The 123,654-nt window shown below is 47.2% G+C and overlaps 1 protein-coding gene across 1 annotated transcript; it reads right to left on the bottom strand.

Annotated features, from left to right (window-relative positions):
* Positions 1-4,104: 4,104 nt before the first annotated feature.
* On the bottom strand, positions 4,105-122,047 carry LOC142576593 (ATP-binding cassette sub-family C member 3-like). Its single transcript, XM_075686788.1, has 10 exons — positions 121,976-122,047; positions 95,035-95,245; positions 76,345-76,655; positions 70,471-70,797; positions 64,319-64,420; positions 63,873-64,046; positions 35,068-35,226; positions 27,622-27,788; positions 24,788-24,982; positions 4,105-4,255 (listed from the first exon to the last, which is right to left on the bottom strand). Exons 2-10 carry the CDS (start codon positions 95,093-95,095, stop codon positions 4,105-4,107), a joined length of 1,647 nt encoding a protein of 548 aa, XP_075542903.1. The 5' UTR covers positions 95,096-95,245; positions 121,976-122,047.
* Positions 122,048-123,654: the final 1,607 nt, after the last annotated feature.

The following is a 123,654-nucleotide window of genomic DNA, read 5'->3' as shown; positions in this document are numbered from 1 at the left end:
TGTGGCATATAATGTATTCATGCCGGTGTATTAAACAAAAGATAATGCAGACTGCTATCAGCGGAAATAATTTCAACTCTTTAACGTGAATGTTGAAAACTGCAGTCAATATTCCGAGCATGGTCGTTCGGCATGGGCATATTACAGTACCAGCCGAAAAATAGCAACAGTCCAGCCGGGCATCTTTATTTCCGGAATTAATAATATATGAATCGCTTGGGGTTCTCGCGTTTGTTCCTCATATTGGTAAGTACACTGTGCGTCATATGAAAGTGTCCTGAAACGAAACGTACGGTCGCTGGCACCAGCGAGCATTACGGTTCTCCGACTGCTCATCATACTGTAACACGATGAAGCGTTATAATGGTACTGATTCATATTCGCATGTAGTCTTTTGTCAGAGGAAAGCCATATTTACTAGAGACAAAGGGCGATGAGAGCAAATTATATATAAAACTACTATTGAACCGTCAAAATAACTCATTGAATAGTTTTCCCTCACATTGTTGCATTTGCTTTACGTGTGGTCCTCTGGGTCCTCTTTTATTCCTGCTTTATAATAATGATATCCCCGTACACATCGCAGTCAAAATACGTCTTTCTGCAGAAGATTGCGTTTTATAACATACAATTAAATCTCCTTCTGATCATGTTGTCCTTAACAATTATTTTGCTGACTGCTCCAACTGATAGAAAACATGGAGAGTGAATATCAACTTTTCCAAAACTATTTTCATGTTGTTCACATGACGCACATGCCCTTTCTTCTTTGTCTTTGCCTTGAACATTATTACTTCAAATAGGGCTTTCAAATTGAAATATTAGTTAACCTACTAACACACGATTTGTCATGCTCGAAAGAGATTGATGCCACTTGTAGCAAGGCCCTTAAAACACTAGGTTGCTTGCATGCTACTCAAGAAACTAAACTTCTTACATATAAAACCCTCATTCGCCCCATCCTCGAATATGGCTGCCTTGTATTGAAGCCATACAAACACTCTCACGTCAAAAAAACTAGAATCAGTGCAAAAAAGAAGGCACTGCGTTTTCTTTGTAGGAGATATGACAAAGAATTTTCACCATGTAACTCTCTTACCCTACTTGGCTCACTCCTCTTGCAGAGCGTCGCAAACTTGAATGCCTAATATTCCTTCACACGTTGATCAATTCTTTGCGCCTCTCCTTCCTAGATAACTATTTGACTTCTTCCAAATCCTCATGTACGAGGAGTCACCATGCTCTAAATATCTCAACCTTTTTTGCCCGCACTGATTCCTTTAAATATTTTTCCCATCAACAATTGAAGTCTGGAATTCATTACCGGGCAACATCCGCTCACTACCACTGAAACAATTCACGCAAGCTTGTTTAGAAATGTTTGTTTGTTCATACCACACCCAACATAGCATCATTGAGGCTGCAGTATAAATAAATAAATAAATATGTATGGCATGTTCGCCGCATAGCACTCTTAAAACACAAGTTGTGTTTCCTGAAATGGGTTGATTCACGCCATCTGCGTCTTGTGGTCAATATTCGAGTGCAACAGATAGGACATGGTGTCGCACAGAGGCTTCAACAGAAGCTGAAGCTTCTTATTGAGTGACATGGTGCCTAATATCACAAACGCCTCTAGAAAAATCTGGCAAGTAATGAAGACGTCTGGTTTGCCTGCCATGACGTCTCGTCGCTCTTTACCTGGGGCAACCCACAGCTGCTGGAAATGAAGCGTCGCCTACGGAAAAACCAGAAAATTGGGGCCGTATAACGCAGAACTATTCCAATATGTTTCTATTCCAATCTCCTGACGTCAAATTTGCGTAACCGGCGAGGCAAGCATCGGGCGGTCACCCGCAGGGTTGTGTGAACAAATTAATCAAATGCTCCCCTTGTTCATAGGAGGTAACTTTTGTTTGAAAGCATATTTAGCGCCAGCAAACAGGGACGGAAGGGAGACGACAACACCAATGCGCTAACTTCAACAACATGATTTTCAGGAAATACACCTACATAACCCATGCACAGCAATCTGGCGGAATAGAGACACGTGTGTTAGTGCCCCTTCAATCGACCTGTTAGATAAGGAGACGGCTTTTTTGGATGGGTAAGATTTGGATAAGGTGACACCACTGTGCATGGGTTATATAGATGTATTTCCTGAAAATCAAGTTGTTGAAGTTAGCGCATTGTGTTGTCGTCTCCCTTCCGTCCTTGTTTGCTGGCGCTAAATATGCTTTCAATTTACCAACACGCCCAACAAATGACAATGCTACAGTTTTGTTTGCTTGAAAAACGAATAACATTGCCTGCAGTGAGCGGCTTCTCTTATCTGATTGGCTCACAAGAGGCGGGGAGCATGCTCAAGGGGAGAGGAATTAGATGGGGCCGAGCCACTGCACTGAATATCAATAACCGGATGAAGAGGGTGGTGCCGGCGTCAGCGATTGGTCCGCTTTCTCATAGCTTGGGGTGACTCGTCAACAATCGCGGCGGCATGCAACGGAAGCTAAAGGATGATGCTAAAACGGATGCTCGGCAAAGAAGTGTTGGCCTAACGAGGTAGAAAACGTGCCGAATGTTCTCGAAAGCGTTACACGGCCACGCAAAAAAATTTTATTACACGCAAATAAACCCATACTCTCCGGCAGGGGCGAGTAGCCAGTGCCTGAGCGATCGGCGGCAGCCATCTTTTATTCCTTACGGAACGGGGCAGCCTGCGGCTATTCAGAAGAAAATTCAGTTCTGTTCGGCATGTTACTGTATGTTTAACGCGTACGCGTCACTTTGACGCGGTAAGTTTTTGTGGTTTTGTGAGGTCGCGTGAGAGGCAGGTGAATTGGGTGCAGCCCAAAAATGTTGGACCAATAGCCGAGGGTTAATGGCAAAAAGGCGCCGCAACAGAAATAACTAGTTTTGTTTTGTTCGGTCAAATTATGCATAATCAGTGTGTACCCGTTATATGAGATGCGGAGCTGTCGCAGTTTCAGTGACGTCGCGTGACAGACAGGTGAAGTGGGGGTGGTCTAAAAAAGCTTTTTGACCAATCGCGGTGGGCTGATTGCGGAATTGGCATAGAAATGTTTGGAATAGCTTTACTTTGTAGCGCCCAGTACCATAAGTCTAGAAGCTGAATGAACTTTTGTGGGCTTCAAATGAAGGATTAGGGTTTCAACATGCTCCTACAACATGTTGGACAGCTTTGCTGTAGCCAGGCTTCAAGGGGCAACGCTTTACGCTTCGTACTATACAGCATTCATTTTTGTGGCACCAGATTTGAGGGCGAAATTGTCTTTCTTTCTGCTATCTCATGTTTCATGTTTAAGGTGTTCATATTTTCTTTCACGTACGACGCTCACCAAGGAATCTGTGCCATTGCTCTGGGCCACGTAATACGGCCGATGGTCCTTGGTAGCGACTGTCACGCGATGTCTGAAGACGCAAGAGCTTCGCCAATGCCTTTCGACCCCTTATTCTACTCTGTTACACTTACTCACTCAGGTGTGATAAACAGCCATTAATCAATTATACTAGCCATTACTCAATAGCCATTAGTCAAAAACCGCCCAGTGCTGAAAGAACAAAATAATCTGACAGCAGATAAGTGGATAATAATTTGATGATCTAATACACCTGCGCCTCACTGATATTGTCAGCGCCAAATATATAATACATTATCTCCCGTTTTTGATCAAAGGCTGCTTGAAAACATACAACGCAGAGCTTTTTTTGCAGCTAGTATATGTGTCATAACATATAAAACAACCACATCGTACCATTTTTGACGTGTGTACTATAATCGGTCTTTGATTTTATTCGTGCCTCCTACGTTAAGTTCATAAAACTCTCTTGATTCTTATATCGTGCACATGAAAAACTATCGGTTATGCTGTTTAATATTGTCGCATTAACGGCAAAACATTATTTTAAGGTAAGCGTGACAAATAACAGAGAGAGAAACTGAACCAGCAAGCTTCTAATCGAGGCAGAAAATAAAAAAAGAAGTAACCGAGAGACTGTATCAGGCATAGTTGGTCCTACAAATCTGCTTTGACTTCACTCCACACATTTTCTAATAAAACTTCATATATTTTACGCCATCGATTACAGCTGTGTAGAAGCACTCGGCAGGAACGGTAGGGCGGCGGTGATTCCTGCATCCGCGGCCATCTTGTAAAAACCAGAGTTGTAATCGGACAACAATGTGGCTGGAGTTCCGTACTCCTTCACCCTTCCATCTTCTAAAACGAGTATTCTGAAAAGAAAGGTTGGTCCCTTTGTAAAATTGCAGGCCGCCAAAATGGGTATACATCAAGGCACTGCTTCGAGAGGAGTGAAACTTCTTTCGTATTCCTGTTTTATTTCGAAATAACTTTCTAGTTATCTTCCCCGCAATATAAAGGTAAAAAAAAGATTATACCAAATAATGCAATTCCGTAGGCCCCCTTGCAGGTAAGCAGGGTGTTTATTGTTCTTATAACCAAGCATACGTTTTTATAAAAAATGTACTGAATACAGTGCAAGTGGCGGTTATGCAGACGAATACCTAGGCGAGGCGGACATACTTTACGGACATACATACGAGGCGGACATACATAATAGCGTGAGTTTTAGAAGGCTAATTAACAAAAATTATTAATTTTCTTTTTAATTAGTGCTTTCGGGGCAGTCGCCTAAGTGGCAAATTAGGAGGCAGTGGAATTTTCATGCAGACTCATGTTCTTTAATATCCCGGAATTCGCATCTAATTCGATATATTCATCATCAAATTCTTAAGCCCAATCGAGACAATATCGAGACTGAGCGCGCCCTGCTGCGCGTCAGACGCCAACGGCCGCTAGAGAAGTGCGGAGTGAAGTTTTAATGGTAGCATGCCGCGGCAAATCTGAACCCAACACACAGCCACACATGCTTGCCAGGCAAAGCGTCACGCTTCAATAGCTGCCGCTGCTAGTGCGAGACGTTCGGTTCCCGACTTCATCGAGTTCGTCGTCACGGGTCGCCTTTGCGTGATAAGAGAGCGGCGCCACCTTTGCTGCGCCCTTGAGGCGCTCGGTTTCCATGTTGTCTGGACTCAGCGCTGACACTCGACGAAAATATCTTGAATTAGCTGCTGCCTTAGATACATTTAGTACATTAGCGTGCTTTAAAATGTGACTGCATTGAAATTCGCCTTTTATACAACCGCCTCCAAAACACTATCAAACGTGTCAATTACGAAACACTTTTACCATTCTTTAGAAGCTCATGACATTCGCGAACAGTATGCCCGCCTCACCTAGCAACTCGTGGGCATAAATGTCACGTTTCTTGCGCCTATAGCGTTTTTTTTATAAAAAATCTGTATTGTAAAGAAAACACCTTCTGTAGTGCGTTATGCGCAGAAATCGTAAGAATCGCCAGGTATTGTAAGGCGAAACCACTTAGTGTCATTCACCAAAGTATGGAAAGCTTAGCATTGGCTGTACACATTTTTATGCTGATAGTGGGTCCTAAAATCAAAATCCTAAGCTTCATCCCGTTCCTAACGCGAGCACTTGTTTTTTGGGTAACTTCATATTTCATAGCCTTATATTGCACAAATTAGCGATGATAATGTCACTTTGATACCCCAGAACGTTGTTGTCGGAGGCGCGCAATTTTTTCTAGCACATATACGCTGCTGCTAGAGCGAGAAGACGGGTGTTCTCGTCTGCATAGTGCACTACGACAAAAACCTATGCTAACTCAACTCCAGTTGACGTCTACACAATGTGAGAAATGGTTCGTTTGGTACACCAAATTTGTTATTAATCATATCCATGAGTACTATGGAGCGAGCGCTTGAAGAGCACATATATATATTGACACGTGTACTTGCCTATCTTTATCAGGCGACCACGTTTCACCGCCTAACAAATGTTATCGCACAGCGCACGACGCGCCTGCATGTATCGGAAGTTTCTGGAATGTCATCGATGCTTCCACCCGCTGTCTGTGACCGAACCTTGTGTAATCTGATCGCATGTGTGCTCGACGCGAATAATGTAGAACTTTGTGGAAGGCACGCGGGTCCCAGCGATTACTCTAGAACATTCGACGACTTATGTATAAAAGCCGACGCACTTGACCCGCTGATCAGATTTTCGACGAGCGCCGACTGTGTTCGCCGCTGTCGCCGTTCTGTCAGTGTAGCCTCTTTTTGAGGGCACAAGTTCGCCCCATAAAACGCTAGTTTCGTCTTCCTCAGTTTGGTAGCTTTCTTCACAGTCACTACCACGTGACAATATGTAGGGTGTCCCAGCTAACTTTAGGCGGAGTTTAAAAATATTCGAATGCTCTAAAGCTGAACAAAATCAAGGTAATGCTGTTTCCCGTCACTTAGAGCTGCTCAAGCTATGTGTTCACTCCGCCTAATAAATTAATTAGTATCATTTATTCGTTAAACTTCTAAAATATTATAGTGACATGTAAAGTGTCCGCGAAAAAATTGTAGAGCGACATGAAGAGCTACCGATACAGCTTTCTGTTGCGCAGTACTTGCTTCGTAAAAGTGTTTTTGTAAGCCTGAAAGAAGGATACACGCAAAGTGCCTTGAGCGGAAATTTTGCGTGCGTTAGCGGGCTTCTTTTACGCTCGTAAAAAAAAATATGTACCACATATTGGGCACCAGAAAGCTGTATCGGGAGATTTTCATGTTGCTCTAAAATTTTCTCATTGACGCTTTTTCTTCTGTACATACTTGAGAAGTTGATTAAATAATTAATACTGATTATCTAATTACGCGGAATGAAAAAAATATATATTGTAACAGATATGAAAGACACGGACAAGAAGAAAAGAAAGAGAAGACGAAGAGAACGAGGAGATTGAGAGGGCGGGTTGCGCTGCGATCGCGCTATGATCATCGTCCATCTGCTGTGAATAAAAGCATTTCTTCGCAACTATTCGTAACAGTTGTGGTGGAGGTGCTGGCTAATCGACACCCGAAGACGGATGCTGAACCACAAGTTCTTCGACGGAGCCGTCGCCTGGCTGGACTCCCACCGAATCCATCGGAGTTGAATATGTCTCATGACGGAGACGAACAACGGCCCATTCCACCTGCTGCGCCAACCAGTTCCATTCTACAACTGAGAGATGCGCGTCCCTTCGCCGGAAGATCGGAAGAAGACGTTGAGGAATGGCTCATCCATTATAACCGGGTGAGTGCCGCCAACAAGTAGAACAGCGCTTCTCACCTTTCGAACGTCGTGTTCTTTCTAACAGATACTGCGTTTTTGTGGTTCGACAATCACGAGGAAACGTTCAGATCATTGGGAATATTTGTTTCGGAAATCAAAGAGCGATTCGTCGACTCCGCGACGAAAAATAAAGGCGCAGAACAGAGGCCAGTGCAACGTGCGCAAGTGCCAGGCGAAACCTGCACGACCTACATTGAGGCAGTAATAAAACTGTGTAGGATGGTGCACTCTGGAATGTCCGAGGAAAACAATGTCGGGCACATTCTGAAAGGAATTGCCGAAGATGCTTATAATTTTCTCATCGCAAAAGACAACCTGGCTTCCGTCGCTGACATCATTCGGCATTGTTGTACTTTCGAACAACTGAAGGCACGGCGCATCACGGCGAAGTTTGGCAGGCTAGCCAATGTGACGACATTTGCAAGCGTGGGCAGCAACCAGCCCCTCGATCTGGCTTCAACGATCCGACAAATAGTTCTGGAAGACCTCAGCCTGCACGCGCAAGTGACACATCCAGGCACTCATAGCTTCCGCCTATCACCAGATTTCGAGCCGAACGTGGCATCCTTCTCCCCGCATCCTGCGGCGAGAGGCACTGAGGAATATGAACTCGCGCCCCGACAGCAGCCACGTCTCTACGACAGAGGGCCTACTTATGACGCTCGGCTACAACGAGAGCAGCCGCGTTTTTACCCCCGAGGCCCTGTGACTTCTGTCAGACCGCGACAAGAACAGCACCGACCCTACTACCACGACGCGACTTATCAACGATATAACGGATTTCAGCAAGCAGCAGAGACACGTTATCCACATGACAACGAACTTTCTCGCCGACCGCAGCCGCGTATTCGTTTTGAGGAAGACGTTGTGAGCCGCGACCCTCCCGTGTGCTACAACTGCGGTCCCACAGCCCATATAGCTCGGTATTGTCGCCAAGGCCGTCAATCACGTAGGACACCACCGATGTTCTCGCCACCCGGAACTCGTACTTCATATGACTTGCGGATGACCGATTTGCTCCCAATGGATCACTTCTCACACGAGACCAGACGCAGCGATTCGCCAGCATCTGAGCGGAATTTGACGCCACCAAATAACCGTCCCCGTCGCTCTCCGTCCCCTCGGCGCCGTTCTTCTTCACCGCCGCCAGGAAACTAGCTTCCGCGGCCACTGGAGGTGTGGTCGCCGGACGGTCTTTGCAAGAAATACCTCTGCCTGTTGTGATGTTCAAGAACAAAGTGAGTCTCGATTAACGGAAAACCGACCATGGCGTTAGTTGATACTGGGGCGACTGTGTCTGTGATGAGCCTTGCTTTCAAAAACCGGCTAGGCCACAAAGTTATGTTTTCTTGGAACGGCGGTATTACCTCTTGTGGAGTAGGCGGCGAGTGGCTTCACCCCCTTGGTGTTTGTGCTGTGAGTGCTTTGTTGGCTGGGAAAGTGTTTGCGTCGGAATTCCTTGTTCTTTCTCGTTGTTCGCACGACGTTATTCTTAGTATCGATTTTCTTGAACAGTGCGGCGCTTCCGTGTACTGTGGTTGTGGTGAAATATCATTGAACAAGTTATTTATATCAGCACATTCCGAACAAAGCTAGGGTGGTGAAAACAGGGACACAGACACACTCAGTGTCCTTGATGAAGTGATTGCACCATCGTGGTGCCTGACGCCCGTTCGTGTTTCTGCAACTACTGTAGATGCTGATTGTGTGGACCTTGTAGTTAGGCCTCTCCGCATAGACTGTGCTAAAAAAGATTTACTTGTGCCCTTCTCTGTTGTGTGCATGACGAAAGGAGTCGCCACATTGTGGGCGCTGAACTGTTGCGCCACGCCGGTTGTCCTTCCCCGGGGTATGAAAATCGCTCTCTTCGATGAAGCCGCATGTACCTCAGTAGCGGCACTAACTACGGACGTCTCTACAGCTTTGTCTCCTTGCGATAATCGCCATTATGAAGAGCTAATGCTTGGCATGATCAGCAAGGCTCTCGGTACATCGGAACAGCAAGCACTGGTACATTTCCTTGCCAGACATGAGGCTGCATTCGACTTCACGCATGAAGATGGACCCCTTCATTTACCGTCGTCTCGCGCTCGTCACAGAATAGATACCGGCTCAGCACATCCCATCCGCCAGACGCCTTACCGAGTGTCATCGTCCGAGTGCAAAGTTATTGCAGAGCAAGTCAAGGAGATGATGAACAAAGGTGTCGTTCAAGAGTCATCTAGTCCATGGGCAGCGCCAGTAATCCTGCTCCGAAAAAAAGATGGCTCCTGGAGATTCTGCGTGTATTACAGACATCTAAACGCAGTGACAAAGAAGGATGTCTATCCACTACCGCGAATCGATGACGTCATTGATTACTTACACGCTGCTTCTTACTTCTCAAGACTTGATTTGCAATCGGGGTATTGGCAAATACCTATGGGCTCTACCAACAAGGAAAAGACCACTTTCGTGACTCCAGATGGCCTATTCGAATTTAATGTTATGCCTTTTGGCCTTTGCAATGCTCCTTCCACCTTTGAAAGATTTATGGACACTGTACTACGTGGTCTAAAGTGGGAGATATGCATGTGTTACCTCGATGAGGTTGTAATCTTTGGCCGCACGTTTGAAGAACATAACGAACGCCTCATCCTCGTTCTCGACTGCATTGAGAAAGCTGGACTGGTCCTAAACTCAAAAAAGTGTCGGTTTGACGAACGTCAAACGCTGGTCCTGGGACACTTAGTCGACAAGGATGGCGTCAGACCCGATCCTCGTTAGACTGAAGCGGTGAGCTCCGTTAAGGCACCGCAGTAAGCACGAGAACTCCGCTCATTCATTGGCCTATGTTCGTATTTTCGTAGTTTTGTTCCCCGGTTTGCCGACATCGTTTACCCGTTGACAAGTATTTTGCGACAAAATGCATCCTTCAATTGGACACCAGAGTGTGACGCATCATTCTCTCAACTGAAGTTTATACTAACGTCAGCACCCCTCTTACGTCACTTCGATTCATCTTGCCCGACTGAAGTTCACACTGATGCTAGTGGAATCGGGATAGGAGCGGTGCTTCTACAACGTCACAGTAGCGCAGACCATGTCGCATATGCGAGCGGTTGCCTGAGCAAACCTGAACGCAATTATGCGGTTACGGAACATGAATGCCTGGCAGCCGTTTTCGCCATACAAAAGCTTTGATGTTTTCTTTACGGTAGACCATTCAGGATTATCACCGACCATCATTCTTTCTGCTGGATGGTCGGTTTGCATGATCCCTCTGGTCGCCTCGCACGTTGAGCGCTGCTTCTTCAGCAATACGATTTTACGGTATCGTGCAAGAGTGGCCGTCGTCACGCTGACGCAGACTGCCTCTCTCGAATTCCTCTTGCGACTACCGACTGCAATGCTGAGAATTTTGACGACTGTCTCGCTGCTGTTACTTCTACGTTCCCTGACGCGGCAGACTTTCAGCGAGAACAACGGGATGATGTTACCCTCGATCCGCTTTTTGTCGCCGCCCGCACTTCTAAAGGCAGCGGTCGCTTTACTGTCCGTCATAAATTGCTTTCACCCGCCGTGGTTGCTCAGTGGCTATGGTGTTGGGCTGCTGACCACGAGGTGGCGGGATCGAATCCCGGCCATGGCGGCCGCATTTCGATGGAGGCGAAATGCGAAAACACCCGTGTACCTAGATTTAGGTGCACGTTAAAGATCCCCAGGTGGTCGAAATTTCCGGAGTCCTCCACTACGGCGTGCCTTATAATCAGAAAGTAGCTTGGGCACGTAAAACCCCACAATTGTTTTTTAAATTGCTTTACAAAACTAATTACTCCGGGCATGAAGCGCGTTTTCTGCTTGTCGTCCCCACGAGTCTCCGCTCCGACGTTCTACGCGCAATGCGTGACGATGTGACATCGGCCATTTCGGCTTCGTACGAACGCTGCACCGCACACACGAGCGCTTTTACTGGCCCAAGATGTACGAAACAACCAAGCGCTATGTCGCTAGTTGTGAAACGTGCCAACGTCACAAGCGACTGACCACCGCAGCCCCGGGTCCCCTTCGGCCATTGACACCGCCCAGTACGCCGTTCGAGCAAGTAGGCATTAACCTTTTGGGTCCATTCCCGTTATCTAACAACAAAAAACCGCTGGATAATTGCCTGCGTAGGCCATCTTACACGGTATGCAGAAACTGCAGCCATACCGCCTTCCACCGCTGCTTGCGTGGCGGTCTTCCTGGTGCGTTCCGTGGTCCTTCGCCATGGCCCACAACGTGTCATCATCAGCGACCGTGGCCGCCAGTTCACGGCTGATACCATTGAAGAGTTGCTTCGTTTGGGCACTTCACAATTCCGTCATTCCACACCATATGATCCAGACCAATGGCCTCGTTGAAAGGACAAACAGAACGCTGACCAACATGCTTGCCATTTACGTCTCATCTAATCATAAGAACTGGCCTTCATCACGTGCTGCCCTTCATCACTTACGCTTAGAACACGGCGAAGCATGAAACCACAAACTGTAGCCCATTTTATCTCCTGTATGCAAGGTTACCGCGAAGCCCTCTGGACACTTTCTTACCCTTCGTTCTGCACAGTGATGATTCTGTATCGAAGACTTAGTGTGTCGCCGAAAAAGCGCGTCGAATAGCTCGTCTTCGTACTCTGGCCTCGCAAAGTCGTTCGAAAGAGCGATACGACTGCCGTCACGTGCAAGTATCGCTGGAAAAAGGTGACTTGGTCCTTCTTTGGACACCGCAACGCAAGCGTGGATTGTGGTAAAAGTTCTTGTCAGAATATTCAGGCCCATTTGTAGTTGTGCACCGCCTGAGCGAACTCACTCACGTCATAGCTCGCCTACTGTGCAATGGTCGGCGATCAAGGAGAACTCAGCTGACTCATATTGCTCGCCTGAAACCTTTCTACCCTGCTTCTCCATTCTGACTCGCCCCACGGGCTTCGTCTGCTTGCGGGGAAATGTAACAGATACGAAAGGCACGGACAAGAAGAAAAGAAAGAGAAGACGACGAGAACGAGGAGTTTGAGAGGCCGGGCTGCGCTGCGATCACGCTACGATCATCGTCCATCTCATGTTAATAAAGCCATTTCTTCGCAACTCTCCGTAACAATATGAATATCTACATAAGACGGCAAACAACATTGCCTTTGTTTATCCCAGCTATGTGGAATTCCCATATTTTTAAGCTCTGGCAAAGGCTGGCTGGGACACTGTGTAAACTGTGGCAGGAATAAAGCACACCCACGATTGTAGAATAATTTATATATATACAGGTGATATATATGGCGCTCAGGCAACGACCAAAGTCTTTGTCCTTCCTCTGGTTCCTGTCACCTTCTTCGTTCTCTTCACACTAGCAATAGGTAATTTATGGCAAGCTTTAAAAAGTTCACACGCGCGTTACGAGCCTGCAACTTAGAGTATGTTTACTGTGAGCTTAGGTAATTATTTAGCAGTGATTTAATACCCATTCTTAAGTGTCGCTGTTGTCCTTACTGTTGTCCTTACTGAGCAGACTCCAAACGTTATTGGGTCTCTGTGGTATACGTGCGCTTTGATAGCGGTACGTTATTTGGCGAGATTAACCTTTGTAGTTTTAGTATGGCGTAAAAGAATAGCGTTAGCGTTAGTGTGCGACGCAGCGCTAACGCTATAAGATAGGCTACACAGCGCGGAACAAACCAGTCTTTGAGAATAGCGAGACGGAGGAAAACGCTGACGCTAACGGAAACATATAAGGCGCCATTTAGATGTAAGAACACAAAGTCCTGGTAAGCCTAATCCATACGATAATGGCGTGCTAATCCAATGCATAATCAGCAAGTGCCACACTATGTCTAGCGAATGAGCGAAAGACAGGCTTTCGCGCCATCTCAACACGGCTGCAGAAAACACGAGCAATCATGAGCAAACTCTTTCGTCAGCCTAGCGCACCGCTGATTCAAAACGCATCTCGAAAGCACCCATTTGTCGCCAGAACGCCGCTGTCGAAGCATCACCCCACAAATACAATGCAAATACGAGCATTAGTGGGTAATAAATGAGCCGAACAGGGCAGGCCGACGACTCGATAGATCCGAAGCAGGCGACTCGAAGCGACGCCCGGCTGCCGTACGTAAGGCTCCTCTTGCGTGCGTTAGCGTTGAACGCTCAATCATAAAAATAGCGTACGTTATAGCTCCAGCACCGTTTACGCGCAACGCATGCGCAGTGTGGAGCACGCAACGCTAAATCTAACCTTTTGCGTTGGCATCTCTATGCTGTACAAAATCTGTGTTAAACACGCCAAATAACATGCAGTCAACCACAAAATGAACAAGAAATCTGTGAAAAATCTGAATATCTGTGCAGCCTCATAACGCAGTCAAACATTCGCATTTAAAGCCTCTACCAGCATATGTGAACAACATTGTGATGCCCTGTTTTACTTACTGTTACAGGTTGCCTGAAAATTGAACATTTTTTGAAATCCTGGGGTCCGCAAACTTTTATGGTTGACTGTACGTTATCATGGCTCACGTAAACAGGGTTTTACTATGATAAAGCGAGTAAAGGTGTGATAAAAGTGCTCTTAGTCTGCGTTTTTGAAGGGAGGGCAATGAAAGCGATTCCTTAATGTCTGTAACGCTGTAATTGCGCCAGTGATTTTTGTGCTGAATCTTGCTGCTTGATTCAGTTTTTCTTCGAGTTTATCGATCAAATACGATTGATGCAGGTTCCAAACAATGTGTGCTTATTCTACTTTTGAACGAACAAGTGTATCGTATGCAAATAGCACAGTTCGCCAAGTAACAGTTCCGTTTAATGAAGCCAAACTGTTTGAGATGACTTACTGGGTATGGAATTAATGTGGTCGTTTCAAGATACGTCAGAGGATAAACGAACTCCGAGATATTTAAACGTGGATACTTTTTGAACATGCATTCCCTGAATTGTGCTGTAGTTCAGTTCCAAGTTATGTGCTCTCGTGAACATCACGGCCTTTGTTTTAGAAATGTCACTTTCTATTTGCCACTGGCGGCACCAAAATGCGAGCGTATCGAGGTCTAACTGTAATGAGTTCTTGTCTTCGATGTTAGTCATTGGTATGTAGATGATAAGGTCGTCTGCGAATTACCTGATAGTAGAAGATAAAGTGTTACCTATGTCGTTTACATGCATGAAAAGCAGAATTGGATCCAGACTGAACCCTGAGATACGGTGTATATTACATGCGAAAGTGAAGATTAGTGCCCGTTCAAATAACTGATTGGTTTCGGTTGGTTAAAGAATTAGCTATCTATTTTACATTCCTACTGTTTGCGTTAAGATTCGCTAGCCTCATTATCAGGTGGATGGGCGGAGCCTTGTGAAATACTTTTGCAGAATTAATGAATATAGCGAACTTTTAGTGCATCATGAACGGCTTCGTGGAGACCAGCAACCAATTCAAACATCTGAATTTGACAGGAACTACCACGAAGGCAACCATGTTGATTGCTGAAGAAGAAGCCATGTTCGGTTAGAAATTTCATGAGAAAGGGTCATGTTATGTGGTTTAATAATTTACATCATATACCTGTTCGTGAAATGGGCCTGCAGTTTGACACTAATGAGGATTCACCAGATTTGGAAATAGTAATCAGGCTTTCAAAAGATGTAACGCAACCAGTGACAACACAGTAAGGAAGAACAAAGACAGGACAAGGCGCTTCCTGTCTTTTTTCACGTGCGCAGTCCTCCAGGCGTCAGGCATGCATCCTGCATCAACGGACGGTTGGAAAAAAGCAACCAGGACACTTCTCATATCTGGTTCTGTTAGCTTTAGAAATTTTGCGGAGATGGGGGTCATCTAGTCAGAGAGCCTATTTAGCTATAACGCGATCTGCAGCAGATTCTACACGCTCGCGCTTGATTATGAGTTCATTCATTGAACTGTTTAAACTGGGAAAAGTTCCGGTCTGGTGGTATTGCTTCCTCTGATGTGAAAACTGAACAAAGATATTCGCAATTCTATCCGAAAGGCGAGGTACCGATTGCGATAGCAGATTAGTAGATACCTGTACGAAATAAGGATAGTAGATTTATTAGCCGTATGAAGTTGTGAGCATTCGCTTAATAACTAAATTAACAGTGATAGAATGTGTGGGCATGACTGAACGAGGACGTAGAAAGAAACAGAGATAGAAAGACAGCGCTGTCTTTGCGTGTATGTTTTTGTCTACGTCCCTGTTCAGTCGCGCTAACCGATTTTATCATAGAGTCTAACCAACGAGCCCGTCAATGTGTTCTAACTAAATTAACCAGCAAGGTGTCACACGCGCACAGGTAAACATGAACACATCTCGCTCAATGAGAGTTGAAACTGTCTGCGAAAAGGCTGGAGTTAGAGTCGCGGCTACCCCAGTTGCCTCGCGCACCACAGGAGAGGGCACGCACACTGGCTGCGTTCCTCGCTTGCGCAGGCGAGATTGAACCGCGTTCGCCGGCTCACCCTCATACGCTTTCACTTATACGGAAACGGCAGAAATGCCCATGGAGTGTCAATATTGGGGGCAAGATCCACCACTCGAAAAGGTGGTGCCACCGTCGGCATGACGTGGCATGAGGGAGCACGTGGACACTGCGGCCGCGTCGGCTGTTTCGGAAGCGCCGAAGCGAGCGGAAAACGAAAATTTTAAGTTCCACCTGTGCTGCGGTTCGGATTGGGGGCTCAGGCTTTCCCTGCTTGGGTGTCTGCTTTACAACATTTCACCGCACTATAATAGGTAGTGGCTGCCTTTGGAGACGTGCAACCCGGTAGGCTACTGCTCGGTGCCGCAGTGCCGGACGTGCACAACGGAGCCCGGCATCAGCCTTATTCACACGTACCTGCAGGACAAGAAGCTGCGTGAAGCTTCGCTCGCGAAACTTAGAACCGGCAGACTGCAATCGGCTACAACTCGGGTATGCAGCAAGAACAGACGCGAGGAAGATTTCTGCTATGGAGCCGGGACTGCGATGTTCGGTGAGTAGCAGAAAACGCGCACTGAGACGCTCGCCCGCGCCCGCTGCCCGGCTAATGTCCTGACGGTTTGGTATATGTGCAGGCGCCGACAAAAGTGGTATACTCCACGTAGCGGGAGCCGGAGCAGCGGCGTCGCTCGCCATTTTGGCGAACTGAAGCACGAAACATTGACACGAGTCAAGCGGCATGCCTGCAAATAAAGGGCGCCCATTGGCTGTCTCAATCCCAGATGCTGCCTGTAGATAGCATTGTGATGCAGTTTGCCGCTGCTCCGGCTCCCGCTGCGGGGAGTATACCACTTTTGTCGGCGCCTGCGCCTGTTGATGCTAGGTACTGGCAAGTTCACTGGAATAGAGAGGGAGCGGTAAGAAGCACATTAAAAAAAGGCATGGCATATGGTCGTGTCTATGTCATGAATTAATGCACTGGATTAGGAAAAAGAAGCAGCGGAATATCGTACACTTAGAAGACCAATAAACATACAGTGCGACGCAACTTGGGAAATAATATTAAAACGTGCTATAATTTAGCAGAAAAAGAAAGATCAAACCGTCGTGACGCTAATCATAGTCAGCGTAGGCATAAAAGTCTCTATAAAAAATTATTTTCGAACAGTTCTGATAGCACTCACACAGCAATTATTGTTTGTGGACTGTCAAATGGTCATATTCTGCGGCCTAAAGACGGCACGGTGCGAAAACGCGCACGCAGCGAAAGCCAAACATTGTGCGCGAACACGCATGCAGGCGCGCAGTCGGTCGCTGCGAACCCGTGCAATCGCTGCATTGAGGATTCATTCCGTTGTGGTCCATTTGGTTATGCAGACAGCTAACTATAAGAACATATTTCACATATTTTTCATTCAGCGATTGCGGGCCATTCACGCAAGAAGCCTGTTCGGGAGACTCCATCGCGGTGACCGCGCGAAATGGCGGTCAATGTACGTATTCGGAAAAGAGATAGCGTCTGTAAACCATTCTGTGCTTTCCGTTTGCCAAAGACTATTATTTCGACAGTAAGAAACTTCCCTCGTTTTGAGAGTACGTACAGAAATGTCCAGGAGGGCTGCCGCGTGGTGTTTTTATTCACCGCCGTAGGCGAAACGTGTGAGCAGCGCGCTGCGCGATCCCTCATACTACTGAAGGGAGGCGCTTCCGACAGATGGCGACTCCGTAAATCCTCGGCCCCAATAATTGCTATCGCGATAAAAGAAGTGTTTATTTCGTCCGCAAGATCGGAGTGCAGAAGAAGCTTAACGTCTTTTGTTATCGACACAAGGGAGGATGATGATGGTTTCGGATTTAATACTTCCCAATAATTTTTACATTTGTTTTTAACATTTGTGAGAAGTCGTGCTTGTAAAAGTTTTCCTTGGCTGCTTCAATTTCTGCTTTGCACCATCTCGACTGTTTGCGATAGCACTCCCAGTCGTCGGTAGAGGTAGAATGCTTTTTCTTTCAGTACATTCCTTTTTCTTATTAATGCACCGGCAAACATGTGTTTTACACCACGTGTTTCACATGAAGGTGTGATAGTAATTTTTCAAAAATATCTTTCCTTTGCTTCAGTGCTCGTCCTTTGAAAGATCTGCCAATTTTCGTTTGTATCACGATTGAAACCAGTTATTTAGATCTGCGTAGAAAATGTTAAAAATTAAATTGTGGGCTTTTACGTGCCAAAACGACTTTCTGATTATGAGGCACGCCGTAGTGTAGGACTCCGGAAATTTCGGCCACCTGGGGTTCCTTAACATGCACCTAAATCTAAGTACACGGGTGTTTTCGCATTTCGCCCCCATCGAAATGCGGCCGCCGTGGCCGGGATTCGATCCCGCGACCTCGTGCTCAGTAGCCCAACAGCATAGCCACTTAGCAAGCACGGCGGATGTAGAAAATGTTAGTAAGTCATTATTTAGTGCACGTACATCCCGTCTCTTGTAATCGTGTATTGTTTTCATTGCGTTACACGGTTTTTCACATTTTGTGCTACACTCGCTGTGGATAACATTGGGGTCAGTCATGCAGTCAAGGACGCGTACGAACATACTTTCTGGGTCTGTAGTCAGTACAAAATCTAGAAGTGAAACAGCACGCGTGGGACATGATACCGTTTGGCTCAAACCAAAGAGAGAACATCACAAAACTGCCCACATTTATGCCTTCTTGCGCCATTGATGGGTTTGCATGTCGGCCAGCTGATTCCAGGATAGTTCAAATCGCCTACGATATTTCCGATGACGGATACATGCTTTGAATAATGCCTAGAGATTCGTGAAAACATACAACAAAATTTACGCAAAAACTGGGTGGTTGATAGCAAACCCTATAATGCAAGTCACGGACGGCGATAAATGGAGTGCCTACCGCAATATTTATGTGCAAAGTGTCAACAAGATGTGCACTGAATTTCTTATTAACAGCAATTATCGCGCTACAAAAACACTACAACTTTTTTTCTCTCCTCATACAATACTTACTCATATTTAAATTTCTAGATTACATGCTAAGCAATTTCCATGCGCAATGAGCTATCTCACTTATTTTTATTGAAGGGCCGTTTATTTTAGTTCCCAGCATTGTCACGAAGTGACTTTTGGCAAATTCGGAAGTAATTTTCTGGAAATGTTGATTTCATAGCCGAACATAATTTTAGTATAAATTGTACCACCTGTAAAAAAAATTAAAATTATTGGGGCTAGAGCATCAGCGATATCTGTAATGAAACATTCTGAAAATGCATACTTTTTGCTGTTATTACTGAGTAAATTAGGCGCTTAAAATTTATAAATATGTTCACCTATGACGTCACATGAAAGAATTACGCCGATGGTATATCAAATAAATAATATTTGTTATTGTAGTTAGTTTCACAGTTCATTATAAATTATTTAGCTCCAACCAATTTTTGCATCATCGCGAAAACTTAAAAGTGCGCCTACGTCACCATTTTATTTTTCCAAAGAAACGCTTTGGTGAAAGCTCCTGGACACAACTACCAAATAGCTGAATTTTTTTCAAGTGAATCGGCGGCTCTCATTTTCGGGGGTCTGGGACGTTTTGCGTGGAATGGCCCTATACGGTTTGCTTCTCTTCTCTTACGCCGTTCGATAGTTATGGTATCTACAGTAAGTTGACAGCGTCGCATGTATAGTGTTTTGGTCTTCTTGGCCATTTAACACATTAAATATCAGTTTGATTTCGATAAATTTTACAGCAGACCTTGTCGACATCTGGTGCACTGTGCTGAGCTTTACATTGCACAACCGCAAGCTTGTCACTTAATCATTTGAATGATCAGAAGAGATGGAGGTGTAACTGTGGTCACTGCTATTGCACACGCATTTGCTCTCTTGTTGTCCTTATAATTATTTGGCTGAAACATGCGCTGCCTCGTATTCAATTGATCGGGTAACTGAGCGACGAAGAAAGCGTTATTTGGCAATTGAGCGTACGCTTTTGTTTAATAGATGGGGGGGGGGGGGCATAGTATATGGTGTTGTATTTCGGCGGTAGCCGCAGTTGAACCACGAATACAGTCACGGCCGCAACGGAACTAGCACTCTTTATTCAGAGGCATGTATATATACAGGTGGCAACACTGGCGCCACTGGCGGCGTGTAAGGGCAAACAGAAACTGAAACTGAGATACTACATATTCCCCTCCTTACAAGAACAAGGTAAGTGATAATAGATTAGTGTTGTTATACATATATACAGTATTTGCAATTAATTACAATTGTCTTCACAATACATGTCATGTGCTCATCATTAATAACACTATGGGATAACTATACAGCATGGCCTAGGACAAGCAACGCCAAAAAGACAAGCAAAAACGACCAATTGCTCGCAGAGACACAGGCATGTGCACATAGTTCGTGCAAGCACTCAAGTTCTGACACTGCACCCTTCTGCACCTAGCACACAAGCTACATGTGGTCCCGGTATCGATCTGGAGGCCTTCTGTTCCTCGGTCGTTGGACCCGACGTTGAAGCACACGGTCATCCGGCACAGCTGACGTTGGAGCTCGTAGCGTGGGCGTAGTTGGTGAGGCCTCGGGACGAGCTGTTGAGGCGTAATCGTTCGATTGCCGAGATGCCGACGACGGAGTCACGGGTTCGGAAACAGCATTATGCTGCTGATTCTATGTGGCTGAAGCAGCAGGTACCCTGGATAGCTTCGACGCGTTCCAGGTTCGTCCATCATCAAGCCGAAACGTTGATGGACCTTGTTGACTGATTACCTTTCTCGGGTGGCTAAACGCGAGGTCTCCCTTAACCGATATTCCAGGTTTTCTTATTCTAACGTAATCACCAACAGACACTGTTGTCTTCTTCGCGGCCCTGCGATGGTCGGTGTACTCTTTGCAGTAGTCTTGCTTGCTCTTAACTCGTTGGCGCAGACGATGAAGTTCGGAAACATGATCGCTGAAGAAAGCTGGTGACGGGTGACCCACAACGTCAAGGCGTGTTCTCGGTCGCCGTCCGTGTAGGAGAACAGACGGTGGAACTCCCGTAGTGGCATGTGGCGTGCAGCGATATATGCCCAAATACTCTGTTACCGCTTGGCGAAGCGGACGCTGTTCCAGCATAGAGACCTGCACAAAATTCTTGAAGACCCGGTTAAACCGCTCGACAAGTCCGTTTGCTTGGGGGTAGTAAACGGAAGAGTGCACAAGGCGGATGGCGCGATCTTTGAGGAACTCAATGAACTCCCTAGATGAGAACTGGGGCCCGTTGTCGCAGACCACCACGTCCGGATAGCCTTCACGGGCGAACACGTGAAGCAAAAAGTTGATGACTGTGCGGGAGGATACTTCACTGCAGAATTGAACATCTGGCCACTTGGAAAAATAGTCGATGAGCGTAATGGCGTATCTGCAGTCATGTGGGGCTCTCTCTATAGGGCCGACGATGTCAACAGCAAGTTTCTGCCATGGACGCTCTGGCAGGGGTACTGGCTGCAAAGGGGTGGTAGCAGTCTTCGTACTTTTGTCAGCCATCTGACATATGCTGCAGTTCTGGATGGAAAGCTCCACTTGTCTGTCCATGCCTGGCCACCAGTACCGTTCTCGTAGCCGAGCTTTTGTTCGAACTATACCAGGGTGAGCTTCATGGGCAGCAGCGATTACCTGCGGTGTGAGAGACAAGGGAACGACGATTCGTTCGCCGCGCAGGAGCAGGTTGTCAACGACGGACAATTCTTCACGTACCAAGAAGAAAGGCTGAAGTTCGCCCGAGAGCGTCTTATGTGCAGGCCAAGATGTGGCGACATAGATCTTGACTTGTTCTAACATGCAGTCATCACGAAGGGCCTGTTGAAACTGCTCTTTAGTGAGGCACGGTAACTCAACAAAGGACACAACCTCATCAAATGAGACATTTTCCTGCGGAGACGGAACTGGAAGGCGGGAAAGGGCATCCGCCACCTGATTTTGAGACCCCTTCCGATACTCTACTGTATACTTGTAGCGAAGCAGCCGTTCGGACCAGCGTGCAATGCGAAGGGGGCGGCGCCCAGTGCCTTGAGAAGAGAGCAGCGAGACCAAAGCTTGGTGGTCCGTGCGCAACGTGAAATGCCGTCCCCACAAGTACGTATGCCAATGCTCACAGGCCCAAACACACGCCAGCGCTTCACGCTCTCCAACTCCGTATTTCTTCTCTGCAGGTGAAAGTGTGCGTGAAGCAAAGGCAACAGTTCGCAGCATGTGGCCATCAACCTGCTGGAGAACAGCACCCAGTCCGCAGTCGGACGCGTCAGTGGACACTACAACCGGAAGGGACGCATCAAACATGTGCAGGACTTTGCTGGAAGAGAGCAGAAACTTCACCTGGGCGAAACTGGCGTCTACAGCATCATTCCATATGAATGGCTGGTTCTTCCGGAGAAGAGCTCGCATTGGTTCTACCACATCAGCAAGCCTGGGAACGAACTTGGCATAATACTCGATCAGTCCGAGGAAAGAGCGCAGACTTGTGCTATCAGTGGGCGCCGGAGTATTCATCATGGAAACAATTTTCTCTGGCAAAGGAGAGATGCCTTGCGCTGTGATCCTGTGTCCCAAGAAGGAAAGTTCCTGTACGCCAAATACGCACTTGTCATTCAACTTGAGCCCTGCTTCCTTAATGCCCCGCAGTACAGCGGTCAGGTTGGCCAAGTGTTCCTGTTCGCTCTTCCCGAAAACAATGATGTCATCGATATAGAACAAAACACCAGAACATCCTTGAAGGATTTTCGACATCATTTGTTGAAATGCAGCGGGGGCGGATGCCAACCCGAAGCAAACGCGCTTGAAGTGGAAGAGGCCATCGTGAGTTATGAAAGCGGTCAAGTCACGGCTTTCAGGATCGAGCAAAACCTGGTAATAGGCCGACGCGAGATCTAGCTTCGAAAAATGCGTTGCCCCATAAAGACTGTGGAGGAGTTCTTCGGTGTGTGGAAGAGAGAAGCTATCCGTAACGACAGCTTTATTAGGCTCCCGTAGGTCCACACAAACACGAATGCCTCCATCCTTCTTTTGAACAACAACAATCGGAGACACCCATTCTGAAGCGTTAATGCGCTCTATCACGCCCAACTGCTCTAGCCGACGAAGTTCCTCAGATACCCGAGCTCGGAGTGAAAGAGGAAGGCGGCGAAGTTTTGCTACAACGGGCGGAATCGAGAGCCTTACTTCGACACGATGTACAAACGCATTTGCTAGGCCGAGGGCGGAGTCGAAAAGACATGCAAATTCATTGCGCAACTGTGCTGGAAGACTTGCAGATGAAACTGGTTCCTGAACTGGAACTTGTACGTTGGTAGCACTGCTAGTTGACGTAGTAGTCTCAAGGCAGCGGAGGGACGAGCCATCAATCTGGAAGTCAAGAGCCATAATGGCGTCGATACCCAGAAGCGATGTACCTTGCGAGACAACGTAGAACAGAATGGACGCCTCGCGTTCCTTGTATGCGACTTTCGAAAGAAAGCATCCTCGCACTGGAATAGGCTTTTTTGAATAATCTAACAGGTGCACACGGGGCGCGGACAGCAGCACCTGTTCGGCAAAATGTTTATCAAAAAGATCCCCCGCTAGAATGGAGACTGACGATCCCGAGTCGATAAGGAATGTTAAAGTCGTGTGACCAACTGCTACCTCGACTAGAATTCCGGCGTGGCCGGACGCGGTCACGCATAGAATGCTCACAGCTTCATTGTCAGTTTCACTGTCGGGCAAGGTTTCATTGTCGGGCAATGTCTGTTCGCTAAGCTCACGAACCGCAACGGCCCGTCGCTTCTTGTTGCACACCGCGCTGAAGTGACCAATGAGACCACAATGATAGCAACGTTGACCTTGGGCTGGGCAGCGGGGTGATGCGGCACGGTGCTGGCGCGAACCACAACGATAGCAGTGAGAGGACGAGTTGTATGGGCGCAGATACGAGGCAGGTTGGCGGCTGTCGTGCTGCACGCTCGCCTCGGTACGAGGTTCACGCAGGCGCGCGTCGTTACGCGGAGGGTGGCGCGTTCCAATGCTTCTATGGTCGTATAGCGCCAAGCGAGAGTGCCCTCATATGCGCTGCACATTGCCGGAAGCAAATTCTCGAATATCCTCATTGGCCTGTTCGACTTGTGAAGCTAATGCCACTGCTCGGGGGAACGAGAGGGTCCAGCCCTCAAGAAGAAGGCGTTCGCGAAGATGCTGGGACGCGACCCCTTCCACGAACTGGTCACGAAGCGAGTCTTCCAGAGACACATAAGAACATGCTACCACGAGAGCACGTAGTGCAGCAACGTACTCCTGTACAGACTCCCCCGGTTGTTGCATACGACGGCGAAACCGGTGCCTTTCCGCGACGACATTGCTTGTGCTTGTGAAATGTTGCTTTAAGGTTTCGATAGCTTCGTCATAAACGGAAGGCTGAGTGGCGTCCCCGCTCTCCTTACTACGTTTACCGCCGGCAGCTGACTCACTGCTCTGGGCGGCATCCGACGTAAGCAGTAGGCTGGAGAAGATACGTTGACCCTCAACGCCGAGGCTGTGTATCAGCAGGGCCTTGCGACGTTCGGGCTTGAAGTCGGATGCTCCTGATGCCAGCAGAAAGTTCTCGAACATCCGGTACCATTGCGGCCAGGGAACAGGAGGGCGGCCGGGTACAGGCAAGAACGGGGGTGGCGGAGCGAGCCCGATACAGCTCATGGCGTAGTAAAGCTGCGGGCGCGGTTACGCCCCTCGAAAAGGTCCCACCCTCGTCGCCATTGTTGTATTTCGGCCGTAGCCGCAGTTCAACCACGAATACAGTCACGGCCGCAACGGAACTAGCACTTTTTATTCAGAGGCATGTATATATACAGGTGGCAACACTGGCGCCACTGGCGGCGTGTAAGGGCAAACAGAAACTGAAACTGAGATACTACATATGGTGGTGTTGATATATTTCTTCCGATGAGCTTCATTCAACGTCTATCCAATACATAAGCAGGTTAAGGTAATTTTATAAATTATAGCAATGGTGGTGCTACGTCAATGAGTGCTCGAGCAGCAAACATAAGAACCGTCTAACGTAAAGCTTGGTTGGGCACCAGCTTACCTGTCATAGTCTAGCACGGTGTGTATGCGATGAGCGATAGCCAGCACGGTGCACTTTCTGAAGGCCTCCCTCAGCGTCCTCTGTATGAGCTTGTCCGTGTCGCCGTCCATCTGTGACGTGGCCTCGTCGAGCAGAATGATCCTGGATCCCCGCAGAAGGGCGCGAGCCAAGCACACGAGCTGCCGCTCGCCCACGCTGCGGCCGTGCAGCGAAAAAGTGAGCCACATTTTTGCACGACTCTTGACGTCAACGTGCCCGAAGCTTGGACCCGCGTGTGCGCCCTACTGCCTACGGCCTATACAGACAAAGGCAGAAGAGCTTGTGCTGCAATTGCTTTCAGCAGAGTCGTCCCCATTGAAACTCTCATTGAGAATGTCAAGCGGTAACTTTTTCGAGCAATCCGGCATGAATAGAAGCCCGACATCTCGCACAACACACTAACTTCTGAACCAGGTTTCGTTGCTTCCGTGCTAATTTGATTAAAGAATTAGTGACATAACTTGTTGATCTCTATTTGTTCTTTATCCCAATATCCCTATCAACAACAGTTAAAGGTGAGTATATAATACATGTGTGTAAAATGCATACATAAAATCAGTAAGTATTAGCAGATCTATATAATTTCATACTGAGTATGAATGAAGAACATCGTCAACTGACAGCGAACCATTTAAACGCAGCAAACATTACCAAGTGCAACATTTATTAGAGGCTGCAGCTATTACAGCGGTCATTCAAGTGTGCAGAAATCTACTTATGGACTGTTTGAAATCTTAAGAAACATCGTCGCCAGCCGCCGCACCAACCTCTCGCCTGCGTAGGACCACTCAAAACATGGCACCTGACAAGGACACCTAGAATATTTACGACATACCATAATAGGCCACTAACTAGCACATACGAAATATCTACTTTATTGGAAGATCTGAAAGTATGTTTAAGTACAAAGTATATTTGTGTTAGCTAATTCATTTGTTCTTAAAAAGGTTTATGGTGAAGGAAATGAACCAGAATATAGAAGGGGCGAGTGCGAATCCACAAGTACTGTGTGTGTTGTCGTATGTGATGATTTGCTTCTAGCTAAACCTATTGTAAGCTACCAAGAAGCTTTCTTCTCGATGACTTCTGATTCTCTCGCGATGATTGCAAGAATATCACAAGACTTTTTGCTTTATCAGGATGCACGTGCTTGCAGTTTTCCACTGGTTCGCGTGTCGGATGCACAGGTCGCACGTTTACATGGTATAGGGGGTAATAATGCGGTGAGTAAGAACATGCGAGGGCAATTTCTGGTTTTCTCTAAACGTCCTCTCGACACGAGACGATATAACATGTGCAAACTGTGAAATACATACGAACTACACTGCTTGTTGCCGCCATGCTTACTACGAGCTGTTTAGGGAGTTCCTGTGGTAGGTCATCAGTTCCAATACTGTGGAGGTTCAACACAACTCGCGCTCATAAATCAATAGTTTGCAGTATGAGGATTGTCAACGCACAGCCGAACGACATACATGGTGAAGGTGCTACCAGCTAAGACCATAACTGACACTGTTTCTTTGATGAAAATGATAGTTTGTTTGCTGCAAAATAAGCGACCGGGCTGGTTGGTATTGTGCCATGTTTGACAGCGGGAATTTAGACAAAGGACGGCGAAAGAGGCGACAAATAAAAGACAAACGCTAACTTCCAAGTAATTTTAGTTTTCGCAGATTGAGTGCTGATTGATTGATCGATGAAAATTAGCATTAGAAATGGGCGAATATCAATTCTTTCAAATACGAATCAAATTTCGAATGGACAAACATGAACGCGCATACAGCAGAACTATTTCATTCGGTATATTTAGGCATGCAGCCCGTACTGACAAGTGAAGAAAAAATTCTACCTATCAGGAAGAAATTCTTAGAATAATGACTATATTACAATTTGTAATGGTAATATTAGCATGGATAGCGTTTCAACAAAATTAGTGGCTTATTGCAAAGAAGATCTTAAAGAAACAATGGTACTGCATGACTATGGTATTAAATGGGTGCGGAACAAAGATAAGGAACTGTGCAAATTAAAAGCTTATGAATGACTCGTGTGTCCTAAGCACAAAATAGCTTTCAAAATGGAGTGTCACTGGTTTCATCTCAAGAGATAAAACTGCTACAGAGCTACGTTGCCAAAAACACGAAATGACAGACTACAAACAAAATCACACGTTGTCTTGGAGGTTTCCACCTCGAAAGCAAAACCAGGACTTATATTACCCATTTCACTTCAGCATTGCTTCAAAACGTTTGTCATTATCACGCTTCCGATAATTGGCGATACTTCGTTTAGTAAACGAAGGAAACGAAGGAAACGTTTAGTAAACAGTAACCATGCCTACACAGTCTGTTGTTGCGAAGTATTTGGTTATGTTTAAAGCATTTGAAAATACCGAATAGAAAGTTTTCCGACCGGAATCAAATATTTCACAATATTTGCATTCGTATGACAAAAAAACCCAATTTATTATACTAAACCAATAGTGAACTGCTCTCCGAACTAATTTTCACGACATGGCACTTTTTACCGGGCACCGAAATCTAAGCGCACAAGCGCTTTTTTTTTTTTTTGCCCTCACACATCAACGGCCGCAACGGCCGGCAATAAAACTGGCAACCCCGTGCTGAGTAGCATAACTACATCGCTATTGATCCAGCGCGGCCTAATGCGTAAGGAGAGAAACTTCCGGCTTGAACTCCAGTTATCTGAGCTCTCGAAGTCTTGGTACACTGAATGCGAGCTTTCGAGTAAGCTTCGCGCTCGGCTCTACGAACGTAATTTAAAGTGTCGCCTACCTTAAATTAGTGCCTCCATCTGCAGTCTCCATCTGCAAGCCAGCTGGGTGACGGACAACCATGGATGTCAGGTGGGCCTGGTGCAGCGCCTCCCACAGTTGCTCGTCTGAGTGCGACCCCGTCGGGTCTAGGTTGACTCTCAGAGTGCCCCGCACCAAGCTCGGATCCTACAAAAGTTTCGCAGGCCAGTGGTTCTCCGATGCTCAGTATATGTTGAACGATAGTTAGTGCAGTGACACAAATACGCTCCGATGCTCAAAGCAGAGGCGGAGCCATCGCGCCATTGGACCAAAAGACATTCAAATGAATGTAAGGGGGATGTTTTACACTGATTTTACATAACAGTGAATATTAACGTCCCGATGGACAGGGGAATACTAGCACGTTGAAGTTGTAAACCGAAGACTGCAGTTATGCGTTCATCTCCCTATTGTGGCGATGAAGGCGCTCATCGTTAATATTGCAGTTGCTTCAGAAAAACGAAAGACGGCCCTTAGTGCGTGGAGGTGCAAGTCGCCGTTCTGCGGAGATATGAACTCATGCCATAAAGCACAGAGTACTTAAATTATCATGTCGTCACGCGTGACACATAAAGGTGAAAACATTTGTTAAATGGCTCCAAACCCATTCTTTCGATCATTCAGGGCTGGTATAATCTGAGTATTCGAGACAATGTTCTTGCGGGGACTAGGTTTGTTTGTTTGTTTGTTTTCTATGTATGTATGTATGTATGTATGTATGTATGTATGTATGTATGTATGTATGTATGTATGTATGTATGTATGTATGTATGTATGTATGTATGTATGTATGTATGTATGTATGTATGTATGTATGTATGTATGTATGTATGTATGTATGTATGTATGTATGTATGTATGTATGTGAAGAGGTGGTGGAGGACAACCAGACGGAAAGACAGGGAGGTCAGACAGTTCTCAGACCGGCTGGCTACCCTGCGCTGAGGGAAAGGGGTTAAGGGGAATAAAGCATAATGGAAAAGAGTTGTTAGAAAAAGGAAATAAGGAAGGAAGAGCAAAATAAAAGTGAAAAAGGAAAGATGAATGCGGCACTGCTTGAAGATTGTCTCTAAGACCAGTCGTCCACAAGAAGCTCAAGAACGCTTTTAAAACCTGTGCTGAAGACGCTTTCGGCCAGTGTCGCAGGACCTTTTCCTCCGACAAAGGGCGATTGTCAACATGCACTATCAAGCACCCTTGAAAGCTCTTTCCTGCGCCCACTGAAGCGGGGACACTCACAGAGAAGGTGGACGATTGTTTTCTCGCATCTACAACTATCGCATGCAGGGTTGTTGGCCATTCCGATACAAAATGAGTATGCATTCTTGAAGGCCACGCCAAAGCACAAGCGGCGAAGAAGCGTCTCCTCAACTCAAGGAAGTCCTGACGGAAGGCGTAGCCGTGGATTCGGATCCATGTTATGGAGAAGACAATATACACAGGTGTTCCAGTTACTTTTCCGTTTCAATGCGTAAATCCGGAATGTCAGTGCATTTCGTCAGACACTTACAAAATTAATACTCCCAAACTGGTGCAGTCATGACAATTCTTTACACGTGAGTAAGCCAGAGGCTGTCAATCGTAGAATAATATATTTGGGGTAAAACAATTAAAATTTTGCTTAGCGCAGGTGTGTTCATCCTTTAATTGGAGATTTTGATTTCTGGTAAACGTCATCGAGTTATATCAGGGGTTAGAATTGCACTGTCTGCCAAATGCAACTCTGAAAATTTTGGTGCAGCAAAAGAAATAAACCTATATAATTAACGCTAAACGAATTGGTGTCTGTTGACGGTAAAAACACAAGCATGCTGCCGGCGAGCCGAGCTAGCGCACCATGCGCGCTGGTCCTTGGTGTGAGATAGGGCGCATGGCACTGCCGCACCAGTGTGTAACGCTGACTGCGCCGGAGGCTAGACTGCATAGACGCCGCAGCGTAAATACGCCGCGCGTGGCGCGCCTCCACGTCACGCTGGCTGTATCCACGCTTTGTTTTTATTCATTTATTTACAGATACTGCAGGCCCTTCTCGGGCCCAGGCAGGAGTGGATATATAGCATACAACTAGGAGAAATAAATTTAAGCCAATTACATGGCATAGTTGCAAAGCAATAATACGTACAAAAGTGAAAAACATGGCAGTACGCTGGACATAAATGAATGCTTGTACAAAAGAACATAATTCAACTCGCAGTATGCTCCACCATTAGACTCAATTTTCAACAACAACTGATATTAATAATGCATTGAACAAATGATTCCAACGAGAAGGAGTTCACTGCCTCCTCAGATAACGTATTCCAATAATAAATTATGAAGTAGAGAGAACTTCTGAACATTATTTTGGTTGACTGGTTGCCGACTAGTTTTACTGCGATGCGCTCTAAATGATCGTTTGAAAAGGATCCTGAAGATATCGTTCCGGTCACAGTTGAACGTTCCAGTGATAAAATTGGTAAATAAATGGTGATCTAAACAAGATTCAGCGCTGCTTACATTTTGGTAGGTTGACCCTATTATGTAAGTGACTGACACTGGAGTGATGTGAGTAAACAGAATAATGAAAAGCCAAACCGAAACTCTGTAATCTCTCGATTTTATTTATGGTGTATTCTTGCCACAGGGCTAAAGTAACAGATGCGTGCTCAATATTGGTGGTACTAGTGTTTTGTATACAATAAGTTTTACGGCAAGAAGAATATTGCGCAGTTTTCTTTTCAAAAACAATGTCTGTAGTGCGGGCCAACACATATTTTGTACATGCGGTTCTCAATTAAGGTTACTCGTAAGAGCGACTCTTAAATATCTAACTTTATCATTTCTCGTTGTGGTATCGTTGCCTATAGAGTAATTTAAGCCAAGGGAAATTCTTTTGTTGCTAGACGTAATGCAAGCTGTTTTAGAAGTGTTTCTTCTGAAGCCCCACACTGTACACAGGGCATCAATACAATGTAAAGCAATGTTCAATGTAATTCCGTCATCTCATTTATTTACGGCGATGTATACAACACAGTCGTCTGAAAATAGTTTAATCCGGGATGGTGGTTCAACGCTAACATGAATATCATTAAACATATAGCAAAAAAGGAGAGGCCCGGGGTCCAAGCCTTGTGGAACACCCCGAGTGCACATGCGAATTGTCGAAGACACTGCAATTTATGGCAACAAAGTCTTTTCTATATCTTAAGTATTATTCAAAACATGCCACTTCTTTCCGCTCAATGCCAATTGCTAGTAGTTTTTTTAGTAAGTCCTGATGATAAGCAACATCAAATCCTTTCGTAAACTCTAAAAAATACAGTCTGTTTGGCCTTTCATATTGAGCGTACTAATTACTTCATCATTTCTTTCAACTAGTTTGGTTGCGGTATACAAACCTGCCTCAATAACGGCCTCAAAGATATTGTGTTCGAATAAATTACAGCCGGAACTAGCTAAAGAAACAGGCCTGTGGTTGTTGAGTTCAAGAGTAGAGACAGATTTATGCATCGGAATGATTTTTGCCAATCGCTAATCATTAGGAATTACTGCAGTGCATAAAGCCATGACAAAAATATGATGTAAATGTTTGGCCACCCATACGGCGTATCTACTCCAAAAGGTATTCACCGTCCTCAGTTATCTCCACTTCAGGCACAGAGCTATCATTGACACATGATCGTGAGAGTGCATGCGAAACCGTCCGAGTGAACTCGGTTGGGAAAAAGGTGTTAAATTTGTTAAAAATGACAGTCGAGTCAACGATACTTTCCCCCGAAACATATATCTCTTGTATACGCTGATATTTGTTCAACTCGAAATGCTCACTGCCGATGCAGGAGGGTATATAACGATGGCGTTTGATTCGACGGTCGGAATTGAGCGATGGCTGTCGAGATAAATGCGAATGGAAGTGTGCTACCTATGCCTCTTGGTGCGAGAAAACGTATCCGCGCGTAGCTGTCTCGTGCACTGTAACACCGCGAAGCTACGGAAAGGGATATATATGAGACATCTGTAGAGACACTGTGAACTAAACCGTAAAATCAACTAGAATACCAATATTCTAAGTTCACTATAGTTCAGTGATCGCCTCCGAGTTTGTTGCAAGGCACCAAAATCAAAAGTAGAGGCGACCACGTAACATTCATATTTGAACGGCGCGCCACGGTGACGTAGAGTAGGCGGAGCGTTATGGGCACCGGCCCGATCCGCCGTAGCCTTCGCACTGCACGCCGTCTAAGAAGGAACGTCCGCACCGCGAATACGGTGGAAGGCGTTCCTTGAATGTCAATAACTACGCTTCTATTGAACGCACTGAAACACTTTTTGCTACGAAGTACGTCTGAAGCAGACTATTTTGACTTGAAGCGAATTGACTTTGATGAAAAGTGGTTCAGGGCCTCTTTAATACCTGGATTGTAATCTGCGATTAAAAATATAGCTGTTGGCGAGCTTGCAAGTTTCTGTTGGTATGATATCTCCTAGCTCAAATAGTTCTCAAATCGCATGTTCTTTCCCTTTTTTTTGTTATGCATCATTCATCCTACATTACTAACAATAAATGACGTATACGGCGCTGTGTTTGGTTGGTATTGGTATTTAGAGTGGTTTGCTCTTTAGAATTTACCAACAAACTCATACATTCGCATCATTAAATATGGCCGGTGTGATGCTGCCTACCTGAAGCCACGGGTATTTCAAATAAATGGATAGATTGAGCGCTATTGGTCTGGCTACGGCGAGTAGTTCCAGCAATCTTATTCATTCGCATGAAAACCGCGACATCGCAAAATGGTATTACAAATAGAAACACTAGAGTAATCTATGGACAGCTTCATAAAAGGCAGAAAATTGGTTGTCGAGAGATACTGACCGAGAACAATTGTAAGTAATCGGCATCACAAACAGTTTCAGCAGAGTTCGCGGCCTGACCTATTGCCATTAATCACGGTAAGTCAACTTGATCCACGAGTGCCCCTGGTGGCACTGAAGTGGCACCCAAATGATTATATAGCAATCAACCCTGTCTCCATTTCCTTACTGGCTTGTTTGTTTACGGTCTATTAGAACGATTGTTGTCAGTTTGTATCAACTTCTTTGAATTGCATGCGATCGGTGGCCCAGCAGCTTACTTAATTACCACGGTTACAAATGATGATGTTTCCTCCGAGGAGACAGCAATACCTTACACTAGTACATGCAAAATATGTCAATTTGTTCTCAAGGACACCAAGAGAACATGACCGTCAACACCGAACGCATCTGTAGTGCGATTTCATGCATACTAATTTGTTGCAACGGCTCTTACCACCGTTGCATTTGTCCGACGGCTCTTACTAACTGAAAGCGGCAATGTTATCGGTACATACTGTCGTCACCGACGCGCTTCCCTTTAAAAAAATTAACAAGGACTACAGGCTCTACAACAGGGATTCCTTTCAGCAGCTTCAACTAGGGAAATTATGTGAGCGCAGCGTCTGTCTTCAGTCTTTTTATATTTTTACACATTTATTCTAGAGCTAAAGTCAATTTGAGATCGGTCACTTCAGGAGACTTCTTGTAAGAAACTAGTACTGCTGCTGTGTCTACCAAAATTTTTGAAAAGCTTTAATCTGCCAATCTACCCAAGATAGAATTCCTTACTTTCAACTTAGAGGCACTAAGACCTCAAAATGTGGCGAGCGAACCATTATATTCTGCCGCAGAGGCAAGGCTATGGTACTTGTAACAAACGTCAAATTGCGGCAGAACCCATCTCACGATGACTATCGACGGTAAAGCGTTATTACTGAATCAACACATCGACATAACCTATTACTGCCGTCCAAACTAGTTATGCACGACGCGTGTATTGCAGCGGGACTTCTCTTTCGCGCTTCGCTAAGAAGATCTGGTGTCATCTAGGGCCGCCACCTTGAAGCCTGCGCTCGCCGTTGCAAATGCACAGGACACCGGTGCGCGCGAACGCTGTTAAAGACGTCATGCGGCAACCAGGCTCCTCTCTCGCGCTTCTTGCTGGACACCAGGCGCCGTGGGATGGCACTAAGAAGAAGTGTGCGCGTGGCATCCGAGAAGAAAAGCGGGACGCGGTGGTGCCTGCGAAAGTTGGGAACCGTTCCCTCGCTTGCCGCACGCTCACTGACACATACTGCGCGACTCAAGTTGGGGAGAAGTTCATTGAAGAGCGGCAAATACCCAGTGCATTCATGGCGCAGCTCTCTAAAGCGCTCCTTGAAAGACGTCTCATTCAAAAGCTGCACAAATCTAGGGCATTTGTGGCGCAGCCAGCTAAGGCGTCGGGTTGCTGTCCTTGAGGAACCCTTGTAGCATGGGTTCGATTCTGTTCAGCACCAGATATATTTGAGGGCATCAACTTTGTCATTACAGAGGGGCAGATTCCCAGTAGCACATGTCTAGTTACTAAGGTAGTCGTCAGAGGCGTTAACTGAAAAGTGTCACAGACTTACTTCCACATGCCCAGTGACCTCCAAGCTTGCATCAAGCTGGTTCACTGAACACCAGCACAGACTGAGTGACCAAAACTATGGGCTCTAAATGGGCGTAAAGAGTTTCTTCAAACAGGGGTACCTAACCAGTCCGGCACTTTACAATTACCTATGTCGGTGTGAAAGTGGTTTGTTCAAAAGCGGCACGTATGTAACATTGACGTACTCAGCGATGCTTGTTGATGTTTTGTCTGGTTTGGACCCTGTTGCCTCAGAACAGCAGCCCGATGCGCTACTCATTTCACCAATGACCACCCAGTGACCAGGGTAGGTGAGAAAGCGGCTAGAAGCAATAATAGAAACACGAACACGATAACATTTTTTTTTGGCCTGGCTCCGCGCAACCTCCGTGATCGGCGCACGCAAGAAGCCGCGTTTCTACCAGGCAACTCGCCTTCGCGCACAGCGTTCGCCTCCAGCACCTCCCGCTCACATTTAGGTTGCGGAAGCTGCAGTTGTGGAGAAGCGTGAGGAGCAGTCAGGGATCGGTCAGTGCTATGAGGTTCTACTCTTAAACGCGAAGCTTAATCGTCCTCCAAGTATTTTCAAAGAACCAAATGTTTTGAAACTGCACAAATCAGAATACGCCATGACAGAAAAGTTAGAATAGCAACCGTATCCTGGTCTGATTGTAAATAGTAGTGCGCGGTGGAAGCCAACAAAGGCCCAAGCGAATATACAACAGACATTCCTTCTAATGCACGTACCATGTAACAAATATGCACGTATCATTCTACTGGCCTTTCAACCTGTAAGCCGGAAGTGTTGTCAAATACGCAAAAAGGTGGCTTTATTTTATTACTATATATTCAGTAAAGACGCTTCCTCAGTTCTTAGAACTTCGATGTCTGACGATCTAAGATGAATGAAAATGAAGAGCGACAGACATCAAGAACATAACATTACCGCCTTATGTTATTACAGTCATATGGCAATACCTGCGGTATTACTGTTATTGCGCTGCGGAGCCTCTTCAGTGGCACATCGGAGATATCGACGTCATCGATGAGAATTCGCCCTTGAGAAGGTGTGAGCATCCGCAGTAGAGCGAGCACGAGGGAAGACTTGCCCGCTCCTGTTCGACCGACAATACCCACCTGCAACAAAAAAAAAAACAGTACCTGTAGCAAATTAAGGCTCAGTGAGCCGATATTTGGGCCCGTTCGCTATTCGAATTATATTGGATGATATTCGCCCTGTAAGCACGGCGCCTCGAATGTGGCTCTGTATCAACTGAGTGAACGTAATTTCAAGCTCCCTGCCCATAGTGAGACGACACATCACCTTGTTCAACAATGTTCACGGACAACACGGTCGAGTTGCTTTCGACGATTGCGCCCTTGCGAGCACTGTCGAGCCTGACTGCGCTTTGCCTCTGTAGACGCAGCTGGCAGGCTTTCTCCGTACGGAAGATGGTTGCGGCCACCTTCGGAAGCCTAAAGACAGTGGGAAAAGTGGCGCCAGCAACGGGCGCTAAAACAGCGCGGGCCACCGAATCTGCGAAAGAGACTCTGCCAGTGACCGTAATAGCGCCGAAGTTAATTACATGCGTTCGCTTTTATTTCGTAGTGCAGTGTGATTGATAAAGCCCAAAATAAACGTCCGAAAATTGCAGAATCTTAGCTTCCTTGATCCGAAAAAAATTAAGACACGTATTCTTGAGCCCCAGAAATTTATATCTCAACTACATCCCTAAGCTGCGACCAGTCCTACTCAGGGTGAGGCGCACAAGGACAACAATTGCTAATAATAATAATAATAATAATAATAATAATAATAATAATAATAATAATAATAATAATAATAATAATAATAATAATAATAATAATAATAATAATAATAATAATAATACTTTATTGCACAAAGTTACAAAGAACAAAAACAAAAGCTCGTGATTCTTAATCTTTCTTCACGACTACTCTGCAATTTAACGTTGAAGTATCCAAATTTTCCCTATTTTAAAACTCAAGCTACGGCCAGGCTTCTCGCCTGAGAGACTCGGCTTGATTATGGAGGTGGGAAAATTTGCTGATTTTTTAGGCAACAGACATTCGCATACGAATATTTAGTGTTCAAAACGGCGGTCACGATCATCATCATCTTCTTCTTCTTCTTCTTCTTCTTCAAGTCCACTGCCAGGACGAAAGGCTCTCCAAGCGATCTCCACTATAACTTTTTCGAGCAATCCCACAGTGCCCTGCGGGCGTGCGGTGCATTATTGGGAAAAAGTGTACTTGGAGTGAGCAGGCTCAACCGGGCGTCCGCCGCCCGTTTGCCACGTTGGCGCTTTGAGAGTTAGCAAAAAAAAATATAGAAAATGGAGAGAGAAGCAGGTACCGCGTATTTCTTGGCGTTGTTCACGACATAAGTACACATGCCAGCAACAACTGCATTTACATATCTATGCAAGAAATAAGGAGTGACGAGCTCTACGCAGTTGTTACCGAGCTGCCGGCATTTTGCGGGGAGATAAGCCTCGCCGTAAACATATCGCGTCCATCGTTTGAAGCTTCGTCCAGAATACAATGTTGTCGAACGTCGCGTAAACAGAGACTGTGGCTTCCTAAAAGAAAAGGTGCCTCCTCTGCTGCCATAGTGGTCTGACCAGACAAGCGCATATACGTGTGAGTTTCTACAAGTAGCTAGGGTACTCGCCGGTTGGTTGCTCCTAGGTATGGCGCTCACGCATTCTTAGTGGTAAAAAATATATATAAATAAATAAAAAGTCTGAGGGGAGAAAAAAGAAATTTCGCGCATACTCCCAGTCGTTTTCACGAGAAAGCATTGTACTATAATTGAATTTATCGCCCAGGCTACACCCAATATTGTGTTCCTGTGTCGCGATCCACCAAAACTGGGTTGTAGCTCGCTATATTGTTTTAATTTGAGCATGCTGGCGACAAGTGAATTAGGTGGCCGTTTCATGTTGGCAATCTCTTCGTAAGTCAATCTATTTGCCGGCACGACAAATAAAAAAGTTATTAGCCAGTTCTGCTTGCGTTTCGGCACACTTGCTATTCGTAGCATGGTTCAGACATTAAGCCACCGATCGTAGCTAAGCGATATGCTTCATCAGAACACTTCCGCAACATCGCGGAGCAAATAAAGAAAGTTACATTTTCGCTTTCATACGTGACGCTAGACATTTATGAAATGGTGTGCTTGACATTACCGCACAAGAAACACGAATCTAAATGAATCCTGTTTATTATTCTTTAAAAAAGTTGTGCGAGAAACTATGCAGAGAATTCCGCTTCTATCATGTCCCATCAAAAAGCCAAATAACAATAACTTGTGAAAGCGAAACAATCAAGAATTTCGACCTTAAACGAAGTCTACCCCACACTTACCATTACAACTGTGGAACATGCTGCTGAGTATATACTATTAAATCTGCAAACTCTTCCTTATGGCTAATTTTCAATACTGGCCATCACCAGGCTTTTGAGAGGGGAAGGGTGTGTGCACTAAATAAATGAATGGTAATGTAACGTAATTCCCAGCTCAGCTGTCAAATAAAAAATAAAGGCAGTGTGCGGGAACGCTAGACGGCTAGCATCGCGAAGAGCGAGATACAGTCGCAGCTAAACAACAAACAAGACGTTCTTGTTTGAATTAAGCAGTAACGTGGCCATCTTGCGAAATTATCTTCAAATATTGCTGCTTAAGTGTGCTCGTACCGTGCAGGCGGATAGCGAAAGTGCGAAGTCCTTCTCTGCGGCCGCGTACGGACATTTCCCACAAGTAATTGCGCTGTCGCTTCTGGCGTTCGCGTGCCAAGAAACACGGACTATTGCCGCTACCTCGCGCTAGCCGATTCCAAATTGTGCCTGCAAGTTCATTTCATCCCACCACCTAACCGGCCACCGTCATCGGCTGCGCTTCCCTGCCCTCGGCACGGATTCCACAGCCCCAACAGAGCACTGGTTATCTCCCTAAGCACGACATAGCCTGCCCAGCTTTCTTTTTACTTGCTATAGTCAAATAGGTTACCGGGTACCCCCGCTTGCTCTCCAATCCCAGCCGCTGTCTTTTTTAACAATATACGTAACATTTGTCGTTACATGGCTCGTTCCACGATCCTGAACATCTTCTCAAGCTTTCTTAATATGCTCCAAGTTTCCGCCCCGTATGTTAGTGCCGGTAGAATGCGTGATTGTACACTTCCTTTCCAACGATAACCTTAAGCTCCCGGACCTGCCCTATGCCTTAACGATCCGTTCAATCAGCTAATCAACGGAATTCCAACCCAACCAAGCTCGTATGTATAATCTAATCTTTTTCACTGGTACTAGTGATTGTATTGTTACGGGGATGTTGCGAGAATGTAAAAACTATATTTACAATATATATACATGATGAGTCAGAATAGCTAAGATGGCTGACCACCAACAATACGCAGCAGCCAGTGTCTCCGAACTCCTTCTTCCTCTCTCTTCTCTCATTCTTCTGTAACAATATCTTTAGTTTTACAGCGAAGATGTATATGGCTAGCTAATTCGTGCGTCCGTCCGTTTGTCGCCTGAAAGCCAAAAACTCCTCCGGCGCTACCCTATGCGCATGCGCGAAATAAGAAGAGAAAAAGTGAGGCGCGCAATTGGCGGTGTCAGTGGTGACGTCGTTTCTCTCCGTCGCAGCTGAGCGAGCGCGCAGCAGTTTCTCTCCGGCTCTGAAATGGGTACGCCACGCGTCATACGTACTCCTGAGGAGCGGGCAGCTTTCGATCAGCAACGCCGCGAGCAGAACCGGGAATGAGCTGGTCTACACCGTGCCGATGCTGAAGCCCGGCAAAAAAAGCAGGCTGGTGCAGCCGAGCGCAAGAATCAACTGCGTACCGAGATACGGCAGCCTACCATCATCATCATCATCATCAGCCTAGTTACGCCCACTGCAGGGCAAAGGCCTCTCCCATACTTCTCCAACTACCCCGGTCATGTACTAATTGTGGCCATGTTGTCCCTGCAAACGTCTTAATGTCATCCGCCCACCTAACCTTCTGCCGCCCCCTGCTACGCATCCCTTCCCTTGGAATCCAGTCCGTAACCCTTAGTGACCATCGGTTATCTTCCCTCCTCACTACATGTCCGGCCCATGCCCATTTCTTTTTCTTGATTTCAACTAAGATGTCGTTTACCCGCGTTTGTTGCCTCACCCAAGCTGCTCTTTTCTTATCCCTTAACGTCACACCCATCATTCTTCTTTCCATAGCTCGTTGCGTCGTCTTCAATTTCAGCAGAACCCTTTTCGTAAGCCTCCAGGTTTCTGCCCCATATGTGAGTACTGGTAACACACAGCTGTTATACACTTTCCTTTTGAGGGATAGTGGCAACCTGCTGTTCATGATTTGAGAATGCCTGCCAAACGCACCCCAGCCCATTCTTATTCTTCTGGTTATTTCAGTCTCATGATCCGGATCCGTGGTCACTACCTGCCCTAAGTAGATGTATTCCCTTACCACTTCCAGTGCTTCGCTACCTATCGTAAACTGCTGTTCTCTTCCGAGACTGTTAAACAATACTTTAGTTTTCTGCAGATTAATTTTCAGACCCACCCTTCTGCTTTGCCTCTCCAGGTCAGTGAGCATGCATTGCAATTGGTCTCCTGAGTTACTAAGCAAGGCAATATCATCAGCGAATCGCAAGTTGCTAAGGTATTCTCCATCAACTTTTATCCCCAATTCTTCCCACTCCCGGCTTCTGAATACCTCCTCTAAGCATGCTGTGAATAGCATTGGAGATATCGTATCTCTCTGTCTGACGCCTTTCTTTATAGGGATTTTGTTGCTTTCTTTGTGGAGGACTACGGTGACTGAATCAAACGCTTTCTCGTAATCAATGAAAGCTATATATAAGGGTTGGTTATATTCTGCACATTTCTCTATCACTTGATTGATAGTGTGAATATGGTCTATTGTTGAGTAGCCTTTACGGAATCCTGCCTGGTCCTTTGCTTGACAGAAGTCTAAGGTGTTCCTGATTCTATTTGCGATCACCTTAGTAAATACTTTGTAGGCAACGGACAGTAAGCTGATCGGTCTATAATTTTTCAAGTCTTTGGCGTCCCCTTTCTTATGGATTAGGATTATGTTAGCGTTCTTCCAAGATTCCGGTACGCTCGAGGTTATGAGGCATTCCGTATACAGGGTGGCCAGTTTCTCTAGAACAATCTGACCACCATCCTTCAACAAATCTGCTGTTACCTGATCCTCCCCAGCTGCCTTCCCCCTTTGCATAGCTCCTAAGGCTTTCTTTACTTCTTCTGGCGTTACCTGTGGGATTTCGAATTCCTCTAGGCTGTTCTCTCTTCCACTATCGTCGTGGGTGCCACTGGTACTGTATAAATCTCTATAGAACTCCTCAGCTACTTGAACTATCTCATCCATATTAGTAACGATATTGGCGGCTTTGTCTCTTAACGCACACATCTGATTCTTGCCTACTCCTAGTTTCTTCTTCACTGTTTTTAGGCTTCCTCCGTTCCTGAGAGCCTGTTCAATTCTATCCATATTATAGTTCCTGATGTCCGCTGTCTTACGCTTGTTGATTAACTTAGAAAGTTCTGCCAGTTCTATTCTAGCTGTAGGGTTCGAGGCTTTCATACATTGGCGTTTCTTGATCAGATCTTTCGTCTCCTGCGATAGCTTACTGGTTTCCTCTCTAACGGCGTTACCACCGACTTCTATTGCGCACTCCTTAATGATGCCCATGAGATAGTCGTTCATTGCTTCAACACTAAGGTCCTCTTCCTGAGTTAAAGCCGAATACCTGTTCTGTAGCTTGATCCGGAATTCCTCTAGTTTCCCTCTTACCGCTAACTCATTGATTGGCTTCTTGTGTACCAGTTTCTTCCGTTCCCTCCTCAAGTCTAGGCTAATTCGAGTTCCTACCATCCTATGGTCACTGCAGCGTACCTTGCCGAGCACGTCTACATCTTGTATGATGCCAGGGTTCGCGCAGAGCCTACCAAGCCGTCGTCTAATCAACCGTTGGGATTAGTCCTGTGATGAACACCGGAACCATACATTTCAGCTTCCTTCGTTACATCTGTATGGAGTGCTTGGGCGGTAATTTTTCGCTTATTCTTATCCTTGTACCCTACGTTACTTGATTACGATTACGTGGAAACTTCGCGATAAAAATCACACAAGAAAGACGGACAGGACCAGTGCAGACTACTAGCAACCTGCGTTTATTTTCGCGAGCATAAGTATATTTGCATACCAGGAAAAACAGCGAGGGAGCGAAACACCTGCATGCGTCCTAACCTATTTAAGACAGCGAATTACCTGTTTTCATAAATATAGTTAATCACTTTGCCGATTGATAGAGATGATGGTGAACTAACACATGCAGGCCATATGGAATACACTACAAATGCCTCAAAGATTGTCACAGATTGCAATAGCTGCGGGCGATACGCGTCTCGTGGAAGTGAGGCCTGCACACGCACTGGACGCAATTAATGCATCGCCAAACCGCTACCGCTATTTGCTACACGGTTGTTGGCATGTTCACGCAGGCGGTTGTATAACAACGGCTCGTCTGCCCGTTGTACAGGTCACTACAAGATGTAGGAACCTCATACACCACTTCTTCCTTGCAGGGGACGAAACGAGTTGAATGATTTTTTTTCAGCAGGGAAGTTTCTCTAAGCGAGAGGCACTCACTCGCCTGCAGATACAACCCAGTTTAACGGGCGCCGAATATACCACTTCCACTCCATCGCGTGCAGCAGCCCTTTCTTGCTGAGGGAGACGCCGTGAAGGTAGAGAGAGAGGATCCCGGCCAATTCTGCCCTGTCGACCCCTGGTTCAGCTTTCTTTTTGGGCAAATGGGATTCTCGTAAAATTACTTCTGCCAGCCCGACAGGAATTGCTCTCGAAAACTTCCCTCCCTTAGTCTATCAACTTGATGAGGGAAAGTGAGAGCGAGTTGATGAGGACAGGAATGACCTAAGGCATTCCTCACGACGGGTAGTGCGACAGCGCGGTTCACAACCTTCAACTGGTGAGGGGAGAAAGGTGCGTTTCTTTTGCGGGGGCGGGGCATAGGTCCAGCTGGTATGTCTGTAGCCGAAGTGAAGCGTGAGGCCGAGAAAGCGAAATTGGTTACCTTGAGGCAGTTCCTTGGTGAAGGAAAGTCGGAACAAGCTTGTGTGGAAACTGCAGAAAATCTGGTCGAACTTATTTGCTGACTACGGCAAGGTAGTCATCGACACAACGAAATACCTTTACCCACCCGGTCACGCTTAAATAATCTTGCAAGCGCCTGTCGTAGCACGCTAAATGAAGGTCGCTTGATATCGGCGTGATGCATCACCCACTGCATGCGCCCATTTTTTCTACGTAGAACGGCTCGTTTTGTCTGAGGACCGTGGAGCTGGGATAGAAGAACAAAATGTCCAAAAACCTGGTAACACTGGTGAAGACGGCGTTGAGGAAACGTACGGCTCTGTACCCTTCAATCCTTTCTTGCACGGCATCAATGGGGGTGGCCTGAGCCCGAGAAAAATAAAAGGGTTTGATGTCCGCCGAAAATGTGTGCACTCCCGGTGTGCAAGGCTCGTCTAAAGACTGCGGCGCCGCTGATGGTGTTCGTACAAAGAATGGGCCACTGACGTTGAGAAAAGACAGGCCTTTCTGCAACAAGCTCCCAAACAACCAAGTGCCAACTCCGAGAAAAATAACCTGGAAAGAACAAACCTCTGTGCGTTTTGAGAGGGAAGAACACGCGCAGGCAAAGCTCGTTGGAGCTATAGAGCATAACTCCCTGCTTCGAGAGGCTAGCCTGTTCGCACATCTTTAAGGCCTTCTTCGTCTGGGCTGACTGGAAGCCCTCTGCCTGGCGCAATTGCTAAGTAGAACACTGCCGCTATTTCTGCGGTAAACATTGCATACAAAGACAAAAAACCCTCCTGCAGTTTCCATCTCAAGTAGCTTCCTCGCGAAACCACATGACACATTTGGACATGCACTGGCGCCAAATGCCTGCTAATCTAGCCATGATTGCACCAACGCATCTATGAACGACACGAACGCTTTCAGTTGGCGCTGCATTACTGGCCGTGGCATTGACAAGAGAAGAAAGCTCTGTTTTGTTTAGTTTGGGGGCAACAGAAAACTTAGGTCGTAATCCCAAAACCTGTTCGAAGTTTGCTGAAATAACAGTGCCATTAATCTTTTGAACGGTTGGTCTTAGGCCGGGCGCTGGTGTATTGTGTAGTGTGGTGAGAAGGTGCTCCATAGAAACTCTGTGGCTTTTGACTCAACCTGCAGCTCTTGATGAAAGCAATGTTGTAAACGCCCAGGAGAAGCACAGAGCAATTCATTCACGGCTAGTAGAAGTAATTTTACGGGAGTCCTGATGGTCAAAAGAACGCCCTGCCAGAGATCAACCGGGCAAAAGTGGCTGTTATGCTCTAGCTGCCCGCGCCTCCCACAGGATGCAGAAACCTGTTTCGGGGGAGCGAGTGAGAGTTGCATACTCGGCCCCCATTAAACTCGGTTCCATCTGCAGGCGACTGAATGCCTCTAGCTTAAAGAAACCCACCTGCGGAAAAAGAATATGCCACTCGCTTTGTACCCTGCAAGGCAGAAATGGTGTAAAAGGTGCCTACGTCGAATGGTGGCGTCTACATCCTGCAGACCAGCCGCTGCATAAACGACCGCTTGCGTGAACATGCCAGTAAACATGGAGCCAAGACCGGCAGCAATTTGACGCTCCATGGGGCCCACTGTAGATACATACCTGACTTCCACCAGACTCGTATCACGCGCAACTACCGCGATACCCATGCTCGGGAAATATATGAGGCGTTCGTCATGCATTCCATAGCGCCTGCATGCGTTTCTTCATCATCAGTTGCACTCACCGACATGGACAATAATTATCGCCGCAAATGAGAAATTGCCTGTCCTGTATGGCGTAGGACGCATGCGCATATTTTATCCCCCTCCCTCTCCTGGTATGCGCAATATTTGTGATAGCAAAAATAAAAGCTATTGTTGGTAATAGCGCGCCTCCTGTCCCTATTTCTTGTGTCGTTTCTTTTGCGCGGTTTCCATGTAATGCAGCAATAACAACAACCTCAAGTCCATACGTTTTTAAAGTTACTTAATTACTTTGTGATTAGTTATTTAGCTAATATTTTTGTAATCAATTCGGCCTAACCTTATCGTGTACAAATATATCATGCCGTATTGTTGCCCGACGTTCAACTAATTTCTCGTATTTTGTAAAAGGAGTTCCCTTACAGGCTTGTGCTAATGGACTGCCTCCTGTTTAGTCAAGTATCCATCCATGAATACGCTGCAACCCATTTTTATTCTTGTGTAAATTTTCCTCCGAGGACCAGATCCGTCTGTGAAAAATTTACGTACTCAAGCTTCCACAGATTCTAGAGGTTCACTGCAGATTATAAATTGTTGTTTTCTTTCCAGGGTATAGAACATCGCATTTGTCTTCTGAATAATAATCTTGAACAATAAATTTACACTTTCACAGCTAAGCTCCATAATTTTTCTAAATTCGTCCCCCTGCGTTGCTGAACTTCACAATTTCATCAGGCACACCTAGGTTGCTTAGCTAATCGCTGTTGACTCTCACTCCGAGTTCTTCTCAATAGAATAGCCTTGAATACTTCTAAGCATTCACTGAGTAGCATAGTTGGACATGCTTGCGTGACCCTTTTGGGTGGTTTTCCGCATTTGCTGTAGCGATGTAGTGTAGCTGTGGAATCCTTATGGATATTTTTTAAATCGATGTGTGAGGTTTTTTCCAGCATGGCTGTACTTTTCGATTACATAACCCCACGACTGCTGCTATCTTATTAGATCAAATGTTTCTTCGTAATCTAGGAAAGCCATATAAAAGGTTGATTTCCCACGGCAGATATATCAATTATCTGATTTACGACATGGAGAGAAAGAGAATGCAAAAGAAGGGAAGGAAAGATAGGAGCTTAGCCAGTGTAAGTATACCGGCTAGCTACCATGACATGGAAGTGAGCCCTGTAGGATACCCGTTTCTGAAGCCAGCCTTTGTTGATTGAAGTCAATCGTCCCCCTGACTCATTGAAAATTACCTTGGCGATTATTTTGCACAATATTGGAAACACGCTAAAGGGCTTATAATTCTTTTATTCTCGTAGATAGAGCTTTTAATAAGCTAGAGAAATGTTGGAATTCTTCAACACAACAGTGGGAAACCTCGCTGTCTAGCATCAACTCCCGGGACCAGCTCGATCTGGTCGTGAGAGCGCTCTGGGCAGCCGCTCCTCATAGGTTACTGAACTGAGGACTCCACCCACGCCCAGGGCTTGTTGAAGGCGCGTCCTCTTCATCCTAATAAGTGGTCTCTCTCTCTCTATCTAACTCTTTCATCATCATCATCATCATCAGCCTGGTTACGCCAACTGCAGGGCAAAGGCCTCTCCCATACTTCTCCAACAACCCCGGTCATGTACTAATTGTGGCCATGCGGTCCCTGCAAACTTCTTAATCTCCTCCACCCACCTAACTTTCTGCCGCCCCCTGCTACGCTTCCCTTCCCTTGGAATCCAGTCCGTAACCCTTAATGACCATCGGTTATCTGCCCTCCTCATTACGTGTCCTGCCCATGCCCATTTCTTTTTCTTGATTTCAACTAAGATGTCATTAACTCGCGCTTGTTCCCTCACCCAATCTGCCCTTTTCTTATCCCTTAACGTTACGCCTATCATTCTTCTTTCCATAGCTCATTGCGTCGTCCTCAATTTGAGTAGAACCTTTTCGTAAGCCTCCAGGTTTCTGCCCCGTAGGTGAGTAATGGTAAGACACAGGTATTATACACTTTTCTCTTGAGGGATAATGACAACCTGCTGTTCATTATCTGAGAATACCTGCCAAACGAACCCCAGCCCATTCTTATCCTTGTGATTATTTCCGTCTCATGATCCGGATCCGCCGTCAGTACCTGCCCTAAGTAGATGTTTTCCCTTACCACTTCCAGTGCCTCGCTACCTATTGTAAATTGCTGTTCTCTTCCGAGACTGTTAAACATTACTTTAGTTTTCTGCAGATTAATTTTTAGACCCACTCTTCTGCTTTGTCTCTCCAGGTCAGTGAGCATGCATTGCAATTTGTCTCCTGAGTTACTAAGCAAGGCAATATCAGCGAATCGCAAGTTACTAAGGTATTCTCCATTAACTTTTATCCCCAATTCTTCCCAATCCAAGTCTCTAAATACCTCCTGTAAACAGGCTGTGAAAAGCATTGGAGAGATCGTATCTCCCTGCCTGACGCTTTTCTTTATTGGGTTTTCGTTGCTTTCTTTATGGAGGACTATGGTGGCTGTGGAGCCGCTATAGATATCTTTCAGTATTTTTACATACGGCTCGTCTACACCCTGATTCCGCAATGCCTCCATGACTGCTGAGGTTTCGACAGAATCAAACGCTTTCTCGTAATCAATGAAAGCTATATATAAAGGTTGGTTATATTCTGCACATTTCTCTATCACCTGATTGATAGTGTGAATATGGTCTATGGTTGAGTAGCCTTTACGGAATCCTGCCTGGTCCTTTGTTAGACAGAAGTCTAAGGTGTTCCTGATTCTATTTGCGTTTACCTTAGTAAATAGTTTGTAGGCAACGGACAGTATGCTGATCGGTCTATAATTTTTCAAGTCTTTGGCGCCCCCTTTCTTATGGATTAGGATTAGGTTAGCGTTCTTCCAAGATTCCGGTACGCTCGAGGTCATGAGGCATTGCGTATACAGGGTGGCCAGTTTCTCTAGAACAATCTGCCCACAATCCATCAGCAAATCTGCTGTTATCTGATCCTTCCCAGCGGCCTTCCCCCTTTGCATATCTCCCAGGGCTTTTTTTACTTCTTCCGGCGTTACCTGTGGGATTTCGAATACCTCTAGACTATTTTCCCTTCCATTATCGTCGTGGGTGCCACTGGTACTGTATAAATCTCTATAGAACTCCTCAGCCACTAACTATCTAACTCTTTGGTTCACCGCAAGTCGTAGGCAGTGCGCATTATGTTGTAAGCTTTTCAAGTTTAATACTCCCTTTGTTTTTGAAATAATCTGTTGTATCACCTTCTATTGCCACTTTTGCCTGCAAAATAAGTTGCAATGCCATTCTAACCTTCTCACTTGCTACATATGGAACTTCTGTATCCTTTTTATCATAACCGCATCTAATGGAGGTTGCATGGCTGCTCGAGATGCTCTATATGTACGTATAGAAGTCCTATACTGCCTTTACTATATCATTAAAATTTGAGAGGAAATTACCCTGCCTATGTAACACTCGATACATCTTGCTCTTTCTCTTGCAGTGTTTCCTTCAGACTGATTTTATGTTGTCGCTATTTTGTTAGCCTCGCCTCAATCTTACTCACGTTAAAATAGTCATGACAATTGAATTCGCGATACGTGACATTAAATCACAGTGCAAGAGATGGCCATTCTTGTGGAACGAATGATTCTGCAGCGCAGTACACGGAACTGGCCTCACACACACAGGTGCGCCGTTGGAGAAAAACATTGTTTACGCGCAGCTGTGGGAATTATTGTGCTATACCTGTTTTCGGTGCAATCAGGAGGAGCATCGCCCTGACGGCGGCAGTTTCCTTTAGTTCCTTTATATGCAGAGGAATGTCCAGGGGGTTCAATTCCTGTTTTAAAGCAAAGCTTTTTTGCCCCCCTTTCATAGACCTTCCCGCAGTACTTCTGCTGGTTCCTGTCTTGCCGAATACGTAACTGATAAGAAAAGTAATGTGGACACGACATCGTTGTTGTTCCATGGTCATCGCTGCTGGCCACTGTCCAAAGTCGTTCGCAATAGACTGGTACCGTATATAGCGCAAATGAATACCCATTATAATGCCAATTAGGGCGGCCCACAATATCACATGCAATGCAACCAAACACAGAGTATAGAGTAGAGTAAATTAGCTCGACCCAGGCTCCAGACCTATGTAAAGGGGCCCGATTAAAGTTGCGTCAGGTGAACCGATTGGCCGGTAACGGACATAGCGCAAAGCAACACCGTATATAGCAGGAAGTAACGAGGCCCACGGAACCGGACATATCGCGAACCGACGCCGGACATTGTGTCATTTCAGGCGCACCAATTATCTCGTACCAGACGTAGCGCCAACACCAGATATAGTGTGAAATAAGGCGGCCCGTGGCAGCACGTTGTGCACGTGAGCACACCTGTGAGCTACAACAACAAAGCGTCGTCGCTGTCATGTCTTCGTCATTCAGTCGTCATTTCATCGTCTTCATGCCTTTGTGATCATTTTTCGTTGCCATGTCATCGTCATCTTTTCGCCGATTTCCCTCTGTTGCTGTCGTGTCGCATCGTCGTCATCAAGCCGCTATGTTCGAGCTGTCGTACTCATGTTGTTGCTATCGGTCCACTGTCATCACTCCATTCTGAACGTGTCATTGTTGTCACGCAGTCATCACAAGGTATCCATCATAACTTTCGGGGTCACTATATCGCCGACATTTCTTGAAGTGATTTCATATTCGTCATCCCATTCTCATCACGCATTTATCGTCGCGGCGCCATTGTCATCCCTTATTAATCGTTGCATTTGTCACATCATTGTCGTCGTAACACCATCGTTTTACTAATTTCCAGTGACGGAATCACGTTGTCCTCACGCTAACGTTGTCGCTCCACTGTCATCATACCATAATTATCAGGCTTATGTCGGAATCCCACTGTCGTCACGCCGTCTTCTTCATACCATCGTAAGCCGCGTTTATATGAATGCGACAGTGTCGCATCACATCGCATTTCTAGCGCATCGCATTCATCTAAAGAGTGGTAATGCGCTAGGAAGGCGCATCGCATTAATGCGCCAGTCGAGGGTAAATATACGGGCGCGAGTCGAGTCTCGCGGAGCATGTGAACGCAGGCTCGTCACATTAGGAATTATGGGAAGGAATTAGCTGCGGAACTGCCGCGCTGGTGAAGCTGCGAGACAGCAACGCCCGCAGCAGAATCAAAATGGCGTCCCTCACGGCAACTTCGCTCGCCGCAGCGTGCTCTACGCAAAACTATTTCTCGGCCCTAAGCCACCAATGTGCGTTAGGCCCACTACCACACACCAGTTACACCGGAAGTCGGCTGCACTTTCCTTATACGTCACCATTCTACACTACGTCATCCGGCACTACGTTCTCGCGAGAGTTAATGTGCTACATGTAAACGGCGTCGCATCGCCTTTCTCAAATGCGCTTCGAAATGCAATGCGCCATTGTCGAATTCTTGTAAACGGGGCTGTAGTCACTCTAGGATTGTCAACCCATGGTCGTCATCCAGTCTTTACACCATCGTCGTCTTACTTCTGTCGCTGAAGCAGCATCGTCATACCATTGTCGGCGGTAGCGAACATTCTATATCATGCGATCTGAGGTGGCCCACAGTGCTGGGCGTAGTGAAAACAACCAACGGATATTATGGGAAGTAAGGCATCACAACTGAGCTGCATCGTACACAGCGCAAACACTGAATATAGATCGAATCAATGCAGTCCGCAGCCGCAAGTGATGCACAGGAGCGCAGACGTGGGTGCCAACACTAAAGCGGGTTGGTTGTCATGCCATCGTTAATTTATCCTTTTCATGCCATTGTGATCATTCATTCGTTGTCATATCATCGTCATCTCTACGCCGTTTTCGCTCAGTCAGATCGTCGTCATCACGCCACCGTCTTCGTCCCGTTGTCATGCTTTCGTCAGAATCAGGTGGTCGTCCTCATTATAAGACTGTCGCGTCAATGTCATCACCGCGTCGTCGACTCTGGGTCGTCGTCATATTTTAAAAAAATTATGAGGTTTTACGTGCCAAAATAACTTTCTGATTATGAGGCACGCCGTAGTGGAGGACTCCGGAAATTTAGACCACCTGCGGATCTTTAACGTGCACCTAAATCTAAGTACACGGGTGTTTTCGCATTTCGCCCCCATCGAAATGCGGCCGCCATGGCCGGGATTCAATCCCGCGACCTCGTGCTCAGCAGCCCAACACCATAGCCACTGAGCAACCGCGGCGGGTGTCGTCATGTTTTCGTACTCATTCCATAGTCGTCATTTCCTAGCTATAGTTCCACGGTCATAATCCCGTCCTCATGAAATCTTTATCGTTCGGCCATCGTCGTCATGCCGTCATTGTCATTCTAGATCGGTTTTCATTCCGCAATCGTCGTCTTGATGGCATCGTCTTAGCATGGGCATTACGTTGACTTCATGCCATCGCCATTACACAGCCATCGTCATACCGTTGTCCTCCCGGAAGCGTCGTCAACCCATTGTCGCGATACCAGTGTCGCCAAGTTAGCGCCGTCATCGCGTTGTCGGCACTCTGTCATTATCGTAGGCTCGTTGTCATACCAACGTCTTTAATAATGTGTCGTCATTTGAGGACCTTCCCGCGGTCGTCATCACAACGTCGTCACTACTCCACCGTTGTCACTCCATGTTTGTCTAGCCTTCGTCAGCTTACCGACACCGACCCTGCAGCGTCGTTAGTCTATGACTGTCAGGCAGTCGTCATCATGCCGTGATAGTGGTTCCATGGCAGTCATTTTGCCGTAGTGATTCCAGTGTCGTCATTCCATTAGCGTCATGCCCTGATAATTTCATTGTATCTTTGCATAATCATATTGCTACCTTCATGACGTCATGGTCGTTCCATTGTCGTGATTCCTTCGTCGTCATGCACATCATGTGTATAATCGAGCGCAACAAGTTTGTGCTAATGAAATGCTTTGCGGCGGAAATGCGCATCTGGGTGCTGTGGTCCCTACTTGCAAAGTATCGCTAAGCAGCAATATGAATCTTCATAGACAAATGACAGGTTCGCCTAGACCGATTTGTACTGCAGCTGGGATGAATATGTACAACAAACCAGCGAACATTGTGCTCTGTGCTACTGTTTGCTTTCTGACGGGCGAAGTTCGCTGTGGAGGTTCCGTCCTTCTATACTCCAGGCTATATACATGCGCTCGAAGGTCACACACAGTTTTTTTGCCATACACAAACGTGTTGGTTTATGCGGTAACCTTTTGGAACAGAAAAATAAACATTAACAAACTAGAGCACATAAAGAGACTTGCCGTCCGCTTAATATTTAATTGCTGGACACGTTATGATTCCCATTTATTTATGGAACCAAGGAATCACGAATAAAGGTAGCACGCCCAAAATTGGTTTTCCGTCTCTGGAAGCTTGAGTTACAAGTTGATGATTCATCTGATCTCCAAACTCTGTCAGCCAGACCTACCAGGAATCATCACTCCGGCAATCGAACCCCTATATTCAAGCGCGTTAGCTGCGCTCTTTTGCTTTTTTCCAAGAGCTATGAATGAATGGAACTATCTGCCAGCCGATGTATTTCTGTACAATAATGTACAATGTGACATAGCAAAACTATATTTGTAGTAAAAGTACGTGCACGCGTGCTTTAACGCATGCTAGCCAGCGCGTCAAAAAGGATGTTCCTATCGTCGCTGCGTTCAGCTTGATATGGTTGGATCCTTTTTGCAAATCTTTCTTACTATTACTTTTTCCACAAAAATTCTGACTTCATTTTACAGAATTCCTTGTACTGTACATCGATCGTTTTCTTATCACATTTATTTGTTTATTATTTCTTCTCTCCTTAGAATGTTTTTATTTCATAGCAATACTTTCTAAAGAAATCCACTCCTGTCAGGGCCACCCATGTCGGCCTGAAGTATTCTGTAAACAAAAAAAAAATAAACGACGCTTTGTAACCAGCTACCTAACAAAGATGCATTGCATGGCATCAAGACCAGCATTGCGTCGGTGTCTACCTGTAAATTTACGACCTGTTCTCCATTGCCATCTTCCGTACGATTTGTACTTACTTGTTTTCTTTGACTCTAAAGCAGACGTTGATTGTGATTGTCACTTGTTGTTGAAAGTACTTTCGCCAACAATAGTATTATTCTTCCTGTGTCAATTTTTTTGTCTCCTCTGCATATCCGAAGGGATAATGGCGTTTACCCGAAGAAATCCGGCGCAGCGCTAGCATTAACAGATAAGGATTGTGGGTTTCGGTTTCGCAGTGAATTTAGAGTTACTTCTAAGATACCCTTCTCCATGAATCGTATTACGCGCACTGGTAGCTCACACCAAATGCGGTCTTCATCCTTTCCTGTTCAGTGAATGCAGGCAATTCCATAACGTCTCATGAGCATAAACTAGCTGAGTCCCAAACAAGCCAGCCACCCTGTCGTAGCCACACATACACAACGCTGAGCATAACATGAAAACCCAGCTTGCGCATTAGGGAAAAAGTCGCAGTTTCGACCTAAAAGCGAACCACCGATTGAGACAACAAATTCGTAGATAGCTACAAATTGTGCGAGGGTGCTGCGAGCGAAGTGGATTGGGACAGAGATGGCATATTCACCGTAATTTCGTAGTGGTTGCTGAGGCTGATTGCGCGCGTACGCTCCTATAATAGTACTTTATTCCAACTGCAAATTTCTGTTGTCACCTTTTTGCTACGTATAAATATTTGAGGCATGGCTTATACAACATTACGTCTACAATTTTGCTGTCGTTGCCAAGTGCATCGTCTGCTGGCGAGCGCGCGTTCGTAGCGCGGACGCTGGCGGACGCCGGCAGACGCCCAGTTTTTCTTGCAGATAGTCTGTGCAGCAATTTCTTTATAATTTTACTTGCTTTGGCGCACCCGCGACTCTAGTCGTCTGGTTCCACATGTAGTTTTAGCAAAGAAACTGCTATTTTTAGCAATGCTTTTTAAATGTAACACGTATCTTTTGCCGCAGAAGCCGCCTATCTGCAAATGAAGCTACCTAAGAAATTTTCATTCATATCTTTTCATTTTACGCATGCTTCTTGTTGCTAGAATATTGATCAGTGTCAATAATGATAGTAAACATTATTATGGTGAAATAAATCAGGCTTATTAACTGCGTGGCGCGAAGAAATGCAGATGATCAATGCACTTGTAAGTAAATCTAAGGGTACATAGACATGTATACCCATTGCATGTATGTAAGCAAAAAATATCAACTATTCTACAGTGCACTGATCTGAAAAGTGAAATTTTCGGCCAGAATAAGCGTGTTTTCTTTAAAAGCTGCACCAGCCCCAGGTGAACCAATCCACTTTCAGAGAACGGAGTTAATGCCCTTATTGGACGCTAATATGAATAGCAGTGTTCGGGAAAATATATTGTCTATGTGCTGAGAATTAATGAGGGGTCCGGCAAATCTTTACCAATGTCATCTGCGTGGCTTGTCTGGCAATCTCCTTCAACGTGCCAGTAGGCCAAATAATGTAAATCATATAGTCTAATCGAATGGTATTTGCTATTAAGATCGTATTCAACTGCAGAATTCACTAATACATACTGAGAGCCATTCCACCGTCTGAAAGTGGGCGACCATGGGAACTGCATATAACTATAAAGAAAACAAAATAGAGCAACAAAACAATATAACAGAGATATGCACGTTGGTATGTGTATTTGTATTTTAGTTTATCCCGTGACCACAGTAATTATGACTTTATCGTCGCTGTGATACAAGGCCATGGAGTTAGTAACGACACTGGAGATATTCTTAGCGAATGGTATGTAGGTTGACGCACGACCGATGGCGCGTTGGGGAGACATTGGTCTTTGTGTAGCATTGAAGCCCGAACATTTCCAAGAGAAACGCCCCGAACCATTTTTCGTCGGGACGAGACACGTCGACGTTGAAGTCACCCACAATGACGATGGGAATGGGGCCCACCGAGAGGATTCACCAAAATGTGTCGACCATAAAACCTTCGGGGTCCTTCTTCGACGTTCCGGGATGAACTTATGTGGTGGGCAGAACGTCCCCTGTCTGTGCGGCGCACTCGTCGGCGCATTCCACGGCAAGGCTGTCGCTCGTCGTCGGTAAGATGCCGCGACTGCGCTGTCGTTGTTTGCGTAGATCGCAATGCACCAAGCCATCATCCATCACCGGTTTTGACCCATCTGGCCTCAAACGCGGCCGGGACACATACGGTGATGCGATTGTGCCTTTTGCTTAAGCTATTTAATCTATACAGACGCCGCCATTCTTTTTGCTTACGCATATCACGGAATGCTGGCAACTAGCCTAAGACATTTACGCTGTAAAATGATCGAATGGCCGTTTCCGTTGGAATGCAGCTTTTGAAGAGCCCTTTTGAAGTCTCGAAGGTGAGGGGCCGATGCAAGTGAGTACTTCTATTCCAAATGGTTGTGCTGCTGGAGAGTCGTGGCTGTTGCACAGAGACGCAACAGTTTATGAGAGAATTAACACATGCGTGGTTATATTTTTTGCTGAACAAGTTCGCACGACCGATGGCGCGAGAATATTAACACATGCGTGGTAATATTTTTTGCTGAACAAGTTCGCAGCTGTCATTTAATATAAGTCTCCCGTTTCTGGGCAGCCTGTAAATCTGCTAACTTGATTGAGGCAAGGAAAACATGTTTTGACAGTCTCACCATGTCTGCAACCCAATTAAAGCTGGGTGCGCAATAAGGTACCACACTTATCTTCTTCAACGAAGACAGCAGATCTACAAATACTTCTGCATGTATGTGAGGCATACCGTTCCTTTAACTGCTTCATAATTGTCCTTATGATGGTGCACAGGATAACTCAAAGCAGCCGTTTATAATACAGAAGGTCCTTAGTTGAGCGGACGTACAGTTGCGAAAGGAATTACATTAAGGTATGAAATATAAGGTGAGCGTAACATGTTTTTCTCAAAAATCCGACTCGAGAATCTTAATTTCTTTCGTTTACACCCCTAGAAGAAAGCCGAAGGACGCAGCTACTTTCCATTTTTATATTTAAACAAATTCTGGCGTTTTACGTCTGATGATGTAATTATGAGGCACCCTGTTCAGTTCCTCCCAACTGCGATTATTTAACGTACACCTAAAGAGAAGTACACGGTTGTTTTCCTTTTCCTCCCCATCGAATTAAGCGACATGGTTTGTACCCGTGAGGTCGAGTTTAGCAGCGCCACGCCATATCCACTATGTAGCCAGTAATTAGGCTGCCGTCCCGCCTTGTTTTTCCGTTGTTAAGCATGGACTGGACAAAAAATTTCGCACGGCTTACTGGCCAAGGATTAGCATATATAATGGCTACCTAAAACTCTTTTCGGCATCCGAGGTCCGACCGCAATAAAAGAACCCGTACCAATTACCACGCATTCTGTTACGCGTGGAAGACGAAACATTGTATGGAATGTTGCACTGCAGCTTTTTTTTCTATAAGAATACTTTCCCTAAATCCGAGTACATGGCGCCGGATGGGATAAATATGGTTTATTTCTTTGAAGTGGCAAGCAGGAAGTGTGCACTTGTTTTTCCGTCTGCGTTTCGCAAGACCTACCGATGAAAAACTATGCGCGCAAAATACACACGAAAGATACGAGCTGCTTGAAGATCAAGTAAACTATGGTTCTCCGAAGGGAACCGTACACTAACGTTGCATAGTGAAAGGCGACACTGCGGCCGCAATGCACGCGCAATCACCGCGCGGCGGCATTAAAAAAAAACAAAATAAAGAAGAGAAAGAAAGGCATTCACTCCCAAAGCATAAATACATCTCATATCCAATTATAAACACCGCTTCAGCAGCGTGAACACTTATACCAGCGTTCGAAGTAGTACGAATGACCTTTACGAGAAGTATCGCCAGCAGTTTCCAAAGGCACAGCCTTGATGCGGGCCAATCACCTTCGATCGAAGCGTCGCCACAGTCTTTTTGGTCGCCGCGCATCTCACTGCAAAGCTTGCACCGCCCTAGCCGCTTGTGCACTCAACCGTATTCTAGTAGGCTCTACTTTCAAGATACTGCCCACGCAAAGCCTTGCGTTACGTTTCGCCTACGACGCGCGGTATAGCCGGCGCGGATGCAACGGACGCCGGGGCTTCATTCAAAGCGGCGGACATTTTGGCCCGTTCAGCGCTGCCGTAACGCTTCCTGCCAAGCGCGTCCAGGCATGTTTCAATGCCACGTGTCTTCGTGTGTGTGTGTGAGTGTGTGTGCATGTTGATGCCCACGCTTGTCAAAGCGCGGCAGCCGAGGAGAGGAGCTCCCCAACTGTGAAGCGAGGAGGTCTGATCGGCGCCGGCCCGGCGGATGCGTCACTTCTTGTCTCAACGTGTCTCTCAGCGTGTGCGTGCCCCGCCGTCACGTGCGCCCCATCCCGAGCCGTTCCTTCTTGCCCTCCACTCCGAGAGTATAAAAGCAGCTGCCCCCGGACGCCAAGAGAGAGGCTCCGATTTCTTCCGTCGAGTAACGTGCTCTCCCGTCTCTCCACTTAGGTCGACCTGACCGGCCGCTCTTTTGCGATGCTAGAATAAACAAGTTGTTCTGTTAGCAGTCGACTCATGCTTTGCCAGGACCTTCGGATGCTTCCAGTTTTGCCCCAGGCCGCCAGGCCAACGCTACCCTTGGGGCTTGCACAGTGGCGTAGCTAGGTCGTCTGGCACCCGGGGCCCACAGGTCTTCTGTCAACCCCCCCCCCCCCGGGTGTAGTCAAGGAAGGCGAGGATATCGACAATTTCCGGGTTTCAGCACCAGTACAGCCGCCTTGGACACCGCGCACGTCCCCCGGGTCCCCCTCTCCTTCGCTTTCTTTCCCAGAGGTCGCGAATGCAGCAGGTATTGGCGGCGAGGAGTTACGGAGTCGCCATCTATAGGAAGCGCCTCGCTAGCGTAGTATGAGGGATCACGCGGCGCGCTCCTCATAGGTTTTGCTGCCAGCGCTCACTGAAAACACCACGCGGGAGGTCTCCCGGAAATTTCTGTAAGTACTTTCGAAACGAGAGAAGTTTTTTACTGTCTAAATAATAATCTTGGGCAAACTGAAAGCACAGAATCGTTTATAGGCGCTATCTCTTTACCGAATACGTACATTAAACGCCACTGTGCGTGGTCGCCGCGATTTAGACTCCCGAACCGGCTTCTTGCGTGAAAGGTAGGCAAACGCCGAGACCAAACTACGTGAAATATGGTCTTATAGTGTTCGTATATCTAAATGGAGCGTAATAGAATGAAGCCACAATGCAGCGACCGACTGCGTGTCTGCATGCTTGTCTGCGCACCATTTCGCTTTCGCCGCGTGCGCGTTTTCTCACCGTGTCATGAGCTTTAGGCTGTAGAACATGAGCATTTGACAGTACACAAGCAACCAATGTTGCGTGGGCGCTATCAGAGCTGTTCAAAAATAATGTCATTGTAGAGACTTCGGAGCCTACGGGGACTGATGTGCCGGACGTCGCGACGATTCAATATTTTTTTTTCTAAATTCTTTGACGTTTCAATATTATTTCTCGAGTTGCGTCGCACTATATGTTTATCCGTGTTCTCAGCGTGCGATTTCCCGCTGCTTCTTTTTTTTTGTAATCCAGTGCATTAATTCATAACACAAACATGACCATATGCCATGCGTTCTTTTTTTGTGTGCTTCTTACCGCTCCCTATCCACTCCAGTGAACTTGCCAGTATATATAGCATCGACAAGTTCATAGACCAAACCGTCATGACATTGGTCGGGCAGCGGACTCGGGCGAGCGTCTTAGTGCGCGTTTTTCGAACATTGCAGACCCGGGGCCGAAGCAGAGATCTTCCTCGCGTCTGTGCTTGCTGCATACCCGAGTTGTAGCCGATGACTGCCGGTTTTGTTTCTCGAGCCAAGCTTCACGCAGGTTCTTGTCCTGCGGCTACGTATGAATAAGGCTGACACCGGGCTCCGTTGCGTACGTTCGGCACTACTGCACCGAGCAGTAGCCTACCATGTTGCGCACCTTCAAAGGCAGCCACTACCTATTCTAGTGCTTTCAATCGTTGTAAAGGAGACACTCGAAGCGGGAAAATCCCGCTAATAAATGAGGACCGCAGCGTACGAGGGAACTTAAACTTTCCTTTTCAGCTCGCTTCGGCGCTCCCGAAGCTGCTGGCGCGCCCGCTATGTCCACGTGATCCCTAATAGCACGTCACGCCAATGGTGGCGCCAGCTTTTCCAGTGGTGGAGCTATACCATAGTGGAGCTCGAGGCTAATACACGCTGTTTTTTTCTGCGCGAAATAACACAGTTTGCTGCACTGATAACTTGTGATAAGCGCATGTGCACATCTTCTGTCAGACTGTAAGGCTTGGCAACCAATACAAATGCGCCATCGTGGCAAATACGGCTCACGTCACAAGTAAAAAAAATATAAAGTTTTAATTACCAATTTTAGCGGCAACATTGCATTTGCAAAATTGAAGGCCGACATTCATATCTTGCCCAATAACAACTTCACGAAAATCGTCGTAGGTTCTACGGCCCGCAGTATTTTGCCTATGGGCAGCCCTGAACGAAAACGAAAATTAAATTGTGTCTCAGTGACGCTGATCTCCGCACCGTATTAGAAAAACGGAAAACGCCACCTGCCTCCTTGCTGCGCGGGCGCCAATGTTATGACAATTACGACTTCTCTTTATTGTGATCAATAAAGCCTTGTTTTTATTTACTGCTATACGGACAAACGTGATTATCCTAGCTGCGGTACCACCAAAAGTTTGAAACAGAATTGAGCACGCTTCGCGTCGATTCTTGGCGTCACGATAAAAAAAAAAGGACCTCGATGAAGCCCGCGCCTGCGAAACCTGTTGGTCTGCACTCGCAATGGAGAGGATTGAGGGTTCAACCTCACTGGTCCACTATTTCATATTTCTTTCGCTACTGCCATACTAGGCGCCGCCCGCAGTGCCAAAGTACTGTAGGTTGTAGCACCCAAAACGATTTTGTTTGAGAAATTTTTGTTGAGTTAATAATATGAGTTTGAATCCTCAATTCTGGAATTGAAGTATAAGTACTAATTAGGGGAATATTAAGGATATGGTTATTACTTACCTGCCATATTTTTCACGCTACCGAGTTCCTAGTAATCACAGACACATAACTTCATGGAATATCCGGAAATATCCTTACAATATTCACGTTTTTTTTTTAAATTCTGAGCAGCTGGCACAGACACTGTACTTGACATGAAGTCACACAATAACAACAGTTCTCTGAAACTTTCGAGGGTAAGAAGGAAAGCGTGAAACATAACAGCAGGTTTCGCAGCGGCTTCGCGGAGCGAGCGGGAAAGGGGAAGTAAAAGCGAGCTGAACGTCGCGGCGCCCGCGACTATATACAGCCTGTGGAGTCATACGCCGCCAAACTCTTCGGCGGCACCGAGTCTGAAGACGATCCAGAGAATCCCATTCGCGACTTTTGACGGCCGCACTTATGCAACGTCGCTCTCAACGAACGCTTCGCCGTAAACGAGAGCGTCGGGCGCGCTCGTTGAACGCCCTCTTACTGCTGTCTTTGTTCGTCTTCGCTGCGCGTTGTGGACGGAAGAGGGACCCAAGAGCCTCAACGCCTTACTGTATGTTTAGCGACTTCTGGTCCCAGCATGAACGCACGGCAAACCCCACATGAAACATTCCGCTAAGGCGAATAGTTTCGCGACCCTTTTAGGAATTAAATTTCTTAGCCCACACATTCGTGCAATTATTTCATGGGGTGTTGGTAGAGCTGCAGCCGACAATTCTGCGGCGCAACGCATCGGGTACAAGAGCTCGGGCCACTGGATACCGGAGCATTCTTTGCCATTTGCGCCCAGTCACGTCGGTGGAAAAAGAGGTCTCTTCAGGCATATGACACCCCCCCTCCCACTGGCCCCTTGCACCCGGGGCCCACGGCCCCCCGGCCCCCCCTGTTCCTACGCCACTGGGCTTGCAACCCAGATGCAACAACTGTTTGCCAGCGGTGAGATCGCGACAACGGAGGCCAGCAGCGAAGATATGCGGTCGACTGTATGCTGAGCAGCACAACGACCATACGGGAGCAGTGCAACGAGCCCTGTGTGATGACTGGTTGCCTGCAGCTGAATGACTGCGCTGAATTCTTGTCTGCGAGGTTTGGTGAGTGCGGGACTTTCTTCTTCTCAGTTTTGCCAGACTTTTGTTAGTGTCAGAAACAGAGCTGGTAATTGTGGTTGTCGTTGCTGCCGGGTTAGTTTGCGGCAAGACAATAGTAGGCAGTAGAGAAAGCCGCATTCAGAGCAGCCATGGATTGGAAGTCGTTGCGCAAACCCAAATTACTGGAGCTTGCGAGAGAGTTGGGTCTAGATGTCTCAGACAAACTCAGAAAACCAGAACTGCTAAGGGCTATTCTTGAGTTAGAAGCTGAGGATGACGAGCTGTCGGAATGCCTTGAGACCATTGAGGAGAGGGAAACGGCAAAAAGACAGGAGCGCGAACGTAAAGAGCAAAATGAGAGACAGGAGCGCGAACGTAAAGAGCAAATAGAGAAAGATGAGCGCGCACGTAAAGAGCAAAAAGGGAAAGAGAGAGAGCAAAAAGAGAAAGAAGAGCGCGAACGTGAACACGCTTTGGAAATGAAGCGTCTCGAGGTAGAGATGGGACGCGCTCGTAATGGAAGTCAGGCACACAGTGCAGGAGAACGAGTATTGTTCAAAATGACTGACCTGATGCGGCCGTTTAAGCTTGGAGAGGACATTGGTTTGTTCCTCGTCAACTTTGAGCGAACGTGCGAGAAGCAGGGGTTCTCTCGGGAAACGTGGCCACAGCGCTCGCTAACTTTGTTACCCGGCGAGGCGGCCGACGTAGTCGCTCGCTTGAAGAGAGAGGAGGCAGAGGATTTCGACAAAGTGAAATCGAGTCTGCTAAAAAAGTACAGGCTGTGAGCGGAGGCGTTCCGTCGGAAGTTTCGGGTAAATGAGAAAGGCAGAAGTGAGTCATATACAGAGTTTGCCTACAGGCTTATGTCAAACATGCAGGAGTGGCTCAAAGAAGAGAAAGCGTTTGGTGACCACGAGAAAGTTCTGCAGTGTTTCGGGCTGGAACAGTTTTATAGTCGGTTACCTGAGAACGTCCGGTACTGGGTCTTGGATAGGCCAGACGTTTGTACGGTGGCTAAAGCCGCTGAGCTAGCCGAGGAGTTTGTGACGCGTCGGGTTCGCGGAGCTAAGGACGGTCAAAAGGGTGAATTTGGCTCCAAGTTTGAGAGGCCGAAGTTCACACCCATGAGAGCAAGGGGGGACACACGTAGTGCGGATGCGAGTGAAAGCAGTCCGACCCAACGTAAGGAGACGGCGGCAGCCGAAGCCGAACGCAGAAAGCGGTTCGAGACGAGGCAAGTGCGCGTTTGTTATACGTGCCAGAAGCCGGGTCACATTTCGGCGCAGTGTCCAGAAACAAAACCAAAGTCGTGTTTTTGTCATTATGCAGCACTGACGAGAACATGAAGCTTCTCGAGCCTTACATGCGAGACCTCTTCGTGAACGGGAAAGAGTGCCGAGTGCTTCGTGATTCCGCAGCTACAATGGATGTAGTTCACCCCTCTTACGTAGAACCCGATATGTTCACGGGCGAGTGCGCATGGATCAAGCAAGCCGTGGAAGCTCATAGCGTGTGTCTGCCCGTAGCAAAAGTGCTTATTGAAGGACCTTTCGGAGCGCTTGAGACAGAGGCCGCAGTGTCATCTATGCTGCCCCCCCCCCAGTACCTGTACCTATTTTCGAACAGGTCCGATCACCTCCTGCGCGAGAAGGGGCTTTTGTTTGGTGAGGCTAGCGTTCAGGCCTTAACCAGATCGAGAGTTCGGCAGCTAGCTGCAAAGGCGGTAGTTGCGGGGCCGACGTCGAACAATGAGAAAAGGTCGGAGGCGTAGCAAGCTGATATTCAGAGCACGTCCGAACTGAATAAAATTGAGCCTGTAGCATTGAAGGCACCAGATACTGGAGAGGAAATGCCCGACACGGGAAAGTTAGAAGAGCTATCTGCAGATTTGTTCATCGCGCCTACGTCAGACGGACTTAATAGGTTGCTTAAAGTCAGCCGGTAGGCTTTTATAGCCGAGCGAAAGAAAGGATGGCAGCCTAGAAAACACGCGCTACAATGTCAAGGAAGGTATCGCCAAGAAAAATGCTCGTTTTGTGGAAAGAGGTGGGGTCCTGTACCGGAAGTATCTAGACCGCAGGGGAGTGGAGTTCGATCAGCTGATCGTGCCTCAGTGCTACCGTCAGGATCTGTTACGCTTGTCGCATGGAGGTTCGTGGTCCAGACACCTAGGAGTTAAGAAGACTAAGGACCGTCTCTTGCAAGAGTACTATTGGCCAGGGTGTAGGTATACACCCTGGCCTAACTTGTAGGTATACACTCTTTTGAAAGTCTAAAGCCAGGTCTTCAGGTCGTCCATTGTTGCTCCGCGGAATTTGGCGGCTGCCTTGGTAGTTATAGGACAATGGGTGAAAGGTAGAGCTGCTATTGTGGTTTTTGACTAGGCACGAAATTCGAGGCGCTCTTCTGTAAGTATTCACCAAGTAGATATGTTAATTTCGCCTGCTGCTGAACTGCTGATTGGCTCGAGTGCCGGTCTCCTTCTGGCGCGTGCCCCTGCTCAGTCAATAAGAACTTCAGCAGAAGACGAAATGGACATGCCCATTAGGTGGACACACACGGAACCCCCCCCCCCCCCCGCCTGGTGCACCCGGGGTAGGTTTTGCAGCCCACGGCTTCCTCTATTGTCCGGGACAACGCTGGCGCTGTCTTTGGGGTTCGTCCTTGGATCATTGCTTTGCGGGGGCGTTCGGTATTGAACGCAAAAGCACGTCCACCTGATTTTACGTTGTAGCGACGATGAAGAATACGGTAGAAAAACTGTGTATCACGAAACCGACTCTTTATTGGGCAAACTCTGCTCAGAAAAACATGTAACCTTCAAGCACAACGATAGTGGCGAGCACAGTCGACGATAGTCGAAATCTGATCAGCGGGGTCAAGCGCGTCGGCTTGTATGCATGAGCCGTCGAAGGTTCCAGATTAATCACTAGTGCACGCGTACCTTCCAGAAAATAGTACACAATTCGGGTCATGCATACAATCAGATTACGCAAGGTTCTGTGACAATAAACAATGGATAGAACCATCAATACTATTCAAGAAACGTCCAATACACGCCGGTGCGTTCTGCGCTGAGTCATAAGGCTCAACATTTGTTAAACGGTGAAAAGCGGTTACCCGAGAAAGATAAACAAGTACACATGTCACTATATTTCTTCAAAGGATGAGTAAACTAAAACATCATACCTTAAATAAGATTATTACAAGAATAGGCCTCCCTCCCAAGTACTGACCGAACCCAATAGTGCTTAGCAACATGCCTCACTGTGAACTGAAAACTGATAAAAGAGATACGCGACGTGTACGTCGTGACTGCCCGACACTGATTACTCCACGAGCTTACAATTGAGAATAAAATCGGTCAATTAGTCAGTGACTTCTAAAAATTTGTTAGTCTCCCACTGGCACTAGCTGACCACGTATGAATAAGTATCGGTGAGCAACGATTAAACGTTAGCAAGTTCACAAGGCTTCTCGACTTTTTGTTCACATAGGTTGAACAAATATGCGAGAGTACCATGAACGCCGCGAGTTGAAATCGACCAAGTTTGTTCTGTGTTTGCAGCGCAAAAAAATAAATAAGAATGCCTTGCTTCAATTTATTCGTTAGCAAAATATTCGGCCTGAAGCATGAAGAAGCATGAAGAATGAAAGGGAAGCTGTATGCTAGTTTAACCCTAGTTAGAAATTAAATTGACTGGTTCTTTCCACGCAGTGGCATTTGGACATAGCTTACCTTTTCCATAGGATTCACGGCAAATGTGATGTTGTTTAGCACGTTAGGAGATACACCGACTCTGTAGAATCCTGAGTAGCCCTGGAACTCAAGCTTTCCACGTGACGGCCACGCATAAGAAATATCTGAGCCAACCATAGCATCAGAGTTTTCCGGCGTTGTAGTGTTTTCGGCCTGGAAGTAAGAATAGAAATGAATAAGTGAAGAAATGCTGCTCGTTTTAACGAAACCTAGGGGGCTACGAGTACAAAGAGGAGTATCAAATAAAAAGTCCCAGCTTCCATCTCGCGTTTCCATAGCGAATGCAGAGGTTTTTACAAAAAAGCGTCAGCGACCAGAACCACACTATAATGACGAAGGTTGCAAGCCGTATATATATATATATATATATATATATATATATATATATATATATATATATATATATATATAAGAAAACATGTTACCTCGGGATCTAGTTCTGTATACTCCAAGCAGCGTTCGAATGACACCATCATTTGGAGCGTCGTGAACGTCATCACGCACAATGACATCAGCGCCAGTGGCACCTGCGACATATTCTACTGTTAGGTGACATTTCTGTCGTGACAAATTGCATTGATAGAAAGTCCAAAGACTGGTAGAAACGAAACGATTACAAAAATATTTTCAGGGAAGGCTTGGGTAAAGATGCAGATTTTAATGTGAACATGACTGCAAATAAGCATACGTGTTAGAAAGTTTGCAATATTCATCCCTAAATAGTCCAAACGTTATCTAGATGTAGAAAAAACGTGCAGTCGCTGTGAGAATAGGTTTAAGCGAAACTTTCATTGGTGTTTTTGAAGAAGGATTAGCCTCCTTAATGATAACTCACCAATAGAGGCCACACGACGCAATTTTCACTGCGAACCACCTTGATCAACATGGACATTTTGCGTTCTATCATGCACACAACACGCATGATGAAGAATATATGATGTCCATGCAACAACTGCTACGTCATGAAGATGACGGCATGATGACTAAACGACGATAACAATGAAATGATAAAGCAGGACGACAATATCATGACGGCACTGGAATCATTAAGAGAATATTACTACGATGTAACCACCACAACGACAAATCACGACTGCATGACACCCATAGGGTAACAACGCTGGAGTAACATTATCGGCGAGATGACGATGGTGTGACAACCACTGCATGACGGCGCTGGAATGGTGACGATGAAATGACGACGATGGTCTGATGATGACAGCGTTATCAGCATAGAATGACGACTCAGGTGCAAAGACGCTATGTTGAAATGCTGTGACGACGACAGGGTGCCGAAAATTGGTAACCAATGCTGGTGTTATGATTGTAGAATGACGACTACGGTGTGATAACTCCGTGACGGCGATGGCATGAAGATGGCATGAGGACTATGGGACAACGACAACGGAGTGACTACAATGGTAAGATGCTGGAGTAACGACAATGTGAGGCCGATGCTGGCAAGATGGCAATGGTATGACGACAACATCATGAAGGCAACGGTGTGAGGAAGATAATGACGCACCATTAATGACGAAGACGGCACAATGATGACGATGGCGTTACGGCAACTACATGACGCCAATAGCATGATCAGACCGCATGACGGCGACCTTGTGATAATAATGCGATGACGCCAATGGCAAGACGACGATGCAATGTCGACGAAGGACTGTAACAATGGCTTGAATGCGCCATTATGAAATGAAAGTTCATTTTCCATTTTGCAAAATACAGACCTTGTAAGGTACAGATGGGGGGGGGGGGTGGCGAAAAAAAGGCTGTCCATTGGACAGCTTGACAAGTCCACCATCCCTCATTTGGTCAGAGGCAGAATCACATTCTTTCATTCATGCACATGTATAATGTACATACATAATATTGCACATCATATAGTTTACTCAAAAAATGATGAAGAGCATCAATGGAAAAATACACGTAGAATGGTCATACAAATATTACAAAGCAATCACATACATGCACCGGAGCTCATTGAGTGACGAAGAGAAAAGATTAAAGTGAACCGAATTGTAATAGTTTATGAGTGTGGGTAATGTATACCTCAGACACTGTTTCCCGTAGTTTGACCGTGGTGTCGGAGCTGCCCAGTCTTCGAAGTGTCTTGTGATATAATTTGGTGCTCTAGTTTGCAATTGGGCGAGTTTATGCAGACTGAAAATATTCTTATAGACTTCTGTCTTACAGACACGGCTTAATCGTCATTTGTACATACTATACCCTGGAATTACACCGGTGTTCATGAAGAACGTTATTATCCTCGTTCCATAATTTTTTTCCTGGCCTCATCGTTATGCCATCGCCATCTTTCCATCATCAGTGACATGCTTTCGTCAAGTCATCGTCATCACTATAGCTTCTTCATGCCATCGTTGTCACTCCAGCGTCGTCAACTCGCAATCGTCACTCCATCGTTGTCATACTACTGCGTCACTCCAGCATCCCCATTCCACGGTCATCACGCAGTCGTCTTCACACCATCGTCATCAGACTACCATCACCGCACCAGCCTCGTATCTCGTGGTTGCCGCCCTGTCATCGTCACAGCATTTTCGTCATGCCACCCTTGTTCCTGCTTCGTCGTCATCAAACCATTGTAGCGATATCACCGTCGCCACTCCAACGTCGTCTTCTCGCCGTCGTCATCTCATCAATAATGTACTGCGTCGTCGTTATCCTGTGGTTGTCATGCAGCTATGCTGTAATACTTCTTTATAAGAGACTAGTGCGTCCCAAGCTGTGGTATGGAATCACGCGTCTGACTTTGAAGATGGGAGGTGGTGGATTCAGACACTTTGTGGCGTATGTCGTGAACCGACTACAGGTGAAACCGTGATTACATGCAGCTGTACTTCGTGTTTCTGCATGGAGCGCATAATTAGCCGCCCGGCGAACTAGCCCTGGAAGCGATTTCAGAATAATTCAATTTTGTTCATATTGTGTAACTGCTATAGAAACACGAGTATATCTCCCATGAAAACTAACCTGGCCCTCAGACCACTGTCACGTTGGCACAAGATCTCGCGTTTAATTCCTTTTCAAACGCTAAACCATCATTTCACTCTACGCTGCGAACTACTTTATCAACGGTAGTACACGTCTTCTCGCTTACATCGTCGTTACAAGGTTAGCCTTAGATCACGTCACGCTAACTGTTTCTCAGTCCTTTTTCCTCGCTTAACCGCTTGACTGGATTCCTGTCTCGAAGACTTTGTATCTATAAATGATAACCAACAATGTCTAGCTGCTTTAGCTAGCTTTGTGTATTCTGAAGTCTCAGTACACTACATTTAGAGAACTTGTATATGTCTTGTTTTGTTTTTATAACCCCTTATTTGGTACACTGTGAAGTACTAGCCAAAATTGTATAGTCAGAAGTCTTTGTAATTTATTTTCTATCACACTTATTTGGGTAGCTTTCCGTTTTGTTGTCAACACTCCGATCTGCATTGCCTTAAGCTGTTAAGGAATAATAATCTATGAATAAAGCCATAAAAAAAAATAATAAAGGAATAAATAAGTAACCCCTTCAGTCACAGTGTGCACAATATTGTACGCGACCTATATTTGCCATTTCTTTGCAATTGTAGCAAGGAATACACCGCAAAAATTATGCTTAGGACAAATTCAGCCCCAACCCCCCCCTATACCCGTCTTGGTTACTTCAAGTACCCTCATTTCACTTATGAGGGAAGTCTGTCCCTACCGATGATAGCTTTGGAGAAGGTACTACAGTGCTTGACGGTAGGTGTGACGTGGGCGTTTCTGTAGCAATTGCGTAATATTTTTTATTTCTAGTAATATATGCAGCCAATAATTGCCTTGTGCAAGTAATTCACACTAGTTATTCAGTCATTTCTTGTGAAAGAACGTATCATTACTGGGTGCGCAATAAATATAGACGTATTCACCCTGTAATTATGATGACTCTTCATAAAATTCACAGTCATTTTACCACTATTACTTGCTCTAATGAAGTGCTTGCATAATATTATGTAAATTTCTCGCATTTATCGACAGTGGATCACAAGTCGTTACTGATGGGGACAAATAACTGGTGGTGACAGAAGCAGTTTGCGACCAGGGTATGTCATCTGAAAGTTTTTTATATGAAATTCGAACTTTACAGAGACTTAAGTACACGAGATTTCGGGAAGTCTCAAAGTACAATTCTTCACACGAAGATCATGAAAAGTAAATATGCATTTTCTAGTCATGTGTAAACTAGGAATGCTTACGAAAGCACATTTTTGTACTATGGGTAGCTCAGGCGCACTGCCGCGTCTTATTGTCACACCGTATCTGCGTGAGAATGCGTACAATCTTCCGTCACTACCACGGAAATGTCCTGGCATTGCAGCTAAAACGAAGGACTCTCCGATAGACAGTGATAAAGGCGAATACTCTCGATGTTAAGCAGTTTTGTTTAAATAAGAAGCTCTTTTTAGGTTCATGTCCGATGGAAAACACATTTGAGCGGGTAACTGCGAGTGACTTGCCTGATGTCTATCCGAAACGATATATTTTGCGTGGTGTAGCGCTGCTGATTAAAAATGGCTAGGCGATGAGGCTTAGGAAGCATGGGTATGATTACACACTTTTATTGAAAAGTTCTCGCCTTCAATACTTATCGAGGGCCTTGACACTGGTATCCTTATTTTCATAACGTAGCATTATGCATATTTATCACTTGCTTGCTTTGTAGCTCAAATTACGAGTGTGCCAATGTTCGAAACTTTCGATTCACCAATCCGGCAGTGTGCTATTCGATTCGGTCTTCTAATCAAATAGACACAATTCGTAAATGCGAGTAACATAAAACATGATTGTTTGCGTAGTGGAGCAGGCTACGTCTCTTAGTTAGCCACACTTGACACGCTCTACAGCGACCATTCGCACTTTCTGTAGAGCTCTGTGTATGCGAATAATCTACTTGTTTGCTGCGAATGCTCCATTTGTGTCTATAAAAAATATTTCATAATGTGATACGTAATGACAGAAGCTTGCTAGGTATAAGAATTCTGGAATGTGAGCATTGTTTTATATTAGTTGTGATAACGAATATAGAATCATCGCAAAATATTCGAACAGTATTCAATATTCGCTTCGATGCGATTCTCCTCGGGTACTTGTCGATTAGAATTCCATTCGAGCTCAAAAAGTCACTGTTCGCACACCTCTACAGTTCTCGTACTTCTGACGCCTTTTGTTAGCGTGCCACATCCGCCATCGTGGCCGCGAGTGGCGCTGGCTAACAATCCCAAGAATGGATCTAGTAAGCGTACAAAAATCATAAAATGCCAAGAAAAGTGGCACGGGGGATTATCGTCTCCGAAGTTTATTTTTAGAACATCGCACGCGGGATGCTGAAGATGAGCTCTCTGCTCCCACCCACGCCATTTTTTTTCGTTGCGTCAACACACGTTTATTTTAGAGCGGAGCTCTTAGGCTCTACTTCCTTCCTTTACTGTCAGCGTCCTTCGGCGTAACCGAGCGAACGAGCACAGCGAAAAATGAAACAGCGAACGCGGAGCGTAGCGTAGGATGAAAGATGGCGATAGCAAAGACAGTGCGAGAAAGTGCAGGAGGAGGGAATGGCGAAACCGGGAAAACAAACGCTTAATGCCCCGCAAGACGGGCTCTGTCGCGACGACCAATACAAGGGGGCGTCAGAGTAGCGTGCCGTTGTCCACTGATGACATGCGGCGAGCGCATCCACCGATACCGTATATGGAAACAATGCGCTGCATTAACGAAGCTCCGTGTGTGGTGACTGCTGTGAATCGCAACCACCCCTAATCACGTGCTACATCTCGCCATCTCCAAATTATCGAGACAGCCGCGCCACACTTCGCTCCGTTTGCAATGTGCCGCACGAGAGAGATTGTCCGCGCCATCCAATACATCGGGAAATGAAAACACGTATAGGTTCATTTTATGTTTACACACACGAATACAAAACGACTTCCGGTTACCCCCGGAATAGCTACAAGTTAGAATAGCCTACAAATATACAGAACACACCAGCTGGCCCCTGTTTTGATGTGCAGTTAGGATGTTCCAAAAATCAATTTTACTGCTAAAGATAGTGAGAAATCCGCATACATGAACTCACCGCATTGGGCACGTGCATTATATTTGAACACATCAAGGACAGATTCCTATAGTAAACTATGGGACAAAATACTTATTTTTCGTCGGCTAATTTGGCTGTAAAAAATGACCGCATGCTTTCTGATGTAATGAAAACACTGCTGCTACAAAGCCTATAAAAGGGTCTATAGAGCTGCGCTCAAATTTCGAATTAGGGAGTATCGTAATCGTCGCTGGGATTTTTCATTATTATTTCCTAAGTTCAACTATAAAGAACTGGCCACATGTCGTACCCTTTTTCTGGCTTCATTGCCTGCTGGCGGTGTGCGTTGTAAGTAACGAAAAAAACTTCCCCACAGATTGAACAAAAGTTGCGTGACGCTCATTGCCACCTGTTATCCAAAGTAACAAATGGTAATCACTGTACCACGTAGCTCAACGATTCACTGCAACCCGAGCAACTCACCGAAGATGCGGCGCTCAGTGTGAGACCAAGGCTGCTCGGATCTGGCGGAGCCGAGCCTGTGATGCTGAGTAGCAACGCGGCCAGGAGAACCACGAACGCTCCGGTAGCCGAAAGCGTGCGTGTAAAGCGGTAGCAGCCGCAGTAGGCCGAGTAACCGCGGACGACGGTGTCCGTCAGCCGGTAGAAGTGACACCGGAAGCGCTCTACAACTCCGTAAGCACGCACGCTGCTCAAGGCGTCCAGCGTCTCGGTCATGTGCTGGAATTGCCTGGATGTGGCCACGCTTTCGAAAAAGCGACAAGTATGGGATGCTCGGACGGCCAGGTTCTGTCAGAAAAAGATAATTATTTCGCTGAAGGAAATTCGGCAGACAAGACTGCTAACATGTAGAAACGCGAAATAATTATAGGCCATTTGACGAAATTTTTTTTTTGTTGCGCTTTCCTTGTCCACGCAAGCTATCGCCTGCGTCTAACTGTGGCTCGGCACGGCCAAATTAAAACGCACCAAGCGCTTTGACGCGCTCGCTTGCCCGCGAGGAGTTCATAATTCAAAGTACCGATCCAAGCCGTTCAACTAAACGATAACGCCATTTTTATAGGCTCATTTTATAGACTAATGTCGCGGCGCCACCTTCATCACATTGGCTGCGTCGTCACGTGTCCAACGACGCGTCTACTAGGCCACACGCTTAGTCAGACTGCGGCGTGACTTGTGCATTCACGCACGCACTAGGCACACCTTTAGCCAATTAGAGCCGCGGCATTGCCATGGCGTCGGGGAAGCGTATTCGTCTCGTAGCCCGGAGACCCGGGTGCGATTCCCACCATGATCGAATTTTCTGTTTTGGTGCAATTAGATTGCATTGTTCACAGGAGCCTCGCTGAGAAATTTGACGTCAGTAGACGCATTCCATGGCTTGTTTTTACTCGTCGGCTATTTTTGGCACCATCTTTCCTTCACGCCGAATAGGCAAACGGATTTTCGCTTAATGGGACATGTGATGCTTTTGGATTAACAACTTCCTTTGGTAATGAGGAAAGTGCACACAACGAGCGAAGGACGCGGAAGCCAATGACGCAACGTCAAGAGGGAGTTGTAGAAGCATTGCCTAGCTGATGCCGCGCTTCACTTGAGACATTTGTCACTTAGAATTAAAAAAATAAAGTATGTTGTTTTATGTGCCAAAACGACGATGTGATTATGAGGCAGGCCGTAATGGGGGGGGGGGGGGGACTGCGGTATAATTTTGACCACCTGGAATCATTTAACGTCTACTTAATTTCAAGTGCACTGGTATTTTTGTTTTCGTTTGGCTCCCATCGAAATGCAGCCTCCATGGCCGGGATTTGATTCCGCGACCTCGTGCTAGCAGCGGAATACCAAAGGGACTAAGCAACCCCGGCGGGTTATTTGTCATTTATAGTGTGCGAGAATAAAGACAACGAAATAACTTTGAATATGGTGGCCTCAGCGTTCCACAAACACTGGTTCTTCATTACAAGGAGGCGCTAAACAAGTTGAAGGGCACCAGCGCTGATCCCAGTAAAAATTTGTAGAACGCTTAACCTACGCCTTTAACAGTGAAACAGGATAGCATTAAAACATCCATGACTGCTTTTCACGCTTCTCTGCAACTGCAGCTCATGTAACCGTAATTTTTACCAGAAAACGGTGGCGGCGAACGAAAGCGAGCACGAAATCGAGCTTTCTGGTAGAAACGCAACCTCTTGAGTGTGCCGCAAATTGTTGGGTGGATTCTATAAGCGTACCCTTTCGAACAGCGTGGTGGATTGCGCCACCAAACTCTTGTTATTGTATTGCTTAATGTCCTACCTATGCTAAAGAAGAAAAGAAGGGAAGGAAAAGAACCCCGATGAATTCCCATAACAACAATTTCTGAACCCCTATTGATAACTTTGTTTTGTACGCATCCGTTCTTTGTCGTTTCCCGAATTTTCTAATCACCGCTTACTAATCTCTAGGGCGCACATGTTTACTATTCCCTTGCTCTTGATAAACCCAATGGCTTCAACGAGGCCAGAGATGCCTGAATCGACAGCTAGGCAGATATCTTCACCTTCTAATAAAACATGCTCCATCGTTTCGCTAGGTTTACCGTAACAAGCACAAGCTTCTTCTTCCTTCTTATATCTCGCTTTATAGGTGCGTGTTCCAAGGCATCCTGATCTCGCTTCCAAAACTAATGAGCTTATCTTTGAGTTATAATAAATTGTTTCTTTGCTTATTTGGTTTTTTTCCTCGGAAGTATATATAGTTACTCATAACGGGTTTCTTTCCCATTGTCGCCACCCATGAGAACATCTCAGCATCTCTGACTTTGCGCTTTATGTTCTTTGTTGCCGTGTTGGTCGCCATACAGGTCGCATTTTCCTGGTATGGCATACTTTGTGGTCCTCCACAGTGAATCAACCTTTTCCTGTACAAATACCTGAAAATTTTCTTTGTCCATTTACTTTCTTCCGTATTCCTCTTTCGCTCTTCACAATCAATTTTACTGTCTCACTTCAAAGCTAGTCCAGCCCACATCACTCTGCACAGCTCCAATTGTAGTATTCCCGTGAGGTCCCAATGCGAGGCGTCCCACTGACCTTTGGTTGCCATCGAGTCCTAATTGTACCCCTGATTACAAGGAAACAACCGCACTTCCAAAGGTACGTCGTGGAACCATTGCACATTTCCGCGTACCCTGGAGCACCTCGTACCTATTGCATCCCCATAGCGCTATGTGCTTCATTATGGCTGCTTTTACTTCCCCTTTACTGTTATTGCTTTTCTCGGTGTTTCTAGATATATATCGCCTTTGTTTATCCATATACCGACGTATTTATATTCTTTTACCTGTGGTACTTTCTGGCCCTGGATGGACACTGTCTGATCGCTTTTTACATTGAATGCCATAACACCTGATTTTTAAAGCTAAATTTCAGACCTAAATTGTCGCCTTCGTGTCACCAAATATTAACGAGACGTTGCATATCAATTTGCATGTTAGCTAGCGACCCAATGTCAATGCGGCGGAAGTGAGCGGCATCTGGAGGTGTTGCAAGGAACCGGGCGCGCCACTTTGTAGCCTCAGAAATTTGCGCATGCCGGGCGTGCTCCAATCTCGGACGCCGTGGCTGGTCTAGGCATGATAGAAATGCTGGAAAAGGGGTTTGTGTTTGAGTTTTCGCATAACAGAATTACGTTTTTTTTCTTGCATTCAAATTACAATCTGACGCTCTCAGGTATGTTGGTTGTTTGCAAGTCGTAGTTTCCGATTTCTCTGACGCATTTCTCATTGAGAAATTCATATATTTCTGTTGCAGTTGGGTCCCGGTTTAAACAGGTTCCCATTGCAGTCTCGTACTTTGGGACCCTCTTCTGTATATCTTATATGCTGTAATTAAGACATGATGTGTAGTAATTATAAACTCATTTGATTTGCAAAAAAAAACTGAATTGCAGGGAGGGTCTACGTGGTCGGGTATGTGTGGTTGGGTTTGCATGGTTCGGAATGATTTTTGCCGAAACAACGGTCAACGCGCGACGCTGACGCCGGGTTTTCTCTGGCATGGTGCCCTTAATGCTATCGTGCTAACAACTGCGGACACTGCTACGGCAAGTGGGAACGGACATGGGGTCTGGTTGAGTGATTTGTGCGTGTGCAAAAATTATAGAACCATCTGCAGCATTTGCAGCTATCTACCTCCCTTGAGATTCCCTAAATTTGAGCTTATCCAAAACTATTTAACATCTCGCACGTACACTACAGCACTGCTGAATGTACGAGGCGTAGAAAGGCAATATACTTGCACATCGTTACATATATCCGGGCGTAACTGGCTGATAATTAGTTGCACTAGACAGTTTTACTTTGACTCACTACATGATACGGTATAGCGATAAGTGACGTGTTATGGCCTTTCTGCATGCCTGTCGTATACTGAGTGTTACTGTGGCTATCGCCAAAAACCGTATAGCCACCCTAACCGTGATCAACTATAGCAACATGACAGTGGCTCTCATAGCGCCGACTGCCCACTTCGATCTCAATTCGCCGTTGTTACTGGCTCTCCTCCCTGTCAGAAAGTAACAAGTGGCAAATTTCGTCATCGCTATGTCTCATCTGAAGCTGGGGTAAAAGCATTAGTTATGTTTTTCCGTATTTATCGAGATCAGCTGTTTGTGTTCCCGCTTCGAGGACTAAAGAAAACGCGCTGAGGCGTAAGACTGGTTTCATTGCTAATGAGCGAATCGCGCCATATCGTTAACACTGGTGATGCGTTGACGATGCGGAACGCTAGAATGGCTTAATTGTTCACTGCGTCATTCATTTATTACCGCGTTCTAGCATGTCGCGTCATGACCGTAGCGAGTGAACGCTGTTCCTCAGGTGAACAGCCGTAACAGGTTAAGCCGTAAGGGTGAGGACGGTCACCCTTACGGCTTAATAAGGGGGCTGGAAGGTAACTGCAGCGAAAGCGTACCGCTCAAAACGAAGCGCCACTGGCGCATGCTTGCAAACGAAGCTTATGGTTCTAACATCAAAACATTTTTCGTCATCAACTACGAAATATCGAGCATGTACCAACAGGATCGCAAGCCGACGACACTCAACCGACGACGCTGCGCTGATGAATACTTCTCGAAGGGCATTCGGCCTTCCTATTAGTTAAGAATTCACGTAGCTTCCACAGTGCTGCAAGGAATTGCTGAGATAGAGCATAGAGATCTAGTAAGACGCAGATGCAGCAAACATTGCCTTAACCATCATCATTTTTGGGAAACATGAAGGAAGGAGTGTCCTTAGTATGCACTCCTTGGACACTCGCATGCCTCTAACTAGTGTCAAATAGAGCGACATTGTCTCTGCTGCAGAGAACATGTGCCCCAGATGCATTTTGCTGCATGTAACGTTTGGTAGAAATGCTTTCTGTTTGTGATAGCTTAGTCCGTGTTTACCGTGGAGGTGCCGCGGTGGAATGCCATCTCGAAACATTTATTTGCTCAGCTAGGTATTTCACAATGCGATCGGAGTGAAGGCGTGGAGCGCCACGGGGAGCGCGTTCTCTTGCAGTGTACTTCGCAATCCGAGCTATGCGAGGTCAGCGGTGGTCATTACGACTCGCGATGATGATATGTGGCAGTCATAACGGATCTACAGTGTCATATAGAAAACGCGACGCTCAGTAAACCCATTGATCAGGACGTGACATGTAAGGGAATGTTCCGGAAAAAGCAAGCGCGGCGCGTTGTGTCCCCCTCGACTATTCGAGAAACACGAAGCAAGAGCACACTATGTGCAGCTATCACTTGGCGGCATGCACGATGTAATAAACGTTTCAAGTATAATTGCATCCACAACCATAGTGTATTGGGGCTTCAAAGAATCTGCGGAAAGCTTACTGGGTCCGGTCCTTAATCCAGCAAGCTGCGCGCCTAATTATAGTTCTGCAAGAGGTGCTTCGTAAGGTGGCATATCGCTCTGCGGATTGCCCGGCTCTGCGGCTTGCCCGACTCGCAGCTCCTCTCAGCCGACAACCACTGAGCCCATAAAACCTGACATGCTTATTCGTATCACTAAATCTCCCAAATCAAGAAAACGTGCCACCCTTGGAGTAATTGCAGTCATGTGAGAATTATTTAGCGCCATCTTTTTCGAATGGTGCCACTCCATCCAAACTTGAGGCCGCCTCGCACTATACGAAATAGTGTTCACGTGCTCTTAGTATGCTATATTTGTTTAGAATAGAGAAAAACACTTGACATTTCTTGTCGGTGAAGGCGGCAGCTGTTTGACGAAGCCGTGAGCAGTAGTTGCCTACACAGGTACAGAGAGTCACAGTGAGATAACAAGGCATAACTCACAATTCCATAAGCTGCTAGCACGCCCACGACCACTGTGACGGCCACCACGAGTGGCGCCTGTGTGGCCACAATAGCCACCTTGGCGGTAGTGAGGAGCGCTCCCTGCACGGACTGCTTGCCGCAAACGAAGCATTCGGCATCCACGTAGTCCAGGTCACTCGTGAAACGGTTAAGCAGGCGTCCCCGGGGGCAAACATCGAAGAAAGATACGGGGCTCCGCAGTACGCCAGCTAGCATGGCGCGGTGAAGCGAGTGGGACAGTTTGCGTGCAGTGGCCGCCAGGAGCGCACCACCAGCCAAGCGGAAGCTCACTGCGAAAAGTTGGTGTCGAGAAATCAAGGAAGTTTGGTGTTCAGTGCAGGCTGCGGTCCACGGTGCGCTCTAAAAACTAGCTGCAAATTTAAAGAAAGTACACAAATGTCCGTCACAAGAAAAGATATTTTCTGTGACTGCTTCAAGACAGAAGCTTGATAAAGAAAAAAATGGTGAGATTTTCTGTGCTTCTTGATTTCCAGCATATAAATCGAGTGATATTTAAAATGTAGGCGTTCTGAATTACTGTAAATGCTTAAGACATTGCAAAAAAGCATTTCATAGTTTTTTTATCCTGTAATACATAACATTTTTTGCATGCCTCATGCACGACGTGGGGTCTGCGGTACGGCTTTGATTCTCCGCTGCATATTCAAGATTGCTGCCCTTCGAGACAACGCATGGGTGCACTGCTTCGCATTGTCTTTGTAAAATCTTCAGGAACAAGTGTTTTTCTTTTTATGTAGAGTACACAGAGTGAACAATTTATTGTTTTACAACACACCAGAGTGCAGAAGATGCTAGTACCGAGGCCGCGATGATATGCTGCCTTGACGCTCGTGGATTCAAGTAATTGATCATCTGTCGTCTGTTAGCCTCGCTTCCTGACTCTGACAAAGTATAAGTAAATATATGGAGTGAGGGCGTGGACCACCATGGGGAGCACCTTATGTTGCATTGTAGCTTCCAACCCGAGCTATGCGATATCAGTGGTGTCCATTATGACCGATGACGATGTTATGTGGTAGTAATAATGACTCTACGGTGTCACATTGAAAACATGACGCTCAGTAAACCGAGTGGTTTGCTGGAGGTCCACATTTGTGATGAGGCACCTTTACATTTCCTTAGAGGCACCTTGACGAACACGTTTGCTCCCGTTGTCCGTGCAGTTTTCTTTGTTGAACTTCTCTGCCGAGGGGATGATTGTCGACACTGTCGGTTGCGGTAGCCCGTACTTTTTCACCAAGGCACACACTATTATACCGTCTTTGTGGTCCTTCGTGGCATAGTTTCACACAATATTTACTAGAGGGAACTCTAGCGGTAGTGTGGACGGGAGCTGCAATCGGGGCGGTTCCGTCAGCATGGGAGTTATGGAAATAGAAGGATTTGCTTAAACTTCATTCTTTTGGCTTCAAGCGGTTTGGGACTTTGTAAACTAGTCATTTTCAACAAATTATTCCTGCATATTTTATGAAATAAGATCGTCAAAATTGTTCGACCAAAGGATTCGAACACAGCACCTCTAGCACTGAAGCCCGACATTGAGGTCATTACGCCATGGAGGCATGCATTGACCGGCGACATAAAATGCCCTTGCGAATTTATCGCGGGCCAATCAGTGCCTTGAGACGCTTGGAGTGTTTCGATTTGGCCACCTCGACAGGGTGAAGCATTCTAGTTAGTAGCGATTGTGCGTGTTCGTAGCGCCTTCGGCGTTACCAAAAGTACAGATTGCGCGGAAATTTAGGATAATGACGACATATAAGCGTTATAAACAGAGCCACAAGAACGTCTGAATACACAAGCAGTAAGGTTCGAAAAATCCATGTACTTCCCATCATTCCACGGAGGAAGGAAATCGTAGGAGACGCCCTGGCCACCACGGTCGTGTTGGAGAGAGTGTGGCAGAAGTCACGTGCTCTTTTTTGCAAAGGAACACTGGGAAAGTTACCCCAAGCGTCGACGTTGCCATAGAAACCACGCATCTGAAGGGTTCGCTGCTGCTCTCGGCCTCTCAAAAGTTAGATAAGGTTTTTCGGCTCCTTGGCGAAAATTGGCGCCTTTTTCGCCGCACAATATTCGCGAGACAAACTGACTTTGGAGTGCGGTGTGTAAGCTTGAAGGTTGTGTTTCGGGTGTGTGACTTCGAGGACCAGCTCAAGCAAACATGGCGCAAGTTTTTTTCAACGTGCTACAGAAAAACACAAGAGCGGGTCTGCTTCACTAAAACTGTTACAGAAGGGTCGTAGGCTTTGTTTTGACTCGCGTCAGCAGCACACACTTCCCGTGGTTTGATAGCTATGCAAGTTCAAAGCTCGCGCCTATTTGCTCCGTCGAGCTCATTGGAGGCGCAAAGAGAGGTAGCACACGGACATAGGTGCACTTCTGGCTTGAAAAAGGTCCCGTTCAGGCGTCCCCTATTTAGTTTTTTGCTACATGCATCATTCAAATGATGGCTGAAGGATTGCAGCGGGAGACTTCAATCTGGTAAATGTTGTATGAAAGTGCATACTTCACGATAGTGCAGTTCATTTCCAAATGTATAGCAGCGCGCTTTCTTATTACCGGCAGCATCGCGTATTGCCGATGATCAGCGGGCGGATCAGCCATCTTCCCTTACGGTGGCCAGTCAAACGAGGCGGATAAACACGGGGCCAGGAACGACTTTGCCGCATTTACAAAGACGAGAACGACGGAATTAATCTGTTGGCAGAACCGCACAGAATATCAGGCCAGTGAGCCCCCTTGGAGCTGCGCTGTAAGCGTAGTTGGCGCGGTCCATTCGTTTTTCAGAGGCTGACGCGTCACAGAGCTACGGGCGCGGCATATTCGTGTTCGGAGGGGTGGAGGGGTGACGGGAGAGAGGTGCGCAGGCGGAGAATGCAGAAAAGGGTAACAAACAGGTCTATTGTATCAGAGCGCAGCTGGCGTTGGGGTCGTGGGGAGGGTGCAAAGCCTTGCATTCCTTTTATTGCAATAACAATTATATGGACACTCGAGGTGCATTTCTGCCGCCGCATTCGACGTCGCCATGAGGCTCTGCATGAATGAAAGCGTGTGAGGGTAAACCGGTGAACGAGATTCAATATTGCGGGCGCGAGCTAGGACCGCGGCCCGGACGCGTGCACAATTCTGTGGCACGCGAGGCAGTGGGGTGTCACGCATTCACAGGTAACCATGAATCCATCTCGCTCGATGAGCGTGGAAACTCGCGGTGGAAACTCTGGAGTGAGGAATTGCGGCACCAGCAAACGAATTGACCTTCTTGAATGTCTCGCTTCAGTGTGAACGAAACGCCGAAAGCACAGTGCATACGAAGCTATCAGCACTACGCGCACTCTGCAAACATTGCAGATCGCTTTGAACATGAAGGCCGCGCGGGCGCGCACTTTAGCCACATCGCAGACCGTTTTCAAGAAACACGAGCGCCAGCAACGCGTCTCTACGGTGTCCGCCAAAAGGCTGTTTCACACGGCGCGATTTTCAGCCAGCGACACAGCGAATTCCGTCGCGACCGCCGCGCCGTCGTGGGCACTCTGCGACTGCATTCCAACAAGTTGGCCGCGCCGTCGCTCAGTTGCGGCAAATCGGCGCGATGTGGGAGGGGCAATGTGTGTTTTATCGCGCATTGGTAGCTCTGTGGAGCAATGTCGCGCGTCAGTTCTAGCTTTGTTTAGGGCGTACCCACCAGTGTTTGTGGCTTAGGAGCTTCGTAAACATTTTTCTTTTCTTCCGCTTACACAATTTGTTTGAAAGGAGAAGATGCACGCTATCCAGGTCGGGCGAAGGGCGCCGCTTTAACATAAGGCAAGTACCCGCTTGATCGCGGCGGTCGTCAACCTCTACATGCTACAAATTGCTCCAGCTGCTTATATACATGCACACTGAACAGTACTTTGCTCTTCTGCAAAAGCAAATACTCATCCAGGAAAAAGAGGTTGCGGCTTCTGTAGTAACAACGAAACTAGCATGTACTAAACGGAACCATCCCACCGACGCCACACAAGCCGCACGCTCATACTTGCGGTGTTGTGCAGCGTCTCACTCACTGTATCTGCAAGCTGTTGTGAAGTCAATGCTTCTAAACATTAAAAATGGTGTACCTATTCTATTATCGAATAAACATAGTAAAATTCGAATATTTGGCTAGTTTCCTTGTTGTTTTTATTTAACGATGCAAGCAAGGATACATCGTGAGCAGGACGGAACCTTGAGCATCGCTGCGACGGGTATCCCGCAGCCGCAAACTCATGTGAAAGCTGTCAGCGAAAATCACTTTGCGACGTGCGCGGCAAAATGATTTTTTTCGCCCCAATCGCGCCGTGTGAAACAGCCTAAAGGCGTCTACTACGGTGTCCGTGATTAGCGCAGCCAACGCGGTAGCAGACGCCGCGGTTGTCGCCATCAGTGTGACGGGCGAGGAGGACAACGAGGCTCGGTAGCAGCCGCCGGAGATGAGCGCCTCTCCACCCTCGCCTCACTCCGCTGCCGCGCGCGCCACACGAGAGGACACGCATCCAGGCCGCGTTGCCCGCTCGCGCACGCGCCATTTAACCGCGTTCGCCGGCTTATCCTAACACGCTTTCACCCATAGGGAACCTCACGGCGACGGCGACGACAGAAATGATCCCAGAGTGTCCACATAATTGCTATCGCAATAATTAGCGAAAGAAATGCTTCACCGCGGCACGTAAATTCACCCTGAATAATTTCATGCAAGCATTCAGGAAGATGTAAGCTGGAACGCCCATGAATTTCATCGCAGATTTTAAGGCCAGATATCTCAAAAGTTACCAGAGGCGTAAGGTGGCGTCACCTTGCGCGAGACAGGGATAATGTGAGATCACAATAGGTGTTCGTCCCGCTGTAGACATAGATAATTTGGTAATGATGATGATAATAATAATCTATAATAATTTTGAAATGGATGCTAGATTTACTATTTCCGTTGAACTAGCATCAATTCTCCCCTGATCTGTTTCGATTCCTCGGTTTCAACCTGTGCCCTCTTGTGTAAAGTTAGATAGACCAGAAGAGTTATAAGAAAGGAAGTCATGAGAGAATATGGATATTCCTTCATAATATGACATCATAATTGGTTGCATGGTTTTAAAAATGTTTCAACCACGGTTGAATACACGGCTTTTAATATTGTCCTGAATAGGTAACGTGCATAAAAAAAAGCAACAAAGCGGCCACGACAATGGGAGGGCGGTCATTACATCAGCAGCTGAATCGGTGGAGTGCAAAATGGAATACTTTGTTTTCTTTGTCTTTACTTAGAGTTGGCTCCTTTAAAATGAAGCAGTGGTAATTCTGAATGACTATTTTTTATGTTTAATAGTGTTTTAATAAAGAGATAACCACAGAGACCTCGATTAACCTCACTTTACTTACAGCAACAAAATGACGCTTGTGCGAGAGAGAAAGAGAGAGAGAATCTTTATTAGAAAAACGGAGAATGTTGTGGCGCGGATGCAACCGTTGGCATGTGTGGGGATGCGTGACTCTCACGCCTCCCCTGAGATCTAGTTTTCCCGCATGGCTCGTCTCCTGCAGGGCGGCTTCGCCCGCCACGTGGCCTGGCGCCCGCGGCGGTCGGGTGGTACAAGCGCGGTGCGAGAGATGGCGCGAGCGTCGCGCCGCTGCGTGGTTACTCGGGCGCCGGGAGACAAGGCGCTCTGTCGTTGTTGGGGTTCGAGACAGGAAGCGGGACGGCCGTGCCGCACGTGCAGCGACCCTCTTCCCCGGCGGGTCGGCGCGCGGCGGGGACGTACCGCGCGCCGACCCATGCTTCTGCGAGACCGCCTCGCGTGGCCGCCTTCGAACGCGCCACGATTCGCGTGACAGTACGCGCGAACGACCAGGCGTTGGGATCCAGCATGGGGCGAACATATTCGCTCGCTTCCGGTCGCGGTGAGTCGGACTTCTAGATTTGTCGCGTGCCCATCGGCATGTTTTGTGGATAGCAACTCGGCTAGCAGGCATTGATTTATGAAAGGTGCAATAAATGCCCTTGTGATTGTTTGCACTAATGTGTACTGTCGTTCCTTTGTCCCAAGAGTACGGGTGTGAGAGACCCCGCCATCTGGCGCCCAACGTGGGGCCTCTTGGGGCATCGGACGATAGTTTTAACAGTTTTGCTTCGTTCAAGACCTTTGTTTGAACCGAAGCGTAGGCCTAGCGTGAATTTTAAACGCTAGCGTCGGCGGCGTGCTTTCTTGAGCGAGGTGATGGTGGCTGTAGTGTGTTTGAACATGTCAACATGCTAAGCCTTTCCGCAAGTGTTTTTTTTAATGAAATTCGTCAGTACGAGAGCCACGTGGTCTGCATCCTGGGAGAGCGAGGCTGAGCGCCCGCAGAGCAGTGGCAAGCCTGAAGCGAGTGAGTACGGAAGCCTCGTGGGTGGTCCGAATTTCTCATGTAAATAGCTTCTCCTATCTCTTTGACTCTGATGAAGTCGCGGCTCTGGGAGCCGGGTGGCCGCGGGCCACGGGTGCCACTACGGGCTGACTGGTATTGCGGCCTGGCACCGGGCGCTCCGACACCGTCTGGGACGGTGGGCGCCGTCAACTCGGATGCTGCGTGCACCGAGCGGAGTAGGACCACCTCACAGAGCTAACGTCTCCTCGCGGCTGCCTGTTTTGCGCTCATTTTGGGTGTTGTTTTTGGATGCCGGTTGTTGTCAGGGTAGCGACGATTTAGGCCTAAGGCTTTACGAAGCTGCCTGTCGCACGTGGAGGGACACAACCTGATGGACCGTGGCGTTGAGGTGTTGCAATTCGCTTCCCTCATTCTAGTTAGCCTCGCACGCATTGAAATTACTCGTTCGACTCAAGAAAGCGAGCTTCGTTCACGTGAACTTAGCATCTGAGTAGCTGCCCGATCTTTGCTAGCCGAGTTGAACATCGTACCACGTGGGCGATGCGCATGCATAATTCCTCTCCCTTGCACTACTTTAGTGTTTGCCGAGTGTGTTGAGTTTACGCAGCGTGATTGGAGTCACCCCTGGTTTGCTGTCACCTGCACATCGTCTGCGCTGCTGCCCCGGACTACGACCGAGTCACCCCGGGCGATGGTGATGCTGTGGCCAGTTCGGCGCAGCGACTTCGGCGGCCTCCTGCATCCAGCTCACAACCCTCGGCGGCGGACAAAAGGGCCGGCGGTCACCGACAGCTACGGCGGCTCTTCCCAGCAGGGCGCGTCGGCGCGAGCGACGCTTGTTCGTACCGACTATTGCGTCGTCGTCTCCGGAGTCCTGGCCTGGCATCGTGCCGTCGAGTCTGCAAAGCTGCCGCTGTGACCGGCGGACGCCAGCAGTGCACCCAAGGACAATGTCGGCTCGCATGTTATGGACAGCGTGCAGACATTTCTTCGGCGCGACCACTGTTTATTGTTCTACCTTGTTTGCGAAGCACAGTTTGATGTTAGACCGTGTCACATGTCTCGCCGGAATATGTAGTGATTTAAGGTTGGGGGGATGTGGGGATGCGTGACTCTCACGCCTCCCCTGAGATCTAGTTTTCCCGCATGGCTCGTCTCCTGCAGGGCGGCTTCGCCCGCCACGTGGCCTGGCGCCCGCGGCGGTCGGGTGGTACAAGCGCGGTGCGAGAGATGGCGCGAGCGTCGCGCCGCTGCGTGGTTACTCGGGCGCCGGGAGACAAGGCGCTCTGTCGTTGTTGGGGTTCGAGACAGGAAGCGGGACGGCCGTGCCGCTAGTGCAGCGACCCTCTTCCCCGGCGGGTCGGCGCGCGGCGGGGACGTACCGCGCGCCGACCCATGCTTCTGCGAGACCGCCTCGCGTGGCCGCCTTCGAACGCGCCACGATTCGCGTGACAGTACGCGCGAACGACCAGGCGTTGGGATCCAGCATGGGGCGAACATATTCGCTCGCTTCCGGTCGCGGTGAGTCGGACTTCTAGATTTGTCGCGCGCCCATCGGCATGTTTTGTGGATAGCAACTCGGCTAGCAGGCATTGATTTATGAAAGGTGCAATAAATGCCCTTGTGATTGTTTGCACTAATGTGTACTGTCGTTCCTTTGTCCCAAGAGTACGGGTGTGAGAGACCCCACACATGCTACTCTGTATAGGGATGGGGAATGGGATTAACAGATTGCAGAGGAGAGTGGAAGAAAAAGAGAATAAAACTAAATGCGAAATGTGAAAGCGGACCTGATACTAGTACTTACAGGTAACATGGCGGGTAAATTTAGGCTTTTGCATATGAAATGTTCAATGTTTAAAGCTTTCCTATTAGACCAATTTCTGACATGTATTTAACAATAAATCCACAACCCGTCGCTGTTTTGAAGCGCCGGGCATTGGACTTAAGATGCTCGGTAACGTTAACGGTTCGTGGCATATCATGTCCGTTTGTTGCTCAAAAAATTGTCTTTCTGGTTCGCGGGGCGTTCTAGTAATATGTGCTTCATTGTCTCTAAGTTGCCACAGTTATCAGAGTAGGGGTTAATGGCAAGCTCTACGCGGTACAGATAATTGTTCGGGTATGCTACGTTCATTCGAAGACGGCGGTACAATGTCTCTAAGGGTTCAGGAAGTGGTCGTGGTATTTTCGGTCTCATTTCTGGGTCAGTGTAACGCAGGAAGTTATCTTGATGAAGCGCCAGATTCCAAATGCGATCTTTTTCTTGATAAGCAGATTTTATGACCATGTTTTAAGCGTTCGCTTTGTAAACATGTTCTCTTGAAACTGCGGTATTGGAGTCCATTTCGGGCAGCTTGATCCACTTCTTCATTTCCCGAAATACCAGCATGGCCAGGTATCCACTGGAACTTGATGCAGTGCCCATCAATCTTAGCCTTGTGGTGAAGATAAGCAATGTCAAATGCTGCAGGTTGATTATCACAACGCTTGTGCCTGTTCCATATATTTGTAGGGTTGCGTTTGAAGCCATGAAAATCACCCATGTCATGGGTGGCTGCTGTCGAAGCACATACACAAGCCCCTCCTTAATGCCATATAGCTCTGCTGAAGTAGATGATGTCTCTCGCTCAAGACGAAACGAGAATCGTTGCCCTGTAGAAAGAACACAATGTCAGAACGATGAGCGATTTGGAGTTGCAGAGCCATCTGCGAAAATGTGCGTTGCGGCTGCGTATTCTTTCTGCATATATATTCCAAAGCTATCTGATAGGTCGCTGCTTGAGGCATTTTCTTTTTCGCACTCATTCCAGGGATATATGGCACGATTTCCACTTGGGCAGTGTCCATGGTGAAATGCTTAGTGGCATAATTTCAGACGCCTGAGCAGGAATCGAAATCGGTATGCTCCCGACGGCCTGTCCAAAGCTAGATGTAGCACAGGCTCTGGAAATATCCTTTAATAAGTGGGTCTTCGTAGGAATTAGGTGTCGGAGGTGAATTCGAAGTGTCTCATGCGAAGATAGCACTTCAAGAGTCAGGCATCCAGCTTCTGTTACAGTTCCTGAGCGGGGCGACCCCTTCGGGAAGGCGAAGAAATACGTGAAGGCAGTTGCTCCGTGCTACCTTAAGTTTTCTCTTGCTTGTAGGACACATTTTGTGCAGTATCTGGAGGTAATACCGTAGTGTTCCATCGAAGTAGGCCTTATAGAGGAGCACCATTAATCGACAGTTGCTGCCCGACTGTGATCCGGCTAAATATCGAAATACAGGCGACGTCGAAGAAATCTTCTCACTCAGTTTTTCATCTGAGTCGACCATGTGAGGTTCCTATCGATCGTTCCTCCAAGGAACCTTTGTGTCTTGACGTGTGGAAGTGTACGACCACCCAACACTAATGAGTATTTTCCCATACACCTCCGCGTGAAAGCCATAGCAACACTTCTGGAGACGTTGTTAGGTGGTACTGCGGGAACGTGCCACGCTCCAGATGCAGATGTCGTCCGCATACAGTGTGATTTTAACGCCACGAGGCAGATTTCTTTTCAGATGGATGAGGACTGAATTAAATTATACTGGACTGAACACAGCTCCTTGTGGCACTTCCTTCTCGACGGCATAAAGCGCAGTGGGGCAATTTAGGGTAAACATGAAAAGTTGGCGTTCTTGAAGGTAGCCTGCAATCCATGCGTAAAGCGGTGCTCCAAGACCAAGGGTTTCCAAAGCATCAAGTATTGCTTTATGATAGACGCAATCAGATGCTCCCTTAATGTCCAAAAATAATGCAGTAGGTGTGTTTTCATAGCCCACTTCATCTTCAATTGATGAGACCAAGGCAATGTATTTTCAATTGCGGACCTATTCTGCCAGGAGCCATTCATTTCTTCCGGGTAAACTTTTGTAGTTTCCAGGAACCAATTTAGTCATTTCTGAGTCATTTTTCGAATAGCTTCCCTACGCAGCTAAGCAGAGATATGGGTCTGAAGGAGGCGTAATTTGTCGGCTGCTTCCCTGGCTTGAATATAGAATTAACTTTCGCAAGCTTCCATTCCGTTGAAATCTCCCCATAGGCATTGTAGTGCTCCAGAAGGCTAGGCGAGATGCGTGGAATAGATCTGCGAGCGCTTCATAACTCACACCGTCATGGCCAGGAGATGATCGCTTGTTCGAGTCGCCGATTGCTGCCGGGAGCTCTTCAATTGTAAATGATAATTCTAAGTCAGGAAGGGTCGCTCGAGGTGGACTAGGCTGATGACTTGCAATTTGCCTAGAAGGTTGTGCCCGCAGCCTGCAGTACTGCTCTGCCACCTCTTCCAGGGATGCGCGGTCATGTAATGAGAGGGCGATCAAAGGATAAACTTATTGCGGCTCTATGGAAATGCCTCTGACGACTCGCCAGATTTTGCCCAGCGGGTGTCGTATGTCCTGTGTGCTACAAAAGTCCGTCCATCTTTTTCCGTTCAGTTTGGTGAGGCAACCAAATGTCATGTCTCTTTGCTTCCTTGGGAGTGCGTTGGCCGCGTCAAGTGTGAAAACCCCATCGGCATCATTGAAATGCCAACTGGTTCCATCACCACTCATGAAGTCACCGGTGTGGCCTGTAACACCGCGCTAGAGTTGACTTCGCCCAGCGTTCTAGATAGCTCCATCGCCGACACGTTGACTATTTCCCAACGAGCCCGGTTTCTACGCCTTCTCGACAAGTTCCGTTCTTCTTTCGGCTGGCAGCCGAAAGAAGAACGGAACTTGTCGCCAGCACTTGGGCCGCACGTCAACTGTTTGTCACCGCACAGATGCGGGGACCAGTGCACCACTACGACAAAGACTATATCGTGTATCCACGATAGAGCGCCATGTTATCGGCGACTAAGTAGCTGATATGCTCCAGCGCGGCGTAGCACCTTGGCATCTCCAGCTGTTCCTTTTAAGAAGAAGGATGGATCGCTTCGATTTTTTGTCGATTACCGTCGTCTTAACAAACTAAGTCGTAGAGATGTTTAGCTTCTACAGAGAATTGACAACGCCCTTGACTGCCTCCAAGACGCGGAATGTTGTATAAAGGTGATGAGCAGGGATAATGTGCCCCAGAAAGGCTGGCCAACGTTGGTATAAACGTTGATATAAACAGTTGATATAAACGTAAGAACAGGAAAGGGTATATTAAATTGAATTGAGTACTAGGCAGGAAAAAAATGTTTTCGGAATGGTTGAATAGGTAAGGTTTAGGAATTAAGATTAGCAGGTAGCATAACGTGTTTTGTGCCTTGGTTAATGGTATGAGAATTTCAGATTTAGGTTACCGCTTTTTGAGATGCAAACTTTTCACGTGCCAAATCAATTCCCGTCGGGTGTAGGCAATTAAACTTGTGTATGAGATATGATTTCGTATATTTACTTTCGCGAGGTGAACGGGAATTTGTTTGTAGTATATAGAACCTTGCTTTGTGGAATATATGACCAGGTTCATTGAAGTGGCTGGCTACTGCTTTAGGTAAGTTGGGTTTTGTATGTGCGCTGGGACTGTTGAGTCTTGTATGAATTTGTTGTCCAGTCTCACCTATGTATTGTTTGCTAGTACGTTGCTTGATGAGATGGTGAAACCCAAAGTTACCTTGTGTGAGTAATTCGACGCTGTGCTCTTTACTGTAGTAGTAGATTGTATATGATTGTATGTAGAGCACCTGGGGCGGCTACAGGGACCGGTTCCCAACTTCGCTTTTGTCCTTCGTTTGGTATGTAAAAGAATGTTTAAAATTAGTGTTGCGCCTGTAAGCTACTCTAGACGGGTGGGAAAATTTTTTTAAGTTTCTGGTTGCTGGTGAGGATTGCGTAGTATTTACTGAGGATGTTGTTCAAGTTTGGGAGTGCGTTTGCGAATTTACTAGTAAGAAGAGGCATTGTTGTTCTTGTGATGCTAGGGCGGGGCTTGAGGACCTCGGCTCGATCAATTGTGGTTGGAGCGGCGTAGGCTTTTTGAAGGTCACTGTTTGGGTGGCTCCTGTTTGATAGGGTTTCTTTAAGGTGATCGAGTCTCTCTATGTAGTCTTGGTTTTCAACGCAAATGCGACGAAGTCGTGTGGCTTGGCCTTTAGCGATGCCTTGTTTGCAATGTCTGGGATGGTGGCTCGTATATTCTAGGTACTGTATGTTGTCGAAAGGTTTCGTATACAGCGTTGTCTTTAGTGCCCCATTTTCAATGTATATGGTTGTGCCTAGGACGCTTATGCAGTCAGTTGAAGATTCTGACGTGAATTTTATTGTTGGATGGCAGAAGTTCTAAATGCTACACGCGTAGTGCTTCTCTTCTACCGACTTACGCAGTGGCTGTTGGCAAGCCCATGCCACCAGAAGACCAACCGAAAATGGCTTTTGTAACAGCAGATGGCCTATATGAATTTCATGTCATGCCTTTCGTGCTTTGCGACGCCCCCGCAACATTTGAGCGTATGATGGAGAACCTTTTGCACGGTCTCAAGTGGAAAGGTGCCTTTGTTACTTAGAATATATGGTTATTTTTTGCCGGATTTTCCCACCCGTATCTGTAGGCTAGAGGAAAGGTTACATCGCAAACTGACGCCGGCCTTCAGCTCCACCCTAAGAAATGCCACTTTGGCGCAAATCAGATCACCATCTTTGGTCACGCAGTATCGAAAGAGAGTAATCTCACTCACTTCACCAAGCACCAGGCACTTGCTGATTTTCCCATAGCTTCCTCCGTAAAAGAACTTCACAGATTCCTTGGCCGCTGTTCTTAACTTCGCCGTGTCATTCGGAATTTTGCGTCGACACCACTTCCTTGAATAAGCTTCTGCGGAGCGGCTCGAAAAAAAAAATGCGCCTGTTTTGCCGCTTGTGACGATGCCTTTCAAGAGTTGCGTCGTCTGCTAACCTCGCCGCCGATACTGCTTTACTTCGACCTTACAGCTCTAAATGAAGTACACACCGACGCCAGCGGCGTTGGACTCAGCGCTGTGCTCGCACAGCGCAGATCTCTTTTTGACGAGTGTGCCGTTCGATACGCATGCCGCAGCCTCACCAAAGCAGAGACGAATTATTCCATAACGGAGAAGGAATGTTTGGCCATTATTTGGGCACTAATCTTAGTTGAAATCAAGAAAAAGAAATGGGCATGGGCAGGACATGTAATGCGGAGGGAAGATAACCGATGGTCATTAAGGGTTACGGACTGAATCCCAAGGGAAGGGAAGCGTAGCAGGGGGCGGCAGAAAGTTAGGTGGGCGGATGAGATTAAGAAGTTTGCAGGCATGGCATGGCCACAAGAACAACAGTTTACGATATGTAGCGAGGCACTGGAAGCAAACTTAGGGCAGGTAGAGACCGCGGATCTGGATCATGAGACTGAAATAATCAGAAGAATAAGAATGGGCTGGGGTGCGCTTGGGAGGCATTCTCAGATCATGAAGAGCAGGTTGCCATTATACCGCAAGAGAAGAGTGTATAAGAGGTGTGTCTTACCAGTACTCACGTACGGGGCAGACACCTGGAAGCTTACGAAAAGGGATCCACCAAAATTGAGGAGGGCGCAACGAGCTACGGAAAGAATAATGATGGGTGTTATGATAAGGGATAAGAAAAGAGCAGATTCGGTGAGGGAACAAACGGGAGTAAATGATATCTTAGTTGAAATCAAGAAAAAGAAGTGGGGACATGGGCAGGACATGTAATGTGGAAGGAAGATAACTGATGGTCACTAAGGGCTGCGGACTGCATTCCAGGGAAGGGAAGCGTAGCAGGGGGCGGCAGAAAGTTAGTTGGGCGGATGAGATTAAGTATGCAGGGACAGCATGGCCACAATTAGTACATGACCGGGGTAGTTGGAGAAGTATGAGAAGGCATTTGCCCTGCAGTGGCCGTAGTTAGGATGATGATGATGATGATGATGATGATGATGATGATGATGATACATGATCACTAGTTCAGAAGCATTTTGAGCCCGCCGTGGTTGCTCAGTGGCTATGGTGTTAGGCTGCTGAGCACGAGGTCGCGGGATCCTATACCGGCCGCGGCGGCCGCATTTCGATGGGGGCGAATGCAAAAACACCCATGAACTTAGCTTTACGTGCATGTTAAAGAACCCCAGGTGGTCGAAATTTCCGGAGTATTCCACTACTGCGTGCCTCATAATCAGAAACAGGCTTCGGCTCGTGAAAACCCATCATGTTTTAAAAGCAATTTGCTTACAGGGTCACGAGAGTTCAGTAAATTGCCAATCTCTATTAAATGTACACCCAGCGCTCGTTACTCGAACATTGTTGCATTTTGTCCCCATCAAAGTGCGGCCGTCGGAACCAGAAAACGATATCGCAAGCTCTTGATAAGCAATGTGCCACGATAGGCGCTTAGCTTCCAGGGGGGGTCACTAATATCACGTAGTGAACTCCATAGATGGCGGCCGCAGCCACGTAACGGTAGTTTCATATTTGCCACGTACGTTTATTTCATGGTTTGACAGCGTCTGACAATACCACTTCATCATCGCTTTTCTGTTATGGCGCAAGTACACGGTAGCGTCTTTTATACTCCCACCCTTTCTGAATAGCGGGACACATTATGTCAGCTTTTAAGCATGCTGGGAGTCGGTTGTAGAAGTTCCTCGAATGTACTCGCTCACCATCGCTGCATCGAGAACGTACGCTGACGAATGTATACACAACAAATTGCTCAGTATGGTGTCATTCAACGGACGGACGCCAACTGCGCTTGCTCTCATCGCCGCAGCCTAATAATTATTTGCTTCTTTTTTGGGGTACAAGTTTGCACAAGAATTTGCTCCAGTTTATCTTTCGACTCTGCTTCTGTGTTCTTAACATTCGATGGCTTCAAGTGAAATGTGTTGCTCCCTTGTTTTTTTTTCTTTTATTGCTGTTAGCAGTATCAGGATCCCGCTGTTTCTCGGAGGCAGGGGCGTCGCCACGTACTTAAGGCATATTTTGATTATGCGCTCGGGCAGAACCGCTTCGCTGTCGCTTTTCTGTTTTGGCCAAACCAATCGCTAATACGCACACGCACACACACACACACACACACACACACACACACACACACACACACACACACACATATATATATATATACATACATATATATATATATATATATATATATATATATATATATATATATATATATATATATATATATATATATATATATATATATATATGCTTGTGTGTGAGTGCGGTCACCGATCGACGAATGCCGATTGCGCATGCCGTCATCACTGCCGCGGAATTATTCTGCGCAAGTTCGGGTGCAATTAGCTGTTGTACATAGTTTATTGTTCTTCGCATCCCTGTGTTTGTGCCTTGACACCGCCAGCCCTACGTGACAATATGTTATGGGTGTTATCGTCGCTGCTATTTTGAGGTGGAAGGATTGGATAGCGCTGCAATATATAATGTATGACACATAATTGTGTGAATGCCGAATTTCACTAGAATGACTTATCCGCGAATAAAGTTTTTCTTGTAATGCGTGGCGTGAATACCTCGAAGAATGTGTTTGGTGCTTCATACTGTCCTAATATATAGAATGGTAATTTTAGATATTGATATAACTCAAAAAGCCCATGGTCATAACCTTGCAAGTAAAGCTTTATTTTGCAAAGATGCGCTCTATAACGTTGCTGCTGTAAAACGCTCTTGATTTTCTGAAGATTATGTTGTTAAGAAACCTGGCGACTTTGCTCGCGTTGTGATACAATGTTGCGTAGCGGTATGTCTAAACTCAACCGCTGCATTGCGCGATTTGCAACGAAGTAAGAGAAATGCAGATGGGTACAACTAATGAATTAAAGCATGCATAAACATGCAATTCTGGCTTTCCCGCAAAAGAATACTCTTGCATACAAGCGGAAGCTTAGCGGGAAATGCGGGAATAAATATTAGACGAAGCAACAAACCAACGCAGCAGCAGCGCAGTAAGGATGCAGGCCAAACACATGCAATGACAAAGAGAGAGTAATCGTGTGACATAGCTCCAGTTCGCTGTTGACCGGCAGTTCGCCCTTTCTTAACGCTGAATGGGAAACTTCAGCGTTTTTCGTAAAAGAATACGAAGCAGCTAGAGTGTATATTGCAATTTCTATCCAATCATCATCAGCCAATATTTATGTCCAATGGATGACGAAGACACCAGCGATCTCCAATTACCCTTCCCTTGCGCAAGCTGATTCCAACTTGCACCTGCGAATTTCCTGATTTCATCGTCCCCTCTAACTTTTGGCAATCACCGAGTGCGTTTTCTACCCGCCGTGAGCACGAGGTTGCGGGATCGAGTCCCGGCCATGGCGACCGCATTTTCATGGAGGCGAAAACACCCGTGTGCTTATATCTAGGTGCGCGTCGGCGAACCCCGTGTGGTCGAAATTTCCGGAGTCCTCCACTAAGGCGTGCCTCATAATCAGAAAGTGGTTTTGGCACGTAAAACCCCATAATTCAATTTTTTAGTGCGCTTTTCTTGCCTTGACCACCACTTAGTAACTCTAGCAGTGCGCCGGTCATCAGCCGTACACTATACATTGGCTGTTACAAGCCATTTTTTCACTCCTAATTTCACTAGGATATCCGCGATCCACGTTTGCTCTCTGATGCACACCCTTTCTTCCTGTCCCTTAAAGTTGCCCCTAACATTTTTCGTTCACTCGCTACTTGCGCTGTTCTTAAATCGTTATCGAGGTTCTTTGTTACGCTCCAAGTTTCAGGCCCATATGTTTGAACCAGTACCATACAATGATTATGCACATTTAGTTTCTACGAGAACGGGAAGCTCCCAGTTATGAATTCATATTCCTTCTCGCATGCACTCTAACCTATTTCCATTTTGCTGTAAATTTCGATCACATAATCAGGATCCCATATGAGTAACCGACATGGATTAAAGTGCTCGTGAACAGATTCTAGAGGCTGGCTGCCGATCATGAATTATTGTTTTCTTGCTGGGCTATTGAGCTTTACTTCGTGTTCGGCAACACATTATTCAAACGTTTTCTTATAATTTCTCGGTTAAGGTTATCAATCTATTGTTGTAATTTGTCAACAACATCGCTCAACAGAAGAATGCTATCTGCACACGGAAGGTTGTTGAGAAACTCGACGCATGCAGCAAATACTATTGGATAAATTGGGTCTTCCTGTGGGGATCCCTTTTTCTTTATGTGTGTTTCTGTGCTTTTGATCTGAAGATGTAGCTTGGCAGTCCTTGTACGTATATGCCACAATATTCACAAATTCTTCCTGTGCTACACAATTTACGACTGTTACTGTTAAAAATAAGCTCAAAGGGAATTGCGAATGTGCACCTTGTCATTATTGCAGCCTGATGACTTTGTACACTAATACAGCGACCGTGGTGCTATCTACAAGCCGACCTGGCAATGAATAGCAGCGTAACACAGTACCACTCTCCGCTTAGGCTTTGTCAAAGTTTGCGTTAAAACCGGCGTACTAGTCTGTTGTGTTAACCGGTGTCACCCAGGATTACTTGTGTATTAATTATATCGTGGTACACAGGTACTACTCCTTCCCTTTTTGCAGGTACTCTGATCTGCGGGTCAAGCGCGTCGAGGTTTATACAAGAGCCTTCGAAGGTTCAAGAGTAATCGCTGGTGCTCGGGCGTCTTCCATAAAGTACTAACCTATTCGCGTCGCGCATACATGGAATCAGATTACACAAGGTTCGGTGACATCAGACAGCAAGAAGAATCATGGATAACATTCGAGAAACTTCCGATACATGCAGGCGCGTCCTGCGCTTGCGCTAACATTTGTTAGCCGGTGAAAAGTGGTCACCCGGAAAAAAACAAGTACACATGTCGATACTGTATGCTCGATCCAGATAATGACTGGGATATGGAACAAACGCTGCTAACTAATAACACACACTGCTATGCACAACGTCGTCTTCCTCCCTTGTTATACGGGCATTATCAACGTCCCGATAGCGTGTCTAGAGTCGCATAGCATGGCAGATGTGAGAGTATGCCATGGTAGTCGGGTTACTGAATTGGCGCCGAAGCAAGGGAAGCACCGTATACCCCTTTAGCAGGGAGCTCGAGCACCGAACCGCTCTTCGGTTTGCCAAAAAGCTCCTAATATAAATACCGCTAAAAGGGCGACGGCGAGCCGCCTCGTTTGTTATTAAGCCTCCCTACAGAAGGCATGCTGCCGATTTGATAACCAGAAATCTGAAGTCAATAGCACAACAACCTCAAGGAGCACACTAGTGAATCACGTACACTCTGCTCACCATCCAGGATGCAGAGGCCGACGAGACCGCCAACCCACATGTGTCTCGACATGGCCACCATTTTAGGGTCCGTAGTTGACGCATCCGTCCACGCCTTGATCCAGAGCTGCTCGAGACTGGACGTTACTGCCGCCGCTGCCAGAACACTCACGGCCGCTAAAGCAGGCCATTCGGAATAGCGGATAAGCGCTCCGAGAAGCTCCCAGCCAGACTGCAAGTAATGGAATTTCGCCGAAATGGCACAGAGATTTTGTCAAATATTTAAGGTTCACTCTTCGTGGGGGGCGTGGCTGCTAAATGGCGAAAAATTGCATTTGTTGACATCATGTAAACGTGCAGATGATTCAGCAGGAGATAAACGGAAGTAGGGGCTTGTTTTTAAGTCTCGTAGTGCCATTCATGAGGCAGACAGCAAACATTATTTTTTTTTGTACAAGCACATTCGTTTAACGCAAGAGGAGGCTATAATGTATCTGCATAGAGCATCGGACGTGGTCCCCTGTAATTGCGATCACGTCGGCGTGGGTTATTTGGGGACCTGGGCTCCAATCAGCGCATAGATCAGCCCAGCAAAATTGCTCAAAGGTTGTGGCAGGACAGAAGGCTAGGTGGACTTGCATTACAAGGCATTCTTGCCGATTCAAGCTTTTTAGAAGAAACTAGAGGAGAAATTTGAATTTATTGATGGCCCCAGCAACAGACATGCCGCACGCTGCTTGTCTCCTCTTTCGTAGCTAGCAATGGCGCGAGCCCTTGGCACAGCAATGACCTTACCGTCAGTTTGACATCATCTTATAAGGAGCTGATAGTCTATACCAGATGATGTTCTCCTCCTTTCAGGAAGTCGGCATGGTCCTACTGAACAACTGGCATATCATGGGCTCCATGATGCCTTCATTCTGCTTAGCTGAAGGAACGGCCACATGGGCCACGCTATCATCAAGGAAACTGGTGTTTCATGATCTCAAAAGTGGCCGTTTTTCACTCAGGTCATCTGAGAGGCGGAGCAATTTGTCACGCTAAGCGCTGCCTACAATGCAAATGCTGGAAGCCCTGGAGAGCGGAACAAAGGTTTTTTATCGTTACATTGAGGTTCTTGCTTGAGCTTCGACTCTAACACGCTAATGACATCAATTCTCTGTGCAGTCATTTGTCAGAGACTTAACGGTGGCCTGTGCTCTTTGTGCGCCGTCAGCTATTTCCGAATATCTGAACCCATCAAGCATACAGGGTGTGGTAAAAGCTTTCGTACTCACCTATAACCTATAACTATAGTTGCGATGGAATGTAACAAAATTACTTGTATGTTATCTTAGTGTGTTATGTTCGACATGCACAAATACAAATCTATCTTTTGAAAAGAGCACATTCTTAACGTATGCAAGCCTTCAGTCACTTCAGAAATGCATCGATGACGGCACATATGTCTTCGCCTGGTTGACTCCATGCTTTTGCTAATGTGCGTCAAGGTCTTGCAAACATAAGGCGAGGAGCAGAGCATACAGTGTTTTTGACCCATTCCTGATTAAATTGCCAAGCGGGTTCAGATCCAGGCTGTTTGGAGGCCATTCTGAAGTGGAAATGAAATCTGGAAAGTTTTAGTTGCTTTATTATTGCGCCATCTTCGCCTTGGGAGCCGGAACAAAATCCTGCTATACGTCCACTGACGGCTTCCGTCCGAAGTATGATTGTGCCCAAGCTAGAATTTCTTCAGGAAATATATCGGATCATTTCCTGTATTCAATTTCCAACTACATTAGGGGCACCTTTCCATCAGAAGTAATTGTACCAAAAACTATCACTGACTAAAGTTGACAAAATGTTGAGGCACTCGCCCCACTGACACTGGCTTCTTTTGAGGTTTCTTGTCTATACACCATTGCTTGGCTTTTTCGAAACTCCTTGATATTGAACACTGCCTCGTCTGTGAAGAGAATGCTGCGATGGCGTGCCGTGGTTCCTAATCATTTAACAGGTCCTTGCATTTTATGACCACTGTCTTCTTAACGTACTCAGTGAGTCCATGAATTTTCTGTACCTAATGCTTGTATAGTTCTTCTATCACAATTATTCGTATAGAAAGTTCCGAAATTACTTCGGTCGGGCCCTATCGCGTTTTGGTTGATTTTGGAGGGTTCGTGAACTTTTGCTGCACCCTCTTTATTTATAAGTTCTCTAAAATAAAGGGCATACCCGACAGGAGTAACAAATGAAAACGTGTTCATTTGTTGGCTGTTTGGCACAATGCCGTGTTACAGATTTTGCAATAACATTCACACGCGCTACACTCGCCCCATCCAATGCACGTACAACCCTACTTACAGCTTTGATCGCCCTCTGTCCCTTGAATGCCCGGAATATCCTACACCCTCAGCTATATTTCAATCTCAAGTGTTCCCCTGAGGCCTCCATTGACCGGTTACATGCGCACTCCTGAAGCAGTTGTAAAGATTTGAATCCTCGCTTGGAGGCATGGGTGGCCAATACTGCGGGACTACGGCGGGACGAAATGTGCAAGGCGGTTTGACCAACCAAGAGTGTATGCCCGACACGGTGGAATCTCCAAACAAGATGAAATCGTCAACCAGCAGGAATATCCAACCGTAACGCTATGTCTAACAAATCTAAATGTCCAATGAGACGGAATGTCCAATAGTGGATATTCCGCCTCATTGAACACGCAGGATCATTGGACATTGTCTCGTGCGAAATTGTGGCTTGTTAGAAATTCAGACTGCAGGAGTGTTACACGCTAACTGGAACGTGTGCATCCAGAATTTAAATCCGTAGGTCGACATCAGTTCGATTTTTCCTTTTGCTATCTGCGTGCTCCTACCCAAACATCGTGGAGATGGATCTTTTTCGCAAAAGCTGTAAGATTATAGATTTTTTGTGTTCTATTTAAGGTTCGCGAACACCAATCTTCCCACGGTTGATAACTTGAGAATCTTTAATACTGCGCTAAGCATTTTCAACGGGAACGTCACATTTGCACCTTGAAGCAGCTTCAACTTAAAGGTTTAGACGGAGAAAGAGATCTCGACATCCTAATAGCGGAAGCAAATTTGCTTGTCCTTCTCCCTCGACAAGTCTGTACTGACCGGGAGAACTAACAGGCAAATCGACCTACCAGTCACAAACAGCAAAGGACGATATTGCCATTCTACAAGGGAGAGCGCCATCACCTACTTCGAGAAAAGTGCCGATTTACGGGGCCTATCAAAATTAATACTAGTCTTGCTGGCTGAACAAAACAGAGTTTTCCAAGTATTTCAAGCATTTCCAAGTATTGCAAGTTATTTATTGCAATTACATAACAGAATTTTTTGCTATAAGAACGTTTGTCAGTAGTGGGCCACTCGCGAAACATTGTATTATAACAGAACCCACAGAAGTACTTCTGCGCCTACGAGGAGCTGGCGAAAAAAGTTTTTGGGTGATGGTCGTTGAATTGACTAAGATCATGAGAGCAAACGTGCATCCGCTAAGCCGCATAGATGAGATCTGTGACCTTATCTGGCCACTTTACGCACACACACACACACGCACGCACACACACACACACACACACACACACACACACACACACACACACACACACACACACACATATATATATATATATATATATATATATATATATATATATATATATATATATATATATATATATATATATATATATATATATTTATATATGTACGTACGTGTGTATGTATAGCATATGCAACTTGTCATCCGTGCGTTGGCGTGAAAACTACTGAAAAATTGCTGCTAACGAAAGTGAACACTAAAAGACCACTTCATTACACTATATACTATCCGATTGTATTCGACGTCAGGTACCTTTCAAGAAACGAAAGACAATGTTAAGCGGAGTTTGAAATGACGGCCATGTCGCGTGTATTCGGAAGATGTGACGTGCCACCACATTTAGATAACATATGCGGCGACGTGAGGGCAGCTAATCATTCCAAACAAATAGCTGTTTTTTCTGAAAACGGACTAATACGACTTACAGTAGCAGGTGAATAATTTTTTGATAATGAACTGAGTGATCCTAGCGTCCACGAAATGAAGAGAACAATTCATTTCGGCATTTTCCAGGCGGAAGAAGAAGCCAAACATACGCTAACTTCTCGGACTTGTAAATGCAGAAACGGACAATATGACATTTACACGAGAATTTATGAAAGATGACAGTTTTTGTTTGGCCGGAAAAGGCAGAGGTAGAGCAGAGGGTAGGAAGGGGGGAGCAAGGAAGAGCAGAAGGTCTTGGATGAGCTCAGAGCCATACTATATTGCTCAGAAGCCATACCGACACTTTAAGTCTATCAAGCGCACACGTTGGAAATGGCACCAGTGACTTGAATGACTGGCCATTTCGCACGGTCATTATTCAGTATGGCGCAACGACAGCACGGAAAATTGAAGCCTTCGCAGTCCCGCCACTCACACTTACTATATCAAATTTTCACACTCCTTGTTCGCATTTTTCTTTCGTTAACGACGCCCTTGATAAAGACAACCTTAGAAAGCCCCCAACCTTCTCGTTACGCCAGCCACACTCAGCGACATTTTACTTTTCTTTCATGGTCAGCCATCATCCAAGTACCGGGATTAAATCGAGAGGATACGACAGAAAATATTCGGTGCGTCTACCACTGGCCTCTTTTTCAGTATAGAGTGAAGCAGTTCGCACATGTCATCACTGCTAATGACGTAACACTGCTCGTATTGTTCCGTAATGACGGCCAGGTGCATGCCAAACCAAACCCAATGCATAACCGCTGGTATTATTGCTACATTTTCGCCCGGCAATTACTTAATTGCGGCCGGCTATAATTATCAGGATACAGCGAAGAAGAAGCGCTGACAAGAGCGGCTGCAGTAGTCATCGCTGATTTATTCACCCACAATATCACCCTATAGCGGTAAAACGCAAGTGATGTGCTGCCGACGTTAAAATGCAGCTGCGGCAGAACAGCCACACCTACTGGCGGCGAGCGGCTGCGGCAGTCACGGGACAGCATGAAAATCTCGCCTCCTCTGTGCAGGTGCGAGGTGGGGCGCGCTTTTTCCTTCATCTGCTGAGAGGCTACAGCTGTGTTTACGTTCTTCGTTCACTGCGTATAACGCGAGTCACGTCTTACGAATATTACAACGTCGTTTCCACTCATATTGATCATGTTGGTGTGCTCTCTTGCGTCGTAACCGTGTTCCACAGAGAGAGAGAGTAAAACTTTATTCAATGGAAATAAAATAAGGCACGATGGTTGGAGCCCCTATTCCAGGGCCCCACTGGCACGAGCGGCTCGCTGGGCTTGGTCCAGAAGAGCCAACTGGCTCTCCCGACCATCGTCCGCAAGCCATGCCTCCCACTGCCTATTCCTCATTAGTGGATGTTGGTGTAATATGGGACTGTCTATGTGCGGAGGCCTCCTGGGGCACTCCCATGTGATGTGTTTTAGTGTGGGTGGGTCTGTGCACCACGGGCACTCGTCAGAGAACCTCGTGGGGTGTATTCTGTGTAGGTGGCGCAGGTTGGGGTATGTATTCGTCTGAATACGACGCCAGTCCCTCTCCTGTTCGCTGTTTAAATCGGAGTGAGGATGTCCAAAACGTCTCCGCTCCTGCCTTTGCTGTAGGAGGGTGTCACGAGAATTCAGTGGAAGGACGTCGCTAGGCCATGCCGTTGCTCGGACGTTCAAACCTCGAGCAATACGGTCTGCCCTAGCGTTTCCTGCCAGTCGCTCGTGTGCCGGACACCAGACGATAGTGTGGTGCCCCTCTAGTTGAGTGCCTAAAATTTTGATTATTGATTTGGGTGCCGTTCCTCGTAAAAACAGGCGGCAAGCCGCTTGTGAGTCGGATAATATGACAGCCGAATTGGTTTGGCGCTCGGCGTCCTGAATGGCCAAGGCAATGGCTGCAGCCTCTGCCACGCATGCCGAGGCGGTTTTGAAGGATGCCGTTGTTACGTTGTTGTTGCATGTAGAGACTATGGTGAAAGTGTCTGAGCTGGCTCGACTGGCATCCGTATAATACACCCCCGGTCCCATGCCGAAACGTTTGTGAAGGGTCTTTGCCCTTGCTCTGCGTCGTCCGGGATGGTACTTGGGGTGCATGTTTTTGGGAATTGGGGCCACCGCGATGTGCGATCGAACATTGCGGTCTATCTGTGCCGTTTCCTCTCCGCAATACTGGGGTCTCAGGGGAAAGCCTAACCTCGCCAATACTTCCCTGCCCTGAGTTGAAGAACAAAGTCGTTCTTTCTGGGAATATAACGTCGCGACTGCGTACTCGTCAAAAGTATTGTGCAGGCCCAGTCCCTCGAATCTCTCTGTGCTAGTGCATTCGGGAAGACCAAGGGCGGCTTTGAAGGCTTTTCTTATTATTGCGTTTGCCTGTTTAATCTCTTGGTTTGTCAAGGCCTGATACGGAAGGGCGTATGTGAGTCGGCTAATTACGAATGCGTGAACCAGGCTGATGGTCTCTCCCTCAGTTAGGCCGTCTCTGCTTCTTGCCACTCTCCTTATCATTCTGGCCACGTTTCCTGTGACCGCCTTTAGTTTTTGTAGGGTGTGAGATGCTCCAGCATTCTGCTGTATCCACATCCCCAATATTCTGAGTGTCTCCACTTCACGAATTGGCACCCCGTCGAGAGTCAGAGTGAGCGGCACCCAGTCCTTCTTTCTTGCGTACTTCGCACGCACCCGAATGAATTCCGATTTTCAGGTGCGCATGCCATGTCCGCCGCCCTCGCGTATTCCACGACTGCGTCTATGGCCTTTTGAAGGGTTTCTTGCTTGTCCCCGTAGGACCCCTTGTGAGCCCAGAACGTGATATCATCGGCATATATCGCACAACCGAGATTCGGGTGTTTATCTAGCTCCAGGGCTAGCTTTCTCATCCCTACATCGAATAGCAGTGGAGAGAGTATAGCTCCCTGAGGGGTACCTCTGTCGGGACAGTTGAAGGTGTCGGACCTCGTGGAGCCTAATCCGATTGTGGCCGTGCGGTGGCTGAGGAACGAGCGCACGTAGTTATAAATTCGCGTTCCGCAGTTCACCGCTTCCAGTCCCTCCAGAATAGCGTGGTGGGAGATGCTGTCGAAGGCCTTTTTGATGTCTAATGCCAGTACAAATTTATCTTCCGACCCTCTGTTGGGGTGCAGGACCTCGTGCTTTAGTAGTAGAAAAACGCCCTGCGCTGACACGTGGGGTCGGAAACCGAACATGTTGGAGGGGAACATGTTGTTTAGCTCTATGTGGTTCGAGAGCCGGACCTGCACAACCTTTTCAAATAGTTTCGCCGCGCACAACGTTAGGGAGATGGGTCGAAGGTTGTTGATGTTACGAGGCTTACCTGGTTTTGGAATGAGAATAGTCAAGGAGAATAAGGTACTGGGTTCCCGCCTCCGTGCCCTATTCACTGTCCGTCTTGTCGTACAGAATCAGATATGGCGCGCTGTCTCCAAAACCCTTTCCATCAGGATGTCTAGGTGGTATCTCATACCATGATAATCGAAACAAGCACGAACGAGACCGAACCAAGAAAACCAAATACGCGCGAGCGAGACCTGACATGAGCAGACGATAGTACGAAACTAGCGGTCCGACCGAGACAGAATACGAGCACGCATCGCGCGGTCGGCCAGTTCCTCATGACGCCAGTTTCGCGAGAGCACGTCACCGAAAGGGCCGCTCTCATTGGCTTCTGCAATTCATTACTAGCGTATTTCATCTACAGCTCCGCGCTCGAGCTTTCATTTTTTTTGCTGTGTTTGTTCACTCTGTTACGCCACCGCCGACGCCGATGTTCGCCGCAAGAACAGGCGCCAAAGTGCTCCCCTCTAAAATAATTGTTGCGGACCAGGACCAATATTTGTGTAAAATCCGTAGGATTTTTACTTTGCCGATTTGTGTTAAATTATATAGATGACAATTTTCCCTTTCAGATACATCCTCTTAATGTCAATATTACTTCACTTTCTTACAAAAAGTACCCACGCAATGTAATGTTGCATACCTAACTTGGGCTACAAACATAAAAAATTTCATAATGACGACAACTGTGCTTTGAGCTACCTTAGTCGTCCCCTTTAGAAAAGATGCTAGCTTACTAACTTCTAGTGCCACGTAAGTTATAAGGTAAGTCAGCCGTGTATGAAATGACTCTCGCTGTACCCTATCTTATTTAATGCTCACAAAACTGTGTCGCGACATTCATGTACTGCAACTACAGTTATACTACCAGCTTTAGTAACCTGATAGGTGAAGCAGGTTTGCGTAGTATTCTATAAGGATCCAATGTCGCAGTGCTCTCACCGTACCATTAATGTGTTTATTACTTTACCAAAGTTTTACCCCACCAATATATCTCTTCGCATATTTCAATGCATAAGCCGTGTAAAAGCTGATGAGCCATTGCTGAATAAGTGCCCATATCGGCTCCGTCGTTAATGCCCACTTTCGCATTGCTCATTAGTTTCGATCCCGAAGATTTTGTACCACTGTGTTCATGAGGCCATCCGCTTTCATCTGATACCCGACTTTCCATCAAAGGTGCATTTTTCATCCATTTATTGGACTTTTCCTCATTCACCGCCAAGGGAAGTCGCTAGGCCTAAGCGAACCGAGGGCTCGCTACGCCTACGCAGTCGTACTTCTGCCACTACAACATGGAGGGTTACGCGACCGCTTCTACACACGGTTCCCACGTTTCCCAAATGTGCGTGCAAGTAGGAGAAGAAATTACGCCCGAGTAATTTAAACGCTCGCCCGGATGGCTGCACAACGGTGGGCACACGAGCCGAACACGTCCGCAAGCAACGCAGGGTGAGTCTAATACTCGTGCAGATACTTCGGGCTCTCAGCAGAAACCTAAATTTAACAAGAACGTTAGGACCGCAGTTATTCAGGCCGCTCCCTAGCCGAGGTCAAGAAAGAGCTCCAAGCACAGCGAGCCCAGCCTAGAAATGGCTCAGCTCAGACACCCGACACACCTACACCCGCCGTTATCCCCGAGCAGAACATCGACACGCCATCCGAGCAAGGCACAGGATCAATGAACACAACCCAAAATGAGTCCCAGGAGGAGAAGACTACTGACCCAACCCCCCAGAAATGAGCACGCACTGAACATAGACTCGCCGTTATCTGCGAGCAGAACACCGACACGCCATCCCCCCAAGGCACACAATCAATGGCCACAACACAAGACGAGCGCCAGGAGGAGAAGACCACTGACCAAAACCTGAAGAAACGAGCACGCACCTCATCACGACATTACAATGACTTGACCCAATTGGAAACTCAGCTCGAAGCCAAAATTGAAGCGTTCGCCAACACCTACGGCAGCACGGCTGCCGTCACCGACCAACGACTAGCACGACTGGAGGAGCTGATCACCACGTCCTCCCGCACAATACAAAAGCCTTTCGACTTCATAGAACAGACCCTCAAGCCTGTAGTACGCAGCCCCACCTTTGCGGGGCCATTCGCCAACCACCCATACCTCCAAAAACAGACGCAAGCACCAGCTTTTCCACAACCATGCCCCAGCCCCAATCAACAATAGTATCGCTACCGGGCCTTAGGGTCTGGCAGTGGAACTGCCACAGCTACAACAAGAGAGTCATGCTGCCACAACACACCACCGCAGTAAACAAGAAACCCGACATCACCCTGCTGCAAGAAACGGGGATGACCACCCCCATCCTCCCTCGTTATCGCGCTCACGTTAGCCCGTAGGAGTGCTTTCGTGCACGTTTTCCGCAAAGGGCTCACATTGATCGAGCACCAAATCAAACACGGCCGCAGCAGGATGGAATACACCTTCACTGAAATCATCCCACGCAAACAACGGAAAGACAGCGTGTTCATTGCCAACACCTACAGTAACTTCAAGCACTAAACACAGGAATTCAGTACCCTATTGCACACAGCCAGCACTCAAGCCAAAGACAACACTCTGCTGATCGCAGGGGACGTCAATGCCGCCGATCGAACGTGGGGTTTCGTGAAGGACAGGGCAAAGGGACGAGATCTGTTAGTAGATACCCTGGACCACAACTGCGCCCTGATCACGGACCCCGCTCATTCCACCCGCATCGGCAATTCCGTAGCGCGAAACACCACACCAGACCTTATATTCAATAAGATTTACCACACGGGTAAAGTAACATGGCACAACACCGGCGTCGACCTGTGCAGCGACCATTCCATTCTTGAAATTACGATGCCCAACCAATTCCAGGGCAACAGCATTATACACAAACGGACGGACTGGGATAGTTTTCGTAAGGGACGCCCCACCACAGCATTAAACATCACAAACATCGAAACCTGGACGGTAGACTTTCGTGATCAGTGCGCTCGGCCACGAAGACCATCTAAACAGACGAGAACTTCGTCGCCATGGACAGCCACCTGGCCCATCTCATCGAGGCCAAACATTTGATACAGGCGCACTGGAAGCGGCAACGGCTGAATCTCAAACTGAGGAACAAGGTGCCCGACCTAATGAGGGCCTTTGAACACCGCTGCAAGGTCCTGCACCGTCAGCAGTGGAACGAAATCTGCGACCGAGCTGACAGGGAAGTGCATCGCGGTTGCACCTAGGATCTATTTCGGCACCTCCTAAACAAAATTAAGACCAAGTCACACCAGCGTGAACGCCTGACTCGCTTCATGCGCACTACCACACAACAACAGCAAAAAACGATGTTATCAAGAGGCTGGAAGCCAAGTATCTGCCGGACACGCCAACGGAAACCCACACGCCGTACGGGGTGCAGCCGAACGCGTGGCTCGACCGAGATGTCACCACGTCAGAGGTACGGGTAGTGATGCACAAGCTTCAAACTCATTTATCAGTAGGCCCCAATCTCGTTACCAACAAGATGTTATGCAACCAGACGATGCACCGATCCAGGCCCTATCCCGTTTCTTTGACGAATACTGACATTCAGACAAGCTCCCCCGACAGTGGAAAACGGTGATAACGATCCTGATCCCGAAACCGCGCAAACCACCGGACATCGGCAATCTGCATCCCACCTCGCTCACGTCCTGCGCTGGCAAGGTGCTGGAGCACGGGGTGTCTAATCGGTAGCAGGATTACCTGGAGAAGGAAGGCCTCTATCCAGACACGATGATCAGCTTCCGGCACAGACTCAGCATAGAAGATGCCATGCTACAACTCCAACAAGAAATCATCGTCAACAAGACACAAGACAGCAAAGTAATTCTGGCGCTCGATTTACAAAGCGCATTCGACAAAGTGAAATACTCACCCGTATTATTCCAAGTATAAATACTCAACATGGGGCTAACGAGCTACGATTGCATCCAAGACACCTTGACCAACCGCACGGTGTAACTGCAGGCCGGAGACCTCAAAATCCCCGAACGCAAGTTCGGCAGCACGGGTACCCCGCAGGGTTCGGTCATCCTGCCGTTGATCTTCAACCTCGTCATGATCGGAGTAGCGAGGGAAGTAGCGGAGACCGGCGTGTAGCGTACGATTTACGCCGACGGCATTACCCTGTGAGCGGCAGGCGGCACCGACGCCAGCATCGAGCAACAGCTGCATGCAGCGCTTACCACCATCGAGCAGCACCTTGACGTTACCGTGCCTAATGTGCTCGCCCTCGAAAACCGAGCTGTTCGTCCTCACACTGTTACGACCGGGGCGGAAACGCGCTACCCCTCGGGAGTGCGATCACATCAAGATCGGGACTGCACCGGGGCAACGCATCCCCGAAGTTCCCAAGATCAGGATCCTGGGCCTGCTGCTAAACACGGGCGGCCGCAACGACAAGACGACCAACAAACTAACCACCAAAGCAATGGACGCCACCCGGTTCCTACACCGCGTCTCGACACGACGGGCGCACATTCGTTAAGAATGTCTCGTGCGCCTTGTCCAATCCTTTATAATCAGTCACATCGCCTACGTTACGGCCTACCTCAAATAGCAGGTCACTGACAGGACCAAGATCAACACGCTGATCAGACGGGCTTATAAGACTGCGCTAAGCTTAATGGAGACCACGAGTACGACTCGGCTGCTGCAACTTGGCGTCCATAACACCCTAGAAGACACCCGCCGTGGTTTCTCAGTGGCTATGGTGTTGGGCTGCTGAGCATGAGGTCGCGGCATCGAATCCCGGCCACGGCGGCCGCATTTCGGTGGGGGCGAAATGCGAAAACACCGGTGTGCTTAGATTTAGGTGCACGTTAAAGAACCCCAGGTGGTCAAAATTTCCGGAGTCCTCCACTACGGCGTGCCTCATAATCAGAAAGTGCTTTTGGCACGTAAAGCCCCAAATATTATTAACACCCTAGAAGAAATGGCCGAGGCGCAGCTCGCTGCGCAAATGGACCGCCTCTCTGCCATCAAGATGGGCCGCAGTATACTGACGTCCCTGGGCTACAATCACTAAACTCCCAGCAGGAAACCGTGCGAGATCAACAAGGAAGCGTAGGCCCACATCGACGTTGACGCCATTCCGAAGAACATGCAACCCGAGTACAACAAAGAACGGCGGCAGGTGCGGGCGAAGGCCCTCACCGAACAACAGCCCCAAGACCCGCACGCATGGTACTTCGACGCAGCGGAATACAACCGGCAAGGTTTCGCGGCAGTGGTCGTTGCGGCGGCTACCGGCACCACGAAAACGGCAGCGATCGTGCGGTGCACTGACACCACAGACGCCGAGGAGAATGCCATCACTCCCGCGATCTCCGAGGCCGAGTGTCGCACCGTGCTCAGCGACTCGAGGAACGCGGTGCGCAACTTTCGCAAGGGGCGACTATGCGCGCTGGCGGCCGCCATCCTCGGCACGCTCCAGCTCCAAAACCGCGGCAGCTCCGTCCGTATCTAGTGGTCCCGGCGAACGCCAGCGAATGCATCCTCACCGAACCACAACGAGGCGGCACATTCGGCGGAGCGAGCGCTTACCCTCCGCGCCCCAGAGAGTGACCGTTCCGTGTGGTGGTTTGAAATCAAGGATCGAGTGGCCAGTTACGGCCAAGTCACTAAGTGTTACCGCTTAGCTCGACGGACAATGCCGCGTCCCCACACCCGATAGGCTCTTGCCACTTCGTCATTTTCAGCGTCCGCAACCCTATCCTCGTTCCCACCTTAACACAACCCCCGGCAGAAAAAGAACTAAGCCGGTGCTTCAGACGGGCCGTCGGTAAGGCTTAAGGCGTCAAAACACTAAGACTGAGAGGCGTGTACGACGTCAGGTGATGTGGAACCGGGTAGCATCATCATCATCATCAGCAGCAGCAGCAGAGGCAGCCTGGTTACGCCCACTGCAGGGCGAAAGCCTCTCCCATACTTTTCCGACTACCCCGGTCATTCAGTAATTGTGGCCATGTTGTTCCTGCCAATTTCTTAATCTCAACCGCCCACCTAACTTTCTGCCGCCCGCTGCAACGCTTCCCTTCCCTTGGAATCCATTTCGTATCCCTTAATGACCATCGGTTATCTTCCCTCCTCATGTCCTGCCCATGCCCATTTCTCTTTCCTGATTTCAACTAAGATCTCATCAACTCGCGTTTGTTCCCTGACCCAATCTGCTCTTTTCTTATCCCTTAACGTTATAGCTATCACTCTTCTTTTCATAGCTCGTTGCGTCGTCCTCAATTTAAGTAGAACCCTTTTGGTAAGCCTCCAGGTTTCTCCCCGTAGGTCAGTACTGGTAAGACACAGCTGTCATATACTTTTCTCTTGAGGGATAATGGCAACCTGCTGTTCATGATCTGAGAATGCCTGCGAAATGCACCCCAGCCAATTCTTATTTTTCTGATTATTTCAGTCTCATGATCCGGATCCGCAGTCACTACCTTTCTAAAATAGATGTATTCCCTTACCACTTCCACTACTTCGCTACGTATCGTAAACTGCCGTTCTTTTCCAAGACTGTTAAACATTACTTTAGTTTTCTGCAGATTAATTTTTGGACCCACCCTTCGGCTTTGCCTCTCCAGGTCTGTGAGCATGCATTGCAGTTGGTCCCCTGAGTTGCTAAGCAAGGCAATATCATCAGCGAATCGCAAGTTGCTAAGCTATTCTCCATTGACTCTTGTCCCCAATTCTTCCCAATGCAGGTATCTGAACACTACACGCTGTGAATAGCATTGGAGAGATCGTATCTCGCTGCCTGACGCCTTTCTTTATTGGGATTTTGTTGCGTTCTTTATGGGGGAGTACGGCGGCTGTTGAGCCGCTATAGATATCTTTCAGTATTTTTTCATACGGCTCGTCTACACCCTGATTCCGCAATGCCTCCATGACTGCTGAGGTTTCGACTGAATCAAACGCTTTCTCGTAATCAATGAAAGCTATATACAAGGGTTGGTTATAATCCGCACATTTCTCAAACACCTGATTGATAGTGTGAATATGGTCTATTCTTGACTAGCCGTTGCGAAATCCTGCCTAGTCCTTTAGTTGACCGATGTCTAAGGTGTTCCTGATCCTATTAGCAATTACCTTTTAAATACTTTGTAGCAACGGACAGTAAGCTGATCGCTCTATAATTTTTCAAGTTTTTAGCGTCCCCTTTCTTATGGATTAGGATTATGTTAGCGTTTTTCAAGATTCCGGTACGCTCGAAGCCATGAGGCATTGCGTATACAGGGTGGCCAGTTTTTATAGTACAATCTTCCCACCATCCTTCAACATATCTGCGGTTACCACGATCCTCCCCAGCCGCCTTCCCGCTTTGCACAGCTGCCAAGGCATTCTTTACTTCTTCCGGCGTTACTTGTGGGATTTCAAAATCCTCTAGACTATTCTCTCTTCCATTATCGTCATGGTTGCCACTGGTACTGTATAAATCTCTATAGAACTCCTTAGCCACCTGAACTATCTCATCCATATTAGTAACGATATTGCCGGCTTTGTGCCTTAACGCATACATCTGATTCTTGCCTATTCCCAGATTGTTCTTTACTGCTTTTAGGCATCATCCGTTCCTGAGAGAATGTTCAATTCTATCCATATTATTCGTTGTGTCAGCTGTCTTACGCTTGTTGATTAACTTGGAAAGTTCAGCAGTTCTGTTCTAGCTGTAGGGTTAGAGGCTTTCATACATTGGCCTTTCTTTATCAGATCTTTGGTCTCCTGCGATAGTTTACTACTGGTATCCTGTCTAACGGAGTTTCCAACAACTTCTCTTGCAGACTCCTTAATGGTACACATAAGATTGTCGTTCATGCCTTCAACACTAAGGTCCTCTTCCTGTGTTAAGGCCTAATACCTGTTCTGTAGCTTGTTACGAAATTCCTCTATTTTTCCTCTTACCGCTGACTCATTGATTGGCTTCTTATGTAACAGTTTCTTCCGTTCCCTCCTCAAGTCTAAGCTAATTCGAGTTCTTGCCGTCCTATGGTCACTTCAGCTCACTTTGCCGAGCACGTCCACATCCTGTATGATGCCAGGGTTAGCGCAGAGAATAAAGCCTATTTCATTTCTGGTCTCGTCATTCGGGCTCCTCCACGTCCATTTTCGGCTATCCCGCTTGCGGAAGAAGGTGTTCATTATCCGCATCTTATTCTCTTCTTCAATGTCTACTCATAACTCTCCCTTGCTATTCCTAGTGCCTATGCCATATTCCCCCACTGCCTTGTCTCCAGCCTGCTTCTTGCCTACCTGGGCATTAGGCGCTCTGAGGCCCATTTCTCTCACGTCCTGCCTGGGTAAACTGTACGAACGAGTAGTACAAATACAGTGCGCATACAGTGTGTGTCCTCCGCACACACTGTATACGGATGACATAACGCTGTGGACAGCAAGCGGCTCTCTGGTACACAAAGAACAAGTACTACAACAAGCGGCCGAGGAAGTAGACAAATTCTCGAGGAGCAGTAGCCTCAAATGTGCCTCCAAAAAATCGCAGATCATTCGGGTACACTCGAGGGGCTAGATATCCAACGAACCTGTGAACATCGTTGTGGAAGGACACACAGTCCAAGAAGTTAACGTGATGCGGAATATGGGCTTCGGCTACAAAGTAGCCAAAATAACATTGCGCATATGATCCGTCGCGTAACTTATAGGAAAGTGGGCATGGAAGAACACGACACGCTGAGGCTCGTCCAAGCACTAGTGATAAGCCGAGTCACGTACGGCCTGCCTTACCACTTCCTTAGTCGCGAGGAGGAAAGGCAGGCCGACATCATAATAAGATCAGCATACAAAGCGGCCCTCGGACTACCCAAGGGAACGTCCACAGATCGCCTGCTTGCCTTAGGAGTACACTACACATTCGAAGAACTAAAACAAGCCACACTAATCTCCCAGAGGGAACACTTGAGCTACACTCACACAGGACGGGTCCTTCTGACAAGGGCACGTATTTCCCCCCACTGACAATTTATCAGCGAACGCGTATTACCACTACCAACCTCAACACGAGCTCGAATAACAGTGGCGCCGATACCCAAAAACATGCATCCTGAATACAGTAAAGCAAGGCGAAAAGCACGCGCGCAACATATTGGAACAATGTATGAAAGTAATCCCACGTCCAACACAATATACACGGACGCAGCAGCGTATTCGAACATGCACTCGAACGCCAATGCTGCCCAAAAGGACAACAGGAGGTACGCAGTGGCAATCGTCGACCCGAAAGCACAGCAACAATTTACGGCATCCGTCAAGTCAGGTACTCCGGCGGCTGCCGAAACTTTCGCCGTGGCAATGGCCCTCGCTCACGCGGAACGCACGCAAAAGAGCTTCACCATAATAACAAACTCACAAGAAGCATGTCGCCTTTTTCTGAGGGGCCACGTGACCAACACATGTCACTGAATAATAAAGACGAAATTCGCCCATCATCACCGGATTCTATGATGTCCAGGTCATACAGGCCTTGAGGGGAACGAACTGGCCGATTCGCTAGCCCGAGGTATTAGTAACCGGGCCGACTCGACTGGGACGGTCCCAGGTAGTCACTGTAATGACCCCAATACAACGAATGCCCGGGAGATTCTCGCTCATCAGCGTGCAACCAGAAAAAAATACCCTCCCCCTCACCCACAACTCAGTAAAGAGGAAGCCGCCAGCTGGCGCAAAATTCCCAGACCGGGGAATTCCCCCACCTTCAATTACAGATGTCATGTTCCCTACTCGCTACAGGCCAGACTGCCCGTGGTGCGGAGGCATACCAACACTAAAACACATTACTTGGGATTGTGAAACATGCCCGTTTGATAAAACACACCACATAATGGAGCAATGGGAGGCACAGTTAACTAGCCCAGACCTGGCGGGACAACAGTTCTTCATAAGACAGGTCAAGCGGGCGGCCGAGGCCACCTGGCCCTTGGACTAAAGGGTCTCCGACCACTGCACGTAAATCGTTTGTCAATAAAATTTCTCTATTTCTCTCCAAGCATGAGCAGAGAATAATGGCATTTTGGGAGAAGTTCAGAATGGCTTCAGAACACGTACGTGTATGGATGATAACTTATTTGTTCCTACTCAGTGTATTTATATATGAGTAGAAAGGAGACCGTTGTATGTGGCCTTCTTAGCCATTACGCGAGCGCATGACAACGTAGACCGCAACCTGTTGTAAGATAATTTGGAAGCGGAAGCCTTAGGTGATGATTGTCTAAAGCTTTTGAAAGAGATTTACTTAGAAAATACTGTTTGCGCTGAATGGGAAGGAATGTGAAGCGAGGAGAAAGTTGATAACAAGGGACTGAGGCTGGGGTGCCCTTTATCCCCACTGCTGTTTATGATGTACATGGTGAGGATGGAGAGGGCACTAGAAGGAAGTAATATCGGTTTTATTCTCTCATACAAACAGGTGGGGATAGTAGTAGAGCAGCAGCTTCCAGCTTTATTTTATGCAGACGATATTGTGTTGCTATCTAACAAGCAAAGTGATTTGCATCGTCTGGCTATTATCTATGGACAGGAAGGCAAGAATTTACGTTTGAAATTTAGCGTTAAAAATTGAGGTGTTGTGGTATTCAATAGAAACAGTGAACAGACAGTGGCAATACAGGGCCAGGAAATATCTCGGGCAAGAGATTATAAATACCTTGGTATATGGATAAACGAAGGCAATAGATATATGAAAACAGAAGAAAAAACAACAGTAAAGGGGAAGAGAAATGCAGCCATATGAACACAGAGCGATCAGGGGATACAATAGATGCGAGGTGCTCCGAGGTATGTGGAAAGGTCTAATGGTTCCAGGACTTTTGGAAATGCCGTTCTGTGCTTGAAATCAGGGGTACAATCAGGACTCGATGAGAACCAAGGGTTAATGGGACGCTCCGCATTGGGTGCTCACGGCCAGACTATAAATGAAGCTGTGCAGGTTGATATGGGCTGGATTATATTTGAAGTGAGGGGAGCTCGCAGTAAAATTGCTTATGAAGAACGATTGAGGAATATGGAAGGTAGTAACTAAGCTGGAAAAGTGCTGAGTTATCTGTACAGGAAAAACATTGATTCATAGTGGAGGAAAAGAACTAGAAAGTTTACCAGCAAGTATGCGGCTTGTAGGGTGGGCAACACAGCAACAAGGAACGTCAAGCGGAAAGTCAGAAATGCTGAAATAATCTCATGGGTGGCGACAATGCATAAGAAACCGGCCATGAGTAACTACTTAAGAGGAAAAAACAAAATCAGGAAATAAACAATTTATGATGACTCAAAGGGACGCTCATTAGTTTTGAAGCGAGATCAGGATGCCTTAGAACACGCACGTATAAAGCGAGATATAAGCAGGAACAAGAAGCATGTGCTTGCTGCGGTAAATCTGCGGAAACGACGGAGCATGTTTTATTACAATGTGAAGACAACTGCCCAGTGGTCGATTTAGGCACACCTGGCCTCCTTGAAGCCCTTGGGTTCAACGAGAGCAGGGGAAAATAAACATGTCCGCATTACAGATTACTAAGAGGCGATTGGAAGATTGGTTGAAGCAGGGAAACGGCAGAAAACGGAGACGTAAAAAAGCAAATTTCTCAAGAGGTGGTCAGAAAATTTGGTTCTGAGAGTTCATATTGGTTTTTATCTCTATTTCTTTTTCAACCTAGGTAGGACATTAGGCAGTATAATAGCAAGAGCTTGGTGGTCCAACCCACCACCCCGTACCAAAGGGGACTCCATCCATCCATCCATCCATCCATCCATCCATCCATCCATCCATCCATCCATCCATCCATCCATCCATCCATCCATCCATCCATCCATCCATCCATCCATCCATCCATCCATCCATCCATCCATCCATCCATCCATCCATCCATCCATCCATCCATCCATCCATCCATCCATCCATCCATCCATCCATCCATCCATCCATCCATCCATCCATCCATCCATCCATCCATCCATCCATCCATCCATCCATCCATCCATCCATCCATCCATCCATCCATCCATCCATCCATCCATCCATCCATCCATCCATCCATCCATCCATCCATCCATCCATCCATCCATCCATCCATCCATCCATCCATCCATCCATCCATCCATCCATCCATCCATCCATCCATCCATCCATCCATCCATCCATCCATCCATCCATCCATCCATCCATCCATCCATCCATCCATCCATCCATCCATCCATCCATCCATCCATCCATCCATCCATCCATCCATCCATCCATCCATCCATCCATCCATCCATCCATCCATCCATCCATCCATCCATCCATCCATCCATCCATCCATCCATCCATCCATCCATCCATCCATCCATCCATCCATCCATCCATCCATCCATCCATCCATCCATCCATCCATCCATCCATCCATCCATCCATCCATCCATCCATCCATCCATCCATCCATCCATCCATCCATCCATCCATCCATCCATCCATCCATCCATCCATCCATCCATCCATCCATCCATCCATCCATCCATCCATCCATCCATCCATCCATCCATCCATCCATCCATCCATCCATCCATCCATCCATCCATCCATCCATCCATCCATCCATCCATCCATCCATCCATCCATCCATCCATCCATCCATCCATCCATCCATCCATCCATCCATCCATCCATCCATCCATCCATCCATCCATCCATCCATCCATCCATCCATCCATCCATCCATCCATCCATCCATCCATCCATCCATCCATCCATCCATCCATCCATCCATCCATCCATCCATCCATCCATCCATCCATCCATCCATCCATCCATCCATCCATCCATCCATCCATCCATCCATCCATCCATCCATCCATCCATCCATCCATCCATCCATCCATCCATCCATCCATCCATCCATCCATCCATCCATCCATCCATCCATCCATCCATCCATCCATCCATCCATCCATCCATCCATCCATCCATCCATCCATCCATCCATCCATCCATCCATCCATCCATCCATCCATCCATCCATCCATCCATCCATCCATCCATCCATCCATCCATCCATCCATCCATCCATCCATCCATCCATCCATCCATCCATCCATCCATCCATCCATCCATCCATCCATCCATCCATCCATCCATCCATCCATCCATCCATCCATCCATCCATCCATCCATCCATCCATCCATCCATCCATCCATCCATCCATCCATCCATCCATCCATCCATCCATCCATCCATCCATCCATCCATCCATCCATCCATCCATCCATCCATCCATCCATCCATCCATCCATCCATCCATCCATCCATCCATCCATCCATCCATCCATCCATCCATCCATCCATCCATCCATCCATCCATCCATCCATCCATCCATCCATCCATCCATCCATCCATCCATCCATCCATCCATCCATCCATCCATCCATCCATCCATCCATCCATCCATCCATCCATCCATCCATCCATCCATCCATCCATCCATCCATCCATCCATCCATCCATCCATCCATCCATCCATCCATCCATCCATCCATCCATCCATCCATCCATCCATCCATCCATCCATCCATCCATCCATCCATCCATCCATCCATCCATCCATCCATCCATCCATCCATCCATCCATCCATCCATCCATCCATCCATCCATCCATCCATCCATCCATCCATCCATCCATCCATCCATCCATCCATCCATCCATCCATCCATCCATCCATCCATCCATCCATCCATCCATCCATCCATCCATCCATCCATCCATCCATCCATCCATCCATCCATCCATCCATCCATCCATCCATCCATCCATCCATCCATCCATCCATCCATCCATCCATCCATCCATCCATCCATCCATCCATCCATCCATCCATCCATCCATCCATCCATCCATCCATCCATCCATCCATCCATCCATCCATCCATCCATCCATCCATCCATCCATCCATCCATCCATCCATCCATCCATCCATCCATCCATCCATCCATCCATCCATCCATCCATCCATCCATCCATCCATCCATCCATCCATCCATCCATCCATCCATCCATCCATCCATCCATCCATCCATCCATCCATCCATCCATCCATCCATCCATCCATCCATCCATCCATCCATCCATCCATCCATCCATCCATCCATCCATCCATCCATCCATCCATCCATCCATCCATCCATCCATCCATCCATCCATCCATCCATCCATCCATCCATCCATCCATCCATCCATCCATCCATCCATCCATCCATCCATCCATCCATCCATCCATCCATCCATCCATCCATCCATCCATCCATCCATCCATCCATCCATCCATCCATCCATCCATCCATCCATCCATCCATCCATCCATCCATCCATCCATCCATCCATCCATCCATCCATCCATCCATCCATCCATCCATCCATCCATCCATCCATCCATCCATCCATCCATCCATCATCCATCCATCCATCCATCCATCCATCATCCATCCATCCATCCATCCATCCATCCATCCATCCATCCATCCATCCATCCATCCATCCATCCATCCATCCATCATCCATCCATCCATCCATCCATCCATCCATCCATCCATCCATCCATCCATCCATCCATCCATCCATCCATCCATCCATCCATCCATCCATCCATCCATCCATCCATCCATCCATCCATCCATCCATCCATCCATCCATCCATCCATCCATCCATCCATCCATCCATCCATCCATCCATCCATCCATCCATCCATCCATCCATCCATCCATCCATCCATCCATCCATCCATCCATCCATCCATCCATCCATCCATCCATCCATCCATCCATCCATCCATCCATCCATCCATCCATCCATCCATCCATCCATCCATCCATCCATCCATCCATCCATCCATCCATCCATCCATCCATCCATCCATCATCCATCCATCCATCCATCCATCCATCCATCCATCCATCCATCCATCCATCCATCCATCCATCCATCCATCCATCCATCCATCCATCCATCCATCCATCCATCCATCCATCCATCCATCCATCCATCCATCCATCCATCCATCCATCCATCCATCCATCCATCCATCCATCCATCCATCCATCCATCCATCCATCATCCATCCATCCATCCATCCATCCATCCATCCATCCATCCATCCATCCATCCATCCATCCATCCATCCATCCATCCATCCATCCATCATCCATCCATCCATCCATCCATCCATCCATCCATCCATCCATCCATCCATCCATCCATCCATCCATCCATCCATCCATCCATCCATCCATCCATCATCCATCCATCCATCCATCCATCCATCCATCCATCCATCCATCCATCCATCCATCCATCCATCCATCCATCCATCCATCCATCCATCCATCCATCCATCCATCCATCCATCCATCCATCCATCCATCCATCCATCCATCCATCCATCCATCCATCCATCCATCCATCCATCCATCCATCCATCCATCCATCCATCCATCCATCCATCCATCCATCCATCCATCCATCCATCCATCCATCCATCCATCCATCCATCCATCCATCCATCCATCCATCCATCCATCCATCCATCCATCCATCCATCCATCCATCCATCCATCCATCCATCCATCCATCCATCCATCCATCCATCCATCCATCCATCCATCCATCCATCCATCCATCCCATCCATCCCATCCATCCATCCATCCCATCCCATCCATCCATCCATCCAAAGAAAATGGCCTGCCGTAAAAATAAGGGCGCAATATTTCTACTGCCCACACAACGGCCAAACATTCGCTTTTGTTAATATAGTAGTTCCACTCCACAGCTGACAAAAGACGGCTAGCGTACGCGATGACACGTTCAAAGCCGTGCTGAACTTGTACCAAGGCTGCACCGATTCCGTGGGTGGCCACTTGCATTGGTGCGCACCTCTGTAGGGGCTGAAGTAGCGAAGTGTGCTAGAATCGGTGGGGTGGTGAGCATGGTGGTAAGGCGAGAAAAGACGGCGGCCTGAGAAGATCCACATGAAAACGGCACACTTCATCAGGGCATCTGTGAGAGGGCGTGGTATGGTGGAAAAACCTACTGCCCACACAACGGCCAAACATTCGCTTTTGTTAATATAGTAGTTCCACTATATAGTAAGAGCAAAGGCCCACGAAACTTCGGGCATCTTTTGTGGACTGAGGAACAGGGAACTCTTTCACGACGCGAATTTTCTCTGGGTCCGGTCGGATTCCAGTCGCATTGACACATGTCCAAGAACAGTAATCTCACGGTGGCCGATGTAACATTTCTTGGAGTTGAGCTGTAGACCGGCCTTGCGTAAAACGGCAAGTACAGCTGAAAGGCGTTCAATGTATGTGCTGAATGAGGGCGAGAACACAATACCATCTTCTACGAAGTAGAGACAAGTTGGCTACTTAATTCCTTGGAGTAATGAGACGATCCCACGCTTAAAAGTCGCCGGAACGTTGCATAGCCCAAAATTTGCAATTTCAAATTTGAAATTCGCAAAACCGCAATTTGCCAATATCTTGACCGCAGGTTGATGGGCGAAAAATATGTGCCCCGTACAGGCATTCGAGGGCGTCATCGATATGAGGTAGTGGGCAAACGTCCTTCTTCGTGTTGCGGTTGAGGTGGCGGCAATCGACGCAGAATCCCCATGCGCCTTCTTTATTTTTGACCATGACGACAGGTGACGCCCAGCGACTTGACGATGGCTCAATGATGTATTTCGCTAGCATCTTGTCTACTTCCGTTTTGATGACGTGGTGCTCCGAAGCTCAAACTCGGTAGGGTCGCCGATGGATGGGTGGATAATTGCATGTATGTATACGATGTTTGACAAGTGACGTCTCGCCTAAGGGTCGGTTTTTGAGGTCGAATATATTCTTCTAGGATAGCAGTAGATTGCAGAGCTTTTCAGCTTCCGCAGGAGTGAGATTCGGGGCTATCATTTTCCTAATGTCGTTGTCAGTACATTTGGCAGGCCGGAAGCCCTCACAGGGAGCATCGACGGCAAAAGTCTCAACGCAGCTAACTTCTAAAGCAGTGATTGTAGCCAGGGTGATATCTGAAGGCAGAATTTGCATATTGAGCCCGAAGTTCACCACAGGGAGATGCGTGCGATTCTGTGACCCTCAGTATTGTATGCGGGACAGTAACGTTGTGGGTGAGAACGATGACAGTTATGGGAGCAGAGATGTAATCACTATCGGGAACTGGCGTAGGAGGGGACATTTTGATGTATGTCAAGACCTGTGGTGGATTGTGAACAAAACGGTCGGTCTTAGGCGAATTTAGTGTGTTGTCGGAGGAACATCCAGTAGAGGCAGGTCAAGACGCACAGTACTTGAGGAACAATGGATGAGCGCTGGTTGGGCGGAGAGGAAGTCTAAGCCTAGTATGAGGTCATGGGAACATTGGTCAAGCACAGTGAAAAGGACAACAGTATGGCGGCCGGAAATGCTCACATGTGCGGTGCACATTCTCACCATGGTCACCGTGCTACCGTCGGCGATTCTTGCGAATCGAGTAAGGGCAGGCGTAACTATTTTCTTTAAACGGCGGCGTAGGTGGCTGGTCATATTCGATATCTGTGCTTCGCTATCTATGAGTGCTGTGACGAGTGTGCCATCATCTTAGACGTCAAGAAGGTTTTGTGTCGTAAACAGCGTCAAAGGAGGATTTTGCGGCTAATCCGACATTGCAGCACCACCTCGAGGTGCCGCATTGCCTAGTTTTCCTGCTGGGACGGTCCTCGGTAGGTCGGCGACGGTGAGCGCTGAAGCTGTGGCGGACGTGGCTGGCCACGTTGAGGCGAGGGCGAGCGGGCATAGCGGCGAGTCGAGTCAGTGCCGTCGGAAGCGTCGTAGAAGCGACGGGCTGAAGAACTTCGGGGCGAACTTGAATTTCGAAGGTGTTTTGAGGAGGCGACGGCCAATGGCTCGGGCAGTGACGGGAAATGTGACTCATTCGGCCACAGCAGAAACAGATCAGCCTGTCGACAAGTACACTCCAGTCCGATGGATTCCTGGTAGTGTAAAGATAAAAGGCACTGCGAGGGGGACTGCGATAGGACTGAGGCATAGGAGCAGGGCGGGTGTCAGGGAGACTCAAGGAGCAGGCGCTCGGAAGACCCATATTAGCGATTTCCTGGCGAACTACGGACTGGATCAGCGATATCGTCTCAGCAGTGTTGTTCCAAGACGTCAGTTCAGGCGAGGCTGGAAACGCTACTTCGAGTTTGCGGCGTACAATTCGGGTAACCTTTTCGATTGGCGGTGGCGAGCTACATTAGTCGGTAGGACCGGTTCTGGAATAGGTCACTGAAGTATTTGGAAGCCATGTAAACTGAGTATATATACGGCGACTCTTCATCTGCTCGAAACGGTGGCATTCCTTCATGATGGCGTCGACATTCGATAACTTTCTAAAGACGAGAACGTTGAATGCGTCGTCCGCGATGTCTTTCATAATGTGTCCGGTTTTCTGCACCTCTGCCATGGACATGTCGATTTTATGGCCGGGGGCTAGGACGTCCTGAATGTAGACTTACGACTCGGTAGCAGTTTTGGCACGCGTGGCGAGTTGTTGCTTGGCGGCTAGTTGTCGACCAGTCGGATTGCCAAAAACGTCGGACAGCTTTTCTTTGAATATGTCGAAGCTGGTTAGTTCTTCCTCGTGTGTGTAAAACCACGTTCGCGCTGTTCCATCGAGGTAGAACACGAGATTGGCGAGCATTATGGTCGGATCCCAGCGGCTCACCTTGCTGACGCGCTCACACATCTTCAACCATTCTTCTACGTCAACACCATCGAGGCCGGTGAACTTGCCGGGGTCTTGCGGCTGATGTAGAGCAACGTACTGAGTACGCGTAGTTGACATTGCTGCTGCAGACACGATGCCTTGCCATTGGAAGCATGGTCCCAGGCTGGTGGAGACGTCCGCTGCGGACCTCCGCGGCGGAGACGCTTGCCCCGCACGTCCACCAAGATTTCACGGGTTTAAAACTAGTTACAAGATGTATTTTCAAGGCGTACATAAACAGCAGCCGATGATGATGATGATGATGATGATGAAGTTTCAATTAACGGCACGAACCCACTATTGGGGATAGGCCACGAAGGATTAAAAAATAAATAAATTAGTTAATAAATATTACAAAAAAATAAAAATAAATGTATAACCCAAGATGAAAAATAAACTGTGAATACATGACACAAAGTAGTGATCAATACTATAATCAGCCTTCCATTGTTAAGAATACTAAAAAAGAAAGAGAATCCACAGAGGCTGTTGCCACTTCGTCGTCTTCACCGTCGACGACCTTGTCCTCTTTTCGCACCGTAACAATATAAACAAGCCTAATTATGAAAGATTACATTTATCAAGTTACTTTCCGTTTTTAAGAGTCTGCCTCCAGTCTTTAAAAATCTTCAGTTTACGCACTCGTGTGCAATAGCGCTCAAGTGACGTTCGCTGTTGTATCCTCGTGGTAATGGCACAAGTAAAAGCGCAGCACACGCCCCCACCTTTCTCGATACTGCTGACTCTTCTTCCGTAATGCGTCCGCAGGAGCTGTTGCCTTGGACAAGATCTGGATCCGTGCTGTGGTCATGCGAGAATGAGAGAGCGAGAAAAAGCAATGAAACTGATATGGCCACCATTCACTGATTATTATTAACTCCAGGAAAGCTGGAAATTAAAAATGGTCACAATGAAAAACATATGACTAGACATTCTGTTCACTTCCTCAGCTAGCTTAAACCACCATCCAACGAACTGGGGAATCGCGTTAAATTAGCCTTATCCGTCGGCAGAGAAAGCTATGATGAATTCAGTATAGGGTGGTTGGACAGCACTAATCTATATGGTATACATTGTATTGTAGAAAATAACATTATTATATTTTTGTCAGGTAGGAGCGGGGGATACAGATATGCTGCAAACAGAGCCTGTGACTTTTACTATGATGTCACCTACCTTAAAACCACGCAGCTATAACTCAAGACATCATAGCTGCCATTCCAGTGATCTGTCTGCACCACACTGCCCAATTAATGACTATGGCTGCGCCTTTTGCGAAATCGGTAAACCGATGCAATATTTACGATCTATAATGAAGTGCTTCGACGGCGCACAGCAGCAATAAAAGAAAATTTTGAATAATTGTTCATCAGCGCTAGGGCGCGGCACCTGTGTTGGCGGCCTGGGCTTCGTTGTTTTCGTTGAGCTCCCTAGCGAAAACGGCCTAGTGACCTGCCGTGAACACCTGTGCTGCTGTTTGCGGCAGTCCTTGATATACACGAACATTGGTTAGACGCCCCGCCCGCGCTTGTCGGAGCACCTGTCTTTCCGAGACCACGACCACATCCGCCCCTTTGCCATTCATTATCTCATAATCCCGCGTTTTAATTGCCTTTTTTTTGAGGCTACTAAAATCGGTTTCTCAGCAAACCCGGCAACGTAGATATTCCGGTCCCAGATGTCGCGGAGGGGAAATTTTCCTCTGTGAACAGGTCATAAGTACTCCTTCTTGCAACTTTTGCGCGAACCCGCTCTTCTTAGCCGGTGTGTCTACGATAGGGTTGCTTCGATTCTCTTCCATCTACATGTCACATCGTTGCCTCGACTGACGAAGGTACTCACTGTTGCTGAGCTAGAGGAACGCAAGCACAAGGGAGCCCAAGCCAGACATCGTCGCTACGCTGCTAAGACAGCGCAGAGCTCTAGCCGCTCGCATAGAGCAGCATGGCTCACGTCATAGATGAGGTGAGCCACCCGCAAACGACGTACCGCTCTAACCAAGCAGCACAGGCCGGCCATCTTGGAACACAGCCGGACAGCTGCTACTCAGAAGCGGTTGACTGCGAAGCCGGCTGGAGCAGTTGCTCGCACGTAAGCCACCGCTAATGCTTCGAAAAGCACTCGCTCAATGAACCCTTTGGCTGTTGCTGTAGCGTCTGCGATCGCCTTTGCTTGGCCTCGGACGTTCATCATGATAAGGAAAGGTTCGTGCCCCATTCTACAAACAAATTTCCTAACAGACGACGTTGCTGACTTTGTGGTGTGTGCGACCTGCCGAACGAGCTCGAAAAAACAAAACTGCCTCCCCTTTCTCGCTCGATTGGCGTCACGTTAGAACACTGCAGGAGCCGCATTTTTTCGGCCTGAGTTCGGACCGGGCTTGAATGATGAGGCTCTACCCAGG

This window comes from Dermacentor variabilis, chromosome 3 (genome assembly GCF_050947875.1).
Source record: "Dermacentor variabilis isolate Ectoservices chromosome 3, ASM5094787v1, whole genome shotgun sequence".
In the NCBI taxonomy this organism is placed as follows: Eukaryota; Metazoa; Arthropoda; class Arachnida; order Ixodida; family Ixodidae; genus Dermacentor; species Dermacentor variabilis.
This window is presented reverse-complemented; position numbering and strand designations above follow the sequence as displayed.

What these genes read in the sequence shown, in the direction of transcription:
- LOC142576593 (XM_075686788.1), bottom strand. Translation starts at nt 95,095, where the DNA reads ATGGTGGCCATGTCGAGACACATGTGGGTTGGCGGTCTCGTCGGCCTC. An exon ending in CGGCCTCTGCATCCTGGATG is followed by an intron (nt 76,656 to 95,034) that starts GTGAGCAGAGTG and finishes AACTTTTCGCAG; the next exon opens with TGAGCTTCCGCTTGGCTGGT. An exon ending in TGCTAGCAGCTTATGGAATT is followed by an intron (nt 70,798 to 76,344) that starts GTGAGTTATGCC and finishes TTTTTCTGACAG; the next exon opens with AACCTGGCCGTCCGAGCATC.